At 39.1% G+C, this 120,884-nt stretch overlaps 7 protein-coding genes and 1 long non-coding RNA gene across 14 annotated transcripts; 5 read left to right on the top strand and 3 right to left on the bottom strand.

Annotated features, from left to right (window-relative positions):
- Positions 1–1,637: 1,637 nt before the first annotated feature.
- Positions 1,638–8,801, bottom strand: LOC104595167 (protein ABIL2-like). Of its 2 annotated transcripts, none has more exons than XM_088897376.1 (8): positions 8,326–8,801; positions 8,128–8,210; positions 3,820–3,967; positions 3,588–3,687; positions 3,432–3,471; positions 2,600–2,724; positions 2,375–2,457; positions 1,638–1,972 (listed from the first exon to the last, which is right to left on the bottom strand). In XM_088897376.1, the coding sequence occupies exons 1-8, from the start codon at positions 8,407–8,409 to the stop codon at positions 1,886–1,888; spliced, it is 750 nt and encodes a 249-aa protein (XP_088753502.1). In that variant the 5' UTR covers positions 8,410–8,801; the 3' UTR covers positions 1,638–1,885. The 2 variants fall into 2 exon arrangements, with proteins under 2 accessions (XP_088753502.1, XP_010254080.1); XM_010255778.3 differs by having other exon boundaries at positions 2,600–2,706; positions 8,326–8,770.
- A 1,702-nt stretch (positions 8,802–10,503) lies between these two features.
- LOC104595166 (uncharacterized) lies at positions 10,504–21,159 on the bottom strand. Of its 4 annotated transcripts, XM_088897374.1 has the most exons (4): positions 20,840–21,152; positions 20,404–20,637; positions 14,823–14,903; positions 10,504–11,403 (listed from the first exon to the last, which is right to left on the bottom strand). In XM_088897374.1, the coding sequence occupies exons 1-4, from the start codon at positions 20,856–20,858 to the stop codon at positions 10,958–10,960; spliced, it is 780 nt and encodes a 259-aa protein (XP_088753500.1). In that variant the 5' UTR covers positions 20,859–21,152; the 3' UTR covers positions 10,504–10,957. The 4 variants fall into 4 exon arrangements, with proteins under 4 accessions (XP_088753500.1, XP_010254078.1, XP_010254079.1 ...); XM_010255776.3 differs by having other exon boundaries at positions 20,404–21,150; XM_010255777.3 differs by lacking the exon at positions 14,823–14,903 and having other exon boundaries at positions 20,404–21,150.
- A 3,323-nt stretch (positions 21,160–24,482) lies between these two features.
- Positions 24,483–27,141, top strand: LOC148801984 (uncharacterized). The gene is made up of 3 exons (XR_016082837.1): positions 24,483–25,706; positions 25,831–26,110; positions 26,178–27,141. It is a non-coding gene; the product is annotated as an uncharacterized LOC148801984 (long non-coding RNA).
- A 1,938-nt stretch (positions 27,142–29,079) lies between these two features.
- On the top strand, positions 29,080–83,417 carry LOC104595165 (TOM1-like protein 9). Its single transcript, XM_010255770.3, has 10 exons — positions 29,080–29,477; positions 34,639–34,717; positions 34,956–35,054; positions 36,137–36,250; positions 46,418–46,587; positions 70,140–70,221; positions 71,148–71,233; positions 81,092–81,271; positions 81,893–82,533; positions 82,631–83,417. The coding sequence occupies exons 1-10, from the start codon at positions 29,377–29,379 to the stop codon at positions 83,224–83,226; spliced, it is 2,148 nt and encodes a 715-aa protein (XP_010254072.1). The 5' UTR covers positions 29,080–29,376; the 3' UTR covers positions 83,227–83,417.
- A 3,871-nt stretch (positions 83,418–87,288) lies between these two features.
- LOC104595164 (CURVATURE THYLAKOID protein) lies at positions 87,289–91,461 on the top strand. The gene is made up of 7 exons (XM_010255769.3): positions 87,289–87,427; positions 87,616–87,723; positions 88,378–88,472; positions 88,889–88,975; positions 90,156–90,218; positions 90,318–90,355; positions 90,662–91,461. Exons 2-7 carry the CDS (start codon positions 87,624–87,626, stop codon positions 90,714–90,716), a joined length of 438 nt encoding a protein of 145 aa, XP_010254071.1. The 5' UTR covers positions 87,289–87,427; positions 87,616–87,623; the 3' UTR covers positions 90,717–91,461.
- A 347-nt stretch (positions 91,462–91,808) lies between these two features.
- On the bottom strand, positions 91,809–97,634 carry LOC104595162 (uncharacterized). Of its 2 annotated transcripts, XM_010255768.2 has the most exons (4): positions 97,340–97,634; positions 97,137–97,255; positions 92,301–92,366; positions 91,809–92,221 (listed from the first exon to the last, which is right to left on the bottom strand). In XM_010255768.2, the coding sequence occupies exons 1-3, from the start codon at positions 97,495–97,497 to the stop codon at positions 92,347–92,349; spliced, it is 297 nt and encodes a 98-aa protein (XP_010254070.1). In that variant the 5' UTR covers positions 97,498–97,634; the 3' UTR covers positions 91,809–92,221; positions 92,301–92,346. The 2 variants fall into 2 exon arrangements, with proteins under 2 accessions (XP_010254070.1, XP_010254069.1); XM_010255767.2 differs by having other exon boundaries at positions 91,809–92,366.
- Positions 97,635–104,000: 6,366 nt separating this feature from the next.
- Positions 104,001–110,061, top strand: LOC104595161 (ubiquitin-conjugating enzyme E2 PEX4). Of its 2 annotated transcripts, none has more exons than XM_010255765.3 (6): positions 104,001–104,132; positions 104,518–104,581; positions 105,108–105,227; positions 105,307–105,435; positions 106,318–106,447; positions 109,844–110,061. In XM_010255765.3, exons 2-6 carry the CDS (start codon positions 104,576–104,578, stop codon positions 109,930–109,932), a joined length of 474 nt encoding a protein of 157 aa, XP_010254067.1. In that variant the 5' UTR covers positions 104,001–104,132; positions 104,518–104,575; the 3' UTR covers positions 109,933–110,061. The 2 variants fall into 2 exon arrangements, with proteins under 2 accessions (XP_010254067.1, XP_010254068.1); XM_010255766.3 differs by lacking the exon at positions 104,001–104,132 and adding an exon at positions 104,199–104,253.
- A 3,082-nt stretch (positions 110,062–113,143) lies between these two features.
- On the top strand, positions 113,144–114,032 carry LOC148801983 (uncharacterized). Its single transcript, XM_088898526.1, has 2 exons — positions 113,144–113,395; positions 113,472–114,032. The coding sequence occupies exons 1-2, from the start codon at positions 113,144–113,146 to the stop codon at positions 114,030–114,032; spliced, it is 813 nt and encodes a 270-aa protein (XP_088754652.1).
- The last annotated feature ends 6,852 nt before the right edge of the window (positions 114,033–120,884 follow it).

The raw sequence follows: 120,884 nt of genomic DNA, 5'->3' as shown, positions 1-120,884 counted from the left end.
ACAGATCATCATGCCCTCATTCTTGACCAGCTAAGTGTTAGACTGCAATCCAGAAGACTACTCAGAGAAATCCTAATTTTATAAGTTTGTAATCAAACACATAAATGGATAGAACTTAGGTTTGTTTAAATTGTGGGAACAGCTCTGCTTGCAAATACAACCGGCCATGTTTGAATTGATAGCCGCATGCCAACAAAAAGGCAGCATAATCTATAATGTGGAAAAGATTTGGTATGGGAAGAGTTTTGACCAATCAAAACCCACCCATGAATTTTGATAAATAACACCTAATTGACTACCACATTTATGATTCTATTTGATTGGTCTGAAAATTTTCAGATATCATATCTTTTCCATATCATAGTCGAACCCAATAACTATATAATCCATACTTCCTTTTTTTCCCATCTACCATTCCACGTTTAACTGTAACCATCTTGCTTTAGACCCAAACTTATCATTTAGTTCATGCATTTCCATTCCTGAAGTAACATCATCCATTGCTTCTTAATGGAATTCTGCTGTTATTAAGGGGGTGATCCACAACATGCATGGTTGGTTTTATTTTTAAAAACAAAAGCAACCGCGCCGTCAGCAAAATTATGTTGTCTTTGCGGACATACATGGCAGTTGTTCTTGTTTTCAAAAACAAAACCAACCATGTTGTCAAACACCCCTAAAATGTGCAGCACAAGAAAATACATGTCTTCTGAAATTAGGAGTAGGAAATTTCCCTAAGTTGATGATCCACACAAACTCCCTTTCCAATCAGATAATTTCCGTAAACAAATGGTTCTCAGAGACATTACTAATTAAATGTTTGTCCTGCTGATGTTCTCAGGGCAGGGAACAATAGAACTCATATTTTGGATTCTGTAGTAGATAAAACTTCAGTTCAGCAATGTTTGGTCTGTTGATGATTTCCCCAATTGTTTGGCTTGAATCATGCAACAGGTCATGTCTCTTGCTCATCTGTCCACCATATAAGCTTCCATTTGGCCTCTTATTTCTTGAATGGACTACTCTGGAAAGGAAAATCAAGGAACAAAAAGAAAATGTGTATATCTCCATTTGAGATTAATCCTATCCCACATATATATTGATGTAGACTTCGTACTAATATGGATCACAAGAAAGACGTGTGCCTGAACTGCTTCCTTCTCACATGGTTATTGCAACAATCAACATTTATGAACCTGATTCATTGACATATTCATTCAGATCATACCTGAATCTGTCTTCTGAGAGAAACTCCGCTTCGCTGCGGTGCCTATACTAGATTTTGCTTTGGTTTTTCCTTATTCTTTTTATCTCAATTTCAGCCATGTAGCAGTGGCAGTCACCCATAATTAACTCACAGTACAATAACATGCTTGTCCAAGAACTAGTAATTTTTCTATCTAAAAGATTTCTACTTCTCTCGGATATTTGTCAAATCTCTTTTAGAGAAATGAATTACTTAGAATCCAGGTGATAAGTTGTTGGACACAGAAAATACATCAGAGGTCATAAGTTAGCTTCGGTAATTCCATGCCAATGACAAAAGAGTACTGAAGATAAGAGCACTGCTTGGCAATTGTGTTAAGAACATATATACTTGAACATGTTTAACTCAATCAATTTAGGAATTATACTCATTAGAAGAAAAGGATGTGAATTATCATTCAGAGAGATTTCTTGAAATACAATGAAAACAAAGCATATAGTATCATTATCACTATCATCATCATCATCAACCAAGCCTTATCCCAACTATATGGGGTCAGCTACATGAATCCTGTTTCATCATTCCATTCTGTTTAATGTCATATCCATTGTTAAATATTGACACTTAGATCATTTCTTACTACTTTCAAAACATATAGTTTAATGTACTTTACACAGTTCATTTGCTCCGCCTAATAAGTGACAAGATGTCATTGCTTTGCACTGGTTTCCTGGTTTGTTTGTCGCGTCTAAGCTTATGGTCGTCCTGCAACAAATTCAACCATCTTAATCACTGCAATTTTCAGTTTTATAAACAAACCATTAAGTTGTGATGAAACAAATCCATTTCACAGCCATTTTCTTAATCAAGCCTATTTACACAAATCAAACAGTGCATTTAGACCTAGATTGCCTTTGAGTTCAGTCATCTGGTGGGGCTAATAATGCACTGTCCCAACTCAGATCCAACTACTTGTGCTTCTGGTTTTCATAAGTGTAGACCCAATAAATACAGTCTATACGTAAGCATTACAATAACCTCCATCATATATGACTTATTAGTGATGTATACTGTGAATTGATATAATGTTTACATAATTCAAGTAAACACTATGCTTATGAACTACTTAAAGCGTGTAACAAGACTTGAGAAGGATATACAAATTACCTGGAAATGAAAAGAGGGATTTGGAAGCTTCACTACCCTGGTCTGACCATCGCCAACAGGCAATAATGAGGAGAATTCATATCCTGAAACAAATACAGATACAGACTGGGACTAGACTCATGGCTCTGGTGAAATAACTAGGAAATTAAAGCTACACAAGAGTGCAACAATTTGTAGTCTTAAAATGAAAATGAGAATTTCTTTGACATGAAATAAGATGCATACCAAGCTTCTCATTGATGTTGCTAAATGTTGAATCCTTATCTACAGCCAACTTGTGAGCATAAGTGTATAAGAGAAGTGGCATTTCCTCCTCTGTGCCACACTTGTACCTAAACATAGTTTCAGAACTATTTGTCTATTTGAGTAACAATAAGCTCTGTATCAAGTAGAGAGGTTTGGTAGGCATTTTTAAGAGAAGAAGAAGAAGAAGAAGAAGAAGAAGAAGAAGAAGAAGAAGAAGAAGAAGAAGAAATTGGAAACCAGGAAGAAAAGCAACAATTGATTTGTTATATAATTTTCTTGATAAATTTTCTAAAAACAGTTTGGGAGCTTTGTTTGCAAATATGCAGGCATAGCACTGTCCCAGGTTAACTAAACCCAGGAAGAGAGCTATCAATTATATGTTCTGTTGACATAACTGTAGCAAATAACAATACATTGAGTCTCCAAAAGGCATTTGCAACCAAACTCAATCTTAATAGAATATTCACCACAAATTTGCTTGGTTTCTATCAGAAACGTGCATTGAGGGGCGGTTTAATAATGGCTGAAGTGGCTAAACTGTATGACTTATTGCTTGTTTTTAAGTGGATAAAATAATTAAATAATAAATTATTCAATAGTATCATAATCAACCTATAACTTAATTCAGCTTTAGCCTTTTAAGAACTCACAACCTCCTCAGTAACTTATTCACTAAAAGACAAAGCGATGAGTCATTCAGTTCAGCCATTTTAGCTGTTATCAAACAGCCCCCCACAAGATTGCAAGCTTGATACAAAGGTAATATATAGCTAGACTGCTAGAGAGAGAGAGAGAGAGAAAGAGAGAGTACCTCATCAGCTCACTGTTTGTTTTATCAAGAGCCGGAGCAGCTATTCAAGGAGAAAATCAAACGAAATAACAAAGTAAGACAGGTTTATACGTAGCTCCTCTACAATGGCAAGAATAATACATTAGAACTCCAAACAAGGCAAGAAGAAATAGTTACGTGGTGCAACGTAACGTGGGTGATGCATTGGAAAATTTGCACTCCAGTGTACTTTAGCAAGAGCTAGCCTGTGAGCATATTGTTCGCAAGCTAAGAGCCTCTAACAAATCGTCCATCCACAGAAATTGTCCAAGTTCAGTGATAGATTAAAAGAGAAGTAAGCTATCATATTGCATTGTAGTAAGTAGTTAATGGAAGGAATCTCAGTGATCTCAATCAAAAGACTGACGACCTGTTTCAAGCAGTCGATCCGAAGCTCCGCCTCTGAAATCTCATTGTTCTGGGAAATACGAGACTCAAGATTTGCAGAGACACTTCCAAGATGATCAACGACGGTAACCACAGCTCTGCATATGTACTCCTTTGTGTTCTCCATCACCCTGCACAGCAATAAACCAAATATTTAGCTCTGGTTCAACCAGTACAACCATTAAGGTAATGAATTTCACAGATTAGGCTGCAATTGTTTCCATGCAGAATCAGGGGTGTCAATTGGACCGGATTTGGTCCAATCAGATCCGGCCCAATATAAATCCATTGCAGATGGACTGGGTCCAATCCAATCCAATGGACCATTTTAGACCAGTTCAATTTAATTTGAATTGCCCAATTTAATTTAGGTTGGTTCTAATCCAAACCTGGTCCATTGACACCTGTTCTATAGGTGGACCAGATATTACTTCAATTCAACCATACATTCCGGATGGACCAAGTCTAATCCAATCTAATAAATACTTTGGGCCATTAACTTTGGATTGGTTCAATTTAATGTATCTTATTGGTCCATCCAAATTGATTTTAATTTGGACCGGGGCCAACCCAAAACAGGTTCATTGACACCTATATCCAAAATTGCGATTGATAAAAAAAAAAAAAAAAAAAAAAAGATAGAAATGAGGTTTTTTCAATTTTCAAAAGGTTAGGGTTGACTAGTTCGGGTTGGGTCAAAGTTAGGGGTGGGAGTTTGGAACTTCAGATTGGACTAGTGTCCGGTCCGACCTGCATCCCCCCCCACCCCCCTTCTCTCTGCACGTGCCATTCAACTACCCAATAGTGTCTAATAAAAACCTTTATTCTAGTTATCTTCTAAAGTAAAAAAATGAAGTTCCTTCTCTCTGCACGTACCACTCACTGTATAGAAAGGTTGTCTTTATGGGGCCCATTTTATAAGCGATTATGTGAAAGTACTCCAAACAGGCATTAAAGCCTGTCCCAGGCTTTAGGTTTGTAGGAAATTAAGAATTGTATCAAATAGGGGAGAAAACATTTCCTGTAGTGGTATTGGGCCTGTCAATGATACCTAAAAATTTGAAGCCCAATTCTAACATCTATTCTTATTATCTTGGATTTAGATGATGTGTTTATGTAATCGGATTGAATTTAGATTTTATAATCTATATCCGATTAATAATTGGATTAGATTCGGATCTGACTCCATCCGATCCAATTAAAATCCAAATATTTATTAATTTTTATATAATTATATTTAAATTATAAAAAATATATTTTATATTTATATGAATCTGTATATAATAAATTTAGTGTATATATTTATATTAATTTATTATATATAAAAGTTGAAAAATAATTAAATTTTTTATATTTTATTTAAAAAATTAAAAAATTATAACTGAATCTGTTCCAAATCTGGTAAAATTCGAATTCGAATTCAAATATGAATTCTTTAAATCCAATCGGATTTGGATGAAAACTTTCCATAATCCGATTGAAATCGGATTTTGCTGCATGCAATCCGATTACAGCCCTAAATGGTATAGCATGCAAGCATCATTCAAGACATCAGTTGATGTGATGTCTTGAATTTAATGCAAATGCAATAGCATGCGAGCCCAATAAAATGCAAACAAACCAACAATTGAAATGAAAATTTCAGTTGATGTGATATGTTGAATTTATTGCAGAGGTTGGTGTATACTCATTTAAGGGTCTCCAGATTGTCTGATCCCATGAAATGTGAGCTCTAAATAGGGGGAGGCTTAGGTAGGTTTATTGGAATTGTATTAAGTAAATATTTGATTGCTCATTAATGCTCTTTCAGAGGACTCTAACAATTTTGAAAATTATGAGACCAAAGATGTTCATGTTCTAATTAGATTTAGAAGCTTGGATCTCTTTTTCATCTTAACCAAAAGACATGAAAGAAATTATACATTGAAAAGGGTCGCCTAAACATAAGAAATACAAGGTGGTAGGACTTTAGTCCTGACATAGTTTCAGAGAAAAGGTGAATTCTGCTTCTGCATAGTAGTGAGTATTAGGGTATAATGGAGTAGTACTGTGGATTTTTTTAAGGGGCATCTTGGTTAGCTTTCAAATTTGTAACTGGATTGTTAAGAATCCTCTCAAATAGGACTAATGTGCTATAACTTTTTAGGGGAGGAAAGTCTGCTCAGCCCAAATTGTTTATCTTCTCTTCTTCATTTGATACGATTCCTCTCAATCAAGGGGTCATGGAAATTTTCCCTAATTAATATTATATCTGAATAATTTAATAAAAGGGTGATTAAAGGTTTTCCTACCTTTTCTTACCTTTTTCTTCAAACCAAACATAATCTAAATGTTAACTCAAAGCAAATAATAGATCATCATCTCCCATTAAGTTTTGGCATTTCCCCTATGCTTCATGTTTTCTATTAGTAGACAATTCTGATTTAAAAGATAATTTCTAATAAAAAATACAAAATTGTTAAAAGAGAACCATGGTAGAAAAGATGAATAAACCAGAATAGGTTATGACTTATAAGGCCCTTCACATTCACTAGTTTAGATTTAGATATTAAAACACACACATCCAATAGGCAATTGACTATGTGGGTATATGCTCAGCTGGGCTCCTCTGTGCTCTATGTATTTCCCTCTCTTAAATCTTAATAGACCCCAGTGCTTTTATTGCACTAAAAACAAAAGAAAATAAATTATTTCCTAAGAAAATTATGTTAAAAATGAGAAAGGATCATTTTTCCTAAATTTCCTCGTGTTTAGTCGGAATGAAAACCATAAATGAAAAAAAAAACGGCTGTCTATATTCGACAGCCTGAGCTGTCAACAGAGTTCTCCATGTCTTGGTGAACAAATGTGTCACACACAGAGACAAGAACCAAAATATTGATACAAGCCAATACCCAAAACCAATCGTCTCCCTGATCTTATATACAAATTTTCTTATATCTATACAAGGCCATGTCACCCCCTATGTTTTTGAATTGCCGTTGATCTGGACGGTCAGGCCATTCAGCCCAGGAATCATTCAAGTAACTGGTTGCATTTTACCCTAAACCCAGTTTTTAGCCAAAAACTATTGAATTGGTCAATAACTTATTGATTCAGGCGGTTGAACCGCCAACCTATTTTTTGTTTTAATTGATTTATTTTATTTTTTATCAAAATAGACTCTCCATTTGAACTAAACCATCAAACCAATGGCCAGAATGGTTCCAATTCCATGACGGTTTTTAAAACATTGGTCACCCCTAAACTATCAAATTCCAGCACTTTGCCTCCTCTCTCTTTAACTGCACTGACAAAAAAAAAAAAAAAAGAGAAAGGACAAATTGGTCCCATAAATAAAGGAAATGGTAGTTTGGAAATTTAGAAATGTTTAACAAGCATCACACAACAGTCAATAATCTTTTTTTAAGTTAATTGTCAGACTAGAGGCAAAAGTGTTGGAATCCAAAAGTTCAAGAGATTTTTATTGTAAATAACCAATCAAGTGATGACTAGTTGGTATGTTAATTGTCCCGCTTCAGCATTAACGTAGAATTGATTCTAGCAAACATAAATTTAGGGAAAAAGGAGGTTATGACTTTTTTTTTTTTGAGGGGACCAAGGGCTTGTTCGTTTCCTCATAATTCTTATCTCTTAAGAAGAATCTTTTAACTTTAAGAGAAAAATGGTTGTTCGTTTCCTCTTAAAGTGCAATCATACAACTTTTTGTTTTCCAATAATACTCTCAAAAAGACAAACAAAAACACTCATATAAAATAGATATTTGATAATTTTCAAAATTCAAAATTCAGAACATTCAGAATTCAGAGAAAAGAAAAGTTTATCAATACCAATATATCTCTTAACGTAATTATTGCACTTTCAAATATCAAACTTAAGAGCAAACGAACAGGCCCGAAGTGTCACTGCTCCAAAGTACAAGATGATAACCTTTGGGGTTTTGGACATGGCTAAGGCAATGCTAACAAGTGGAAGCCCAGCCCAGCCTTGTGAAAGATCATGGGCTTGAGCCCTGGCCAGTGAGGCCCAATTGAATGGCAAGTTAGCCTACGCCTTAGGTAGTTAGGTGCACGGGTGCTTAGGCAGTTAGGTTCAACTCAAGGTTGAGTCCAGATTGGCAGTTGTACAAGAGAGACACAGCCCGACACACAGCGTTCCATTGGCCAGTTGGCCCTTGCTCACTGGTTGGTTTCACTATAAACCCCGGTCCTTAGACCGTCGGGCGAACCATGAACCGGGCGTCCACGGTTCACCGGCTGAAATCAGACAGGAAGGAGTAAGGAGGGCTTACATTTTCTTCTGTCTGGCCTTCAAGAATGCCTTCTCACAGTAATCGGCAGCGTAGCGAAGCTGAGAGCGCAAGTCCTTCAGCTCCTGTAATGGCAATAGAAGGAAAATATCAGAAAGAGCCAGAAGAATGGTAGAAGCAGGAGCTCTAAAGAAAATGGACATGGAGAGAGAAAGAGATGGGGTTGCAGGCATGATGCACCTGCAGAGACTTGTCAAAGCGAGCCAAACCATTGGAATCGCCATCAACGTTTTCGAGTAGAGACACCGCTCCTGGGTCCTGCATTTCTTCTTCTCTTTCTACTTGTCTCTAGAGAAGACAACAAAATCTCTCTCTCTCTCACACAGAGAAAAGAAGAACGCGATACAGTACTAAAGTCTGGTGATGGTGATGATCTATCTCTCTGTGTTTGTTTCGCTCTTCATAATTTTTCATTGTTGAAAATTGGGAAGAGATTCTCTATCAACCCAATGTGTTGCGTGTACGAACGAACCGGAAAGAAAAGAGACGACAAATGTATCCCAGTCCCGTGATATAATGTCTCTTTTTATTGCATCTCTCTGTCTACTTGGTTGAGCTTTTCTTTTTCTTTTCCTTTTTTCTTTTGAACAGATTCGTTGGTAGAAAGTTGCGTTAAACAAGCAAATGTCATCTCTTAACAAATACAGAAATACTCCCCAACTTTTCACCCATCCAAAATTTTCTTGCACGCAGAAAACTGAACTAAAAGCGGACGTTACAACTTAAAACTGGGAAGCTATATACTTCTTTCCAAAGTTTTATCCCAATTCCCATTTTGATGTATTAGTGGTAAGTTGTAAGTCACCTCACTTATAAAGAAAAGAAAAGGAATCAAGAATAGTAACAAGGAAAAAGAAAGAATCAAAGTCATTTAACGAGGAAGGAGGAAAAATATTACAAACAAGGGAAAAAGAGAAAGTTTAAGCTGGTCCCTCACCACCACTAAAGAGTTGACCCCACCCGGGCCTCAGCCAGGTTGTTTACAATTGGATCGATCCCAAATTTGAAATGGCACGATGATCTAAGATCTAGTGTGTGTTTTGTTGCATAGACATTTCTAGACAGACGTTTATCAAAATATCTGTCATATCATCACTAAATTATCATTTTTTTCATCATATTTATCCGTATGTAATGATATTTACAAAAGTAGATTTTTATTTATATGCACATCAACCATTGGGGGAAGCATTAAGCGTTTATTCACTATTCCGCTGATGTGGTGCCTGATGACGCCTAATTATTCATAAATAATTTATCAAGTATTTTTCAGTTTTAAAAACAAATCAAGTATAAACATTTATTTAGGCCCCATTTGGCACGTCTTTCCGTGCGGTCTTTTGGCTGCTTACAAGCTGAGAAGACCGAAAATCAGTCTATTCCCGTTTAGCACATGGAAGATCTCGCCGTCAAAAGGTGGGGCGTCGAAAAAACACAAAAAGCCCATTTTGGACTGATTTCGGAAAGCTCCAAATGAAGCTTCCCGCATCTTCCGTGTTTTAATCTCATGCGGAAAGACTCAAAACGATGCATGAAAAAATGCATGTCTGCCAGATGATCTTCGGGCTGCCCAGATCTTATGTCAAAAGCTCAATGCATCTATTAACTGTCGAGCTACGAGAAGATCTTCTCAAAAAGATTTGCCAAACAGACCCTTAATAACATGAAACTTATACCAAACAAATACCTAATCTGTCAATGTCATGGAAGAAATGAAAAATCCTTTACCTCAAATTCTTAATTGGACATTTGGACGAGTTCCAACGCTACCGCTCAGTCCTCCCAAACCAAAAAAAGAAATGAAATGCTCTCGAGATCAAAGCCTAGAAAAACTTATGCTTCATTGTCGATCAAGCATTTGCATATTCCTAAATTTTGATGCTTCTCCATTCCCGGGGTTTGTGCTGTAGGCTGTAGCAATTTCAAAGTAGTGAGACAGCCCACCCTTTAATATGATGGAATGACTCTCTCTCTCTCTCTCTCTGACAGGCCACTGCGTTACATGAACGAGGGACCAAATGCCCGATGATACTACTGCAGTCCTTTAAATCGCAACTCCATGTACTCAAATATTCCCTTAACCCTACTAAAAGTTAAGCCATTTTGGCCTTAAAAGCACTTAAATAGCTTATTGACAAATTATGGTACATACTTCCTACCTCCGGCTTATGCTTTACATTAGTCAGAAAGCCGACAAGAGAGATTTGAAGTTCCAATTGTGTAAGGCACTAGGCATAGGAGCTGATCGACTGCAATCTACTCAAGTCGTTTTCCACTCTTTCAATGCCATTAACGCTTGTCAAAGAGAAATTTCATCACTGCCACAAGAAGTATATTGGAGAAAAACAGACAAGAAAAGCAAGATAAAATGACTGGAGGATTCACAATTAACAGTTCTGAGGTTTAAAGTACAGAGATTTAGTAGCAGTCTAGCAGATGTGTACAAGACTACGACTACAGGTAGGTTTTCACATCAAGGCTTTCCAGAAACGCACATGAGCATCATCTTCCGTGGTAAACTTCAAACGAGCAAGGGATGGAATTCGTCTTGAGGCGGAAAGACTGATGCCACAACGTGCTCATTCAGCAGAGGTCAATTACGGGATTGTCAAAAGTATTCCTTGGTGTAACTGTAACTGTCTGTATATATCAGCTGATGCTATCACTGTTTCAATCCTTCCTCTGAAAAAACTTGGGCTTTAATATTCCATTGTTTTTGGCTTCATGGAGCTACACAACAGGGGGTAGCCCATCCCCCAACCCCTTAACCCCATCAACCCTGGCGGCAGCGGGATCTGATCACAGGTCTCTGCTACAATGAATCAGAGATCCCACCATCAGCTGGTCTCTGCCGGCTAGAGTTGGTCCGCATTGGATACTGTACCTCCTGATACTCATCAGAATTATCTTCTTCATCAGATGATAACAAGGAAGAACCCATCCATGCCTTGAAGCCTTCATTCACTCGCCTCTCCACCTCTGGTGTTACATCTAAGGAAGCTGCCTCCAACATCTCCAGTCCATGGCTTCGACCAGCAAATTCCCCTTCATCAAGAACTACTGCTGCTTTCCTTCTCAGGAAGAATGCAGTGCCCCCGTACAGAACAACTAGCCCCCATGATGCAATCTCATAGCACCAAAACAAGGGCAAGGAACAACTGCTCCCCAAGGTGAGAAGTGTTGAACCAAGAAACAATGCAAGAAGACCAAAGATGACTGCAAACACACTGTTGAGAATGGATAGACAACGAACACCACCTACAGAGTGTAACAAGGAAGTTAGAATGAAGACATATTTAGGAAAAACAATCCTTTGCTCTAGCACCATGAAACATGAAAACATACACAGGGCCTAGCTTCTGACAAGTAAGCTGCAGATACCCTGCCATCAGCCCATGATTCTGCAATATAGCTCAAGTCTATCTGCCAAGGATGTAGTGAGTGCTTATATTAAACCAACCGACATTTTATTTGATGGCAATTGAAAAATTAGGAGTTCTGGGCATGATTGAACTAAGCACATTGAGGTAGACAGACACTTTATATGAGAGAGAGTGGCTTCAACATTATGTAAGCAAGCTGGGCATGATTGACATCTATGCTCAGCTTGAAGGGGAGTGTAGTGAGAATGGGCCCGAATGGGCCCTAGTGTTCTTCATTTTTTTTAAGTAGTGTTTAAAAGTTATGTTTCTTAGTTATGGGCCTTATGAGCCTTCTTTTATTTTCTTTAATTATTTTTTTAGTGCTGACCGCCCCATTAAGGGCATCCAAGTAATTGTACTTGGACTTAGAATTATTAATAATAAGTGATGAAAGGGAGCTAGAGAGAGAGGTTAAGTAGTGTTTAAAAGTTATGTTTCTTAGTTATGGGCCTTATGAGCCTTCTTTTATTTTCTTTAATTATTTCTTTAGTGCTGGCCGCCCCATTAAGGGCATCCAAGTAATTGCACTCAGACTTAGAATTATTAATAATAAGTGATGAAAGGGAGCTAGAGAGAGAGGTTCGAGTTCTTCTTTTTCTTCTTCCACAACCTATTGCTGAAACTTCTTGTATTTTTCTTTCTCTTTCTCTCTTTTCTTCTTTTCTTGCATTATCTGAATTATTGTATGTGTAATTTTCAACTTAACCAAAAGAAGATTAATTTATTAATTCTGGCAAAGAATGTGGAAGTTATACATACAATTAATTTATTAATTCTGTCAAAATACTTTAATCCATATTTATCAAAAAAATCAATTTAATCCATATTCACACTGTACTATTAACACAATCAACTACAAATTGCGAGAAATATTGCAAAAATGGCTAAAATAATTTCTATCACACTCGAATCTATGATCCTTTAATAAAAATGCATTATAGACACAGATTTCAATATAATGCAGGTATGTATCATGAGACTCTGATTTCCGATTTGATATCTTATGGGTAGTGGATGCCTCCTATTGAAGGACCTCTTAAGGTGAGACATGCTTGGTATAATCTGTTCTCTATTTCCATCCTAGTTTCCGTGAACAAAAGGTCGTTCAGAAAGCAACATCAACTGCTTCGTAATTAGGCGGCTTATTAGAAACAGGCTGAAGACCCAAGACAGACTCATAAGGTGGTGCAGTTTGGAAACAAATCATGTCCAGAGAAGCTTCAAAGGAAAGAACCAAAGCCAAAATAAACAGGAAGAACAACTCTTCACAGCATACTTGAGAGAAAATCAACCAAAAACTCCCCTAGCTTTGCCCTAGCTACTCTTTATATAGATTTCATTGCACCCTTATTCCTCCTACAAGGAAGTTCCTTAATCTAATAAAACAGTCCTTATTATAATCCTACTAAATCTCTTCAAAAAAGAAAGTCCTAATTGAATATAAATTCGGAAGTCCCACTTTAATGCTAAATTGGAAAATGCAAACCAAGATAGACAAATACAAGAATCCTGCATTGATGTTATCTTGGTAAATATGAACTAAATTGGGTCATCAGAAGCCAATCTAGTAAATGCTTACTCAGTTGGGCCTAATCCTGTACTACATCATAAGGGGACCAAGATAGATTCATAAGGGGATATTATCAAACCAAGTCTGTTCAGCAGATGTGTAATATCAGCTTATCACTTGTTCTTTGCTTGTCCATTTACATTAAAAATCTGGAAGCAAACTTTTCCCAAGCTGCCTAGGATTTCCTGAATTGTTAAGAGGATGAAATCAAGACCAACAGTTGTTTTTCTCACATTTGATGGGTGCAGTAATAGCTAAAAGGAATGATAGGCTGGCTGTCTTCATAAGCTAGATTACCAAGGATACAAAAGGTTTTCAAGTAGAATGGAAGGTGCAGATAATAACTGCACTAACAAAGTTTCTAATATAAGCCAATGAGAACAAAACAAACCCAAATCAACCATCAAACTAAAAAGACCCAACTAACAAAAGCCCCTTACCCATAACAATACAATACAGTAAAAAGACAAAATAACCAGAAATCAAAATAGCCTGAAGCCCAATAAAAACCCAACCATTACACCTACTGAGCCTAGTGGGGGTGGGATTGGGGAAGCAGGCCCTGTGGCTAATTTGTAGATATGTGCTCGCTCTTCATTTTGAATGTATGGAGAGACTATAGCTGTTGGTTAAATCCTTCTCATATTTCTTGATGTTGGGAATTTTACTGTTTTGACACTAATGCCACAGCTGATAAAAAAAAAGTGGATATAATGAGCTATTTTGTACTCAAATATTGGTACTTACTGCTTTTATTGATGCATGCAAACCAGTTTCTTTTATTCACCATGAATTGCAACAAATTCATCTTGGGGTGACCACTGTTTTAAAAGCGCAAGACGCAGAAAAACAAAACACAAGGATATTCCCAAGGCACAAGGCGCAAGGTGAGATGCACGCCTTTTCGAAGCAATGCACAAATAAACAAAATAAAAACAACAATGTAAAAATTATTAAAAATAGTATTAATTAAAAAATTCAAACTTTACCTTTTTTGATAATTAAAATCAAACTTAAATTTTAAACTAAATGTTTTTAAAAAAGTCTACTAGCTCAAATTTAAATACATAAACATAACATATAAAACATATTCAAAGTGAAAATTGCAAAAATAAAATAAAAAATAGCATACAAAACATATTCAAGGGTTCTTCAGTTGTCACATCAGAAGAAAAAGTGGTGCACCTGGGACCTAGGCAAGGCGCATACCTTAAAATGTGCCTCACCTGTGTGCCTAGGTGTGCCTTTTAAATTACTGAGGGTGACATCAATGCTTGAAATGGGTGCTTAACAAATTAGGTTGCTATTGATTCTCAGGTAGCTATTCATTATATGACATATAGAGGCTAGGTATTATCAGCTATTTATAATGCCACACCTTTGGTCTCTTCTTGCCCTCTGGTTCATCATGCAAGGGGGGAACAATAAACAGATCTTATATTTAAATTTATCCAGCTTAATATGATAGGAAACTGGATTTGAACTCAGACAATTGGATACAACTGAAAGTTCTAAATTGGAAAAGACAATCACAATAAGATACTAAAATAAGCGGACACAAACAAATTCTTGGATGAAAAGAAAGACACAGGAGAAGATGCCTATAATACTGGTAACCACATGCTTTGCTGAGCAACTCTAACAAATTAGATTTACTTGTTATGATAGAATGAAGATAAGCATACCCCTTTTTGAAGCACAGTAGTTATTCTCCACTACCCTTAGACACCCATGTCTTGTTGGAGCAGAATATGCAACAAATATTCCTGTAGCATGGACTATCATGAGTATATGGATCATGCAGGGCAAAGGCAAAACAAAACTATAAGGAAAGTTGAGCAGAACAATTAGTGGGTGTTTGGCACCAATGCATTTCACAATTGTTCCATTTCATCAGCTTGCCTTATCAGAAGAAAAGGAAAGGAAACACTGTTAAGTCATGTTTGGCAAGCCATTTTTGAAAAGGAAAAAAAAATTGCTGCAATGATTACATCTTGGAATTCAGGAGAGGGGGTTTCTTGAATCATCAAAATGGTGTTTCTTCATTCTTGAATCACCTTGGTGATCTTGAACCACCAAAGTGATGTGGCACATTGAAATATGAAAAAGCTAACAGCTTTTATCAGATGTCATACACTTGTCATAATGAAAATATTAAAATGTTATAAAAATTTGTAAAGTCAAAGCACTTTAAACACCCTATCAGCTAGGGGTGTCCATAACAAACCAAATAACTGAACTGAACTGAGAAAACCAAACCGGAAAATGTGGTTTCCGAACCAATTGGTTCGGTTTCAGTTTGCCATTTTTGAAAACCGAAGAACCGGTTCGGTTTTCGGTTTACTAAACCCTGGTATATATTTATATGTATATTATACATTTTTAATATATGTCACGTATTATCTATATATTATACATAAATATATATGCATTATATATAAATATATACATATATTATATATTTTTATAACATTTATAAGGGCAAATTTCTTAAACTACCCCTATTATTTATCTAATTGACAAACTGTACCCTTATTGTTTAACTATTGCCTTAAACGACCCCTACTGTTTTTGACAATTGACTAGCTCTACCCCTGCCATTAGCATCTGTTAATGTTCCGTCAAAATCCGCACACATGTGACACCACGTGACGTATAATTTTTTTTAAAACCCAATATTACCTTTCGACCCTCTCCCCCTCCCTTCTCCTCCTTCACTGTACTGTGGCTCCGGGATTGGTCTTGAATGGCGAAGAAGATCATTAGCTGAAAACCAATGTTCTACTCAGTCAGCCCCATACATGTGTGCCTTCAAGACAACATCTCCTCTTTCATCTCTAGCATCACCTTTTCATGATAATACATAGGTAAATCCTAGAATTTTGGGCATTTTCTGCAGGGAAACTACAAAAAGGATGCGAAGGTGGTGGTGAATGTAAAGGTGAAAGGAAGAAATAGAATTGAGGCTAATGGAATCTCTGGATTCTACTCAAATGAGTGACGGATTTGGTTAAGTTGAAGAGTTTCTTTTGAATAACAGCTGGATCATACTAATCTTCATCATCTTTGTCTTCCATTAACACTTGTCAGTATTTAATAACTTTAAATACAAGAGCTTTAAACAACATCTCCCCCCTCCTGTCAAAGAGAGTGGTGGTTCCAGCAGCAGTTCCGACTGGACAATGGAAATAGAATAGCAGAGTTACATGCTTAGAGGGCAGTCGATGAGGCTCAATTTCCCTGAGTTGGCAGGCAGGCTTCCTCGCTCTCCACCTTCAACCTTTATGCATTAGAACAACGTATAGAAATTGGTGCTGAAGATTCGTTGTTCTCGTGCCAATTTGTCCAAATTAATAATGCCAGTTCGTGCTTTCCTGGTGGTTTCAGGAGGGATTCAATGCTTCAAGAAGGGATTCTATGTCGAATTCCTCCCTCCAATGGACAGCGTTCTTGATCATGGCGAAGGCATCCTTAACCTTGAAATCACTGGCTCAGAGGAATTTCAGGAGGATCACATCGCTCAGCTCATCCTTGAGTAGGAATCCCCCAGAAAGAGACCTCCTCTGGAGGTGGGAGTCACACAACAGCTACTTCTTCTTCTTCTTTCTTCTTTGGTTCAGCCGGAACTGCGAGAGCCGCCGCCACAACAGCAGTAGAAGAGGGGGCCTCCTTTGGAGGTGGTGGGGGTGGCAAAGCAACTACTTCTTCTTCTTTCTTCTCTGGTTCAGCCAGAGCAGCAGGAGCCTCCGCCACAGCAGCAATAGAAGAGGAAACAACCATAATGATCTCCTCAATGGCCTCAACAGTCTTAGCACCATTGTCATCGACAGTAGTGGTAACTGTCTCAACCACCTCAGCGACCACCACAGTTTCAGTATTTTCTTTCACTTTCACTTCCTTAGCTCCGGTTCCAGTTCCACTTTCACCTGAAGGATTATTAGCTAAACCGCTGGTCAGATTAAATGAGCTCCGTACCTTGAAGGTCAAGTCATCACTGTGGAGAAGGCAAGGAGGAGAAGAGGTCGAACATCAACCCCTGGCAAGTCTCTGGAGTGAAAATTTTTACTCTGCCTCATTTTGAAAATTTGGAGGAGAATAATGTGTAAAAATAGTCTTTTTTTGTCTTTCCGTTAACGGCGTTGATGGAAAGGAGGCTTTAGACAATTGTTAGAAAACATAGGGGTACTCTAAGACAATATGTAAACAGTAGGGGTAGAGTTAGTCAACTAGCTAAACCACAAGGGTAGTTTAAGAAATTTGCCCTATTTATAATATATTATATTATTATTTATATAATATATATTATAAACATAAGAAAACGAAAAACCAAAACCAATCAACCGGTGGTATCAGTTCGGAGAAATCAAAAAACCATTAGGACCAGTTCGGTTTGAAAAAAAAATGCTTATGGTTCGGTTAAATGAACCATGGACATCCCTACTATCAGCATGCATCTCCGCCAAATAGGTTTTTGTGTACTTCCCACCCCACCCCCCCAAAAAAAGCAGGGGGTGTCTTTATTGATTCTTAGCGAAACAGAATGCTCGTGAAACACATTGGTGGAAAACACCCAGTTACCCACTTAGTTAGACTGCTGGAGTTAGTTGATTCCTAAGACTCCTCAAAAAAAAAGGTTTCAAGCAAGACTACAAGCAACGCTGATGAAGCAAGAAAGTTTACTGAACAATTTCTTTTTCTTGTTTAATAACAAAAATATTATCATTAAATAATGAAAAAAATCATTCAAAGGTATGAGAAGTTTATTCAACATGCCAAGGAAATAACCTCCACAAAGCAGACATTAATTTCCATGTGACTCCCTATGGAGTGGAACCAAGCACTGATCTTTTTTTTGATAATTGAACCAAGCACTGATCTTACCAATCTTACCTTCTTTCTACAATCACCATTCCTAGAAAGGGCTTGAAATAAAAGCCCCTCAAAAAGTTAGGGGAAAAAAAATGACAAATTACAGAACTAGGGGCCTATCATTTCTTTTATCAAATGTCCAATCAAATTTATTCAAAACAACCGTAAAACTCATGGATAAGTTGCAAGAATCTGACGATAATTTAAGGGGTTTTTTTCTCAGAAACGGATTCAATTGTAGCATTTTTGTCATTAACAATGATTGATGAGATTCTATTAAATGGAGAAAAGAAAATCCCTATAGGTCTGACTGTATGAACAAGAACAACAGCCCATGGCTGACAAAACAGATTTGATCTTTCGCAACAGCCTAATAGATTAAACCCTGGACCAGGAGATCCCTAGTCTAGCTCTAATCTTACCATGTGTCCTAGCCAAAGAATCAATTATGCTATTAGCTGACCTGTTAAACTATCTGAATTAGCCACTCAGGCTAGATAAAGCCTTAGCTTCTCTGGTCAGGTGTCCAAGGGTCCAATGGCCATCTTCTGTAGAAGATGTCCAGCCAATTAAAACTTGACAGTTTCCCTCCACTATTAGTCCATGCCACCCAAAGGAGAAAGCTATTTTTAGGGCTTGCAAAAAATCAATGAGTTCAATTCTAACAGATTTGAATCATAAACTGCACAATAAACCATAAGTTTTAACAACTAAAATTTAAATGGGTCCAATGTCCAAAAAGAATATAATATTGAGAATTTCAATCCAAGAAAGATCATATATAAAGAGATCTAAAAGGAATATAAAATAAATAGAAAAGTTCAAGAAATGAAAGGGAAAGTCGGGAAGTGCAAATGAGGAAAAGATTTGAAGTCTTAGTTTTTTTATCCATCTTTTCTTTGGTTTTGATTGAAATATCAAAACATTTGTCAAAAGTTCAGAATGAGCAGTGCAACAGTAAGAAAAAAGAAAAAAGAACCAGTAAAATGAAGGCTGTATTCGACCCAAATAATAATTGATAGAACATTGAGAGAAATACAATCTTAACACTTTTCAATTGGTTGTAGAGAAATTAGAAGCAAAAGAATCTTACTTCTTAAGAAAAATATCAAGCATTTGCTTAAATTGAGTGAAGAAACCTCCTCTAAATCCCAACCACTAATATCTTCCTATCTAAGAACATCATAAAGAACTCAGCTGGACAAAGATGTCCATTGACTTCACTTAAACTAAGTGTTGTTCATTAATTGCACTGAACAAATGACCACCCCAACTTTCCTCTTGGACGAACAAACATGAGACCATGCTACAAGGTGCCTGGAACAGCTTGTATTCTTGTACCATAGCTCTTTTTTTTAATTATATAAAGATCACCATTACCATAAAAAAAAATATGGATCCACCCCTATCTGATCCAACAATACAAGTATTTATTAGTAAAGTTGGTTTGAATGTTAGACATTTACTAAAGAATCATAAGTATAGGACTCATACAAGTTGTTTATCGATCAATAAAAAAGACTCATACAAGTTGTTCTCAATTTATTTTATTCATGATAATATCAAAGTCATTTTTAGTTCATTTTATTAATAACATATACTATTTTGATTATTTTTACTTTAATTTATTAATGGTAATTAATATCCAAATTTATTGCAAATCCAATGGATAGGTATATCCAATCTATTTGCAAACGTATTAGAGAAAGAATGATTCTTTCTTCATCCAACCAGACATGCAAGGATTCTTATTCAGATAAAAGATATGAATTCTATTCCTTTAGATTCAGACGTTGTTTGCTGGACAACTATCAAAAAAAAATGTGTTCTCCTCTTTTTATCATTAACACTCTTACATTTTATTATAATTAATAAAAGGAATAAGTGATATTTACAAGTGTATTGTGCCAATCACACCATCATTTTGTTTAGGCTAGACCAGCTGCCTAACCCGTCAATATTCCTTTTTTTCGATCACATATTACAATCATCTCCCCCTTCAATTACAATGTGGATTGTTCTCTGCTTGACATAGTCACGGAGTTACTTACGGTTCTAGGCACTAGGCAGTGATGCCATATAGAGGCTGAAAACAGAAAAACACTAATAACTTGAAATCATGGGATCTCAAAAGACTACGCAAAAAAATAAAAAATAAAATAACGGGAAAAAAAAAAAACTTTCGCCTAGAAGTTGTCGATGCATCCAGTAGCTTGCAAGTACATCTGTAAAATCCTGAGACTATACCCTAAGACAAGCAAAAACTGCACAACAGCACAATAATGTCATATCGTTCCAGTTAAATTTCGCTTGGCATTTGAATTTTGTAACTAGTAGCTAATAGACGCACCTAGTGAATAGAACCAAGCAAACAACGAGCCTAGTAATTCCACTGACCTGCCAAAAGGTACACAACGGATACGAAGAAAATGATTGCTGACGGCATGAAAACAACCATCCAGTAATAGTCGGCCGCTTCCTGCTCCGTGAGGTAAAACGCTCGAGGAAAGAGATCAGAATCTGCACTAAAATTAACCGATAGAGGCTGTAGTCGTCGGTCCCGGCAAAACGGCCTCTTCCCCTCATCGGCCGGAAAAACGATATTCAAGCTAATGAAGACGGAAACAAGAACTGCCAAGCAAAGAACCGTCAGAGAGACCGTGATTATAGGCCGCTGGAGGCGGCTCCAAGCTTTCTCTTCCTCTCGGAGGCTATCATACTCATACTTCGGCATGAAAGCCTGGCGAAGAGCGTCACCAATGATGGCCATTGAAATAATCGAAAGATGCGTTTTAGGACTTCTGGATCTAGACTCTCCTATCCCTAAACCTACCTTCTGAAATACAAGCCATGAGCCGAAGAAATAATTGAAGGATGGAATGGCTCCTCTTCCATCACGAAGCGAGAACACAGGTAGACTTTCTGGACCCGATCTTTCACTAACCCTAGCTCTAGTTCCTGGTTTTCAGAGTCTGTGATTTCAACTATTATTTGGTTTCTGAGATAATTAAACCCCTAATCGCTGCTTACATCGAGAAGAGAACAATTGCCTTCCTTCTTTTCTTTTTTGGTGAACGAAGAAACTGAATCTTTCACGCTTTCACTTTCTTTCGGCACTTACACGCTTTTTTTTTATGAATTCCTTTCCTTGTAATAAAATAAATAAAGTATTTGTATACCAGCCGTAAGCCCGTTACTGATTAGTTTTGGCGGGTATTGCAGGTTTCCGTTTTCTCCCTCTTCGAAAATGATAACAAGCTCTGTTTGGCTCTTACAAAATAATAATAATAATTAGTTGTGTTTGGCATGCTTAACCAATTGATGACTTATGATCGCCCAATTAGTATGATCTTTGGCTCATTGTAGCAAATACCTAGGATCAAATCCCTATATTACCGAAAAAAAAAGATCAAATCCCTCTTGCCACAAGGGTTAGGACTTAGGGGTTAAGGTAGAGCAGTCAATGGGTCAGTTTTTTATGATTTACCGAATTGAATTGAATCGATTATGTTGGCTCTAGTTCTATGATTTTGTCCTATTAATAATTGGGTTAATCCCGGTTATTGTTTATCCCAAACCAATTATTTTATAAATATATAAGATTTTTCTAAATCTCTTATGAATTTTATTATATTTTATGTTTGAAATGATATTTTGATAAATCATATATGAGATAACATTAGTTAAAAATGTTTAATCTATTAATATATAAATAATTTAGGGAGAATGATGATTCAGTCTAGGGTTAAAACTTGTAGGCCCAAAGTACTATTGGGGTAGGTGCTCGGAATTGATGCCAATTCACGGGCGGGCATTGATGCATAAAGTGTGGATTGTTGACATTTTGAATGTTTATAATTTTGCAGTGGAAATGAGAAATCTGCACCTGTTCGTACTTTTTTGAATAATTTAGTAATTTCTTATTATTTTTATTGAGGTTGTATGGCAAAAGTTTACGTTTTAAGTTATTATTTAAATAAATAGACATAATTTTCTGTTCACCCCGACCCTAGTCCCTAGGTTAAGGGGATCCTCATTGGGACCCTTGCTTGTAATAATTCTTGTATTCACTCGAGACTCATTATAAGAATTGATACTTTAAACCTATAAATTTTATGGATACATTTGATTAATTCTCATGAATTTTGTGATTTCAAGAATCACTTCTAAGTTTGGATTTATGTAAGTGGTTGGAATTAGACTTGTTCATCGGCCGGGCCAGGCCGGGCTCAATTCGGGCTTTTATTCTTTATAAATAGGATTTTGTTAGGCTCGAGCCCGAGTTCGGCCTAATCAACGGGCCTACAACTTGGGCCCAAGCCTGACCCTAATAAAAAGCCCAAAGCCTGACTTAACAAAAAGATGGCAAAGAGAAAGAACTCACCACCGGTGACTGTGTTTCGCCAGTGTTGAGTTCGTGTCTGAGAGAGAGAGAGAGAGAGAGAGAGAGATGACTCACTGTCGCCGTCGATGCCTATGTTTGTCGCCTCGTTGATGCTTGAGTTCGCGTCTGAGATTCTGAGAGAGAAGAAGTGAGAAGAGGAACGAGAGAGAGAGAGAGAGAGAGAACTCACCGCCGGTCCGCCGGAGTTCACTTGTTGCGCCGGTGAGTGTTCGACTATTGAGAAGATAGAGGTTTGGCTAGAAAGATATGAATGAGAAGAGATAACTATTTTAGGGTTTTTGGTTTAACTTAAAAGTCAGGCCTGGCTTTTTTAACAAATCCCAAGCTCGGCCCGTAAAATAGTTGAGCTCGGACTTTTAAGCCCGAGGTCAAGCTTGCGGGTTTAAATCTACATTCAAGCCCGTCTGGGGGTTGGGCTACCTGGCCCATGAACATGTCTAGTTGGAACTAATTCTTTTTTTTTTCTAGAGTGAAAAAGTCATTCTAAGAAACCCAAAAAAAAATCTTTGAGATTGAAACTTTAATGCCATGTTTGGTTCATTGCTCTGAGCCTCATTTTTTTAATTCTTGCTCATTATAGGTAAGAATGAATAACATTAGAATATTTGGTTACAAAATTATTGCCATGAGCAACATTATTTTTAGAATGAAAAATCAGCCCCATAGCACAAAAAATGAGTAGCCTGTAGCACGAAAAATAATCATGCCCCATCTTGCTCGTTTTCATTGTTTGAGGAAACTCTGCCTACAAAACCGTTGCTATAGATGTTTACTTTTGCAAAAGCACTTTTACGAAAGCACTTTGATGAAAGCACATTTACAAAAGTACTTTTATACGAAAGCTCTTTTATAAAAGTAAATTTATAAAAAGTACTTTTGCGAAAGCACTTTTGCAAAAGTAAAGTACTTTTACGAAGCACTTTTGCAAAAGTACCTTTATGAAATCACTTTTGCAAAAAGCACCTTTGTGAAAGGACTTTTATAAAAGTACTTTACTAGCACACTTTTACAAATGTACTTTATGAAAACACTTTTATAAAAGCACTTTTGTGAAAGTATTTTTATAAAAACACTTTTTACTGAAGTACTTTTACGAGATTACTTTTATAAAACATATATGCCAACTATTAAGCATTGACTGTTGGAAACCTAGGCTGACGATTTATGAATACCGACACAATTTTTTTTAATAATGAAAATGAGCAACATAGGACACTTGTCATTCTGAAAAAAATCCATTTTTAGGAAAAAATTTATTTGGTTCATAACAATATTTTTCTCATTCTACCTATTTTTTACCCATTCTTGTCAATTTTAAAAATTCATCTTGGATAAGAATGAAAACAAGTGAGAATTGAACCAAACTAATTATTCAAATTCTTTATAACATAATTTTTACCATAACCCGTTCAACTATCCAATCAGTGTAAGTCTGAAAATTATAGCCTACCTACCCTTAATGGGCACATTAATTATCATGTATCTTAGCTTGTAAGTTTGTAACATGTACTTATCCTTTTAATCAATTAATAAAGATTAGCTGCACGTTATGGCCCTACAAAATTAGTACTAAGGGTCAGTTTGGTTTGCAGTTGGAATTGGAATTGGAATGGTCTATCCCATAGTTTGTTTGATTATGACAGGAATGGAAATAAGAATATATATAGGCCCCTGACCTGTTTACGGACCAAGTTTCGGGCCCAATTTTACACTGTCTCGGGCTCGGGTAGACCCATTAGAATTTTAACAAAAGCCAAACCTGAGCGGGGCCCATGAACAAGTTAGATAGGCCCCCCACCAAGATACTTGGCTCCGCCCCTGAATGCATCCATGGTGATTCTAGTCTTCTTTGAACCCTTATCCTCTCTCTTCTAACATCAGAGAAAGAGAAACTCAGTAGCTCTTCATAGGGGTAAAGTGTTAACGACCCAATACAAAAAAGGGGTAAGTTGATCATTTTATACATTGGATCAATGATTATAATATCTCTTTTAGAGATTGGTAATGTTTTGGTTTTTTAAACATCAAGGAATCCAAGTATGGTGGTGAAGAGGCGTGATAATAAAAAAAGGTAAATTACAAAAAGACCCCCTGTACTATGGGATCTGTGATAAAACCCCCCTATATTTTGTTTTGCAACAAAAACCCCTGTACTTTGTTTTGCGATAAAAGCCCTCCTATAACCCCTGTACTTTGTTTTCTCTCCCTCACTGTCTTCTCTTTGGCCACGTGGAGAATTAAAGGATGGATACGACCCTTTAGTTCAAAACCTCATTACCATTGTCACACTTGATGATATCGTCTTCATTGTATACTCTGAAGCTAATGGTGACGGAGCTAATCCTTGCGAAGCTGGAGCCAGCGTCACGTTCCTTGACCAGTCGCCGCTGCTAATCCTTGCGGAGCCGGAGCCAGCGTCATTGGAGGTGATTAGAGCTGGCGTCATTGGAGCCGGAGCCAGCGTCACGTTCCTTGACCAGTCGTCGCTGCTAATCCTTGCAGAGCCAGAGCCGGCGTCATGTCTTCATTGTATCCCTGCATGATGTGAATGTCGGCAACAACAGTAGCAGTAATTTAGTGTTTTCAGTAGCAGCAATTTAGTGTTCTCATCCCATCTTATCTATTCAGTATTCTTACCTTATCTGCTTTCAGTAGTAGGGATTAGTAGGAGTCTCATCTATTCAATGTTCTTATCTTATCAGTTCAGTAGTATGGATCAGTAAGGAGTCTTATCTTATCTTATCAGTATGATAGATTAAGGGAGTCTTATCTTATCTTATCAGTTCAGTAGGATAGATTAGTAGGGAGTCTTTCTAATTAGCAAGGAGTATTCCTAAAAGTAGGACTCTTATCTCTTGTAATCTCTTATTTAAGAAGCTGAGAATATTGAATAAAATCATCGAAAATTTCAGTCAAGAAAAAGAACAAGGAGAATTAGGTGATCTCTTGGACAAATCACCATTAGGGCACCAAGATAGGTTCATCAAGAAAAAAGAGGAACAAGGAAAAACAGGAGCCCGTGGACCGACCCATGACGAGATCCTATTCCCAGGCCCATAACACTGCAACACTTGCGGAGCCGGAACCGGCATCACGTTTCCACCCCCATTGCTACTGCTAATCCTTCGTTCTGTTCTGTTATTCCTTTACTTTCTCTAATGGGTTCGTTGCCCTGATTAATGGGTTGTTTGCAGAAGTGGGCAGGATCGAAGTAACGCACTTGGAGGTGATTATTCGTTGCATCCGCAGCCGGGAGGATTCCTTGACCAGTCCCATATGCTTTACAGCAATGGAGGTGAGAAGGGTCCTATTGTTTTTCTGCTATTTCTTTTGCCCCATGGGATTTAGGCCCAATTTTGGGGGGCTTAAACGAGGTCTGTCTGGTTCTAAGATGTGCCTCTTTTGGTGATCTTTTGCAGTGGGCACCAATCCACGCAAGATAGGCAGAGAAGCTATCGCTGCTGCTGCGGCAGCCGGGGCACCAATCGGCCTCTTCTCTCTGCAATCTCAGACACCACCAACGCTGGTGAACCTTGGCACCTTGCACAACTCCATAACTAACAAGGCAACAACCCAATGTCACAGCAACAGCAGAGTCTGGTTCTTCCCTCTTCGATTATCTCATCCTTCCTAACAAAAGATCTCACTGCTCAATTAAAGCAACAGAGAGACGAAATTGATCAATTCCTTCAAGCCCAGGTACTATATTCTATTATTCTCCTGTTCTCAACATAAAAATAATATGGGTGTCCGTTTCATTCATCAGTTGCTCTGTGAAACTCAAGAAGCTGAGTGGGTATCAACGTATTATCGTTCAAGGAGACCAATTGAGGCGCACATAGAGGCATTACCGGACGCTATTGGGTGCAGCGGAAGAATCTGCAGCGCGAAGACTGAGGGAAAAAGATGCAGAAGTTGTTTTCACCCGGAGCGAATCGTGTTATCGTCAGGCCCAGTGTGTAAAGCGTGTCGAAGGCGAGTGGCGTCAGTGGTACTGTTGCCGTGTCTAGCTCAGATCAAAACAACTTCAGCTCAAAACCTACAACAAGGAGTTCCTTATCTGGCTCAGATCATTCATCTGCAACGAACGGAAAACAGAAAAAACAGGGAAAAGAAAGGGGTGGAGAGAAAGGGGAAGGGGAAGAAGAGAGATCGAGGGAGAGAGAGGAGAGAGGGAGGACTTCGGAAGTCCGTGCTGCTGTTATTCGTCGTGAGGTCGGGAAAGATAAAGAGTGTTTTTCTCCAATAGTAATTACAAGAGTAGTATGGAGATTAAAAAATATTTGAACCGCGGATTTCAACTGAATGCTAACGAAAGGGGGGATTTTGTCTCATGGTCATAGTACGGGGTCTTTGTCACAGACCCCATAGTACAAGGGATTTTTGTAATTTACCCTAAAAAAAACGTCATGAAAATAGCAATTATTCAATTATTTTCACAGATGACTCAATAGTTCATATGGTCATTTGTCACATTTCCAAATAAGATGGGCGGGATCAAGCCCGTAGAACCTGAATCTCTTACTAGTATGACCAATGAGTCTCAATAGGAATGGAAATGTGAATTGAAATCAGCATGAATGAAATTTCATCATTTCCAAAGGAGGGGCATGTCATTCTAAAAAATTGGGAATGAGATTCTAATTCCACTCAATCAAATAGTTGAAATCAAAATAACTCATTCGGATTCTAGACCCCTATTCCCACAAACTAGATGGGACTTTAATGTCTTTGCCCACTTAAAAGTAAAAGAAGGGATCTATATGTCACTTTATCCCCAAAAGTTAGGGAATGTTTAAGTACAAGTCAAAGTTCTTTGGAGGTGTAAGGCCTTTTCAAAAATTTGAAGCCAAAGTGAGGTTGAGGGTAAGGTCTTTGGTGCCAAAAAGACGTATTTTGAATTTCATCCCCAAAACAAGGGTAAATCGTTGATACCTCTCTTAGAGTTTCTCAAAATTGTTATTCAGGATCCTGCTTTATGCTAATAGCACTGTCTTACTGAAGTTTCTCACACTCAGAAGTTACGCTCCCTCCGTTACCTCAACGTTAAAATCTTATTCCAAAACGCTGATGTCACACTCCAAAATTTAAAATACCAGATTTGCCCTTCTTAATAGAAGGCATTTACTAACTAAAATACCCTTGAATGCTAAACCCCACCAAACTTCACCTTTATTAATGATTTGGGGTCTAAAGCAAAATCCATAGATTGGAGTTGGGTTGAAGAACACAGCTTGCCACATAGCATAAAAATATATACAAAGGGATGGGACCCACATTAAGCTCATGACTACCCATCATAGATCCTTCTTGAGCTCTATCCCTTTATTGACATTGACCCTTCGCAGGACTATTTTTTTTTTCAGACCGGATCAGGTAGGTAGCGGTAGGCACAATCTTATAACCACGTTCAATGATCACTTGTAAATATTTTTTTTTTACACTTGTCCTTTGAAATACCCTCACCCTAACTTTGAAAAAGATTAAAAACCACTTCAGACAATTATCAGAATATTTATCAAGTGTTCATTCAATATGCTTACAAGATTGTGTGCTTACTAGATCCTATCTCTATTTTTATTTTTTTTCTAATTCTTCTCGTTGCTACTAGATGTTCTTATATTATAATGTGGGTTGCAGCTTTACCATGAATATGGTCTTTATGTTAGAAAAAAAACGAATTATTGTTTTCTTGTATGTTGTAGCTCTTGATTACTTTAGTTGTATGTGAGAATAATGGTTATAACATAATGACCAACTGATGGTAACTAATTTTTGGTAGGATTTTTGATTCGTTGTAACATAGACGTAATATCAAATCCTATTACCACCAAGGTTGGGGGTTAAGGAGGAATTCGGTTTAGCCGCTCATCAAGCTGTGGAACCAATAATAATGTCTCAGGCCAGTGATAAAATACACATGGGACCCACACTAAGAGGTTAAATGGTTGTGAATCCTATGTTTTTTTATGACTGATATAGAGTGTTATTATTGATTTCAGCTAATCCCATTCCGGGATAGGGGATAACCATAAAGAAAAAAAAGGATAAATTACAAAAACCTCCTGTACTTTGTTTTGCGATAACCATTATGTTGTAAACCGGTTCAGTCAAACCTTGTTCAACTCCCGTAAGGTTGTGGGGCACTCGTGGGGCGTGATATATAGGCAATCAATCCTACAAAAAAGTTTCTGATGAATATACATAACTAAGCTGAATTGGGATCTACTCCTCACACAACGTACCTTAAACCAATCCAGTTGTGAACCGCCGGTATGGGCGTATCGAGCGAATTAATACTCCTTTTGGTGTTTTTTTTATTTTTTTCGCCAAATGGTTCAGGGGAGCCGGTTAAGTCCTTGCCACACCATAAACCGGTCAGACCACCGATATTGATGGAATGCCAGAATGATACGGGCCGATATGTGTTGATACTTTGAACCTTGCCTCAAACTGGCCTCACAAGCACATCCCGAAGATGTTCCTGATACATGGTGTGAGGTGCGTTTTGTGAGAGCAGATCCGGTCTCAGCTAAGCTGAGCTTACGTCCACGTAGGATAGTGAAGTGCACGTTAGATAAACACGTGTTAGATATATTTGGAAAGCACGTGTCTTTTGGTATTGGCCAACAGCTTGCTTTTTTGTTAGCAAGAGTCTAAACCGAAAGAAAGATGGAATGGCGATGGAAAACGAAAATTTCGGTTGGAGCAGGGGGAGGAAAACCATGACCCCGAAAAAGAGTGAGACAGAGAGCCAAAGTGCTTCTCAAACTCTATCTCTGTTGGGGCTTTTTACCTGGTTTGCTTCTGGGTTTTTTATCACATTCTGATCCTCGAGAATTGCAATTCATTAAAACATTATTGAGATTTTCCGGAATTCTTTTCAGTCTCGTTGGTATATTCTTACAAGCCGTTGGTTTCAGATATCTCGCCGTCGGTTTCAGGATCCTTTTTCATTTGCAAATATGGTGAATCCATTGGTGGAGCGAGCCACAAGCGATATGCTAATTGGTCCCGATTGGGCCATGAACATTGAGATCTGTGATATTCTGAATCACAATCCTGGGTATGCAATTTGTTTGCCTCCTGTTTCGTTGATTTTGTTGATTTACGTAGTTTCTTTTTATTATTTTTAATTCATCGTTGGCGGTGTCCTCCGTTGTGAGATTACATCAGAGTTGGTGTCCTTGGTTGGATGAAGGTCAATGCATGATCGGGATAAAGAACATTGTCACGTAATTGCGTTCTTCAATCGTTTTTTGAGATTTCCCGAAGATAATATGCGAATTTTGTCAAACGGTCTGGATTTCTATGTTGGAAAGTTAACATCTTTGGTTAAAAGTCTGTCTTTTGTCTAACCAATCAAAACAACCGTCTCTTATCTAGAACGTAGGAGAATCTGTGGTTGGGTTTTCATCATTTGCATTTATTTTACTGTGCTTACTGCAAATGCAATAATTGGTATGAGTAGATATTCTGAACTTGGGCTTGACCCTTGATATTAGTTTTCTTTTAGCCACCGAATTTTATGTTTTGGACCTGCTAAAGTTAGTTTAATTCATTGTCAATAAAAGAAAAAGATCTAGAAAGGGGAGAAATCGAAAATGGAATCAGCTATCTTTTAACAGAGTAGAATTCCAGAGCTTGGCTACTATAACTTTGCTGGACTTTGCATTTAGTCAGATAATTCTTCTAGATACAATTTGAATTTGATATGATTAAAAAAGGGCTATAATCTGGGGCTTGTTCTTAAGCGTTTGCTTTTCTTTTTTCTTTTTATTCTTCTCTATGACTATTACAATTAAATTTGAAACCTTATAACTTGTCAGCTCATCTCACTATCTGATCGTCTGCATTCTAATAATTGGGGAGCACTCAAATGTTGCCTGAGACAACTAGTCAAGTTAATTGTCTTAGATCTTCATTGATTTTACCCATGTCCTTTTTCTTTTCATCCATTTCTTTAGTGTGGAAGAGACCAGAGTTGTTCTTTTTTCTTTTCTATTTATTACTGCCTATGTTTATTATAAGTTTTTGATAAGGGCCATTACCCAATGTTGGTCCTAGCTATCGGTGATAAAAGATGCCAGTCCTAGCCATCTGGGGTTTTGAGAGGGGAGGAGTGGATATGGACCTAACCTTAAACACCTTTTGCACAAAGTGGTCACTCTCAGATTTGGACACACTTTCTCATGCTTGTCAGTCTGAGATTTTACACACCAAGCAATGGCTCCTTCTGAACACTGAACTCATCACATTACAGGGCAGTGTTTATTCCCTCCAGACATGGTCCTGCAGTTTCAGTTTTCAGTTTTTCCCCTCTATCAGTAGTCTTGCCTTAATGCCAAGCCCATATGCCAATTATTCAGGTGTTTCCAGGTTTTAGACATGTCCATTCCTGGAATCCATGGCCTAGATACATAAATAATTAAAATGTAACAGAAAAATTAAGATTATCCTATCTCTTGAAGTACATAGTTTTTTCATGAACAATAGTGAATTGAAATCCAGTTTGTTTCAAAGGGGATCTTCAAAGCTATTTAAGATGGTTTGCTATCTTTCCTAGAATGTACAAACAACAAGAAAAACCATTCCCAAATAAAAGTAGCAATTGGGATGGAGATTAACAAGTGAAATCAAGTTTCTCCATTAGCCTTACAAATAACACGCTAATGAGGGGATAAGCACCAATTAGGTCTTTTCCTTTTAAGGAGATCACAAGTATTTATTCTTTCCAGAAAGATCTCCCAACAGAAGCCTCCAATTCTTGAGGGATGGGATTGCACCAAACCTCCTTAATAGGAAAAGGAGAGCCCAAACTATCAACAAGTTGAATCAAGGCCTTGAAGAAGGAAGCACAAGAAAAAACACCAGAGGAGGAAGCGTTCCAAATTTGGCTATCAGAGTTGGAAGGGTCCAAAAAAACCCCATCGAGGGCAAGAATCAAATCCAAAACATCATTTAATTCCAAATCCCTTACACCCCTTCTAAGACCCAAGTCCCAGTCAAACCCAGTTCTTGAGCTAGAGGGAACGAGAAAGGTAGAAACTGGCTCATATTTATATCTTGAGAGAGCAAATGAAGAGGGAAATTTGTCTAGATCCAATCCCACTTTCATCCTTGCTTCCACCTCTAAGTTTGTCTAGAGTTAAAAAAAATGACTTTGTACATGAGCATAAAACTAGGGAAATGCAGTATAAATCAACACACTACCATGACATAAGTCTTATGTTGCCATGGTTTGATAATTCATAATGAGAGAGAGATTGAGGAGGATGTTGCCCATAGATTTAAAGTGGATGGGCAAAATGGAAAGGTGCATCTAGAGTTCTATGTAATAGGAGAATATCATTTAGGCCAAGAGGAAAATTTTATGAAGGACAATACCATATGTTTCATTATTTACACATAGCTAACAAAAGTTAAATGCTATTCATCAATATAAAAAAACAAATGGCCATAAGGCCAATAATGATGTATGGAGAAAAGTGTTGGATGCTCAAGAAACAATACATCCAAACAAACGAGTGTAGCAAAGATGAAAATGTTGAGATGAATGAGTAGGAAAAATAGAAAAGATAACATCAGAAGTGGACATATTTTTAGGAATCTAAGAGTAGGCACAACATAGCTGGAGATTGCCAATGATACCTGAAAATCCGCGGCCCAATCCGACAACCGGTCCAATCATCTCAGACTCGGATGATGTGTTTATGTAATCAGATCGAATTCAGATTTTCCAATCTGCATCCAATTAATAATTGGATTGGATTCATATTTGACTCTATTTGCTTCGATTAAAATATGAATCCAATTACATTATAATGTTTATTGATTTTAATATATAAATTTTATATAATTATATTTAAAATTATAAAAAATATGTTTTATATATTATATTTTATATGAATATATATAATAAATTCAGTATGTATATTTACATAATTACATTAATTAATTATATATAAAAGTTGAAAAGTAATAAATTTTTTTAAGTTTTTTTTTGTATTTTAAAATTAAAGCGAAGTCAGGTTAAATCCAAATCCAATTTGAGTCCGTTAGGATTCAAATTCGAATCGAGGTCTTCAAATCCGATCAGATTTTGGATCAAATTTGGATGTGGTTTTCAATAACCGTATCGAATTCGGATTTTGCTGAATCCAATCTGAAACTGATCTGTTTACAATCCTAGTTGGAGATAAGATGAAGGAAAGTGGACTGAGATGGTTTGGGGTAATCCAAGTCCGGTAGGAATTGGTGGTGTGCTTCGGATACAGAGGGCAAGGTTGTGGCATTGTTCTCAGGTCCAATTGGTGTTGGAGTTTCTTTGAAGGATGAATTATTAGCATTGCTACAAAGACTAAGGATATCAAAGCAACTTGGGTTTTAGCAGGCAATGGTGGAAGAGGATTCAAAATGAGTTCGGGTCTAGTCACAACACAAGGTCCCAACAACCAGTCCCAAAAGCCATTGCAGCTATGCATTTGGTAGGGCTGCTGGGTTTGACCCGGCAGACCCGAACTGATTGGGTTGGTTCTAGTCCCAAGAAATGGAACCGACGGGTTGGTTTCGGGTCCTGATATAGTGTCTCGATTATTATCGGTTCAGAACCGATTCCACCTAGTCCCAAACCGATTCAGACTCATTCAAAACTAATTATTTCTTGGACCAGTTACAGAAACCTAGGTGCATGGATTAACAAGCATTCTCTATGAGAAATTGAATGTTTAGCCAAGAGGTGGGGGCTACATTCAGATGGACTAGAAGGACGACAAATGGGATGGCAGATTCTTAGGCAAAGCAAGGGGTTTACGGGGAGCAATTGTTTTAGGATAAGTTGTAATTGGTTTGAATTTGTAAGATTTAAGGGTAGTTGGGTATTCTTTCCAACTTTGTAATGTTCTCTTCATGTTTCTAATTTAATGAAATTTACAGTTATTTATAAAAAAAAGATTTGAAGGCCCATAATTTAACAATGGGTGTGGAATTGAATGGCAAGGAGGATTCATGTAGTCAACCACATATAATTGGGACAAGTATTTGTTGAGTTCAATTTAGTTGAATTGTGCTGCCAAATTTAATGTTAGCAGTTCTATAGAAAATTTTATTTTCATAATCCCTAACTGAGGCCATGTTCACAAGAGTTTGGCAAAAGTTTCAATGTTGGCTGCCAACCTAATACCGATGTTTTAAAAACTGACCCGAGGATGAATTGTTTTTGCCTCTGGGTCGCAAATCACCAATTTGACCGTTTGGGTTGAATGGGCCAGACAATGACAATGAACATATGTGTACACACACATATGTATATATGTATAAACATGTATTTTATGGATAAAAAATTAATTATTTGTCAGATGTAATAAATGTGTATAAATATTATTTTATGTTCAATTTATATTTTTAGTTCAATTTTTAATTTTTTATTTGTAAAAAACTGTTAAAAATTGTGATTTGAGGCCAAAAAAGGGATTTTTTTGGGGGAAATAGCAGGGCAATGCACTTTTGACTCCTTGCAACGCATAGATCTCAAAATGTTACCCAAAATAAAAGAATTCTCCTCAATCAAACATTTGGGTGCAAAGTTATGACCTCTAGAAGTTTGCACATACATTTGAGTGTGCAACTCGTGACCTGGTGATTAGGTCGGATGGTTTTTGACCAGGTCAATGGTTTTGACTAAATACCAGGTTTTTGGGAGAACCGAAACTGGAATCATGGCCGGGTAATGGTTCGAACAATTCAACCGACCAAAACGACAGGTTGAAGACATTGCCTAAAGCAACCTTCTACCTTTATCTAGGCTTGAGACCAGAAGTATAAGACAAGCTTGCATTGGTGGAAATGAGTGTGGCAGAAATGTGAACATTGAGATGGATGAGTGGAAAAACTAGAAAAGACAGGTTTAGAAATGAACTCATTCAAAACTAGAAAAGACAGGTTCAGAAATGAACTCATTCTGGAGAGGTCGCATCTCGTGCCTCTCCTTGGGATGCTTGTACTTTTTATCTTTAGTATGTAATAAAATTTATTCAATTATAAAAAAAATATAGTGATAACATGCCAATAATCTTATGTTCAGCTATTTATCAAAAAAAAAAAACTTAAGTTCTGGTAATTATCTTGTGTTGTTCCACTACAACTGAATCCTTTTTTCTCATGATAGATGTTTAAATTTTCTCTGTTTCCCAAAATTGATAATATCATATTTTGTTTTGGCTCCCTAGGCAAGTAAGGGATGTTGTTAAAGGCATTAAAAAGCGTCTGGGAAGTAAGAATCCAAAGGTCCAACTTCTTGCACTAACAGTAAGCAACATAAAGACTGAAAGCTCTATTTTGAAATTGTAATGTTTCTCCTTTTATGGGTATTGTTAGCACATATATTTCTTTCTACTTTTTTTTGGGTACTTCAAAGTTCAAGTGTTCTCTCTTGAGTCATTTTATGTTTCTTCTTCATGTTCTCACTTCTTAGTTCATTGTCAGAAAATATTTCCTTTAACAGATGACTAATTTGGCTGTACTTGCTCTATGCTCCACATTCTAGCTTTTAGAGACACTGGTAAAAAATTGTGGAGATATCGTCCATATGCATGTTGCGGATAGAGATATTCTTCATGAGATGGTGAAGATAGTTAAAAAGAAGGTTGGAGTTTTTTTTTGTTGAAATATGTCAGTTTATAGTATTTAGTAGTGTTTGACTGTGAATAGGAGTCTATTTTTATGTCTTTTATAAGGATGTTTGGGGACTGGTATTTTCTGTTTGAAACCACTCCAGATTAATCCAATGATCTCCCAATATCAATTCTTAATCCTCAAAGAGCCTAGAATAAAGATAAATCCTACCTTGGGGTCTGAATTTTGGAGAAAGGTTAAGCTCCAAGGCTTGAAATATGGGAGATTAACTCTATAGGCACTGTGAGAAAAGAGAAAAATAGGGGTCACTCACTCAAGAGGCCCTAAAACTCTGAAGAAACTACCAGTAACAAAAACTGCAGAAAATAAATTGTCCACTCTAGAATTGATTAAATATTCCAGAAATACCTGAGTGCCACTGTAGGAACAGCCCAAGAATACTGACAAATTTTTCTTGATTTTTGGGAAAAACTTCAATGACCTTCTTGTTCATCAGCAGCAATTAACTTTTAGTTAGCTCTCCAAAAGCCATCTAAAACCAGGTAACATACGACAATTTCTTAGCTTTTTCACAACTCCATGCAGTTTGCTGATCCTAAGACTGCATGAGTTTCAACAGGAACACCTAACAAGATCCAGACCTTGTTTCTCCTATCCTTCTTGTGAATATAGAGTATAAAATTATTAAATTAGAAAAAGGGAAGGAGGAGGATAGAAGTTGAAGTGTGGAACAAAAAAGAAAGAAGAGAAACAGGTTTTGGAGAGAAGAAAAGGGTGGAGCATACTGCTTCCTACTATTTATATTATATCATAACCATAAATGAAAAGACCAATATACCCCTGGTTGAGTACAGCACGAAAAGATTCAGATAACCTTATAACCTCCACTAAAACATGGAAGGAAAGAAAATAAATCAGTACCCAAACCTCCTTATAAACACATAAAAACTAGACTCCTGTTCACACTCAAACACTACTAGATACTGAAAAACAAGATATATTTCAAAATCATTTTAAGCACATTCTTGATGATGTCCTGTTGTCTTATTTTCCATGAAGACTCATATAATTTCTTCTACTTGCTGCTTTCAGCCTGATTTTCATGTCAAGGAGAAGATACTGACTCTAATAGACACTTGGCAAGAAGCTTTTGGGGGACCAAGAGCAAGATATCCACAATATTTTGCTGCATACCATGAGTTGTTGGTAAGCTTTGAGATTTGCTGCTCAAAAGAGTTTTGTCTTTTCATTTTTTTACTAGACTAGATACTGTTATTGTTTGCTGATGACATAATAATAATCGATGAAACTAGAGAAGGATCAAATGCAAAATTAGATTTATGGATGAATGTCTTAGGAAGAAGAGGTTTTAAAATAAGTAGGACTAAGATAGCACATTTGCAATATAAATTTAAAAAATAGTAGGAAAGGAAATCAGGGCACACATAAGAGCAGAGACCAAGATATCTCAATATAACCTTTATTGTTACCTTGAGGAGGATGTCATCCATAGAATTAGAACAGGATGGACGGAATGAAATGGTGTATCTGGAGTCCTAGTGATAGGACAATATCAGTTAGGCTAAAGGGAAAATTACAAGGCCAGCAATGTTGTATGGAGCAATTGTTGGGCATTCAAGAAATGACGTATCTAAAAATGAACATTGTAAAATACAAATGTTAAGATGGATGAGTGGGAAAATTACAAAGGATAGAATCATAAATGAACTTATTTGAAGGAACCTAGGAGTAGCTCCAATAGGTGATAAAATGAAGTAGAGTAAGATGGTATTGTCACTTTCAAATAAGACCGTCTATGGCACTAGTAGGAAGTGATCTACTACAAGTTGAAGAGACTAGAAGAGCTAGGGGCAAACAAAAAAGGGCATATATGGGTAAGGTAGTAATGCATATAGCATTGAACAAAATGGAATGGTGGAAGAGGTTTCATGTAGCCAATTCCATATATTTTGGACAAGGCTTAGATGATGATGATGAGATATCACTCTATTTGTGTCTTCCTAGAACAGTTCCCATATATTACATTCGAAGTATAGAGTAACTGAATAAGTTCTAATTATTTTACGAAGCCGTTTAGTTAGTGAAAGCATTGAGGGCCAGGGGTGGGGGAATAGATGGAGAGCATTTTTTTTTTGGTATTTGGTTCATACATAATGACATTGAAAGATAGAGTACTAAAAGACAAAGTTTAACCTCATCAAATCAATTTGGAAAGAAACTACACTTCCTTCCCTCATCAAATAAACTTTCTCTAACTTTCCAGTTTACATTTTTCTCAGTTTTTAGGGTGCCTTGTGGGATGGCCAAAGCTCGGGGGAATTCCTTTAGGAACCAATTGACTCTACGAAGATTGACTCAACCAGTGGAGGACATAATAGACTTGACAAAAGTCAGAATCATTATTAGGTGAATACCATGAAGGAGTTTTCAATTTTCTCCATGGATGACATCTTTAGAGATTGGTTCATAGTAACATCAATGTCCACTAGAAAGGGGATAAAATCACACCAGATTGGTCACCTTCACTGCATAGTATGTTAAAGCTGAATTTTGATGGAAACAGCATGGGAAATCTTTGGACAGTCAGGAATAGGTGGGTGCTATCAGAAATTATGAAGGTGATATTCTGGTGGCATAGGGGGTGACAAAGAATATAATATATTGGGGAATTGTATAACATGGGGGGGGGGTATTGTACTTGATACAGAATACCAAAAGGATGGTTAGTCGAGGCTGACCGTCTTGACACTGCTATATAAATTAATTTATTTGCAATTAATAGAATTTTTATTATCACTGATAAAAACATTCTGGTGGCATATTCAGGCCCAACAGGATAAGAAAACAGGTAAAGCAAAACTTTTAGCTGCTGGTCAAGAAGGATTTACAACTATTAGTCTGCTACTGTTTTGGGGCAGCTTGTTCTTTCATTAATAAAATTCTGTTATTTATCAGGAAAAAAAGTTTTAGCTGAATTCCAAGGACAAGATTGACAAGTCGGTTGGGATTGTTAGACCTCGAAAAGGGTGTATAAGCATGGCTTGGTTTTTGGTGTTGATAAATAGAGAATCCAAAGGTTACTTGAGAGCTAACTGAGGTTTAAGACAGGGTTTTCCTCTATCCCCTTTTCTCTTTACCTTGGTGGCGGATATCCTTAGTCATTTTCTTGAGAAGGCAATGACCTTGAACTTGATAAGAGGGTTTGAAGTAGGAAGAGAAAGCAACACAGATCTCACATATACAATCTGCTTATGATATAATTTTTTTTTTTCTGGAAGCTGATTTAGAGAATCTTGCTCATCTGAAGAGGGTGTTCTAGTGCTTTGATGTGGTGTTTGGGCTCCATGTTAACTTCTCCAAAAGCAGCTTGGTGGAAATAAACATTGCTGATAGAGATCAGCTAAATAGCTTTCAGGAAATCTTGGGGCGTCAAGTGGATAATTTTCCTATAAGATATTTGGGGATGCCTCTAGGAGGGAATCCGAGGAACAATCATTTCTAGGATCCAGTGATTGAGAAGAGGGTTTCAGTGCTTTGAGCTCGTGTTTGGGCTCCATGTTAACTTCTCCAAAAGCAGCTTGGTGGAAATAAGCATTGCTGATAGAGACCAGCTAAATCGCTTTCACAGGAAATCTTGGGGTGTAAAGTGGAGAATTATCCTATAAGATATTTGGGGATGCCTCTAGGAGGGAATCTAAGGAACAATCATTTGTAGGATCTAGTGATTGAGAAATGCAAAAAGAGACTAGTTACTTGGAAGAAAAACTCTCTCTCGAAAGGGGGAGACTTGTCCTAATTAAGGCATCTATAGTTAACCTTCCTATTTACTACCTTTCAGTGTTTCTTATCCCTTTGAAGGAAAATGTCAGATTGAGAAGCTATAACGAGATTGGTGTCATCTTGTAAGCTGGGAGCAGGTTTGTAAACCAAAGGAGGAAGGTGGGTTGGATCTTGGGCATATTAAGGAAAGAAACCTAGCTCTTCTTGGCAAATGGTTGTGGTGGTTCCCTCTTGAGACAAACACACTTCGGACAGCTGTCATTAGAAGCAAATATAGGTTAAATGCCAATGGTTGGGATAGTAAAGTTCACTTGATCTGGGAGAACGCAACAAACCCCTGGAAAGGTATTTCCTCTTGCTACTCTAAATTTATTTCTTTTACTAGATATCGGGTGGGGGGTGGAAACAAAATTAAGTTTTGGATTTATTTATGGTGGGGGAATCAAACCTTTGATGAATCTTATCCCTGCTTCTTTAGACTTCCCAAACTAAGGGAGCTATCATTGCCTCTTGCCTTTGTCCTTCTTCCTCTGAGATTAGTTGGAAGTTGGAACCTTAGCCTCTGACGACCCCTAAGGGATGTGGAGATGGCCGAAGTTACAAATCTTTTCCACTCCCTCCATCAGGAGGCTTACTTCTCCCCCTCTTTCTTAGACAATCGCATTTGGACCCTTCATCCAGCTGGAAAGTTCTCAACCAGGACTTTCTTCAAGGTTCTCATTTCAGGTGAACAAAATATCTTGTTTCCCTGTAAGAAGATTTGGAGCACCCTTGCTCCTTTGAGAGTTTCCTTCTTTGTGTGGGAGGCTTGCCTTGGGAGAATAAACACTTGTGAGTTGTGACATAATCCAGAGAAAGAACAGAGGTAGTTGTGACAGAATAAATTCAGTGATGGTAAATCTATTGAGCACCTCCTTATTCATTGTTCTGAGATGAGGAAAATATGGAATCACTTTCTGCATATGGTTGGATATAGTTGGGAAGCCTCCAAAAGTGTTTTGGATTTTCTAAGGCAACTAGCGGGGACCCATGCGATGCACAGGATTTGGTAATAAAGGTGAAATAATGCATTTATAAATGCTTCTAATTAAATACTGTAATTAACAATATTAATTAATTAATACTGTTAAATATTAAAAATTATGAAAAGTAATGCAATTATAAATTCTTATAATTAAACACTGTAATTAATAATGTTAATTAATTAATACTGTATTTTTATAATACTCTATTACAATCACATATTAATATTATACTGTAATTAACTAAATACAAAAATACTGCAATTAATTAAATATATACTATATTAATTAATACTGTATTTATTAATTAAATGAAATACTGTATTTAGTTAACAGTAATTTAACATTAATTAACAGTAATTAAATTACATTTTACATTAATTAACAGTTATTAATTAAATGAAATATTGTATTATTATAATACTGTTAATTATTATTATTATTATTATTATTTTGTTTTTATGGATAAAAAATTGCAACAACAAATTGAAAACACATCAATCACATAAATAAAGCAAACATTTTCAAATAGATGGCAACAACAAAAACAAAAATAATCTACACCATTTTCAAATAAATAAACCAAGCATTTTAAACCCAAAATGTTAATAAATAAATGCTGTAATTAATAATGTTAAATAAATAATACAGTTAATTGTTAAAAATACTGTAATTATGAAAAAAATACTATTAATTAATAATATTGTTTTTCAATAAATACTGTAATTATGAAATTACTGTATTTATTTAAACTACATTAATTTCTGGAAATTATTATATTTTCAGAAATATATTGGTAATTTCTTGGCTAAAACTAATTAAATGTAATTTTTTGGTAATTAAAGTTTAAAAATAATTTAGTTACAACTTAAAAATAAATACTGTGAATTATATTACTGTTAATTAATGTTAAATGTAATTTTCTGGTAATTAAATGTAATTTTATGATATTTATAGCTTAACTTATAACCACTGTTAATTACAGTTTAAAAATCATTTATAGCTTGTAATTTTATGCTATTTATAACATAATAGACATCACTAATGTATTTTACATTCTTTATAGCATAATAGCATAAAATTACATTTAATTACAGTTTCAATATTTTGAAATATTAATAATATTTGTATAATTGATGGATATTTTTATTATGTTTTGGTTACTTATGCTAAATTATATCACTAAATTACATTTAATACCTCATTCCAGTAAATACTGTAATTATTAAATTATCAAATTATTAATAATACTGTAAATATTAAATTACTGTATTTATTTAAAAAATATATTTACCACTAAATATAGTTGAAAAATAATTATTTAGTTACATTTTAAAAATAATTACTGTTAATTAATACTATTTTTTATAAATATTTTTAATTAACAATACTGTATTTATTGAGAATACTGTTAATTATTAACAATACTGTAATTATGAAAAATACTATTAATTAATAATACTGTTTTTCAATAAATAGTGTAATTATTATATTACTGTATTTATTTAAAATACATCAATTTTTGGAAATTATCCTATTTTCAGAAATATATTGGTATTTTCTTGGCTAAAACTAAATAAATGTAGTTTTTTGGTAATTACAATTTAAAAATAATTTACTTACAGGTTAAAAATAAATACTGTGAATTATATTACTGTTAATTAATGTTAAATGTAATTAAATGAAATTTTCTGGTAATTAAATGTAATTTTATGCTATTTGTAGCTTAACTTATAATTACTGTTAATTACAGTTTAAAAATCATTTATAGCTTATAATTTTATGCTATTTATGCTATTTATAGCTTAACTTATAATTACTGTTAATTAATGTTAAATGTAATTTTATGCTATTTTAAATATAATTAAAAATAATTAGTGTTAATTACTGTTAATTAAAAATATATTATTTTAAAAAAATAATGTATTTATTAATTACTGTTAAATGTAATTACTGTGAGTTACAGTTTAAAAATAATTACATTTAATTATATTACTGTTAATTAATAAATACATTATTTATAAAATATTTATTAATATTGCTTTTCAGTAAATATTGTAATTATTAAAATACTAAACTATTAATAATATTGTAATTATTAAATTACTGTATTTTTTTAAAAAAATGTAATTACTATTAAATACAGTTGAAAAATAATTATTTAGTTACAGTTACAAATATAAAAATAGATTTATAAATAATTATTGAAAGCATATTTATAAAAAAACAATAAATAATTACTGAAAATAAAATAAATATTAATTATAATATATATAAATATATAAAGAATATATACCATTATTGTAAAATTATTAATAATAAATATAATTTTGTTGATAGTTATTTTCTATAATTATTAATTGACATTAGTGAGATTAGTTATTTACAATATTATTTAGTTATTGAAATAATATTGTTATTTAAATTCTTAAAATATTAATTATTTATTGAATTTAATAATCCATAAACTTATAATTGTACTATTATTAGGAGATAAATAGGAGTTAGAGATAATTTAGGAGATAAATAGGAGTTAGAGATAATTTAGGAGATAAATAGGAATTAGAGACAATTTAGGGGGAAGTGGGGGAAAGTGGTTCCACTTGGCTAAACATTAGAAAAGCAAATCCCTCTTTCTTTATGGTTGTTAGAAATAGTTAAGCATATGTGATTTCCTTATTGGTTTAATGGGTAATTATGTGGAATTAAAAAAATAAGAAAAATAAAAAAATAGAAAATTAGAATGGGGGTTTCCTGCAAGGAGAACTATGCTGACATGGCAGGACCGATTTTAAAATATATATATATCAATGTTTTAAACGCGGAGGCGTGACGTGAGGCGTTCCACTACCTAGAGGCGTGAGGCGTAGTTCAGAACGCAAGAGGTGTAAGCCTCCCGAACACAAGGAGGCGTAAGCCTCCTTAAGAGCAAGGGGGTTAGGAGGAGGATGAAGAGGAAGGAGGGATCTCATTTTTTCTTTATTTTTAATAAAAATCTTTTATATTAAGAAGAATAAAGATGCATAACATTAGTTCAAAGGGGGCAAGGGGCAAACCACTTTCTTTCTCCTTATTTTTTCTTCCCTTTTCTTCCCTTTCCTTTTCTCTTTTTTTTTTTCTTATCTTTCTTTTTCTTTTCCTTCCCTTCCCTTTCTTTTCCTTTCCATTCCTTTTTTTTTCTGTCTTTTTATATCAGATGTGCATGAGGCGTACGCTTCTAGCACGCCTCATGAAAAAAGCGCAAGAGGCGTATGCCTCAGAGGTGTCAGTGCCTCTGGTATACGCCTCAAGGCGTTTTGGGAGCGCCGCCTCAAGGCGTTTTGGGAGCGCCGCCTCCAGGCGTACGCATCCCACGCCTTTTAAAACACTGATATATATATAGATAGATAGATGGCATGGTAGGGGTTTGGACCAGAGAGGGAAAGCCTACTGGTGCACTCTGACCCATGCAGTGCTATGGGGAGCTTGGGAAGAAAGAAACAATAGAATTTTTGAAAACAAGAAAAGAACCACTGAAGTTCTCATTTCCTACATAGCCTTTTTATGTAACCTTTGGATGACAGGTTCTGAGATCTTTAACTAGGTTACCCTTTCAGACTTACAAAGGAATTTGGTGGACATTTTGATGGGAGTGCAGTAGGTAACCCAGGGGAAGCTGGGATTGGAGGTGTTATTAGGGAGGAAGAAGGAAATATTTGGCGGGCTTTCAATGGCCCATTAGGGGTTGCAGACTCTACAAAAGCTGAGATGGTGGCTGCCTTAACAAGTCTCAGAATTGCTAAGAATTTGGGACTTTCCTTCTCAACCATTGAAGGAGATTCTGTAAACACCATTAAAATGGCTAGGGGAGGACAGTGGCCCTTGGCATCTAATACACTACCTGGATGAAGCTAGAGATATAATGGCTTGGACGACTGTAAGGATTAGATGGATCCCTAGGGAACTAAACTCTGTGGCCGATGGTCTAACAAAATTAGGGATCCATAGGGATTCTCTGTTTAGTGGCTGCATGTTACCCTTGTAATTTCATTGGCGAGTCTTTGTTGCAGTTGTACATCTCATCATGTACCCTGTGCTTTGTTTTTAATGAAATTGTTACTTTTATCAAAAAAAAAAAAGGTTCGGTGGCATGTAATAATCTGGTTGAGGAAGGAGGTTAGACTCTGGCTGAAGGATGTGGTAGCTGGACCATGATACCTAGGTCATTAGATTAGGGAAGCTAGTGTTTTTAGCCAATGATGCAAGTTTTGCATGGGTGCTATAGTCAGAAAATAACCGTGCTGGCTAATTTGATCCTCTGTATTTAGTTGTATATTGTTTACATTTTTTTAACAATACAAGTTAACAGTTACTGTCGCAAAAGCAAAGTTTTAAAATTTGGTGATACCCTAATTTGGATTAAGCTGGTTGCAGAGGTGAATCAGCTAGATCCCAGTCAAAGTTTGCAAATTTCAGACCACCGATTAGATTGACTAATTGTCCAAGAAATTTTTTGGTACTAAATAGAAAATTTTATTAAAAAAAGGGATTGCATTTTTTTATAGAGTTTTCACCACAATGAGATACATCATTCCAGTCAATGCTTTAAAACACAGAAGCATGATGGGAGGCGTTCCACTACCTGGAGGTATGAAGTGTAATTCAGAATGTAAGAGGCGTAAGCCTCCTTAAGAGGATGGGGGCGAGGAAGAAGAGGGAGGGTTCCATCTTTTTTTTATGAAAGATGTCTTGTACTAAGAAAAATGAATATGCATGGCACTAGTTGAAGGGGGTCTTGTCGAAGCAGATAAGGCGTACGCCTCTTGCACCTGAGGTCTATGCTTTAGAGGCATCAACACTCTAGCATACGCCTTAGGGCATTTTGGGGGCGCCTCACCTGGAGGTGTGCCTCCAAGTGTACATCCCCCACGCCTTTTAAAACACTGATTCCAGCTTTCAAAAAATGCCAGTGCCATAAAACTATTAAATACTCTATTAAAAATATCCTATGTCTCCAAAAGACCACAAATCCTCACTCTTCAACTCTTTCAACTCTGGATGTGCTAATGCCCTGTCCATGACCAACAGCCCAATGTCATCAACTAAAATTGTGTTTGTATAAGCTTCATGATTTGTGCTTTTAAAGCTCCAATTTTAGGCTTTGTGCTTTGGGGCTTAAATGTGTTTTTGGCTTTAGATTATTGTGTTTTATAAAAAGCAACTCTTACCAAACATTCTAAACACTTTTTGGCTCATTTTTTGCTTCCCACAGCCCAAAGCCCAAAAGAAAAAGCTTTTCCAAATGGAGCCTAAGTTGGTGCTTGGATAAGTTTTTTGGAAGTACTTTCATGCTTTGTGTAGCAAAGAACTTCTTTGGAGTTTGGTAATGTGTGTTTATTGAAGCAAAAACATCGAAAGCAAATAGAACGCTTTGTGCCTCAACTACACTGCTCAGGTCATTTTTTCTTTTTTTACAAAATGTAGAATCCGTGAGCTTGTGAAGCCTTCCAACATGCCATATATATGAAGACACGACACTTTTATGCCAGGCCTTTAGAGTTGCCACGTGGCACTTTTATGCCACAAGGCAAAAAATGTGCGATGTGGCATTAATTTGTGCAACATATCAATGACATGGTCATCTTTAACAACTATTTTGTGAACCACGTGGCAGCTTAAAGGGGTAGGCCCTTCAAAGATGTGTGGGTTTGCCATGTGGCATGATAAACAAGGCACAGATTATAGGTTGACATGTGAAAGTTTTCATGTCACACGTGGTAAAGCAATACATTGCAACTAAATGCTTATTGATGCTTTTACTTCCAAAAGCTTGTATTGAAATCAATATTTACCAAATTGCAAATTCATGCTTTTATTCTCTGTAAAGCACAAAAGCAAAAACTTAAACACAACCTAATTTATTCCTTGATTCTACTTTGTCTCTAAAGGTCCACCTGTTTTCTCCCCAAATATCCCAGCATACATCGAAGGGAATGATACTCGAGAAAATTTTTATCTTTATTACTGCCTTCAGTTCTGGGACACAATGCAAATATATCCCCTGGTTGAGATGTGTCTGGCTTTGTAAGCTGAAACATCAAGAAATGAAAGGCTACACAAACTCCAAATTGTCCAAGAAAATTGGAATATTGGCAATCCAACTTGGTCAAATAATCTGAAAAAAAGAATTTACCTTAGGGTTTTATTGCATGACAGTCCTCTCCACTTCCTCCTTTTTCATGATTGGTAACCAGGTACTTGCACTTCTCTCAAACAGTGAAAACACACACACACACACAAGGGTGTATTTGCTTGTGTGAATGTGTTTGTATAAAACAAAAATAAGGCCAGTGAATGCCTCTTGCCTTAAAATTCTATGCAAACCCTAAAAGCTAAAACATCCTTCACATTAGACTTCCAAATTAACTCACCTGTAACTCAGTTGATTCATGACTTTAACCTTGGATTGGTAGCTTACTGAATGAGTTCTGAGTTTAAATTATTGCCAAAGAGAAACAGGGTTACTGCTATTTCTTTTGAAGTTAAAATATTCCATATCTTTACATTGCAGCGTGCTGGAGCAGTATTTCCTCAGAAATATGAGAAGGCTACACCTGCATTAACACATCCAGGTCCTCCGCAAACACGGCCACTGTCATCTTATCCTCAAAATATGCGTAAATCTGACAATCGGCATGAGGCGCCTGAGTCTTCTGCAGATTCTGAGTTTCCAACATTGAGGTACACCCATTTATTCTTATTGCGAGCAACTTAGTAATAACTATGTTCTATAAAGACAGTGGTATGCCTCACCTGCATAAATATTTCTCTTAGTCTTATACTAGACTGTCAATGATGTTCCCTTTCTTTGCTGTGTATAAGTATTTGATGTAGGAAATTTATCACTACATATGATACTCAAACTGGTTTACTGGAGTAGAACCTTTTTTGTTTTCAGTAACCATGATATTAGAGCTAGCCGAATAAGGGTAGATTAGTCATTTTATTTCTGTTAAGTTATGTGCTTATGTGGCAGTTTTAATAGAGACTTCCTGTCCCATACTTAAGTGGGGGGCAGTTTAGTCTTTGTACAACTAATTAGAGGTTAATTCATATTAGGGTCGACTAATAGGGTTTATGCTATCAGATTCGACTGTTCCTTTTCTTCTTCTTCTTCTTCTTCCTCTGGTTCGAACTGCTGAAGCCACTGAGATAACATGGTATCAGAGTAGGACGTTGCTCTTTAAATCTCTGCTCGTAACTGCTATTCCTTTCTATTCGTGACTTCATTTCTTCTCTCTGGACTGCAAATGGAGAACACAGACTCGACCTAGGTCTGAGAACACTTTGGCCTCTCTTTCTCTACTCAGAGCTTGATTGCCTTTCAAGAGAATAACTCCAGAAATAAGTGGATGGTCGACTGAAGCTCTCCATCAAGGTTGGTTATCCTTTTATTTTTGTGTTGTTGGTGTTTATGGGTTGGAAAACCCTCAAAAATCTGCTCGGACTGATCAGAACTTAAAGAACTAGGTTATTTGTAGCCTTGGTTCTTGGCAAAAGGCCTAGGAATAGGCTGTGTTTACAGTGACCAAATGGTGTAAGGGTTACTATAGTGGTGATTTATGGCTCTGTGTAATCAGTAGTGGTGTGAGCAAGAACAAAAGTTGTTTTTTTTTTTGGGCTGGAAGGAATGGCCGAATTGCCTACATCAATTTTCTACCTTGTTGGTTTTGTCTGAATGTTGGTTTACCTTTTGTTCTTAATCTGAATGGTAGTTTGTACACAGTGGTGACTGATTGTGACTTGTTGTGAACCTATCACCTGAGTTTAGAGACTGCTGTAGTATTCGGTTGGTGACTGAGAGTTCAGGATTAGAGATAGTAGTGGGGGAGACATAATGGCAGCAACGGGAGATGGTTCTAGTGATCAGAAACCGAGTGTGATGATCCCCTCCGATTATTTGGGTGTGCAGATGACCTCCATTAAACTTAATGGTGAGAATTATGTGCCATGGGCCAAGTCAGTGGAAGTTTTCCTCAAGGCAAAGAGGAAAGTGAAACACGTGAAGGAAGATAAACCATCAGCTAACTCTCCAGGGTTTGATGACTGGGAACAGGAAGATGCCCAAATCATGACATGGTTATGGAATAGTATGGAACCCAAAATAAGTACGAACTTTATGTTCTTAGATACAAGTAAGGACATATGGGAACATGCCAAGAAGCTTTATTTTGGGCAGGATAATACTACAAGGGTATATTAGCTCTATTAGGAGTATTTCAATCTGCAGCAAGGGAATAAAACCCTAGAAGAGTATTATGCCAGTATGAAGAACCTCAGAAATGAACTCAATGTCTATCATCCCCTCACTCCAGATGTTAAGGTTCAACAACAACAGAGGGAACAACTAGATGTCACTAGGTTCTTAGTGGGGTTGAAATCAGAATATGAACTAGTTAGGGCCCAAAAATTGGGAGGCTCTACTCTTCCTACACTTGAGGAAGTTTTTGCACGGCTTCATAGGATTTCTTTGGGATCTACAGAGAATCCCACACAGTCTGACAGATCAGCATTTGTGATAGCCAAAGGAGGTGGACGTGGTACTAGAGGGGGAGGACATGCCTCCCGAGGAGGTCGTGGTGGTGGTCGTGACTCAGGGGGAGGCCATGGTAAAGGAAAAAGTAACTCTACAAGGAAGTGTACCCATTGTGGCAGGGACAAACATTTGGTGAATTTTTGTTATGATCTCCATGGCCCTCCTTCTACATGGGCTAATCATGCAGTAGTTGGTGGGGTTGATGTTAGTGATAACTAACAGGCAGATCTAACACCTTCCACATCTACATCTGTTTCCGAGAAGGAGATGGTGAGTGTATCGCGCGATGAGTATGAGAGGTTCCTCCAGGCTACTTCACAGCATACTACAGCCACCCTTGCCCACTCAGGTATAGCTTGTCTGGCATCCAAACCCTCTCCCTGGATTATTGACTCTGGAGCCTCTGATCACATGACCAGGACTCCAGGTGTGTTCTCTTCCCTCTCTGAAACTTCCACATCTCAAACTGTTACCCTTGCCAACGGTTCCTCTTCTCCCATCTGTGGTGTTGGTAATGTTGACACGACTTCTCTTTCTTTATCATCTGTTCTATATGTCCCTAAGTTTCCATTCAATCTTATGTTTGTTAGTAAATTAACCAAGACTCTTAATTTCTCTATTACATTTTCCCCTTCCTTTTGTGTTTTTTAGGATCTCAAGACAGGGAAGAAGATTGGTGGGGGGCATGAGGCTGGTGGATTGTATTACCTTGACGGTGGTGGATCGTCAGTTGCACTTCAGACTTCACTCACTCCTCTATAGTGGCATTGTCGACTGGGACATCCATCTCTCAAGGTACTCAAGATACCGGTTCCGTCTTTAAGTCATTTGTTGTCTTTACAGTGTGAGTCGTGTCAGTATGGGAAACATCGTCGGGTTCCCTTCAGTCCTAGAGTTGATAGTCGTATGTTGAGTCCTTTTGCTTTGGTTCATTCAGATGTTTGGGGTCCGATTAAAATAGTCTTATAATGGTTACAAGTATTTTGTCACTTTTATTGATGATTGTTCAAGGATGACATGGATTTATTTAATGAAAGAAATGAGTGAGTTATTTTCCATTTTTCAAAAATTCCATGCTGAAATACGTACACAATTTGGTGTTCCAATCAAAGTTCTTCGTTCAGATAACGGTCGTGAATACTTCATTTCAATAGTATTTAGAACAACATGGCATCATTCATCAAACTTCATGTGCATCCACTCCTTAACAAAATGGGGTGGCTGAACGAAAGAACCGTCGTCTCCTTGAAACTGCTCGGTCTATTCTTCATCATATGAGTGTTCCTAAACGATTTTGGAGTGATGTTGTACTTACTGCTTGTTTCCTTATTAATCGGGTGCCCTCCTTCATTCTTCATGGTTGGTCTCCCTTTTCTATTTTGTTCCCCACCTTGTCTCCCTTTCCATTAACATCCCACATCTTTTTGGTTGTGTGTGCTTTGTTCACAATCTGAGTCCTGGGATAGACAAGCTGGATGCACGCTCTATTAAGTGTATCTTTCTTGGCTACTCTCGGACTCAAAAAGGGTATAAGTGTTACAATCCCATTACTCGGAAGTGCGATGCCTGTCTTGATGTCACCTTTTTTGAGTTTGTCCCCTTCTTCTCGGGACCTGAAGCATCGGTGTCTCCACCTTTGCTTCCTCTTCCTCTTCCAGTTCGTGATCCTATTCCGGTTCTTCCAGTTGGGGTTGACCCTTCACCTCCTCCAGTGCAGATCCCTACTGAACGACCACTGATCTGGCACATGTATACTCATCGACAGACACCGGCTCCTCCAACTTCTACCTTGTCTGCGAATCTTGTTGTTGCTCCTGTCCCAGAACCTTCAGGACTTGATCTTCCCATTGCTTTACGGAAAGGTAAACGTAGTTGTACCCTCCATCCCATTTCCAATTTTGTTTTAGTCTCTCGCCTTTCCGCTTCATACCGCCAGTTTGTTTCACTGTTGTCATCTATTTCTATACCTAAGAATGCCCAATAGGCTCTTAGCTCACCTGGGTGGCGGTAGACAATGGAGGAGGAACTCTTTGCCCTTCAGCATACTCAAACGTGGGAGCTCACTACTCTTCCTCTTGGTAAGCATGTTGTGGGTTGTAAATGGGTGTATACTGTTAAATACTTTCCGAATGGTAGTGTGGAGCATCTGAAGGCCAGACTTGTTGCTAAAGGTTATTCACAATTGTATGGGGTGGACTATATGGAGACGTTCTCTCCAGTGGCTAAGATTGGCTCTGTTTGTGTCTTAATTTCCCTAGCAGTTATGTATGAATGGCCCTTGTTTCAACTTGACATTAAAAATGCCTTCCTTCATGGTGACCTTATGGAGGAGGTATATATGGAGCAACCACTTGGGTTTGTTGCTTAGGGGGAGGATGGTAAGGTGTGCAGATTGAAAAAGGCAATTTATGGGTTGAAACAATTGCTTCGTGCTTGGTTTGGGAAATTTAGTGAAATGGTGAAGAATTTTGGAATGAAACAATGCCAGGTTGACCACTCGGTGTTCAGCTATGATTCAGAAGTCGGAAAGATTTTATTAGTGGTCTATGTGGATGATATTGTCATAATTGGTAATGACAAATTGGGGATCGATAAATTAAAGGTCTTTCTGCAAAACCATTTTCAAACAAAAGACCTTGAGACATTGAAGTATTTCTTGGGTATAGAAGTTGCTAGATCAAAACAAGGTGTAAACCTGTGCCAAAGAAAATATGTTCTTGATCTACTGGATGAAACAGGACTGTTAGGTGCAAAACTGACTGAAACTCCCATGAAGCCAAATGCTAAGTTGAGCAGTGATACAGGGGAAATATTTGATGATCCTGGAAGGTATAGATAGTTAGTGGGGAAGCTGAACTATTTGACTATCACGAGACCAGATATCTCCTTTGCAGTTAGTGTGGTGAGCCAATTTATGCAGAACACTCGGATACCTAACTGGGATGCAGTTCTTAGAATTGTAAGGTACCTGAAGGGAGTTCCAAGCCATGGGTTGTTGTACAAACCAGGAGGAAGACTTAAGGTAATTGGGTATACAGATGCAGATTGGGTAGGCTCTGTGTCTGATAGAAGATCTACTACAAGTTACTGCACATTTCTTGGAGGAAATCTTGTGACATGGAAGAATAAGAAGCAGATGGTTGTGGCAAGGAGCAGTGCTGAAGCCGAATACAGAGCCATGGCACACACTACATGTGAATTAGTATGGCTGAGGAATCTCCTACAAGAAATCGGGTTCTCCATGGATAGACCTATGAAATTGTACTGTGACAATCAAACTACACTCCACATCTCATCTAACCCTGTTTTTCATGAAAGAACAAAGCACATAGAGATTGATTGCCACTTTGTGAGGGAGAAGGTCCTTACTGGAGAGATAAGCACAGAACATGTGGGCTCAGGTGATCAATGGGCAGATTTGTTTACAAAAGGCTTAAGCTCAGGGAGAGTGAACTATATATGTAATAAGCTAGGATTATATGACATATATTCTCCAGCTTGAGGGGGTGTTAGAACTAGTCGAATAAGGGTAGATTAGTCATTTTATTTCTATTAAGTTATGTGCTTATGTGGCAGTTTTAATAGAGACTTCCTGTCCCATACTTAAGTGGGGGGGGGGGCAGTTTAGTCTTTGTACAACTAATTAGAGGCTAATTCATATTAGGGTCGACTGATAGGGTTTATGCTATCAGATTCGACTGTTCCTTTTCTTCTTCTTCTTCTTCCCCTGGTTCGAATTGCTGAAGCCACTGAGGTAACACATGAATTATATTAATTATGAAGTAAAAGATAAGCTTTTCTATAACCAATAAAAAAACAGAAAAGAAGATAAAACTTCTTTGTATCTGAAAAGAATAGAGAGAAGACAATGCAAACAACTCTAATGCTGATACACATCATTGATTTTCTAGTACAATTGATTTAGATTTACATCAATACACAGACCTAATAGAGAGATCTTCATATGATTTTCATTGATTTATAGAAAGCATATGTTATAGTCCCTAAAGAGGTAATATCGTGGGTTCTGGAAAAGAAAGGAGTCCCAAATAGGCATTTGGAGCTAATTAAGAACATCTATAAAGGTGCAAAAAACAACATCAGAACTGCATTTCTTACAAGAAGAAGGGGGATTTCAACATTGTCCGTTTAGAGTTGGATGGAGTGAGATTGAGGTGGGAGTGGCCAGGTTAGTAGGTGGAGATTTCAACACTCTGGTGTGCTTACAAGGAGGGGGGCTAGAAGTTATAGATGTATGAGTGGTTTTGCAGATTTTGTGAGGGAATAGGAACTGGTGGATTTACCTCGATATGGAGAAAAATACATGTTGGTTCGAGCAGTTAAGTGTTGGTGGGCTTATTTGTCTTTTATCTTTAAGTTCTTTAGTCTGTTATGGGCCTTTAGTTATTGGGCCTAAACCTGTTTTATTTTATTATGCCTAGGTGTCTCATCACTAATCAGGGGCATTCTAGTCTATTCCTATAACATCTTATTGCGAATATATATAATAGCTTCTAGGGCCGGCTGAGAACACATTGCTGCCCATTCACAAACTTCTTCTCTTCTCTTCTTCTACTGCTGTATTTCAGTAAACAATACACTTGGGAAAACAACCAAGAAGAAGCCAAGTTAGTGGAACTTGATTGTTTTGTTGTGTCTTAACAATAGGAAGAAATATATTTGCAAATCTTCCTCAAGGCCTTGCCTAGACCATTATCGGATCATACACCTATCTGTATGGATGTTAGTGGGATCCCCTATAAATCTTCTCTCTTCAAATTTGAGCATTGTTGGCTAGAAGAGGTGGGTTTTGTAGAACTCATGAAAAGATGGTGGGAAGAAATGCAGTTTGAAGGTTCAGCAAGTCACATGATGGCTAAAAAGTTAAAATGCTTAAAAGAAAAAAAAATCAAGGAGTGAAGGAGAAAGACTTCTGAGAGTATTGATCATAAAAAGAAAAAAATGTTTGGGCATTATTATGGAAATTGATAGAGCTGAAGAGGAGGGAGAGATTTTGGAAGATGATAAGAAAGAGAAGAGCCAATGCTAAATTGGAATTTGATACGACTGTTTATCAAGAGGAAATGAAATGGAGGGAAAGGACTAAATGACTTTGCTGATAAGAAAGGTCTAGAGGGGCAATAATTTAAGTAATTACAACAAGGGTAATACAATGGGTGAAGTCTTTGAAGATGTGTGAAGATATATCCACATCAACTCTGTTGAACAATTGGAAGGAAGTGGCCTGTTCGGCTCCTAACAAGATTGTTCCTCACCCAATGTGGACTTTACCAGCTCCCAGTTTTATAAAGCTGAATTTTGATGGTAGTCGTGAAGGAAACCCTGGCCCTTCAAGCATTGGAGGGTAGGGATGACAAATGGGTGGGTTGGGTGTGGGTTGAATATCAACCCACCCATATTGACCCATTGACCCATTGCCACCCATATTTATTGGGTATTAGTGGGTCACAACTCACAACCCACCTTTACCCTGACCTACCCATATGACTCATTAACCTAATGCAAATATTAAGAAAATATAAATATTATACCAAATAAATTATAAATATTAAAAAATTACAAAAAATACAAAGAAATAATAAAAACACAAAATTTAACATAAATTTGCAAAAAAAAATAAAAATTGCAAAAAACAAGGAAATTTTAAAATATATATTTCAAAAAAATAGAAATTGCATAAAATACATAAGTTGATAAAAATTAAAAATAAATATATATTTCAACTAAGAAATTATAAAAAACAAAAAAAAAGATAAAAAAACAAGAATTGCGTAAAATACCTAAAATCATAAAATTTTCAAAATTTATATATTTCAACAAAAAAAATAAATTACAGAAAAATAATTAAAATATAAAAAATCAAACTGATCATATACTTCAACTAATACCAAAAAATATAGAAAATGGTGCAATTTTAATATATATAACAAAAAATGTAAAAATTGCAAAAACAAAAATCACCTCTACTCAGGTTCCTGTAATCGGCGGTCATGCCATCTTAGATCTGGCCCAATGCCAGAATAAGAAGAGGGGAAAAGGAAGAGTTAGAAGACCTAATCGGTGGTACCAGCGGCAGAGATAAAAAGAGTAAGAAGAAGAGGGGAGGAGGAGGAAGTAGATCTGAAATCTAGATCGGTGGTATTGGCTGGTGGCGGCGATAAGAATAATAAGAAGAAGAGGGGAAGAGGAGGAATTAGATCTGAAATCCAGATCGGTAGTATTGGCCGGCGGCGGTGATAAGAATAATAAGAAGAAGAGGGGAGGAGGAGGAAGGGTAGAATAATAGATTTGAAACTGATATCTGATACTGATGGCAGCGATGAGAAGAGGAAGAAGAACAAAATCAGGATGGACATACCAGCAACGGCAAGATTAGTGATATCGACGGCAGCAAGAGTGGTGGTACCCGTCGCTGCAGCCACCGAAAGTTCCTCAGATTTTTCCAGCTTCTTTTTTTAACACTTGCATCAAACCCTAAAAGCTAATTAGGTAGATGACTAGTGTTAACTTCGATCCATGGGTACCCTCAACCCAACCCCACCCTGACCCTTTTTCCTTGACCCAAATGGGTCATTCGACCCATAATGACCCTTTACCAAAGTGGGTGGGTCAGATGGTTTGGGGTCAAAATTGCCACCCCTATTGGAGGGGTCTTTAGGAATGAGGTGGGTGCAACTATTGCTATGTTGATTCTCTCTGAGCTGAAGTTTTGGCAGTCTTGGAAGGTGCCAAAAAGGCTAAGGAGCTTAATTTAAGGAGGTTTATTATTGAGGATGACTCAAAGTTAATAATAGAAAGGCTACAAAAAGGGGGAGAGTAGCATGTGGAGCTACCTGAATGAAAAGAGAGTGTTTAAATGGTTGATTTGGGATATGACAATGAGGCTATAGTGGGTAAAGAGGTGTGCCGATTCTGTTGTAGATGCATTAACCAGCAAGGGTGGGAAGAAATCATATGTTCTAGGCTTATTTGTAATCTTTTAATATTTGGGGGAGTTAAGAGACTTTATCTCCCCCAGGAATGTTTGTTCCAAGTTGGAGTGATGTCAGTTGGGTCCACGATAGAACTCAAGTTGGCCCATTGAGATTTAAAAACCCAAGGATTGAGGGGCAAAAAAGGAAAGAAGGTGGACCGGGAAAAGATAAAGAGGTTTTAACCAAAGAAGATGTCTTCTTCATCCTTATCATCATAGTCGAACCAAGGAGAAATTGACGTTCTAAAAGGGGAATGCCCCAGAAGCATATCTAAAGTTAGTGAGGTGGAAATGAGCCCGAGGACTGCTTGTTGCCACTGATAGTATCTGATCCAAAGATAATGTCAGAGGTTGACCTGAGTTCAAAAAGGGGGGAACTTAGCAATCCGACGTGTGCTTCAAGAAAGCTTTAGCTCCAGTAGAATCCAACCAGGTTGATGTGCAAGTTCCAGTGGTAGTTGATCTTCAACAGGAGGTGGTACCAAGTAAATCTGATGCAGAACAAATATCTTTGGGAATGGTTTTACCAAAACAAGATTTTGGAAGTGCTACCCTAAATCCAGCAGCAAACCTGCGATATGTTAATGATGATGAGGTCTCATCGTGGGTTATGTCAAAACTGTTTAAGTACCGGGGGGGGGGGGGGGGGGGGGTTCTTAGGGGGTTTCTATTAAAGGTTCAGAGGAGGAAATGGAGGCTTTGTTGGTGGCAAAAGAAAAAAGGTGTCTGGTGGAAAAAGACAAGCTGAGGAGATACTATGGTTGGCTTGGGGTTTGAACGATGGGGCTAGAAGTACAAACTGAGGCAATAGAAACCAATGCAGATGACTGCCATGGATCGCATCCATTTAGTTACTTGGAACATTAGGGGTTTGGGATCAGGAAGAAAGAGATTAGTGGCAGGGAATTTTTTGAAGATTTAAAGGGTGGATATTTTGATGCTTCATGGAACAAAAATACAGAATTTAAACTTCAGAATAGTGAGGAGCATTTGGGGTTTTAAGCCCTATGATTGGCTCTCGCTTCCAACAATCAATACTGTTTGGAGGGGGGTAGCAATCATTTGGGATAGCAACAGATTTAAGGTGGTGGACAAGGAACTGGATGAGTTTTCTATCTCAATTTTGTTGAAGTGTTTGTCTTCAAACAATTTTGTGTTGGTCACTACGGTATATGGACCAATAGAGAATTCACTGAAACAGAACTTCTGGGAGGAACTGAGCGAAGTTAGAAGTAGATGGAATGAAGCCTTGGGTTATTGGGGGTGACTTTGACTCTATAGTTGGTTTGCTTGAAGGCAAGTGGTGTTAAGAGGTTGAGAGATATGCGCTTATTTTTCTGAGTTCATCCAAAAGTGGGAGTTGATTGATCTTCTGTTGCCTGGTGCTGAGTATACTTGGACTAGACCTGTTCACGGGCCAGCTGGATAGATTGCTCTAGACCTGTTCACGGTGCTAAGTATACTTGGACTAGAGCCTTCAAATTGCTCTAGTGCAGCTGGATAGATTCTTAATATCAAATGAATGGGAGGAACTTTTCCCTAAGACGTCTCAGGAAGCACTTTCCAAGGTGTTATCAGACCACATGCCCCTCTTGCTGGACACGAGAGATATCCAGAAAACCCAGCCCCTTCTATCTGGAACATTGCTGGCTAGAAGAAGAGGAGATGGATTGGAAAATTAGGAACTGGTAAAATGAGGTGCAATTTGAAGGCTCGACAAGCTTTGTATTATTCAAGAAATTGCAGGGATAGTCTTTCATCCTTGATGAAATGGAAGTCCAGCTACTCGCACAAACTGGGATGGTGTCCACCGCTGCAAGGATAGTCTGTTCTGGCATTGGTTCCAAATGGTGTTAAAAGGTCAAAGGAGGTGTATTGCCATTGGCTCCAAAACATTCGAACTTGATACAAGCCGATCTCTTGGGGATGGGGTGTTGGTGATTATAGAGAGGGGAAGAGGGGCATGGTCCAGAATCGTTCTTAAAGAAGATGAGGTAAGCTGGATTGTAGGTGCTTTGGAAGAATTACTAGAAAACCACAATAGACTTTTTGAACCATTAAGATGAGCGGACAGGGGAAGGATAATCTCATGTTCAGTTGCTGAAAATAGATGGGGAAGATACATAAGGTTAAGCCTTTGGGAAGGAGCGAGAAGAACAAGAAACATTTGTATTCCAGAAGAAGCTAACACTTTAGGGTGGGGAACAATGTCAAAAACTTTGAGTTTGTTTCTTGCCAGAAAAGAAAGACCAGAAGTTGTTCCCCCCTCGACAGAGGAATTTCCAGGCTTAGAAAAAGGAAAAAACAGAGTGACGGTGGTTGGAGGAAGAGCTTTCCTGGTCCATAGACTTGGTCCATTTGGAAATTGGAAGACAGCCTTTGTATGCACCAAGCCATAGGACGTAAGTTGGAGAGACGTGGAACTTGGCATCTCAGCGAACCTGCATTCCCCGACATTGTTAACTCTGAAACCCTTTGAAACAAACAAGGCGGTGGGCTTGCCCCGTCGGAGGAGACAGTCAGCAAGTGGGCGGGGTTGGGATCAGTGTTTGTGTATAGGAAGACGGTGTTAATTGACCGGTGGTGGCCGAAAGTGAATGAAAACCTCACAAATCTGAGTTTTGACGGTTGGATAGTGATGCACGGCCTCCCCTTTCATCTTTGGACAATGGAGACGTTTAACCTAATAGGAAGTCTCTGTGGGGGACTGGAGGTTATTGACAATCTAGAGAGATTTCCAGGAGCTTTGATTTGTCAGGATTAGGGTGAAAGGGAGAGGAGTGTTCGTGATACCTCGAGTAGTTCCCATTCTCGACAGCGAAGTTTGGTTCCACTATTCAATCGAGGTTGAAAAGAAGACCGAGCCTAGGGAGGAAGAAACTGAGTCAACTCACCAACCCGAGCCCAGCACATGTGGCAAGTCAAGGAGGGTCACACAACTACTAACCAGGTGAACTTGCGTGGAGTGCACAACCAACCTGCAACAGAAGAGATTACGTTGGGAAGAAGCAAAGCCAAGCGCAGTAACTGTTTTAGGAAGTTTGGCAGTAACGTGGAGGAAGCTTGGGGAAGAAAAGGAAAGTCCACTCAAAATTTAAATTTTAAGCAAAAAGTTGTTAAATGAGAAAGAGAAAGCTGGAAGAAAACGGGCAATCCCAACAAAACCCGACCCGACCTCTTTCCTAGTTCCTGACAGCCCTGAGAGTTTGGGCCGAATAATGACAAAAGCCCATTTTGTTCAAGTTGACGAGATTGACAGCCCCCTACTACCCCTCTACTCTTTGGAGAAGGCTTTCCTAAAACACCTCTCTCTAGTAGAGGAAAAGTTAGGGGGGTTAATCGCCCTCCCACGCCATTAACTTTAGGGAGCTCGAGTTCGGAGAGGGGAGAGTTGGAGGTGGAGACTGATTCAGAGTTGAGTTCGTACGAAACCAAAGCAGATGTCAATGGTTAGGAGGTAGCTCTAGAAAGAGTTCAAGTATTGTTCAAGAACAGAGGAAATTGGGGAAGTATGGACATTTTGAAGCTAATGCAGCTGGTCAATCCATATTACGGTCAATCTGAAGACAGACACCAAGAGAAAGGAGGAAAGCTGGAACTTTCAGCAAACACCCTTCCAAGCTTTCTGATTGACCCCATAGTTTGTCACACTTTAACTATTTCTTCTCCTGGTTTCTCTACCTCTGAGCCTTACTCCAATCCCCTTGTTTCCTGTGTTTCAGGTGAAGGTGTCATTCTATCCCAACTGTCGGCAAGTCTCTGCGATCAAGGAGCCACTCAATTTGCAGAGAGCTGCAAGATAATCAACGACAAAGAGAACAGTGGGCCAGGCTCGAAGCAGCAGAGAGAAATGAAGGGAAGTAGTAAAGGAAAGAAATCGGAAGTAGGAGGGAAGAAAGGGACAAACAGAGTGCTCAAAAGACTTCAATGGGGTTTTGTCCACCAGGGAGTAGGACCTGAAATCAGTATTGATAAAAGGTTAAGGGAAAGGCAGTCGTACATAAACCATGAAGATCTTGAGTTGGAACGTAGGGGGGCCGGGGGGATTATATAGAGAAGCTTGGTTAAGGATACCCTAAGGAAGGAAAACCCAAACATAGTACAAGAAACAAAGGAAGAAGTCATTTAACAGAAAGTTAATTAAAGCAATTTGGGGAATCAGAGGAAGAAAATGGGCAAATCTCCCAGCAACGGAAACAGCAGGTGGAATTCTTATTGTTTGGAAAGAAGAGGCGGTTATTGGATTAGAAGTAGACAAAGGGGAGTTTTCTATTTCTATCCTGTTCACAAACATTTCCGATGGTAGCAATTGGATTCTGACAGGGGTGTATGGGCCTAATTCTCCACCACAGAGAGGAAGATTATGGGAGGAACTGGATTCTATGCATGAATCGGAGGACCTGCCTTGGTGTGTTGGTGGTGACTTTAATGTCACGAGGTATTGCAGTGAGAGCCCAAACTGTAGGAGAGTAACAAGAAGCATGAAGGAGTTCTCGAACTCTATTGCTAGACACAATCTTAAAGACCTCCCTCTTAGCAACGGCTCCTTTACCTAGTCTAATATGCGGGAGTGTGCAGTAAGGAGTAGACTGGATAGATTTCTCATATCCAGTGACTGGGAGGAACTATACCCTAACTGTGTGCAGTTTATTAAGCCCCGTTGGACATCTGATCATTGGCCAGTAATTCTACAGAATGAAGTATTCAGGAAAGGAAAGGCATCGTTCAATCTGAAAAGGTGTGGACTACTCACAATGACTTCCAACAAAAGTTTCTGAATGGTGGAAGGAATGCAAAGTGGATGGGCAGGATTTAGGTTTCAGCAGAAGTTAAAACACTTAAAAGGGAAGCTAAAAGTGTGGGGTAAAGAGGAGTTTAAAAAGTTTGTGGAAGACAAAAATAAACTAACTCAAGAGCTAGATGATCTGGACCAAAGAGAGCAACCGGGGACTTTGGATGAGGAGGGTGGAAGCAGAAGAGAAACTCTTAAAAAGGATTGGGAAAAGCTTATAAGAAGGGAAGAAATCTTTTAGAGGCAAAGATCTCGAGTGAGTGAAGGAAGGGTTAGGATCCATCATATGGATGGCCGAACCATGCTACATGGCTGGGCGAAATTTCAAAAATTTCCTAATCCTTCTGGGAATCGAATTCCCTATGTTTCGAAAAACTACATTTTTAAAGGATCAGTCTTGCACTGAACCAGACCAGATTTGAAACCAACCAAAGAGGGAGATGTATACCTGATACAGATACCACAAACTCAGATCCCAAGGTGGAAGTTCACGCCCAAACCGGATCTAAAACCAGCCTCCACTGAAAATGGCGCAACGTGATCTTGAAGTCGGTTCAACAACGCATTTTTCAGCAAAACTGCAATCCAACTGCTTGAATCGAACTGGGGAGGTGAGCACGAATTTTCTCTGAATTTTTCTTGCAAAAATCAGAGGAAGACTGATCTCTATCAATCCCAAATAGCTGTGGTCGAACTAGGGTTTCTTGGGAGACAAAAAGAAGAAGAGAGAGAGCAGAATTGAGAAGTCTCTTAGTCTAGTTCGCCCTCTTCTTCTTTTATCTCTTTATGGAGCACTTCTCCTAATCAAATTAGGAGCTTATCCAAATCTAATTTGGATCTGGACTCTATCAAGAGATAAGCCTTATCCTCTTAAGAGGATGGGTGCTACATACGCATCTCCAAACCCATATTCACCCCATGTCACATGACAACTTAAGCTATCAATGACAGCTTAACTAATCATATTAATTATGGGCTTTAGGCCCATCAGCTATAAGGCTCACGACCCAAGGGTGTTTCATGGTCAACTTAGGCTTGATTTGTATGGTGTGGGACCCCACAATGACGTCACATAAGTCCACATGGGTTCGGCCCAGCCTCTGTGAAAAAGCTTGGCCAAATTCACTACTAAACACAGTGAACCCCTGAGCACATCACTATGGGCTCAAAATGGGCCCAACATTTACACTTAAATGATCCTTGAATTCAGCCATCCTATGAAGACCCAAGGATAATGGACTTAAGTAAGATAAAGCCCATCAGGCAATCAGCCCTGTAATGGTCTCTTACACTTAACCTCTCGGCTCATAATGATTAAACACTGCCCGACAAGGAAGGACCTCTCCCCTAGCTACAAGGTGTAGTGTCACACTCTCTACTCAGATGGATCCCGAGAATAAAACCTTTTGCAAAACATTTTTCATAAATATATTTTGCAAAAACAAATCTAAAACACAGTTGAAATCCACTGTCGACAGTTTATGTTTCCATTAGAGAGAGTGTAAACCTTATCATTCACTTTGTTCGACAAAGAGGCCGATCCTATCACTATGATCACCCACTTAAGTAAATTCTCAGACTATCTCAACATACCCAGGCTTTGACCCTCAATGGATTTCACTGATTGGCATATCAAAGACAACCCAATTTGACACCTAGTGCAGTACTATAATCAAGTCTAGGGGTTATGTGTAACTTTTCAGTTTTGCCCATCAATCTCCAAGGTCCAGGGCATAACTGGACAATGGTCCGGGTTCAGTGTCTCAACCAAACACACATTGTATGTGCTTTGGGTCTAACCCTAGCAACTGAGACAAGCTACCCCAACTTCTTTGGTAGCACATCAATGTCAGCCTTGGTAGGATAAACTCCCCAAGTCTATCCAATGACTGAGAACATTCTAAACTAACACGAGTCTCATAAGTGTCCAATTTAAAGGGGTAATTTCACAGAAACATACCAATATCAACATGAAACAATAATGTACTTTAATTCATTTACAATAAATGTATCTGTACATCAATCTAATTGGAGCTAAGGGCATACATTGTCTAACAGTGAGATGGTTGAAGGAATGAGATAATAATTCAAAGTTCTTTCATAGTTATGCATCAGGGAGAAGAAGGAAAAACTATGTCTCAAAGCTGAGAGTGGGGCAGAGAGAGACAGAGGACAAACAAGAAATTTCAGAAGCCACAGAGCAGTTTTTCAAAGGTTTGTACTCAAAAGATGGGTCCTGTAGGATACCTTTGAATAACTGGGAGGGAACTAAGTTGTCGGAGGACAAAAAGTTGTGGCTAGAGAGAAGCTTTGAAGAGCAAGAAATTAAGGAAACAATGTTTAAGATGGATGGTGATAGAGCTCCTGGTCCGGATGGACTCCCTATCCTTTTCTTTCAGTTGTGTTAGAATACAATTAAGTCTAATCTGTTGGAAGTGTTTTCAGATTTCTACATTTCGTCCGTCATGAATAAAGGCAACAACTCGACCTTTATCACTCTAGTTCCAAGGAAAGAGGGGACCTTCAGTTTGGTGGGGAGCTTATACAAAATTGTGGCTAAAGTTCTGGCAACTAGACTAAAGGAGGTGCTGAAAGATTTAATTTCAAGCAACCAATTTGCCTTTGTGAAAGGGAGACAAATTATTGACAGTATACTTGTGGCAAATGAATGTGTAGACGAAAGAAGACAAAGTGGCAAGGAAGGGGTAGTAATCAAGTTGGATCTAGAAAAGGCCTACGATAAAGTGGATTGGGACTGCTTATTGGACTGAGAGGTTTTGGAAGGAGATGGGTGAGGTGGATTAGAAGGTGTATAAGTTATGCTTGGTTTCCAATCCTAATAAATGGAGAGCTGACTGGCTATTTTAATGCAGACAGGGGCCTGAGACAAGGGTGCCCTCTCTCCCCCCTACTCTTTACTTTGGTAGCTGATATCTTCAGTAATTTACTTCAAAAAGCAAGGGAGAGAAACCTGCTGAAAGGGTTTGAGGTAGGTAGGGAAGAAATTCAGATATCTCACTTGATGTACGCAGATGACATAATCCTGTTCTTGGAGGTGGATTGGGAAAACATCTCCAACCTAAAAAGGGTATTAAATATTTTTGAACTGGTGATGGGGCTCAGAATTAACTTCAACAAAAGCAGCATTTGTAGGCATAAGTGTAAATGGCTCTCTGCTGGAAAGGTTCAAGGAGCTGTCAGGTTGTAAATTGGAGAAACTTCCTATCACCTATTTGGGAATGCCTTTTGGTGGGAATCCAAAGAGTCAAAGTTTTTGGGATCCAGTGGTAGAAAAATGCAAAAGAAGACTGGCTACGTGGAAGAAAAGCTACCTGTCAAAAGGGGGTAGACTCACACTTATCAAGGCTTCCCTTGCCAATTTGCTAACCTATTACTTGTCAGTTTTCAGTATCCCGGGCAAAGTAAAAAGTAAGATTGAGATGCTTCAGTGGGATTTCCTATGGGAAGGAGGCAGCGAATAGAAGGGTCCTCTAGTTTCATGAAATGAGGTGTGTAAGCCCAAGAACCTTGGTGGTTTGGGGCTAGGACATATCAAAGAAAGGAACCTAGCTCTTCTTGGAGAGTGGTTGTGGAGGTTCCCTTGGAGATGGAAGCGTTGTCGACAAAATTCATCAATAGCAAGTACGGAAGACACGCCAATGGTTGGGATAACAAGGTCCACCCAAACCGAGTTAGCCAATGGTTGGGATAACAAGGTCCACCCAAACCGAGTTAAAGCCTCTAACCCTTGGAAAGGTATTTCTTCTGTTTATGACCTCTTTATTGATTTTGTAAGGTACTGGGTGGGAAATGGGAATAGAACCAAATTCTGGACTGATTTATGGTGGGGAGAGGACACCCTTGCAAACTCCTACCCTAGAATTTTTAACCTGTCCTGCTCCAAAGAAGCCACGGTGGCCTATAGCCTCAGTCACTCTCCCTCAGGAACCAGTTGGAAGCTGAACCTTAGAAGGTCTCTAAGAGAGATAGATCTTGCTGAAATAGCAAACTTTCTAAACTCTCTAAGTGAGGTTTACATCTCCCCGACCTCCCCTGACCAAAGGATCTGGAAACTTAATCCTGCCGGCAAGTTCTCAACTAACTCCTTTTTTAAGGCTCTAGTTTCAGAAGATCATATCACTCCCTTCCCAGTTAAGAACGTTTGGACACCACATGTTCTCCCCAGAGTTTCTTTCTTTGTCTGGGAAGCCTGCTTAAAGAAAATAAATACTTGTGATTTAATACAGAAAAAGCTTAGAGGAAGCTTATGTATCTCCCCTCATGTCTGTCCTCTCTGCCTTGGTGGTAATGAAACAGCTAACCACATTCTTCTCCACTGCCCTGTCACTAGGAAGGTTTGGTGTTTCTTCCTAAACTTAGTTGGTTACAGCTGGGTTTTCCCTGAGAAGGTAGTGGACCTCCTGTGGCAGTGGAAAGGCAAAGGTCTAGGAAAGAGAGGAAAGGTATATTAGAGTATAGTCACACATGCAGTCCTTTGGGGTATTTGGGAAGAAAGGAACAACAGAACCTTTGGAAACAAATTCAGAAATGTGGAAGACCTAATCTCGTACATAACTTTCCTCTGTAACCTTTGGGTGGTTAATTCTGAAGTTTTCAAAGGTCTGTCTCTAAATGACCTCCAAAGTAACCTTCCAGCCATCCTGCAGTCCTCTCCTAGATCTGAATCGATCATGAGAAGCCTTATTAGGGAAGAAGGTGGGATGATCCTACACTTTGATGGTAGTGCCCAAGGATCTACTGGCCAAGCAGGAATTGGTGGTGTCTTCTGTGGGGAGAGGGGGATCAGCTGGGCTAATAGTGGTCTGATTGGGAGAGCTGATGCTACAAAAGCAGAGGTCTTGTCAGCAATTACAGGAATTCGGCTTGCTAAACAGCTAGGATTTTTCTCCTTAACTATAAAAGGGGACTCTGCAAATACAATAGCTTGGCTAAGAGAGAAGGAAGGAGGGCCTTGGAGACTTGCTCATCTGCTAGCTGAAGCTCGAGATATCTTAGAGTCATTGAATGTAAATCTGGTCTGGATTCCTAGGGAGCAAAACACTGTTGCAGACAGCCTTGCAAAATCAGGAGTTTCTAGGGAAAGTCTGTATAGTGACTTCTGCTTACCTCTATAATTCTGCCTCAGCTGCTTTAGCTTGTAGTACATTTTCTCATTTACTTGTTCCTGTTTTAATTTAATAAAAGTTACCTTTGCTCAAAAAAAAAAAAAAAAGAAATTGCAATGGTTAAAAGGTAAGATTAAAATATGGCAAAAGGAGCACTCAGAATTGGTTGATAGCCACAAAGAATAATGCATAAAAATAACTGCTGAAATAGATAAGGAAGAGGAAGGTGGAAAGTTAGATGGAGCACAAAGGAAGAAGAGGATGGAAGCCAAGAAGGAATTTGATTCCTTAGCTTACCAAGAAGAAGTTAAGTGGCAGCAAATATCAAGAATAAGTTGGCTAAAAGTGGGTGACAACAATACTTCATTCTTTCATAAATTGGCCAACACAAGAAGAGCAAATTCAAATTAGAAGCAAGAAGTGAATGGAAGAATGGTAGAGGAGGAGGTTGATATGGAAAATATTACTGTCAACTACTATAAGCAACTTTACGGGGAACCATGCAAAAAGATACCTAATTTAAATGGTTTATCTTTTAGCACTCTGTCTAGGGAACAGGCAGCTGATTTGGAAAATGTTAGAGTCGAAAGTACAAGGGTATTTTGGTCATTTGTCTATCTAGTTGAGAGCGAATAGTCTGTTCTGTTTAAGTTTAAGTTATGTGTCCCATACTTAATGAGGGATAATTCATTCTTTTGTAATCCAGCTTATATACAACATAAATACAAGTGGGTCGGCTAGGAGAGTGTGACTTTTCTTCTCTAGACCGAGCCATTCTTCTTCTCTTTCTCTCTTTCTCCTTCTTCTTTCTTCTTCTTCTTCTTACCTAGAACTAATCTAGGGCTAACCGATCTATTCACAGAAAAAACATTTTTGGAGGCAAAAGGCAAGAAGGCATTGGATGAAATGGAAGGAGAGAAATTGCCTGGGCCAGATGGCTTTACCATCTTTTTCTAAAAAAGGTACTGAGAGCTGATTAAATGGGATGAGGTTTGTTGCTGTGTTCCATGAGAAAGTAGCTTTGGTTTGTAGTTTGAATGTGGCATTTATTTCGTTGATAGCAAAGAAGGAAGGAGCAGTAGAGGTCAAAGATTTTAGACCCATCAACTTGATTGGAAGTGTGTATAAATTAGTGTTATCCATAAGATTGAGGAAGGTGATGGATTCTCTGATTTCTAGATACCAGGGAGCTTTTGTGCATAATAACATATTCAAGACAATGTCCAAATTGCAAACAACCTTATTGACTCAAGGCAAAGGAGTGGGAAGCAGGGTGTAGTTATTAAGTTTGACTTGGAAAAGGTATACAATCTTGTCAACTGGGCTTTTATGGATTATATGTTGGTGAGGGTAAACTTCAGACAGAAGTGGAGGAATTGGATCAAAGTTTGCACGTTAACTCTAGATTTTCCATTATAATCAATAGATCTGCAAGAGGCAATTTCAAGAGCTCATGAGGATTGAGACAGGGGGATCCTTTATCTCCCTTATTGTTCCTTGTAGTATTGGAGGGCTTAAGCAAAATAACTGAAAGAACCACCGAGGGAGGCCTGTTTGAAGGGTTTGAGGTGAAAAGTAATGGATCCAAGATCGCTTTGTTACAGTTCGCAGACGACACCCTGTTTTTTATGCTAATTGGAACAAGTCTTCAACTTGAGACATCTTCTTTGCTGGTTTGAGGTGGTCTTAGGTCTGAAATATGGCAAAGAGTGAGATGGTGGATGTAGAAGAAGTAGGTAATATATCAGATCTTCTGGAGGTTCTTGGCAAGTGGGGAAATTCTCAACCAATTATTTGGGTTTACCTCTAGGTTCCAAATGTACTTAAAAAGGCATTTGGGATCCAGTCGTGGAGAAGGTCAACAAGAGCCTATTAACTTGGAAGGCTTGCTATCTAAGGGAGGTAAATAAACTCTAATAGTGTCTTAGCAAGCTTACCAGATTATTATTTATCTCTATTTCCAATTCCAATGGAGGTGGCAGAAAAGTTAGAGAAGGCTATGAGGTATTTCTTGTGGAAAGGTTGGAAAGATGAAGAGAAATTTCATTTGGTGAGGTGAGAACTTATTTTCAAACCCATTGCCTGGAGGATATGGGTTAAGAAAAGTTGAGATTTTCAATATTGCTCTCTTGGTAGGTGGTTATGGAGGTTTTGTACAAATCCCTGACTTGTTTAGGGCAGTGATTTAAAAGGCGCGCTTGAGGCGCCTTTTTAGGGTAAGCTCCTAAAATGCACACAGGTGAGGTGCATTTCAGGGTATGCACCTCGCCTAGGTCCTAGGCGCAGCCCTTTCCAAAGGCGCATACCTGGTGCGCCTAGGCGTACACCTTTCGAAAATTTGACGTTTTTTTGCTTCTTTTGAACCTAGCGTCTGGGTTCATTCATTCATCCTAGTGCCTCAGCCCCCAATTTGATCATGTTGTTCATTCATTCATCCTAATAAAATGTCTTCTTAAAAAGCAATTAAAGCTATAAAATCATTATTTTTTGTGTGAAAACTAAGAATTTAAGACCTAATGTGGACTTGTTTGGGCTTTGCCTCGAGGGGTGTGGCACAAAGGCGGCTCGTAGAATCAGAATGTAATATGTTTTACATTACATTAGATACTTGAAGTAATGCAAATGAATGAAAAAAGAGAATAGAGGTTTTACATGCTTGAAAATGTTTTATATGTTTGATTTTATTTTTAAATTATCATTTGAATATGCTTTACATCTTATGTTTATGTATTTTAATTTTAGAATAGGTTTTTTAAAACATTATTTTAAATTTTAAGTTTATATTTTTTATTAATATTATGGTTAATATTTTTTATTAATATTATGGTTAATATTTTTTATTTTTTTGAATTTTTTGGCATTTTTTTGAATTTTCTGACTTTTTTTTTATTTTTAGCATTTTTTTGTATTTTTGTGCCTTGCTTCAAAAAGGCACGCACCTCGCCTTGCGCCTCAGCAAATTGACCCCTGCGCCCTTTTTGCGCCTTGCGCTTTTAAAACACTGGTTGAGGGAGCTAATTGCTGAGAAGTATGGAGTAAGTGATAATGGTTTGGATGCTTTGGATTCTCGGTTATGGCTGTGGAATTTGGAGTGGAATATGCAAAGTCTTCCCTAACTTATTGAAAGGCATAAGATATTGTCTTGGCAATTGGACTAGAATAAAATTCCGGCTGGATCCCTGGTGTGACGAATTGACTCTGAATGACAAATTTCCAGATCTGTTTGTTTTGGCTTACAACAAAGAAGCTACAGTAGCGGAGTGCTTTCAGGTAGGAGGAACATCTCTTACTTGGAATCCAGCTTTTAGAAGGATATTTTTTTGACTGGGAGGTGCAGACTTCTTGTCCTTATTGTACAGTCAGCAAGTCAATGAGGGTGAACAAGATGTTAGACTGTGGAAATGGTCCAAGTCAGCTACCTTCTCAGTCAGGTCCTTTTATGTTAGTATGTTGGGAGAGCAAGACAGATCTTTTCCTTTCAAAGCCATTTGGGGAACTGCAGCACCCTCAAAATTTAAGAGAAATTGCAGAATAGGAACAGATGGTTCACAGGTTCCCTATGCTCATTACAAAAAACACAATCCGTGTTTATGGTTGCTTTCCTGCTTCAGTGAAGTCCTTGCTATCTGGGTGGAGGGTGCAAGGGATGTCCAAGAAAGGGAGAGCTTGCTAAGATATGGTGCCTCTAGCAGTCTTGTGGGCACTCTGGTCTGAAAAGAATGGGAGAATTTTTTAGCAAAAGTGTAATCCAGAGGAGGTGGTAACAAATGGTGCAGTTGACATGTTAAGAGCTTGGTTGTCTACTCTTAATTGTTTCAGTGATGATGGATTTTCTTCCTCCTTTTTGAATATATATATATATATATATATATATATATATATATATTGGGGATCCTTAAAGGAATGTTTTTGTACAGAAACTTTTTGTACAGAGGACCATACTTGTATATTTTTTTTAAGTTACAATGTTCTTACCTTTCTCAAAAAATAAAAGGAATCTAACACTATGGAAATATTGCTATATCAAACTGAGATATTTTGTCTTGTCACTCAATTGTCCTGTTTGGTTGATATGAATGAGGTGGTTGAAATATATATCATCAAATATTACTTTTAATTACTTTCTTAGGAAGGTTCTTGTAAAATTTTTTTAGTCATATTTCAGATGACTGTTTACTTGTGGAGCATGTCAACATAGAGTCAGACATTTTTCACCCAAACGTGGTACCTAATGCAGAAGTTTCAAGCCATGTTGGGCACAGAAAACTGAGGTGTTGCAGCTTAAACATAAACTTGCTGTCACACTAATAGACCCAGGCTTTTTTGGGCTTTTTATTTGCTTGACAGTTAATATAGAAAATTCCAATCTGACAATAATTGCGTGGTGTGTACAATTATGACAGCTATTCTCCTTGGCATCATATACGAGATGGAAAGAGAATACCCTTACCTAATATGAATAATAGAGCAGTTGGTAATTGTTGGATGGGACCCACTGTTTCTTTGCAAAATTGGGAGCAACCGGATCCTTGCAAGGAAATTGAATAGATAGTTGAACATAAGCATTAGCTTACTTGCTTACTGTCATAAAGATTAAAAAGATAAAATCATTGGAATTGCAAGCCCATTCTTTGGTTGACTTATTAACCATTTAATATCATTCAGTTGGATTTTATCTGATTATATTTTGATATTTGCTTTTAATATAAATCTTTCTTTCTAATTATGTATTTATGACAATGCTAATACTTATAATGCAAATTTAATGTGTATATTCATTTTCAGCCTGATAGAGATTCAAAATGTACGGAGTATCATGGATGTCCTTGCAGAAATGCTAAATGCTTTAGATCCAGGGAGCAAAGAGGTATAATTCCTTGTACATCTAGATTGACATCTTGGATTTAGAGAGGAAAAAGAGAACAATCTCTCACATAACCTAGAAAAAAATGTGTAAAAGTGGCAATTTTCAATTTTTCATATACAAGTGCAATAAATATCAGTATTATCAAATTGTTGACTAGTCAGTCGAGGGCCATACCTATCGCTTCACTGACCAGTTGGTGGTTACTCACGATCCAGTCTCTTGAAATGACTAAGCATGAATCAGGTTGATTAATCAACTTACAACTAGTCAATCTAGTGATTGGAAAAACAAAGTTATTTTAACGCTTTGTTTGTTTGTGTTTATGCATACTTATTTAAAATAATATAGTATAGGCTTTTATTTTTATATGCATGTGAGTTGCTTTAAGCATTTCTGATGGTGCATGATTGGTTGATGGTATATAAATAGAAATAAGGCATATAATAAAGGAATACAGTGGACCAGATGTTCTTTTAAGTTTTCCTTTAACTAGTGGTGCTTTGGTATGGAGTTCTCACAAATAGTCTAAGTTGCATTCTTTCTCTGAAAGTTAAATACTCCCTATTCTAACCTATTCAGCCTTGTTTTTCTATATTTGCTAAGCAAAGATTGTAACTAAATGTTCTATATCATTCTGTTCTTTCATATTTCCAGTCCATACCAATTAGTAAATGAGATTGCATCGTTGTCTCATTTACAACATATTATTTGTGGTTGACTGGTCAGAACCAAGGCACTGACGGGTAATCAGGTTGACTAGGGAGGCCTATCTTGATGAAAACTTGGTTGCTTTGGCTCTGGCTAACCAGTTCTCATTACCATCTGAGTCAATTTACGTTCCTTTCAATTCCTTTTTGTATTCATGCATTCACTATGAACCTCAATTTCCAACTCTATTGCTGAGTCATCATAGTGTTGATATGCAGGCAATTAGACAGGAGGTAATTGTCGACCTAGTTGGACAGTGCCGCACATACAAGCAGAGAGTAGTGCACCTTGTTAACTCAACTTCGTAAGGACCTCTATTACTCATTTGATTCAATTTGTAGTATCTGAAACAGGGCACAGGGTGACTCTTGGGAATTTACATGGATGAGTATGGTCATTTTCCTGTAGTCTTACAATTTTATCACGCCTCTGGTGTCTTGAAGTTGGAAATATTGGGATTGGGTTGTTTACTTTTTGAAACATATAACTGTTGCAAATAGGGCATATAAGAAAAGACATGTGAATGTCCATGTAAATGATTTTTATGTTTAATACTTTTGAATGGGCATGTTTACCCAGGTAATGCTCAATCTTTTGGTAGTGTACATTGTTAAACTTAGTTTACTTATTGTCTACAATATTTTAAATGTTTTGACCATCAGTTTGAAAATGTTTATATTTTCCCTTTATTAGAGTTTGAAGGACTGTGGTGGGATTGATTAGCTTTTAGAAATGGTCTTTTTTAGATTGGTTTTTACTTGTGTACTACTAGGTACTCAATTATCTCAATCTGAGTTCAAAATTTTATTTGATTAAACTGGATTTGGATATCAAAAAATCAGATCCATTTATAATCAGATTGTTCAATTAAGATTAATAGTAATGGTATGTATATGCATTTGTCTATTTTCATTAAGGCCCCATAATTCAAGTTTCATTGAAGTTATGTTAATTAATTTTATATTTTTGATTGGTAAGATTGAAATTTTATGATAATAATTGAACGAATGAGAATGTATAATGTGTCAAAACACCTGAAGATATGGACTAGCATTTACTACCTATCCAGTTCCTTTTCTTTATATACTAAAGATTCTTTTGCAGATATTTCCAAAACATTTGATCCCTATGAATTCCTTGGTTACCCTTGCATCTGCCAATGAGTCTGCTGATCGTTTTTTTCCCATCAATAGATGATCATCAAGTCCTTTTCCAGCTACCTTAATTCCTTTATAGCATTACTATACTGCCATGTGCTGTCACAAATGTTTCTCAGCCATCTCATTACCACTTTAAATCTTCCTTCACAACAAGATTTCTGAAATTAAGTGATTGTACAACCTTCATCATTGTCATTGTCATCATCATGGTCATTGTTGACAGTTGTTTTGTGTACTCAGGTTTAGTACCACAAGTACTGTTGTAATTCCTCTCTTGTTTATATTGTACGACTGGGCTAGTATAAATAATAACTCTTACACTCGCCCCCAGTATTCCTGAGGGTTTTCAGTCCACTCGACTCTCCTCTCTTCTCTCCTCTCCTCTCCTCTCTTCTCTTGCTCTTGCTCGACATGGTATCAGAGCAAGTCGTCCAGGCCTGAAGGGTGGTGTCAAGCAAACCTGCTGTTCAATGTCGTGCAGATGGTCTCTCCATCTTCCAGAGCTGCATCCCTCGAAATGCTAAGCTGTTGTATTCAGTTCGACTCAGAAGTTATAGAGACCTTTCATCTCCCAGAGCTGTCTCCATCGAACTCCTAATCTGGTGTACTCAGTTCGACCCAGAAGTTACAGAGTCTTTTCATCTTCCAGCCCAGAAGTTGTACCTCTTGTCTGCTCGACTGTAGAGAGGCTATCATTTGAGGTTCGTAGAGGGAGTTCTGCTTTACAGAGAGACTATCATTTGAAGTTAAAAGAGGTACTGGTCATCTTCTGTTCGGCTGCCCTACTGATTGACTGTTCAGCCGATTGATGGACTGTTGATTGACTGTATTCCTTAACAAAGTAATTGTATTCAGCTGTTTTTTTTTTTGTATTATGGACTGTTGATGCCCTGAAGCTGATATTGTATTAATCTTATTGATTGACTGTTCGGCTACCCTGTTGATCTCATTGACTGGTTGGCTATCAGGCCTACTGATTAGGTGTGTGGTAAACTTCACCCTTTTTTTTTGTCACTCTGTTGGGAGGTCATATGACTTCTGTTCAATTGTAGGTCATTCAGACCTAGTGATGTACTGCAACTGCAGTGTTTCTTTTTGATTCCTACAAAATCGTAGGTCATATAGACCTGTTCTTGTACTGTAACAGCAGTGTTTAGACTTTGTTCTCAGTGAAACCGTAGGTCAGAAGGACCTGTTCCAGTACTGCAACAACAGTGTTCAGATTTTGCTCCCTATGAAACCGGAGGTCAGAAGGACCTGTTTCTGCAATAGCCTTGTACGGCAGTACTCATTTGGTTGTTGTGTCGTTTTTATTCTGATATCATGGGCAGTGAAGATTCAGCCACATCTGCAGTTTCCTCAATGCTGAATGGAATGGGTGGGGGTGACCTATCTTTTCTTATGATTGTTGTCCCTCTTAATGGTTTAAATTACCTAGAGTGGTCAAGAGGGATCAAATTATACATCACTGCAAGGGGAAGATAGGCTATATTAATGGGAGGATAAAAGAACCATCCTCTGGGAGTGCTGAATATGATAGATGGAATCAGGATAACAGTATTGTTATGTCTTGGCTCTTGGTTTCCATGCAACCTCAAATAAGGAAGAATTTCATGTGGGCTGAAACTGCAAATGAAATCTGGGAACAAGCAAAATCTACATATTCAGAACTGCGACACTATGCCAAAATTTATCAACTGTAGGCAGCATCATCTACTTGTAGACAGGGGGAGAGGTGTTTATCAGTTTATTACTCTGACTTGACCTCTGTCTGGAAGGAGTTGGATCATTACCAGAGTGTGGATTGGAAGTGTGATGAGGATGCCAAAAGGTACAAGCAACTTGTCTCCCAGCAAAGGGTGTTTGCATTCTTACATGGTCTGAATCCTATATATGAATCTATCAGGGTTCAGGTTCTCAGCTCTAAGGATCTCCCATTTGTTCAGGAAGTCTATGCTCTTGTACAATCTGAAGAAAGTAGAAGAAATTTGATGAACAGCCCTGGTAGGGATGCTGTTGTGTTGGTAGCAAGAGGGGGTGTCTCTACTGGTGTGGGATCTTCTTCCAGGAAAGGAGATCTCCAGAAAAAAACAGAAGATAAGGACAAATTGTGGTGCACTCATTGCCAGAAACACCGACACACCAAAGATACCTGTTGGGATCTTCATGGGAAACCAAAATGGGCTCAAGATCTAACTAAGAAGCAAGGTTCAGAGGTGAATAAGAGGTCTGGACAGCAAGGTACAAAGAAACATCACATGGCCAACATGGTTACTCGGGAGAATCAGCCCCCCATTTCTACTGTGACTCAGACACATCTCACTGGATCTGACCCGAGGGAGGATATTATGAATTCCTTCCGTGACCATTTAGAGCTCTATGGTAGAGCAATTCGTCAGATGGATGCTCCTCCCTCAACCTCATTTGCATCTACGTCAGGTAACCCTGCCACAGCTTTCCATGTTGCTTCTCACACCCCTGACTCTCCATGGATCATTGATTCTAGAGCGTCAAAACACATGATTGGTACGTCCTCTTACTTTCAAACCTATCACCCTCTTTCTGGAAGAGACAAGATGAGACTAGCCGATGGATCATACACTTCCATAGCTGGTCAAGGAACTCTCTTTCTCTTCCTCTTGGTCTTACCCTTTCTGATGTCCTTCATGTTCCAAAATTTCCCATTAATTTGCTCTCTGTTAGTAGTGTTATTAATTCCTTGAATTACTCAGTGACTTTTTTCCCTTTTCATTGTGTGATTCAGGATCTGGCCTCGGGGAGGACGATTGGTAGGGGACGTATGGTTGATGGACTTTACATGCTGGAGAATAAGGTTGGTCTTCATGTTACAGAGTTTATGAGTCAGTCCTGTAAGAAGAAAGTCTATTTATGGCATTGTCGTCTTGGTCATTTGTCTTTTGAGTCTTTGAAAGTTGTATTCCCAGAACTGTTTAAGTCAATGTCTGTTTCTGATTTTTCTTGTCAAACGTGTCAGTTAGGTAAACATTGTACAACTCATTTTCTTCAAAGAAATAGTAAATCTGAATCTCCTTTTCACATTGTTCATTCTGATGTATGGGGCCCTGTTACTTTACCATCTGAGAGTGGCTACAAGTATTTCATTACCCTCATTGATGATTATTCTAGATATACTTGGGTATACCCGATGCGAACCAGGGAAGAAGTACCAAAAATCATTCAAGATTTCCTGCGGATGGTCTTCACTCAATTTCAAACTGAAATTCAAATTTTTCAATCAAACAATGCAAAAGAATTTTTTCATAGTGACCTCACGGAGTTTTTTGCTTCGCGTGGTTCCCTTCATCGTAGCTCTTGTGCCCGCACTCCACAACAAAATGGTGTGGCCAAACGGAAGAACCGACATCTCCTTGAAGTGGCTCGAGGTTTACTACATATGAATGTTCCCAAACGTTTTTGGCTTGAAGTTGTTCTTTGTTCCACTTACCTTATAAACCGTATGCCCTCTCGTTGGTTAGAGTACTAAGCCCCACATCAACTTCTCTTTCCTAAGGCTCATCTTCTTTCTATTCCTCCTCGTGTCTTTGGTTTCCGGTGTTTTGTCCAAAATTTGTCTCCCACCCGTGGGAAATTGGATTCTCGTGCTATCTCTTGCATATTTCTTGGTTACTCCTTCACTCAAAAGGGATACCGTTGTTTTGATCCTGTTTCTCGGAAATTCTATGTCTCCATGGATGTTTCTTTCTTTGGAGATGAGCCTTTCTTTCCTGTTTCTCCTCAGGGGGAGTGTAGGCATGAGGAGAAACCGGTTCAGCTTCCCTCTCTCCCTGACCCTCCACTTTTTTGTGTTTTTTCTCGTCGTCGCAAAAGCCAACCAAATTCAAGAGTTGTGGAGAATCTGGAAGTTGTACCTCCAGTGCCACCAGACTCCTCGGGGGAGGATCATACTCACTCAGGTATTTTGGCTCCCAATGATGTCCTTGAATCTATTGAAAATGATTCCTCTACTACTAATGATCTTGACCGTTCTATTGCTCACAGGAAGGGTGTTAGATTGTGCACCACTAAACATCCCATTTCCAACTTTGTCTCCTATGAGAACATTTCATCCTCATTCCGTGCTTTCCTTACCTCTATTGACAGTGTCCCTATCCCTAAGAATGTGACAGAAGCTCTTTCAGTTCCTGAATGGACAAATGCCATGAAGGAAGAAATTAATGCCCTTCACAAAAATGGCACATGGGAACTTGTTGATCTTCCTAAGGGAAAGGTTCCAGTTGGATGTAAATGGGTGTTCACAGTCAAGCATAAGGTTGATGGAACAGTGGAAAGGTATAAAGCTCGCTTAGTGGCAAAGGGATTTACTCAAGTGTATGGAGTTGATTATGCAGAAACTTTTGCCCCTGTTGCCAAGATGAACTCCATTAGAGTCATTTTCTCTCTTGCGGTTAATCTGGATTGGGATCTACACCAGCTTGACATCAAGAATGCATTCTTGAATGGTGACCTTGAAGAGGAAGTTTACATGATTCAACCTCCTGGTTTTCTGGCTCAAGGCAATGAACAGAAAGTATGCAAGTTGAAGAAGTCCTTATACGAGCTGAAACAATCACCAAGAGCTTGGTTCAGCAGATTCCATGTGGCAGTTCAGCAGAAAGGATACAGGCAATGTCAATCAGATCACACACTGTTTGTGAAAAGAGGAGAAGGTAAAATTGTTGCTTTAATTGTATATGTGGATGACATAATTGTTACTGGTGACTGGGAGGATGAAATTCAGAGGTTGAAGTTTTTTCTTGCCACTCGGTTTGAAGTGAAGGATCTAGGACCTGCCAGGTACTTCCTTGGAATTGAAGTTGCCCGATCAAAGAAGGGTATCTTCATTTCTCAAAGGAAATATGTCCTAGATTTACTTCAGGACACTGGGAAGATGGGGGTGAAGCCAGTTGACTCTCCCATTGACCCCAACCATAAATTAGGTGACAGCCGTGGTGAACCTCTCAAGGATGTGAAACAGTTTCAGAGGCTTGTAGGGAGATTGTTATACCTTTCTATGACTCGCCCAAACATTGCATATGATGTTGGTGTCCTCAGCCAGTTCATGCATGCTTCTAGGTCCTCTCATCTTGAAGCAGTAGAGAGAATCCTCCGATATCTAAAGAAGTATCCGGGTACTGGCTTGTTATTTCAAAAGCACGGACATTTAAAAGTTGAAGTTTATACAGATGCAGATTGAGCTGGATCCCAAAGTGACAGAAAGTCTACCAGTGGCTACTGCACCTTTATAGGAGGGAACCTTGTTACATGGAGGAGTAAAAAGCAAAATGTGGTGGCTAGATCCAGTGCTGAAGTTGAATATCATGCTATGGCCCACGGGGTTGTTGAAGGCATGTGGATAAAGAATTTGTTGGGTGAGTTGGGTTTCCTAGTGGCCAAACCTATAACTCTATTCTGTGATAACAAAGCAGCCATAAGCATTGCTGCCAATCTGGTGCTACATGATAGAACAAAACACATCGAAGTTGACAAGCACTTTATCAGAGAGAAAGTTATCACAGGCGAAGTGTGTACTCCCTATGCCACTTCTGAGAACCAGCTTGCAGACATCTTTACAAAGGGTTTAAACCTTTCCAGACATCATGATCTTTGTGACAAATTGGGCATGATTGATATCTATGCTCCAACTTGAGGGGGAGTGTTGACAGTTGTTTTGTGTACTCAGGTTTAGTACCACAAGGGTACTGTTGTAATTTCTCTCTTGTTTATATTGTACGACTGGGCCAGTGTAAATAATAACTCTTACACTCGCCCCCAGTATTCTGGAGGGTTTTCAGTCCACTCGACTCTCCTCTCTTCTCTCCTCTCCTCTCCTCTCTTCTCTTGCTCTTGCTCAACAGTCATCATTATAAGCCTTGCCCCAACTATATGGGGTTGGCTACATGAATCCTATTTTGCCATTCTGTTCTGTTTAGTGCCATATCCATTGTTAAATTATGTGCAAAAGTGATTGTACAGCCTTGATCCCCATAAAATTTTATGCATTTCAACTCTGTATGAGTTTCCTGTGCCTATGGAACCTGAATAGATAGCTATAACCACATAATTGGTTGTTTCTTAATGCTACCAATATTGGGTAAACCTGAATTCGCAAGCTGCATGCCTGCACCATCAAAATTCAACTTATTTTGGTCATGATTTGGAGGACTCCATTGCACAAGAGGATATGATCTTTCTATAGATGAGTTTGCCACATAATGCCATTCTCTAAGTTTTTTTTTTTTTTTCTAATCTATTGCTTTGATTCAATGAACCAACTTAACTGAAATGCTTTCCATGAGAGCTTTTGAATATATTATGTTGTTGAGTATTCTAGTATTTCTCTTTTCCCAAACTGCCCAAAGTACCACTTGCCTTCTATATCTCCACATTAATTTTCCTCTCTTCCTTGCCAATGTTGAAACGGAGGGCCTGAAGAGGCAACCAGTGTCAAATGGTGTATCTCACCAACAAAAGAGAAGAATCTTAACCAAATACTTGTAACATAAGGCAGGAGGTTAGTTGGTACTAGGTAGTTTCTCTACTTGCATCATAAAGGAAACGTATGGGGAGACAACTGACAAGCACTCTTCTCTTTTTTATGGTTTAGCGTGAGTTAATTTTAAAACGGAATAACTTCCAGAAGAAAGCCTTGATTTTGGTTAGGCCTATTCACAGCCCGGGCTTGCCTTTACATTAACAAAATATGCTTAGGCCCGAGCCTGAGCCTGGCCCTCATATAAAGCCCGAAGCTCGGGCCCGAGTCCGAGCCCGGCCAGAAATTTGAAAAAAAATATTTTTTCTTTTTATATTCAATTAAAAACTATTTTATTTATATTAAAAGACCTCAAAACCTAAAAATATAATGAAAGATTGCTCTATTACTTGAAAAAAGAGAAGAATAATAAAGAAAAAATATATTATATATATATTATTATATAAAATATATTTTTATTATATAATACATTATCAAGTTGAGCTCGGGCTTGGGCTGGGCCTTTTTGAGAAAGCCCAAGCCCGGCCCGAAAAAGGTCGGGCCCGATGTTTTAGGCCTGAGCTCGTGCCCGTGGGCCTGAAATCCTGTCCAAGCCCAACTTAGATCTGGCCGGCCCATCGGGCTACCCAGCCCATGAACAGGTATAATTTTGGTTGGAACTAGCCCACTCCAAATTTCTTTGGATGGAAAGCTTTCCTAAGAGCTAAAGAGGAAAATAAAGCCTTAGGCTATGTTTGGTTTGATAGATAATAAGAGAGGAACAAAGGTAAGGAAAAATCTTAAGGAATTTTATGAATTTCCTTGAGAGATTTCCCTCAACTCTTTCTCTTATCAAATGAAAGACTTCATTAAAGCATGATGCAGAAGAGAAAATATTAGAAGTAGGAGTCCAAATTCTGCCATTCGATTTGGAATAGTCAATGTTACTGCTTGAAAAACTTGTAACAAATTCAAAATCTCTGGGGTCTTGAAATCCCAATGACCTTCCCAAACCCACTTTCCAAAGGAAGCTTGTTAGTAGAAGAGGAGATAAAACAAAGAATGGTTTTACATTTGTAAATAGATATTGAGAAAAAGGGTTGGAAATTGGTCTTTCAAAGCAACATCACCCAACAAATTTCTTCCTAAAATTTAATCTCATCTCTCGCGAAAACATCATACCTGACAAATTACAAGAACAATGGAAGTAGGTTAGAAATAGCTTTCCAAGGTGATAACAAGGAAGAGCGTCATGGTAGGCGTGCGTACCATCCATTAGTAAATATACCACAAATGCCACTTACCACATATGCCATAGCTTATCCAGGCCTATTGGAAGCCTAATGTAGGGGCTGGTAGCTAGAAGGTAGGGTTGATGCGTAGCTTGCTTCAAAATCATGCAAATTATGCTCTTAATCTTGAGCAAAGTCCAGAGAATAGTTGCCAGATTTTCTTCTAGTGATAGAGAACTACAAGGAAATAACATGTCTCTCTAACATTGATTTGAAGAGGCAAAAAAAAGAGCACTCTAGAGAAGAACAAAATTAACTCGTTCAACTCTGCTATTCTGTGCATATTTACACATATATATAGAATTCTTCAATGCTTTGGATAAAATAGAAATTTGACAATTCGAAAATTGCAACTCCTAACTATAATCTCCTAGAATCTCCAAAGAATAGAAACTCAACAAAATAGTAGTTGACTTAAATTTATAAGAAATAGGAACTCCTTAATGAAAATAATAGCTGGTTTGAAAACATAAAAGTAGAAACCATAAATTTAGAAACTGCTGTCAGCTTTAAAATCTGGATGTAGCCATTAATTCATCCTTCTCTCGTATGTTTTAGTAACTTTGAGATGCTTAAATCTCTCCAGAAATTGATTTCCTGTATTCTATGTTGGTGTAGAAGGCTGAACTACATCAAAACCTCCACAAACATCGTCAGAAAGAGAAGAGTTTCTTTTTGTCAAATTGCTTAACTCTAGGCCCCCTTCCTCCTTCGTCTTACAAACTATTTCCTGTTTGATGTAGTGCTCCCTTTGATTTCAATGGTTCCCTTAAGAAGTCCCTCATACATTTTAATTGATTTTATTAATAAAATATAATATTTTGGTCAAATTTTAGTTTAGTTTATTAATGATGTGTAATTATCTAAATTATCCAAGTCCAATCAAAATTCAATGGATAAGATTCAAATTGAATTTGGATATTAATAGGACTCAATCTAGGTAGATCCAATCCAAATTTGACCTGTTTAAAGCCCCATGTAGTTTCCGTTGGATGTGTCTACATGCTAACTTCTTGATGTGGATAACATAGCTGTCCTACATGAAAGGATGTCATTGTCTACTACTCATTGTGAAATGGCTAGTAGTACCAGTAGTGTAACTACTTAAAACTTTAAGATGAACTAGATTCTTCTTTCATCTTGAATAAATTGAAGAGTCCTTTAATCTAATTGGCTTGCATAATATTTTATTTATGATAGTTTTCTTTCACCACTTTCAGGGATGAATCTTTACTTTGTCAAGGACTGGCTTTGAATGATGATTTGCAGTGTTTACTGGCAAAACACGAATCAATTGCTTCAGGAACTTATGTTAAAGCGGAAAAACCTAAACCTCTTCAAGCATCATTAGTGGATATTGATGGTCCTGCAGTTACATCTAGCACACAGCCTGATGGAAGGTAGTGAAATTTTCTTTTGTTGGTTATTTTTTATCTCTACATTTTCTACAATACTTATTGTGATTTAAGAACCATGAAATCATCCATGTATCACTTGTATGGTTTTCTTTTCTTAGTTATTATCAATTTCTCATTATTTCCTACAAGGGACAGGTAGCAATTCAATCACTATTCAGTGTCATTTTTTGGTTGTATTTGATCATATTTGAAATTTGTAGGAAGTTTGTGTTGAATGACTTGAATCCTTGTACTTGAAAATTTTAATCTGCAATGAAGATCAAGTACTCAACATTACCTTGTCTGGGTATTCAGTTCAGCTTTTCCAAGTACTTGATATGGTTGGAGCTGAGCCTTAGAGGCTTGACCAGCTCCAACATAATTCACCAGTTGTGAGGATAAAACTAATTCTATAAATTTGGTTTGACCAGCTCCAACATATTTCACCAGTTGTGAGGATAAAACTAATTATAAATTTTCTCTATTGACTTTAAAAAGTTGTAACTACTTGATCCACCAAAATCAGGTTAAGGTCTTCCAGTTTGGGAGGTTTCCTGGTTATCCTGAACCATTATGACTTTCCTCATTGCCATAGTGAAAAACAAGGAGTTTCTCTCCATACAGGTCTGCTTCAAGTCCTAATGCAGGGAATCAACCTCCTCTGGTCCAAGTTCCTGCATCCAATGGTCCAGTAACACCTTCAGCAAAGGTTGCTCCAGAAATGGACCTTCTTAGTGGCGATCTTTATAATTCACCAATGGCAGAGAATTCACTAGCACTTGTTCCTGTGGGAGAGCCCCAGCCAGCCAGTCCTGTATTGCAGCAGACAGCCAGTCCATCCCAGCAGAATATTCTTGCTCTTTCTGACATGTTTCCTAATTCCGTGGATTCTACCAATTCTAACCCAGCATATCCAGCTGGACAAGCATACTCTTCAGCAGAACAAGTTCCTCAGCAGCAGCCATTGCAGTGTCCACAACCAACATTTTATTCAAATGGAAGCACCCCAAACATGGGCTTGCCTCAATCACCTCGTGCTCCATGGAATAACCAGGTTGCTCAAGGCTTTAACCACCACCAAGAGCAGCCTATGGGCTTACCTCAACCACCACATGCTAATGCTCCATGGAACAACCAGGTTGCTCAGGGCTTTAACCACCAGCTTGAGCAGCCTATGGGCTTGCCTCAATCACCTCGTGTTAATGCTCCATGGAACAACCAGGTTGCTCAAGGCTTTAACCATCTGCAAGAGCAGCCTATTTATGGTACCACTCTACCTTCATTATTCACTGTTTCCTTGGAATTTGTAGTTGCATAAACTTTCTACTTAAATCCACACTTATCTTTTGGAATCTTCTGCAGGTTTGGGTGCTCAAAGCAATGGGGCCCTGCCACCACCACCATGGGAAACTCAGCCAACAGAAAGCAGGCAACTGTCAGGCACTTTTTATCCCCAACAGATGCAGGTTACCCAGGTTGTGGTCACACACTCCCAACCAATTCAAAGTGGCACGCCTTCTCACTTTATGGGGAATGGCCTGTTGGGTATGTATATTCAGCCAATTACCACCGGTCAACTAGGAGCCATTAATCATCAGCCATTCCAGGACAACCAGATGCTGGGCATTCATCCTCAACCAATTCAGGGAGGGCAGGTGATGGGCATGCTTCCTCTACCAATGCAAACTGACCAACCGGAGTCCACGACTCTTCAGCCAATGCATAACAACTTGGATTACGGATATGGTACACAGCCTCAGTTCCTTGAACAGAAGATGCATGAGCTTTCGGTTCAAGATGAAGGTGCTTTGACCAACTCTTCTTACCTGGTGGGCTCCACTGCCTCCACAACTACATCATACCTGCCACCAATGAAGCCATCCAGGCCAGAGGATAAGCTGTTTGGAGACCTTGTGGATTTGGCAAAGACAAAGCCCACAAAACCCACTTCTGGGTGATCAGGAAGCATTGTAAATGACTGCGTTCCCTATTTTTTGCCCCTTTTCTTTTTCAAATTTTCTAATCTCACTTATTTTTCTATTCCTTCAAGTTCGGGCTATTATTATATTGCTTGCCTAGCGATTGAATCCATGTATATTCCCTGTAGAGAGAAAACGAAAGGCGGACATATCTTTTGCTTGGCTTGAAATTTGTTGCTCCATCTAATTTCAACCCCACCAAATACACGCTTGCGCGCGTGCACACACACACAGGCACAGTGGCACACATCTTATGAGAGAAAAGATTGATCTTGCTCCCTTGAAGGCTTATTTATTGTTATTAGTATTATTGATTTTTGGAACTGAGGCAATTCACCCCTCCCCCCGGCTCCAAACTTGCTAGAAAAAAAAAAAAAAAAAAAACGCCCCTAAATATAGCCGTTGCTAAGAATTATGGTACTCTTCCCGATTAATCATGTTGGGTGTGGAATCTTTGGATTGGGCCAAGGTCGTACTCAACCTGACTGTTGACGTCTTTAAATCATCATGGGCCTTAATCATCCTTTTGATAGGCATTATCATGTGCATTAATCGGGGCCTTTAAATAAATCAAAATAAGGATGAAACATAAACAGGATTTTGAGCAAGAATATGTTAGGTCATGTGGTATTAGTGTGTTACATCATCATCATTTTGGCTACATTTGTTTGTAGTACAAATGTCACTTTGATACATATATGTACTCTAGTTCAATTTTGCACTTGTTTGATATAAATACATTTGTATATTGAAAATGACAGTTATCACGACTTTCAATACATGTTTGTACTCAATGAGATCAAAGTTTGATGCATTTAAAAAATGAGAACAAAGTTTGTTTTTGGATACAAACTTTGCACTCAAAGTTGGTCAATATAAGAAGGTTGATTTCAGTCTTAAAATCTATGTTTGTACTTGTTACAACCAGAAACCATTTGCTAGGGATACAAAATTTATCAATATAAAATTAAACTGTTTTGCATTCATAAACCGATTAGAGGGTTTTTTGAACTGTATATACCTATATATTTGTTTTTACATTGAAAACAAACGCAACCTAATTAAGAGATTTGTGATGGCCACGCCCATAATACAGGCATCTAGTAATTTTTGCATCGTTTCCCTGAAAAATTATATGATTTATGAATGTTCAACAAATCTGACAAAGCCTCTCTAGTTTCCAGCGAGTGTGGTGTTTGGATGTAATAGGCTAGTTGGGATCTCCTGCCAACAAAACATGTTCCAATGCCCTACCAATATGATCTGACACAACAAAGCTCAATATAAGATTGGGATCCACCACAAAAGTGAGACCCACTATGTATGAGATGTGCTATTGGTAGGGGTAGTCACAAGCCAAGCTTCGAGCCAAACTTTAGCTTGATATATAGTCTCATTTGCTAATTGAACTGAGTTAGAGCCTAGTGAAGCTTGGCTTGTGAGGCTCGTGAGCTTAATCGAGCCTAGTATAATAAATAAATAAATTTTATTATATACATACATACATACATATATATATAATTCTTATTATATAATATAATAATACATTTTATATATAATATTTTTATTTTTATGTATAATAGTAAATAATCTTTATGATTCTTAATTTTTTGTATGTAAAACAAAAAAAAACATTTTTATATGTATAATTTTTATTTTTTAGAAAAAGCTTGGCTTGCAGCCGAGCTTGAGCCGACCCAAGCTCGAATAGCCGAGTATTCAGCTCGGCTTAGCTCGAATCCACCCCTAGCTATTGGTAGGGTGTTAGAATGCATTTTGTTGGCAAGAGATTCAGATTCCTAGTAGGTACACTTAGTGAGCACTCAATAAATAGTCTAACAGATAGGGATGGCAATTTTTCAATTTCTACCCTGTCCAATGACTCACTGGGTAGGGTGAGTGCCTGCCCCTACCCTCCCTAACGGAGTGGGGTTTTTTACTTGAATAACAGGTTTTGGGGAGGGGATGAGTTTTGGGATTCTACAACTCATACGGATATGGGTAGGATACGGTATTAGGCTAAACCCAACCCTCCCCGACCCATATATTATTGGAAAGCATATAAACTTTATGTATTAGGTCTTGGATTTAATAATATTTTGAATTTTACATGAAGGATAATTGATAGTTTATGTGTTTTTTACATGCCTTAATCAAATAGTTAGAATTTTTGTTGTTTATTTATATTATTTTACTTATTTATTGCTTATATATGAAAAAATAATAGAAAATTATATGTGGGTTCTAAACCCAACCCTACCCTTGAATGTGGGGAAGGTAAGGTCAAGGATTATTTTGCATTTTCATGTGTGGGGAGGATTTGGATTTTCAAAATCTAACCTGCTACAGATTTTGGAGCGAGTATAGGTTGGGAGGTTTGGGGAGGTAGGTAGGGTCTAAAATTTACAAAACCCTCCCCAAACCCACACCATTGCCATCCCTACTAACACATGTTTTAAAATGTGCTTTTAATATTTTCAATGGTAGTTAGAGTATTTTAAGGGATGGGTGTCAAAAAAAAAATTCATTGAATGCTTACTCGGTGTGGTCACCAAGCATGCCTACTTGATCCGAAATGGGGAAAACTCCCAATTAATGAATATGACTCTTTGCCGGCTACCAATCACCTGGAATGTGTGGCAAAGGAATTGGGATCTGCTCCTCACACCAACCTCACATTCACATCCCATCATGGATTGGGAACATTTATCATGAATAATAATATACAAATACAAGGGATATTCCCGATGTGCAGTTGATATATGCTTTGAAATCGGAGTGAGGAGCGTTCTATGAGAAATAGATCCAAACTTGTGGCAAAGAATCCAAAATATGCATTTTTCCATTAGGCTGCATCTGTTTCCGGTGTAAATGCACTTTTACACCGATGGAGTTGAGACACGATGGTTCGATGAAAGTGTAAAATACAGACCAACCATTGTGCCCATTTACACTCATCCTATTTAGTTACATCAACATAAATGGAGGTTACCCTGTTTTCTGGTTTGTTGCAGCGGGAGGTTTATTAGAGAGGGGGGGAGAGAGAGAGAGAGATGGTGTCTATTTTCTAGTCCTGAACCAACTTTCAACTGGTTGTAGTGGTTCAGATCTAGGTCCTCTCCAGCTCTCCCTTTGGAGGACGAGGTTGGGGTACTGCTCAAGGACAATCTCTATTTTGGGTCTTCGGAGGTGGGTTCAGATCTACTGCTGCGGCGATGACGAAAAGAGTAAAAAAAAAGGGGAAGAAGAAGAAGAGAGGAGAGAGAGAGAGAGATGGTGTATGTTTTCTAGTCCTCAACCAACTTTCAACTGGTTGCAGCGGTTCAGATCTAGATCCTCTCTGGCTCTCCCTTCAGAGGACGAGGTTGGGGTACTGCTTGAGGACAATCTCTGTTATGGGTCCTATCCGGCTCTCCCTTTGGAGGTGGGTTCAGATCTGCCGCTGCAACTGAGCGGCGGTGACGGAAAGAGAAAAAAAGGGGGAAGAAGAAGAAGAAGAGAGAGAAAGAGAGAGAAAGAGAGAGAGAGAAGGAGAAGAGAGAGGAAGAAAGTTTACCCGATTCGAATTGAGCGAGAGAGAAGGAGAAGAGCGATTATCGATGTAAATAAAATTCAAAATATAATTTTACACCAATTTTCAATGTAAAATTACATGTTTACCAAACGCTAGTAAAATCGAACCCGAATGTAAAGTTTACCCGGTTCGAATTTCCACCCCAAACAAGCGTAGCCTTACTGTCGTGTTGGAGATGAGAAAGCAAGGGGTTTAAGAGGTTTAGGTCTGCTATATATATATATATTCTCTTAGGTTTCTTGCCAAACACCCTATGTTTATGCAATTTTCACGATGGAATGGCGGGTATGACATCCAATAATATAATGATAAGAGGGCAAGCTAAACTACAAAATTACCCTCTAATTTCATATGGAATTACCATCTGAATCCTGACAAGGATGAACTCACATTGATGGATTGGAATAAAGTGGTGGGGTTTCTATGAATGTACCTAACATTTGAAATAAAATGAAGCCCCGGAATAATTTGTGGACCGAAGAATCCCCTCTCACTCTCTTCCAGGCCTTAGCTCCCTCCCTCTCTCGTCATCTACCACTAAAACCCATTTCCCTCCTCTCTCTCTCTCTCTCTCTCTCCGAGTATTGACTCACCAGAAACAAAAAGGTGAAACCTAAATCCAGCCAACATTTCTAATCTAAAATGTTGTTCCCTTAGATCATCTATATATACATTTTTTCATTCTCACTGACAAAACCCAGATAAAAAAAGATCGATTTTGACCGATTATTCCACGACTTTTGGTTGTTTTTGCTGTTCATTGCCTTATACTAATTTTGTTTTCTCTTTTTCAGATAGGTACATGGCTTCCACCATTACAATCCTGCCTCCCTCATTGCTCTTCCATGGAAGAAAAGCCCTCTCCAGAGATGCTCGGAAGCTTCCCGTTTCTGCCGTCGGAGGTGAGCTTTGTTTATCGATTTCGATCAAGTGTTTTTGGTTCGATCCCATTTTTCTTTAGACAATATTTTATAATCATCGAGATCCAGTTTAACTGTAGAGTGGTGTCTACTTAATCGCTGCCTCCGAAAAATAACTTAGTGAGCTTCGTCGCATCTGGAAATGATGTGGTTTTTTTTTTCTGTTTTTTGGTAGAATAAATATGTACCGCTTATAATACTCTCACATGCTGTAATGCCCGGGATTCTTCTGTTCTCTCTTTCTTCATTGTATTTACTGCAAGAATAATTCTGAACAGCTAAGAATAGCTACTGGTAGCTCGTTAAGAGAGTAATATATTTTGTTTCACGGAAGTAGGAGAGTGAATACTATATGGAAGGATTCCATATTCATGTTCCTTGAGCTTTCTAGTCCCACAAGCTCAAAATATTGAAATTCATAATCTAATCTGGATAGGTTGGAGTACTAGCTATAAGTAAAAAGTTGGAGTACTGGCAGGAGGCTTGCAATTGATTTGCATCTTGTTTCAGCCAATATTGGAAATTTTCAGATAGATCAATAGCTCAATAACATTGTACTATATGGCCCCTGACTAAGTCGAATACTTTACAGTTAATTGTGGTTTCTCTGAGATTGGTTCTCTTTTTCATTTACAGAGAAAAAGAGACGGTTAGAAGTTGTTGTGAAGGCCAGTGGGGAAAGCTCTGAATCTTCATCCTCCTTGAGTGTTGTGAAATCTGTTCAAAATGTTGTAAGTTCTCTGGCACTATGTGTAAAGGATATTTAATTTGTCCTACTTCAGAGTCTTAAGTGTTTCCTGAGCATTTTGAGAAATCCAAACTTTCTTGTGCCTGGTTAGATTAATTATTGTCCACCTTCTCTTATTTCTTCCCCTTGTGGAAACTCCAATAGTTTCTTTTTGACAAACTGCAAAAGAGGTACCTGGATGCTTCACAATGGCAGTCATGCCTAAATCTGGCAACTCCCTTTTGCAATTCCAGAATTTATACTTGGGTATCATAATTCATATCAAAGAAACTGTAACATTTCATCAATTATTTCTGCATTTATTTTCAGTTTCTTGAGAACCAATAGGCTTCTTGTATTTGACACCCCAGATAATAATATACATTGTTTTCTCTTATACTGTATACTTCTCTGAAACAGTGGGATAAGTCAGAAGATCGAGTTGCACTTATTGGTTTGGGGTTTGCGGGTGTGGTAGCTCTTTGGGCATCCACCAATCTTATTGCGGTATTTACTCTTACCCCTTTGTTTCTCAATGAATTAATTTTAATATGACTGGAAAGCGAAAATGACAAGATAATGCATTGTAGGTTGTGTAAGGTAGTTGGTTGGTTGGTTTCTAAGGTGGGAAGACAGGGAAAATCTAGGTATATGCACATCAATGAAATAACATTTTCACAAAATTTGCACTAACATTTTATCATCGGACCATGCCACCCTCAAAAATAAAATAAAAAACACTAAAAAAAAAACCTTATCATCTGAACAATGATGGTGTAATCTATCTTGCTGAACCACCTATGTGAATTTTGGAAAAAAGTAGACCTGGCAATTGGGTTGGGCCAGGTTGGCTCAAGACACTTTGGGTTGATTTCGAGTCGGGTTGAATTTTGGGTTGGGTCGGTAAATGCTAGACCCTAACCCTAAATGTTCGGATTTGGGTTGATCCACTGGTCAATTTGGGTCTTCCATAAAAATAACTGGAATTTAAAAAAAATAAAGAAAAATTACATGAAAAATGCCAAAATTAAAAGAATTAACCTTAAAATTCCAAACATAAAATAAAAAACTTGAACATTCAACAATTCAGAGAAACAATAAAGAGTAAAGACCAAATAGTAAAGATTAAAAAGTGGAAACTTCTAACAATACATAAACAGTCCCAATTAGACCTGACAATCGAGTCAGTGGGTTGACCCGTGACCCAACCCAACCCAGTTTTTTCTGGGTCAGGTTGGGTCATTCACTATTATCAATTGCAAACAGATTAGGAGACCTTTAGAAACATAATTTGATGATATGAAAGCTAGTTTTTTCGCCAGGAAATGGTTGCTTGAGAATAGTGAATTTCAGAGGGATTTTCCGTGGACGTGTGTATAAAAAAATGCTGAACCACATTAAATTTTGTTTGTTCTTATCTATTTACACTCTGTTCTTTCATTTCTTCCGCTTACTCTCATAAAAATAAAATAAAATAAAAACTTTATAGCATCTTCTTTGTCAAAATAAATATCCTATATTTTGTCTACTGTATTAAACAAACTTGGACTACTTTTATGATATTGACCTTATCGAGGTATTCTTACTATGAACTTTTACCTTGCCTCTTTTATCTAGCACCATAGTGATTTGATGCTTAAGTTTCTATCAGCTCAATGTTAATATTGATTTTTCCCCATATCCATAGGCCATCGACAAACTTCCTCTTATTCCAAGTACACTAGAATTCATTGGCATCTTGTTTTCTTGGGTAAGTAGCCTAGCAAATTTATTTTGTTTATAATACTGTTATATGGTTAATTCATCTTTCTTCACATTGTAACTATTCATTCATCTCTATTTGTTGCAGTGGTTCATATATCGTTATCTCTTGTTTAAACCAGATAGGTAAGATGCCTTTGAACCTTATTTATTCATTTCTTTGTGTGATCCTGATTCACATTTGTCTACCAGTCTTAGAAGCTACTTTAGTACAAACTTCATTTTTCTGATGTGACAGTGTCTTTGTTTTGATTTTGAAAAATAAAATCATAAATATTGGTGAACACCCGCAAAATTGGTGTTGTAATCATGTAGTCAAAATTTCAATCAAGATGCAGTGGACTTCTGGATTCTCTGTTATTGTTGTGGACATCATGTATATCTTTTTACTGTAGACATTGCATTGATTTTTTTTTTCATCTTTGTTTACAGGGAAGAGCTGCTTCAGATCATCAAGAAAACAATATCAGATGTTTTGGGCCAGTGAGTGTGCAGCTCTACAGAATAGTAGGAAGAAAAGGATCAGAAGGGTTTGTAGGAGGTTAATGTAATTGTTTTCTGCAAGCTACGGCTACTTGATTTTTTTTTTTTTTTGTGAACCTACATGCCCAACAATAGTGACAATTAGATGTAAGGAGCGTTTTCATCATTGAAGGAAACATTGCAAAAGCCCTCTCAGATCACAATTTATGAAATTAGGAATTGAAGGCCCATAGATCGTGTTTCCAGCCCCACCTTGCCCCTTTGTACAAAACTCATTTTTTGGAGTGGGAATGGTAAATATGGAATGGACCTTAGTGAGCGACCCATTGGTAAATCATGGTCCTGTTGGCTCGATAACGTGCAAATAATGGATATCTTATTGTCAGCTGCTCATTCATTTCTCATTAGAACAGAGGAGATTTCCGTTAATGGCTCAAATCAACGAGTGTGCATTACCTTGACCTTCCATGATCAGATTATCTTATCTTTGTTCAATGGGCCAATGCGCGAGTATGCTCACTTCTTTTCAATTGGCTTTCTAGACAGAGTGATGATTATGCTGGAGGTGATCGCGCTGAGTAAGATGTGAGGCCTATCATTTCCATCACTCGTTGTTTCAATGAGCTAGGTTGTTTTCTTAAGAAAATGGATCCCTCAAATGATGCATTTTCACTACTTGTAATCTCAAAACAGTGGAAATTCCTTCTTTGTTGTATATTTTCATTTTCAGGAGTGGATTTCACATATTACGTCAGATAGTCGTTGATATGAAACTCGTTTTCTGATATTGGAAGTTTCTTTTAGCTTCAAAAGACCAAAATCAATCTCCCTTGCATCAGATAATTTCCAAATTTCGAAATCACAAAAATTAGAATGACAAAATGAATTTCTACATTTTGTGGCAGCAATTTGTTGTCTATAATTCAGGCCACATTGAAATCAGGAAACAACCATGATAGAGAATATGCCATAAAGCTCGCATTCATCCAAGGTTTTAATTTTTCTTTGGAAACGTGGAATTTCACCGTTCAAAGGGGGAAGGAAAAGGAATTATAGCCATGTTTCCCGTAACAGGGCTTTTCAAAAGGAACCTAAATAACCAAATGAAACCGTAGCCTTATCATCAGACAACCATAATAGGCACTTTGTCCACCATACATTCGACGGTAACAGAGATTACAGTGATTCACGGGGGCAGATTACACTACAGTTCATTTTGCGAAGCCTCCTTTCATAATTGGACTTTGGACATCTTAGTCCAGAAAACATAGAATACGGAGAAAAAACAACACAAATAAGCCAAAGGTGTAAGAGCTAAAACCATTCCACTTTGCCCATGCTCAGAAGTTTTACATTAAAATTTGAGTCTCAAGCCCAACTAAAAATTTCACATTGTCATCATGAAATCAAGTTTGTGCAAATAACCGTTGTATATCTAACTGTAAGCAACTGGCTCCTTCCGGTTAATTTCTTTTTGTTTTCTTAAGAGGATGCATGAAGGATGTTCACCTAAGATGCCAAAAAACTCTTCAGCAATTTAGTTCTTACATTTTGAAGAGAGAAGTCAAAATGGGATTCAGATTCCTACCCAACAAATCTGCTAGAAGAAACAGCCAAGGCCAAAGAAAATGCTGTCATAAAGGCATAGAGATACCTGCAATATGGACAAAAACAAAGATTAGGATGGATTATAAAAATACAAATAACATGAGTGACACAAAGTGTTAGTATATAGATGTTGTAGCCTCCACCCCCACCCCCACCCCCTATCTATCAACTGGTAAATGCCAAAGAACAACATGAAAGATATAATATTCACTGTTTCGTATGATAATATGTTTCAGGTCAAGTGATATCCAGTTAATTCGCCCATGTATTCACGTCTGGGCTGTTCTGTGTCCAACATTACACAGCCTCCTGACTCCAACATAGACAGTCACAAAGACCAATCTCAAAGCAAAAGGTGCATCAACTTGCAGTATAAGGGCTTAATTGCGGTAGACAGTCCAAAGGATTCATCTTTCTAAGAGAGTTTATTGTGAACTGAAGTGACTAAAAGAAAGTCATCATGGCATGGTTTACACAATTACATCCCTCTTTTCTTGTACAAGGGACTCAAGATAAGAAAAAGCTTCATTGCTATTAGGCTATTAGCTATTTAATTTTCTGAGTGTTATTTGATATGCTCATCAAATGAAAAGAAAATTGCTCAAGTGGAACTATGAATAAACCAAACAAGTAAGATTGGTACAATCAAATATAGACAAGTGTATATTTGAATGTTTTCCAAGAAGGCAGAGAAGAACACTATTTATGTAGGAAAACCTTCAAAACCACGGTGTTTGTAAAAAATATAAGTTCTAGTGCCTGTAGTTCACTTTTTTTTGATAGATAAGTGTGATAGAATATTAATTTGGAGGGACACTTTCCCATGAAAAAAACACATTTACAAAATCTTAACACCATGTGGGGGAACCTCATTGAATTTGTCTATCCTTTGTCTAAGGGGCTGTTTGATAAATGGCTGAACTAAATGACTTATTGATTTCTCCTTTAGTGAATAAAGTTGTTAAGTAGGTTTTAAGATCCCTGATGGCTGAAGATGAAATTGGGTTGCTTACCAGTTACCATATCCTCAAATATTTTATTATTTAATTATTTACCACTAAAAGACAAAACAATGCCATACAGTTCAGCCACTTCGGCCATTACCAAACAACCTCTAACAGGCTGTTTGATAACAGCTGAAGATGCTGAAATGAAAAGTTTATCATTTTGTTTTTTAGTGAATACGTTTTTTTAAGGATGTTCTGGGCTACTTAATAGCTGAAACTGAAGTTCGGTAGATCACTATACCCTTGACAATTTTCTTATTTAATTATTTTATGGGCCAAAGGGCAAAGCAATAAGTCTTTCAGTTCAGCAACTTCAGTCGTTATCAAGTGCCAGAATTGTTTCTGACTGCTGACTTCAGCTTGAAACATCCTTAGCACATAATAAGAATTGTCAAGCTAAAATTCCAAGACTCGGTTGGTATTCAGGCATCAACATTGCTAGACCTATTAATTTTGAGGTGCCCTGATAACACAGGTCAGTATTTCATACTCTTAGTCACTACAGTATTTTTTTGGTAATAAAATAAAGAAGGTTTCATTAAAAGGAGAAGATACAAGAAGAGTGACCAGATGGAGATAGAGAGAGAGAGAGAAGGCAAGAAAAAGCTCCCAGGAAAAAAACTACACTATAAACCCAAGAAATCCAATACCCAAATCTTCAATATAAGGAAATCTCGCTAAATCAATCAAGCCCGCACCACTAAACAAACAACCAAGCCCAAACACATACTTAAAAAAATATTTAAAATTTCAACCCAATTCCATCATTGACTGCCATCCTTACTACTTTGACCCACAGCATCAACAAGGAAAAAAACACCCCAACAAGACACAACTAAGCCCTCCTTACTCCTTTGATGTTCTCTTGAATTTTAACATCCTGTTTGGTCCAATCCCAAGAAGACCCCATTTCAGCCTAGCAAAAACTTTTGAAACTATGACATCTTTATGTTTATGTTTCTTCTGTCTTCTAAACCTTTTAACGCTAGAGTGTCCTTTCTGATCTTCTTCAAAACATCAGGGTCCTCATTGATTCTTTCCAGTTCCATGACAGAATTTTTCTCAAAAAAAACTAAAAATCATCCTCCCCTGTACTTTTTCCAGTGTCAACTTCTTCGGATCTATCTGCACATGAAAAATTATGAGTGTCATCAAACAGTAAGGGACTCTCAAAAGTATCCCCAATATCCTCCTGCACAGGCATTGGATAAATGTTTTCTAACTCCCTGAACATCCTTCTAGGATAATCTTCTCCCCCCAAGACAGGAATACCCAACACCTTGCCCACTTCTTATCCTGTATGACAATCTTCTCCACATCTATTGATTTTTCAATAACATGAGTCTCATCTATTGGAATTTCTTCTTTCTCTGAATCTGAATCCTTTTCTTCCTCCTCTTCACTTCCTTCTCCCTTCTCCTTTTCCAGACCATCTTCATCATCCTCTTGTAGTGGCCTTGTTCTGTACTGTCACTTTCTCTTGAATACCTTCGAATAAGGATTAACTAAAGCTTTTTCATTCCCCTACCATCCTCCCTTCCTAAGGATACCGAAGTTGAATTTTTTAAAGTCTCCATCTCCAAGCAAACTCTCTCCTCTCCTCTTCCCTCTCCTTCTAGCTTATCCGCCCCTTCTTTTCTTCCACCTGTTGCTTCCACATCAGTTTCTTTCTGGAGTCCACCTTCTTGCTGCTGCGATACATAACCACTATGAATAGCTGAAGGCCTGAAGCAACATTCTTAGTCACTACAGTATTCGCTAATAAAGAAAGAAATTTTTCTAGTTAACAGCTAATTTTGTCATTGTCCTTTTACTCGTCAGATTTGGTGCCACTTTTTTCAGCTGCTTTGGATGCATTGGGCCCTTCCACCCACTTTCTCTGAGTTACTTTCTTCCTGGATGTGTGGTTCCCTTTCTGAGAGGGAGAGTTTCGCGTGGAATTGCTTGCCTTTTGCAATCTGTTGGGCAGTTTGGAAGGAGTGGAACTGCAGAACCTTTGAATCTATGTCTGCTCCAATTGAAGCTGTTATTAGTAAAATGGAATGAACCTGGAAGAGATGGGCTGGTGACTCTAGGCTTTTTGAGGGAACTCCAGCCAGTTATTTCACTGACAATTGGTTCTTGTATAGCGAGTTGAATGTAAATGCTGCTGCGCATAATGCATATATAGGCACTTTTTATACATGTAGAGGGCTGCCCACTCTCTTATAGTGATTTTAATACAATCATCTTTACCACTTCTCAAAAAAAAAGTGTTTTACAAGTCAGAATTTAAAGGGATATTTTACATCCCCATCTAAATTACCAATTGGTCAACGAGACAACCAAGAAAATAACTGCTACTATGTCTCACTAGTCAACGAGACAACCAATAAATTGCTTCAGCATTTTGCCCTCTGTTTCTTCATTTTTGCTTTTATGTGTTCGATGTACATACAAATTAGAAAAGAAAAACATCACATAAACTCTCTAAAATGCAATATCCAATTAGCTAGTAACCTCTTATGCAATAGTTGTGAAAGAAGAAGGAATATATAATTATGTATTAGCATTAGGAAGCTCCATTTACCATATTATTTATAAGGATTAATCAGGAACAAGTTCAAGATTGATCTAGGCTGAGGCTGGAAAAAGGTGTGTGGTAAAGCAGCAAGGAAAGATCTAAGGGCTCACAATTGGGTAAAGCATGTGGCACTTTATAAAGTGGAGCGGTGCAGCAAGATTCAAGCAGCCAGCCCCGAATAGTTTGGATAAAGCTTAGTTTCAATTTCATCTTTAGTGTTGTAAGACCAATACTAAGATAAAAATGACCTAGCAGACAGACAATTGGAAATCCCTTTGGCGTGAAGGGACTTTTAGATCTCCAGTTTGAAAAAGGTGATGTAGTTGATGTGGTTGAGGATGGTTACATGCTCCGATGGAGCACATGGATTTGGTGATCCGATTTTAGAAAATAGATATTCAGAGAGTCCAATCCTCTTATGTAACCACCATGAAGGCAATCGATCCACTGATGCTCTCAAATGTTTTTCTTGAGACAAATTCTCTTCATGTTTCTTCATTGAAAGTTCACTCTAACACTTGTATGGGAAAAAAACAGGGCTGGGAACAGATCTGTAAAATGTCAATAATTAATTGTCCATGTGTCTTTTTTCTACCATCCAGTTTCTTGGGTAGTAAGGTTTTGAATGGATGGAATCTCCACTGTTACTTCTCAAAAAAAAAAAAAAAAGTTTGCTCTAAATCTTCAGTTTCAACTTTGGAGCTTAGATCTGTGCTTTATATTTGGATGTGATATTTCATTGTACGGTTCACAGTTAATCTTGAGGATTATGTTACATGACTTTATCAGATTTAAGCAAATGGTATGTTCCAATAATTCATCTAAGTTTGTTTATAGTGTTTGCATATAAGTAGAAACCGTTACTAAGATAAAATATTTGTCCAATGCAAGCAACTGACTCTAAGAGTAAAGACCCAACTATAGCTGAAAGAGTTGCAATCACAATATAAATTGTTTTCCATTAAATACAAGTAAATTCCATAAATTGAACTACGCTAGATTGTATTTCAAGTACATTGCCTTGTAGGAAAAAGAATAAAAAAAAAAAAAAAAGAGTGGAGAACTGCACAATCTGGCACATTACATAAGTCTTTGTTTTTTAGTTCATATTCGCATTTCGTTTGCAAAACCAGGAAACGAGAAATGAATCAAATGAAGAATAGTATCTTAAAACAATGAATAAAAAACGAAGGAGAGCACATCATAAAATTGACGAAAATGGCAAAAAAAAAGTTATAGAGCGCACCTTGAGGAATCAATCCCCAGCTCTGAGATTCTATCGACAGGCTCGATCTCAGACGAGCGGAAGCGATCGCGCTGTGTAACGGCATCATCGATAGCAAACTGCTTAACTCCAACGGTAATCTACCAACCCAAACACAGCATCAAAGTCAGGGATTAGATTGAAATCTAAGGCAAAACATCACAATGATTCTCCCAAGATCTTACCTTGAGATCCCACAAATGCGCCTTCCAGAAGTAGAAATCTGAGGCTGAGAGGTCGATTTGAACGGAGAAGTTACAGATGAGATCGCATTTTTGTGAAGTTTGCGAAACAAAGATGGAGAACGAGAAGATAATCTCGCGACAATGATGGAAGCAGACATCTTGGTTCCGAGGGTTTAAGGCACCTTGCTTGTTCTCAAAAGGGTTTAATGAAGTATGAGAAATGAAATTGAAGAGTAGGAACGTTGGAAAGGCTTCTCCCCCCCTTCTGAACGAGTTCACATCTTCGCCCGACGAGCGCCCCAGTCCCCACACACACCTCAGCGTGTATAGGAACATCTCCCGAAGTTGTCATTGCGAGATGCTCTCAATACACGGTTGGGATGTGTTGTGAGGCGGCCGTGGGGCGCAGATGTGAATTCCTTCTGAACGGCTAATTTGTCTGGGCAAGTTAAATGCCTCAACAACGAGTACAGCACTACAGCTAGTTTGGGGCGATTTCGGATCTCCTGCCCATGTGTACCCACGACAACACTACCCCGTGAATTGGTAACATATCCTCTGTATAATACGGGATCTGCTCCTCACAAACGGGCGCCTCACATGAATAATAACTATTAAGTACAGAGATGTTCCCAATGCATAATAGGATGTGCGTGTGAAGCACCTGTAAGGAGTAGATCCGGTTTCATATAATACCATGTACGAGGATGAGATGTTCTTCATGTGTGGCTGTGATGTTGTGTGTATAGACATTGACAGAGTTTGTGTTGGCAGGAGATCCGAACTCGTTTGGGGCAGGGTAGGGAGGAGATCGGCTTCCATCACGGCAAGCTCATGCTCACACTGTCCCAACCGCCTTTTACGGAATCTCTCCTCGTGAAATAAAGCATATAAGCTGCGAGATATTCTCAATGCAATGCTGCTCAAGCAGGCTTTGCCTTGATTGAAGCCAAATTCGGTAGGGAGGGGTAGGGTCCATAGGGATGCAAACGTATTGATATATCGAATCCTATCTAATAATGTAAATTTTGAGTTCAGATATGCTCCTTACAGAGTGCGCCTCACAATGACTTCACAGCATGTTTTAGTCGTGCATTGGGAACATCTCCCCATGAAAAAAAATTACAATTACGGAGATCCTCCACATGCACGGTTGAACACATGATGTGAGGTGCACTCTGTGAGGAGCATATCCAAACTTGTAAATTTTATGTACAACCCAATCCGATAATTCAAGAGCCCATATCTCATGTCCATGTCTACTCATATAACATCGTTGTCACACATGGAGAACATCTCATCCTCTTACATAGATTATGCACGAGGAGATGTTCCGAATGCACGGAGATAGTGTGTTGTGGGTAGACATGGGCATAGTTTTTGTGGGCAGGAGATCTCGAGTCATAATTAGATGAACCTCCTAAATATCAATTTGAATCTGAATCCATAAAAGATGTCGGATATTCAAAACAGCTGATTGGATCTTGTTTGATTATCCATGAGTATGTATGTACAAAGTACCAACCGTTTAGTAAGGTCTCATGTTGGTCGTAGCGAAAACTCAAGATTGAATTCCGCCTCCACTTGAGTTGGGGATGGGCTACCCCCCGTTGTGTAGTCATTAAAAAAGAAATAAAAAAAAAGTATGTAAAATTTGACAAATTATTAATAAAAAAAAGGAAATAAAACAATCTATACAAAAAATCATAATCATCTTCTCTGACTATTTTTATTATACATAATATACATGATTAATTTAGAAAACCGAATCCAATTCAAATCACCCCTATATGTAGGGGTGAGCACTATTCGGTTAAAACCATAAAACCAAACCATAAATTTTGGTTTCGGTTTTTCGATTTTTGGTTAAATTGGTTTGGTTAATTCAGTTTTTGGCTAGTTTGGTTTTTTATTTCGGTTTTTAGAATTAGAATTTCGTTAATTATATGTAATATATAATATACTGAATTTTGATTTTATAATATATATTTTTTATATTATATGTTATAATATATAATAGAGTATATATTATTAAAATTTGGTTTTAACCAAAAATCGAACAAAAAAATATAGTTTCGGTTCAGTTTATATTTTTTAGTTCTGTTTTTTAAATTTCAGTTTGTTCGTTTTGATTTTTAACCAAATAAATTGAATGCTCACCCCTACCTATATGTGTGTGTATATATATATATATATATATATATATATATATATATATATATATATCAAAAATAATATAAAAAAACTAAAATACATAAATGCAATATAGACATATATACATATAGAGATGATTCAAATTAGATCCGTTTTTATTTTTTAAATACATCCTAATTATTTATCCAATTTGATTCGAAAATCTGGCAAGAGATATCTAAATATGACAAAAATGGGATTGGATACAAGTTCAAACCGGAACATGATGTGGTCCATTTGCACCCCTATGGGGATTTTTGCATTTAACCATTTGGAGCTCTAAATAGGGATCGCAATGGGGAAGGGTTAGGTTGTAAATTGTACAGCCTCCCCACATCCCAAAAACACCCCCTCCGTGCATACCATACCCTTTCCAAAATCATTAACGGGTTGGATTTTCAAATTTCAAATATCCCACATGAAAATTATAATCCTTAACCCTACCTTATTCACATTTGGGGATGGGGTGGGTCATGTTGGTTGGGTCTAGAACCCACATCTAACTTCCTATTATACTAGCGGAAGGGGGTTCTGCGTTGCAGGGGCTCGCTTATAAACTATCAGGTTTGAGCTCGATTCGAATTAGAGACTTAAGCTCGAGCTCAGGTTTGGCTCGAGTCAAAAACTCGGAAGTTCAAGCTCGTTTATCTTTGATTGCAGATCTCTCAAGCAGCCGAGGTCTCCCTCAATTGTCGAGGTGCCAAACCAAGGTCTCCCTCATTTGCTGAAGTGTTGAGCTGAGGTTTCCCTAACAAGCGAGGTGTCAAGTTAAGGAGAGAGTGAGAGTTGGTAGGAGAGAGTGGCATTCTTTTAACTTGAAAGAAAAAAAAAAAAAAGCAAAAGAGAGAGAGAGAGAGATGGTAGAGAGTGACATTCTTATAATTTTTATGGAAAAAAGGCAAAAAATACTATTAGATTCCATTCCCCTCATCCTTAGGCCTTCGTACGTATACATTTCAGCTTAATATATTTATATAGATATAAATATAAGCAATAAACAAACAAAATAACATCAACAAACATCAAAATTTCCATCTTTTTTGATTGATATACATAAGATATTAATTATCACCATATTAGGGGCATTTTAACACTGGTACCTATTATCCTATTTTTCAACAAACAAAATAACTCCTCCGTAAGATAATGCTTAATCCTCTTTTTCAACACTGGTACCTATTATCCAATGCTTCTACTATGTATTATCTTACGGAGGATTCTTCACCTCCGCAGCCCCAGCTTGACCTTGTCCAGACCCCGCCATAGGCTCCAAAGACTCAAAATTTGGCTAAGTCTCTTCCGGATTATTCATCACAACAATTTCATAAGCCAACTCTGGAATTGCAGCAACCGCTTGCTCCTTCAACACCACTACATCTTCATACATATCCATGGTAACGGAATCAGATTGTACATCCACTTTGACGGGCGAAACCATTGTCTCTGACTGTTGCTCATCAACCTTTTGGTGAAACCTGGAAGACGCAACTGTGGTAATTATTATCCCGTTAATTACCACGTAGAGATAAAGAAGTGTAAGCCATGAGAGCAATGACCCTCATATCAGAGGAATTTCAGTAAGCATGAACTCCAACACTACTGGAATGGAAAGCTTCAATATCACAACCATGGATACGACTCCAGTTGAAATCAGTAAAACCTTCATAGAGGAAATCCAATTGCTTAAGCTCTGAGAGATAACCACCATCCTTTCCGGTGAGAGATCTTTGCAAGAATCTTACCTTATGTCTGTTTTTTGTTTTCCTGTTGGAGAAAAGCTTACTTTCTAACTGGCTGCACAGATAAACCTCCGTTTACTGGTTGCGTAAGTGACCTCTGGTTACTAGTTGCACTTGACCCCCAACGACTGAAAAAATGAAAAATAGAGTTAGGATTCGTTAAAAGCACAAAAAAAACATTTACGATATGGTGCATCGCAATGCACCATATCAATTCAAATAATGAACACATCAGATGCCACATCACTGCCACTTCACATCCCTGTTGGCAGCAACAAGCTGCTGCTCCAAGAAACACCAAATTTGGTGTTGCTCCAAGCCATGCCTTCCCACTTTGCAAGACGTGGCTTGGAGCACCATTTTCTTTGGAAAAACAGTTCCAAACAAATGCCTATTTCCTAGAGCACCGTTTTTCCGATGTGGTGCTGATATAGCGCATTGCTCCAGGGAACGGCAATGATGCCAAACAGCCGCTTAATTACGATACCCGCATGGGTGTAAAATACTAAAACTTGTCGCCACCCTGTTGTTGAAAAACAAAAATTACCATCATTAGCTCTAAATCCCCCGAATGCCCATCCCAAAAATTATAAGCAACCAGGAGGCATTTTGGTCAAGTATTAAAGAAACATTTATAAAATCATCAAAAAGACCAAAATGCCCCATCAACAATTATAAATAGTTAGTTTATAAGGGTATTTTGATCATTTCATTTTTTTTAACTCTTATAAATAACTTTACCCTTACTCACTTTCATAATAACAACAATAAATCTCTTTCATGTTCTCTTACTAAAATTAATCTTATTTTCTACTTTTTACAATAAATCTTAATTTTTTACAAAAGTTTTGTCTCAAATTAGTAACTTAGAAAATTAAAGATTTTTTTTTTATATATTGAAATCAAGTTGAGATGTTGGACTTAACTACCAGGTAAGGGGTAATTAGTTTTTTTTTTGTTATATTTAGTAAAATGGTGGAATCTTCCCAAACACCCATATCAGTGTTAATAAACACAAGACCAGATCTGTTCCTCATATAGCGCACCTCACAAGCACATCCCATCATGTATTAGGAATATCTTACTTATATGTTATTATTCATGAAAGATGTTCCAAATACACGGGGAATGTGCTTGTGAAGTCGGTGTAAGGTGGGCTGTGATTTCCTTAAAAATAGGGAAATAAAAGAAAAAGTATTGACTTATTTCCCATTTAACCCAATCCAAGACAAGGGTGATAATCTCGTTCAAGCATCAAAAGGATTATCCGTGGTTATGCCACTGGCTTTTTTTTGAAATAAAAAATGTTACTAAGGAACCTTAATTCAGTTAACTTTTTGTATGTAAATAGACATTTTAACAAATCAGCCCACACTAGGGCTGTTCACGGGTCGGGTTGGGTCAGTTTAATGAATTTTTTCCAACCGACCCGACTTGGTCAAGTTACCTGAGATGGAAACCGAAACCGACCCAGTGTTAAGCAAAACCGACCTAGTCGATTTGAGTCGGATTGGGTCGGTTTCGGCTCTAAGTCCATCCATGCCCCCCATGGCCACCTAGTTTTTTGAAAATATATTTAAAACTTAAATATGTATTTTAGAAATATATATATATATATATATATATATATATATATATATATATATATATATATATATATATATATAAACAGAAATATACATACAAATATATTGGAATATATATTTTCTGGAAATATATATCTGACATATTTCATAATATATATTTTTTAGATATAGATATTGGAATATATATTTTCAAATATTTCAGTTTTTAGTTAAATAGGAACTAAGTCGGTTCGGTTCGGGTCGGTGAAAACCGAAACTGACCCAAACTATTGGTTTATGAATTTGTACAACCCAAAACCGACCGATGCTGATGAAAACCCAGCCGACTTAGATTGGGTCGGTCCGGATTGGTCAGTTTAGTCGGGTTGGGCCTTCTTATGAACTGCCCTAGCCCACACTGTATCCCAATTAACTAAATCACATTCCTCTTCTTTTTTTTTTTTGTTAGCTTAGACAATCTATAAGGGATATCCAGGGTAGAGGACTGTATTTCTCTTTCTTTATGTTAATATTAGTATTTACTTTAAAAAAAAAGACAAGGGTGAAGTATGGAATTTTATGGTAACATGCTAACAAGGTGAACTTCATAAAGAAACTATTGCGCAAGAAGAAAAGAGGCGAATAGGGGAGAATCTGGATCTGCTCTCACAGAACGCACCTCACGGTCCTCACCTCACAGCCCCACCCCACCCCACCGTGTATTGGTTATTGGAAATTCATATAAATGTTTTCAATACATGGATCACACGGTGAAATGAGGCCGGATCTGCTCCTCACATGTGGCTCCTTACAGGCGCCTCACACGCACATTATAATTCACGGAAGATGTTCTCAATGGATGTACCTGTAATGTAAGGCGCCCATTTGTGAGGAGCAGATTCCATCACCGGTGAGATGGGGCTGTGAGCGAGACAGAAACTGTTCCTCACACCGACTTTTCACACATCCTATCATGTATTGAGAACATCTCCCGTATTATAAGAGATGCTTCCAATGCACGGTGGATGTGTAAGCGCCCATAGATCCCGTTTCGCTGTGAGCTTGTAAGGTCTGAGGAGCAGAATCCGATTCGATAAACACCTTCCACGTGTTGATTAGTTAAGAAGAGACTCCTGATTATCCAAATTGCAAAGGGGAGAAACCCGAGAGGTCTTAGAGTGGTAGCGCGCGAAATACCAGATCAGACCAATACATTAAGAATCTCTTGTCTCTTATCGCGTCAGAGCTCGAGCTTTTCGGGGTCTCTTGGTCTGATTCATCTTCAAGGGTTTTCAGGTCAGATTTCAATCTCAATTTTGCTTCTATAGGTTTTCCTTTTACGTGTTTATTTGTTTCCACAATTTTGTTCGCTTAGAACAATGTTTCTTGTTTGTCAAATTGCACGAATCAGGGCAAGGTTTTTCTTCTCCTCTAAGGAAAGCCTCTTTTTTTGTAGCGATTGCGGGAAACTTGTGTTTTCATGATTTTGATGTACTATTATGTAATTCTTCCCTTTTTCGTATGGTTGAATCGATGTTATTCTGCAATTTTCTTTTCTTTTCTTTTTTCATGTTTTGGTGAATTGGGTTAATGGTTGGTAGAATCTCTCCCTTAGACACCTCTTTCAATAGATAATTCATTGTTTAAGATTCAGTTAAGCTAAAATTTAACATTTATGCAGCTCTGAGGCCAATTTCTGAATTTTGATTTTGAGATTCAACTATCAAGGAGTGATCAGAATGCAGGTCAGTGACTATATCGATCAGAACTATAGTTTATGTACACGCGTATTTGCAGCTTTATGATATGAAAAGATGCTGTTAGTACTTGGTTAAAAGGTCGGTGCTTACTATTTTCCAGGATGAAATATTTGAGCTATATTTTCATCTATTTTTATAATGAAAACATTGTTTTCCTTTCCATTTACATCAAAACAAATTAGAAGAGGCGGAAATAATAGTTGAAATATTTCAGCCTGTAAACTTTTACATCCGTTTTAGGAGAAATAAGCAGAGCCTAAAGAGGTAGAACTGTAAAAGAATCTCACTTTTTCTCCCTTTTCTTTTTTTTTTTTGGCGATTATACTATGTTAACTCAATTTTCAACTTGAAATTGGAATGGTTGGTTAATTCATTTTTCTTGTTGGTTGTTCCATTTGTTATTTTAGTCTTAATATTGTGACATGATGAGAAAATCTTACTTCAAGGGCAAATTTGCTTATTTATAACCTTAATTTATATTTCAGTTGAGTAATTCTTTTTCCATGTACAGGCTTCAAGGGCAAGGCTTTTTAAGGAATACAAAGAGGTGCAACGAGAGAAAGTAGTTGATTCAGATATTCAACTAGTTTGTGACGATTCCAACATATTTAAATGGACTGCTCTAATTAAGGTAAGCTCTACGGTAATGGATGAATATAATGTAACATATTGCTTCTGTTGCTCTTAAATTATGAGCTTTTTGGCTATAGGGACCAACAGAAACCCCTTATGAAGGTGGCGTATTTCAGCTTGCATTTGCTGTTCCCGAGCAGTATCCTTTGCAGCCTCCTCAAGTGCGATTCTTGACAAAAATATTCCATCCAAATGTACACTTTAAGGTACGTATATCAGTTAGTCATCTACAAAACATTTGACACCTACAAAAGTGAAACCACATTTATTGCAAAGATGATGTGCTTTTCAACCAGTAATATGTTACTATTAAACTGAACAAATTTGGGAATGTGATTCTGAACTTATGTTACTGTTCAGTGATTTAAAAGGCGTGCCTCAAGCGCGCCTAGGCGCACAGGCGAGGCACATTTTAGGGTGTGCGCCTTGCCTAGGTCCTAGGCGCAGCCCTTTCAAAGGCGCATGCCTAGTGCGCCTTGCGCCTCAGCCCAGGTATGCGCCTTTTGCTAATGTTATTCATTCATTCATCCTAATAAAATATCTTCTTAAAATCAATTAAAATTATAAAATCATTATATTTTGTGTGAGAACTAAGAATTTAAGACCCTAACATGGACTTGTTTGGGCTTGCCTCGAAGGGCATGGCACAAAGGCGGCTCGTAGAATCAGGAATATAATATGCTTTATACATCACATTAGCTACTTGAAGTAATGCAATTGAGGAAAAAAAGAGATTGTGGGTTTCACATGCTTGGAAATATGTTTGATTTATTTTTAAATTTTCATTTGAATACACTTTACATGTTATGTTTATGTATTTTAATTTTAGATAATAGGTTTTTTAAAAAAAATTATTTTAAAATTTAAGTTTATATTTTTTTATTAATATTATGTTTAATGTTTTTTTTGGCATTTTTTGGCTTTTTTTGAACTTTCTGACATTTTTTTTTGTTTTATTTTTATTTTTTGTATTTTGTGCCTTGCTTCAAAAAGGTGCGTACCTCACCTTGTGCTTTGCGCCTCGAGCGCAAATTGGTCCCTGCGCTTTTAAAACACTATAATTCCAAATTCCTTCTCTTTTGTTGCAGACAGGAGAGATTTGCTTGGATATCTTGAAGAATGCTTGGAGCCCTGCTTGGACACTCCAGTCTGTTTGTAGGGCTATAATTGCCTTGATGGCCCATCCAGAACCTGATAGTCCACTCAATTGTGATTCAGGTAAAACAATGCATACTTCTCTATATTACTAATTAATCTGCTAAGTTTTTGAAGTAATATTGACAGTCCTGGCATCGTACAATGCTGGCTTATTTGCTCGTGGGCTATGTTGTTAATCTGCTAATTGTTGCAACATCATTCTCTCACCTCCTCCCCTCCTCCCCTCCTCCAACCAAATAAAAATAAATAATTTCTTTAGAAATATAATTTATTGTTAAGTTTGTTATGACAGCAAGTGTTCCATTTTGTGGTATCAAGTGAACAGGGGGCTTTTGTTAAAAATAGGCAAAGTTTGGATCAAATCTTGATAGCAAATAAGGCAATGGAGGATTTTAGAAGATCAGGAAAAAATGTTTTATGTTTAAGCTAGATTTAGAGAAGATTTATGATCATGTTGATTGGGGATGCTTACAGTGGGTGATGGTGAAAATGGGATTTGGAGATAGGGGGATAAATGGATTGTGGGATGTTTGAGGACTACATATTTTCCAATTCTTATTAATGGGTCCCCAAAGGATATTTTCGAGGCAACTTGGGGAATTCAGTAGGGGGATCCTTTGTCCCCAATGTTTTTTTTTTTTAATGGTAAAAGAAAAACTTCTACTGAAAAAAGAAAGCAACATACAACCACCAATAGGGTGCAGAGAATGCACCAACAAAACACCAGCCCCAAAAAACGGACACCTACATACCCGACTCTCACTTCCTTTCGACAACAGAAAAAACTCACAAAATTCACTACTAAGGACAAACAGGATGTTAACACAATTTTCCCCAAAAACAAGTCTCGGCCCAGCCCCTACTCAACTTCAATTTCACTCCTCCCCCTCAAGAAACTCCTCCTGTCCACCGTCCTTGTTCCAATTTCCCCTCCTTCAGCAATGGGTTTCTTCAAATTTTCTTCCCTTTTGTTCCTCTAGAACTCTCATCCTAAGAAAAATAAGTCTGGTGATTTGCCCACCTTAACATCCCTATCTACCAATTTCTTGATCTCCGTACTCCCCTGCTTTTTTTATCAATAAGGCGGGAATACTCACCACTATACTACAACGACTTGATTCCGTACTCCCCTGCTTCATCTCCTATCTCTCTGAAGGCACCTTTCAAGTTCTTTCTTCAACTTCACTACCACCCTCCCTAATCTTCTCTGAAACTCCACTTGACACCACCTCCCCTACAAGTGGACCCACTGCCTGCTTATTCTTGCTGTTGCAATCTAGCTGCTCAACCTCCTCTTCAGCCCGAGCCCCATATCCAGAAACTTTGTTTTGCTCTCCTTTCACTTCAACAACAAACCTCATGGCCATTTCCAGACATTCCTTCTGTCCCTTCTTTCTCCCCCCTTATTCTTCCACCGACCTTAGATGCGAGACATCACCACCAGAGGCGACAGGATCTGGTCATTGTTAGAACTAGAAAGAGAACTCGATCCATCCAAAATTTGCTGTTGAGACACTGCCGCTGTCTCCACAATATTATCTGTGGATTTCTTGCCAATTTTATCCTGAATATCCATCTTACCAAAGCACTGTGCCACCTTGTTGCCATCTGAAGCTCCCATTTTCTTCAACCCATCCTTTCTTCTCCCTGCAACACAAAGCCTAGAAATCACCCAAATCTACTCTTCCTTTTTCCCACTGATAGCCTTTATTTTTCTTCTCCTGTACAAAAAACCTACCTTGAAAGCTCTATTTGATTGTTTTAAGCTGCAACCCCTTTCTTTATAAACTCAAAGTGTTTTCATTTGAGAGCCACAGTAAAATCCTTTTGGATTTTTCTTAATGAAGTGGTCCCCACTTAAAATGCCATGATCTCTTCTAATTGATACACCTTTATTAGAGCCCTCTCTTGAGTTCTCCCCTGCCAACTTATCCTCTTCAACTCTTTTCACAATTTCTCCACCTACGTGTCCCTCTTTTAAAAGCTCCTTTTCACCCACTTTTCTTAAAAATACTTTTTTTGCCCCTCAACCTGTTAGATTCAGCTTGGATTTTCGAAGAACCCCAATCACCATTAACCAGCCCCAAGCTTTCCTTAATTTGTCCTTGCAAAAGACCTTTGGAAGCCTTTGTTTTTGCCCCATGCTCTTCTCAACTCTTCAGATTCAGCACATCTTGAGTTTCGACCAGAACCATCAGGCAGCCCCCATCAGCATTAATTTTTTTTCTTATTACCCTTAATGCCCTTGCCTTCAACCTGCAATATTTCCTCTGTAGACTGTCTGTTCAACTTCCTACAAAATTTCCCAAAATGCAATACTTCCTTTCTATTTTCATCTTTCTATAAGGACATGTTTTCTATCCACCTTAATGGATAGGATCCTTTGACAACAAGTCTTGGGGCAAACTGTTTCTCCAGGAAAACAAAGCACCAGTGATGAAGGCACCGGATGGACCTCATTCACCTTGACCAATACTGGGTTGATGGTTTAAGTAGACAAAAGATAGAAGTTAAAGGGAAGGGAGAGTTTGTCTGGTCTGTGACGAGATATTTCTATGGCGATAAGAAGAAGACTATTGATGCAAGTTCTAGTGGAAAAGGAGTAACACAGGGAAGATGTGCAGCTAGAGTAGAGCCAAGTAAATGATTAAGAATAGCAAGGTGAGTTAAATGATTAAAATCCAAGATGAAGGAGATTGAAACTGTTCAAAAGTAGTATTCATGGCATAAATAATTGTATTCGTCCAAGCTGAAGGATGAAGGAGGTAATTTTGAGCTCATCTCGAGATATTTGTAATCGTCTTAGGATGTTGGAAAAGTGTCTGGTTGGTTGTTCCATCAATTCAGACCCTGATGTTGAAGAAGTTAGAGATTGGGCAATGGCTGAATGGCATCCAAGCTCGGATTTTCAGGTGAGAAAATTAAACAAGCTTTTTTCTGTTCTCGTTCAGGAACAGTGAGGAAGTGAGCAATATTCTTGTTCGGGAACAAGGTCAGATTCGATTCTCCAGAACTAAGGTTGGGGAGATGGAATCCTTTAGTTGGGGCGTTAAGAAACTTGGGATCCCCAAGCTGGGTGTGGATTGTTATATATGGTATTCCTCTACATGCCTGGTGTTTTCAGACGTTTAGAGCTGTGGGAGACACGTGTGGAATTTGTAGATTTGTGGGTGCAAGAACCAACTCTTGGCGGGACCTTGTTGCTTATCTCAGTATCGGTTTTTACTCCAACTGGGTTACCTCTGTGGAAGACAATGTATAAATTACAATACTAATTTTAGACTAATGAAATTGTAGTTGATACATTTATAGACTTTGCATTGAATCAACCTGGTAATTAATGAAATGGAGGGGATAATTAAAATAGGGATGATTGCCATCTAATTAGTGCAACTTTTCTACAAACTAATGAAGCTAATATTTTCTGATTCATTGGTCTATTTCAATTCTTTGCAGGCAATCTTCTGCGTTCTGGTGATATTAGGGGATACGAGTCCATGGCAAGGATGTATACGAGGCTTGCAGCTATGCCAAAGAAAGGGTAAAATGATGAAAGGAAATTTGTGATTTCATAGGTGTTCATCTATGTAAGTTTGCCCAGATGTGTTGTGACTATTCAATGAACTCAATTATTGTCTGTTAAAATTCTTGAAATCAAAAGCTGCATTTTGTCATCTCATTTCTATCACAGAGTTGCACTTAAGAAGAAAACTAAAAGCTTAGCTGAATTGGTGGTGATTAAAATTGAATCCTCCTTACTGCTACTTTCTGGAACCCCCATCAGTGATTCTGATCATTCAACAAGATTTGCTTTTGAGAAGAGGTCCCTTGGATGATGGCTTATAGAATCTTAACCTAAATGAAATTCGAAAATATTAACCTAACAATTAGTACATTGGTTGTAGTAAATCAAAATGAAATGTGGCAACTAAATGGGATTGTTTGCTGTGAGCATTTTAATAGAGCAAAGAAGAAAATGAACATGTTCGCCATTTTTTTTTGTGTGTTGGGGGGGGGGGGGGTTGTAAAAAGGAAGAAACACAGACGGCTAACAAAGCTCTACTCGGCTACCTCTCGAGTGGTTGCGAACATTGGCTGCCTCACGCGTTAGAGAGAGAAAGAGCATGATATATTGATATTTTAGTAAATGTGCATTTTAAGAAAATTAATGCATTACTTTAGTGTTTCCTGTCAAGATAAGAAACCAAAGGGAGGTATCTACACCTATTTTAAAAAACATTAGGGGAGGTTTTTATTAAGGTCAAAACATAGGGGGGTTTATATGATTGTTAAAAAACCTAAGGGATGTTTTTATATTTTACCCAAGAAAAAAAATGAAGATTCAAATCTATATATTTATGTCCTAGAGACCATGTGATTGCAGGTTTTTAGCTATGTCCCTCTGTCCATCTAGAAATTAACTAATTTCTTATTCCCACTTGTGCCTAAGGCTTAGTTTGGAAGGAGTAGTGATGTAGTGCAATTCGGTCACTCCTAACTGGCACTCGTGTGGCTCCTGGAAGATACCTGAGATGGGGAAGAATAAGAAGAATCCCTTGGGGGTCTGTTCGGCGGGGACACTCCGATGCTTAAGTCAGTACTCAGTAGAAGCAAGGAAAAGGCGAAAGGCTAAGAGTGCAGATAGCGCGTTACCACTATATTCAAGAGATCAGAAGTTCAAGAAGAAGTTTCTCTTCTGCCCCAAGGGTTTTTATAGGGACACTCACATTAGGTCGGGCATAACTACCATTGGGCTCCTGCCATAGCCGTTACCTGCCAAGGCTGCGCAGGTGGCCGTTGTGGCGTACGCCTTGCCCGGGTGAGTGACACGTTTCCAAAGTGGCAGGCACGCCTTTGCCTCCTGAGAGACGTGGACGCAGACTGTCGAAAGGACTGGGACTGCGCCGCCAGTAGAGGATACGACGCAATCTGACCGGTACGGTCTGTCAGTCGAAATCTTCTTGAAGAGTTCTAGTGCGGCTCGTTCGCGAGCTATTTTGTGGCGAGTTTGAAACATTCCAGGATTACCCTTAGTGGAATTGTTCCTCGGAATGACTTGTCTGCTAGGGAGCTCGGGCGAGCTAATAACTTTAGCTCGCGAACTACAGTTACCTCGGAGTATCTCTTCAAAGATAGCACGGGGAACCCGAATTCGCGTCGCGGCGGACTCCTCCCCTTGTGAGCTGTAACGTAGCGGACTGTTTCGTGGGCCCGTCACTTGGTCGCACCGGGCTTCAACGCTGAGCTGTCGCTCATGCTAAGTCAGCGTCTACGTGTCACCGTTTCATAGGTTGGGTCAAATCATCCTTCATCAATTGCCCCCCACTCCTCGAGCTAAGAGTACCGCCTTAGCGCGGGGAGTTTATGAAGCGCGATGGACTGATTTGACCGAAATCCAAACTTGATTGACTGCCCTCATTAAATGCATTTGCAGGAATCAAGAGATTTTTTGACTTTTCTGACTTTTCGGATTCCGAAAACGTGCTGAGGTGGCTTTTAACTCCGAACGTCGTGCGACTGCGACTACCTTAATTATGGAAGACGTGTCGCCAATCGCCTTCGGTTTTCAGAAGGCATGCGGTCAGGGCGCCCGCGGGCCGTTGGATCTGCTTCGACCCGGGCCGTCAATTTGAAAGGGTGGAGACTATAAATAGGGGCCCCCTCGGGCCTCATTCTCTCCCATGCCATCTTGCTGTCTTTGGATTCTGAGGTCGCGCACTTCACCTAGTCTACCCGAATTCCTCAGTTTGCTTTGTTCCGTCTACTCTGGTGAGTCTCAATCGCAGTCAGCCATGTCTGGGTACCTATACCACACCTATCACAGGGGCGACAACCAGGATGATGACACTCCCTCGAGCTCGGGGGGAGCTGGGAGCAAATACTGGAGGCTCGGGAGGCCTCCGACGACATAGCATCTACTTCTAGGGGGAGGGAGCCCGATACCTTTGGCCCTTCCTTGATGACAGCGGAGAGACTCAGGTCTCTGATCCGCTACTTTCGCCTCCATGGGGACCTGGTTTACAGCCTCCCTACTGACAACTTCCCTTGGGAGCATGGTCCCAATGACATAGTAATCTTTCAGGAACAGCTCGAGGCTGGCTTGCATCTCCCCCTGCACCCCTTGATAGTGGAGGTGTTAAATCACTTTATCCCTGTGTTACGAGTACTGCCTTCCTTTGGACCTTGATATTTTTACCTCTATCATTTGTATAAAGAACGCTGCTCCTGGGGTTCCTCCAGAGAGGCGCTTTTATTACCTCTCTCCCCGTTGCGGCTATAAGCTCCTATACGAGCTGCCGAATAAGATTCCCGCCTGGAAGCGAGATTACTTTGTGGTTTGTAACCTTGAGGGGTGGCCCTTCCCCACTACTTGGAGGGGCGCCATCTAGGACCCCGGGGCCGAGCTGGACCCTGAAATTCGGAAAACGATGCTGTCCTGGGCGTCGGTAGGCTCCTTTGCTCGCACTACTTGGCCGAGGAGAAGCTCGCGCAGGCAGGCTTGAGTCCAGGTAGGTTGCCTTTTTAGGTCACGTGGTGCCTTGTTACTATTGTGCACACATGTATTTTGTTTCTTGTCGGACTAATATCTTGTGGTCTTTTGGCAGCCATCATGTCTAGTGCTGATTTGCGCCGCCTTCTCTCGAGTAGCCAGAGGCGCCACGCGAAGAGGACGCGCCCCAACCAGACCCCCCTTCGGGAAGTACTGAGTTCGGGTCTGCCGAGCCGGTTCTACCCTCTCCTCCACCCGAGACTCCGATGCCCCCACCTGAGGGGACTAGTGGGATTAACCTTGGGGGGACTGAGCTCCCTCAGCCGGGGGAGGCTCCCTGTAATCCCCTTCAGCCCCGTCCTTACCCTCGGTTCCCAGTGGGAAAATGGGAAGGGGTAAATGATTATCTTGTGGCTCACCGAAGAAGCTGGAAGGCGATTACTAATGACGAGGTTGCTCAGTGGGGGAATATGGAGCCCGGGGACCTCTCCGCGTTCGCCTCTGCCCATTGCATGGTGGTAAATGCTCATTTTCCCTTTTCCTCTCTTGTTTTGCTCCTCTTCGCTGTCCTCTGATCTTTTCTTCCGTCAGCAGGTGAATTCCGCCATTCATGCCATGGCTCTCCAGACGCGCATCCATCGTGTCGACGCCCTCGACCAGCGGGCTGCTAACAAGAAGCTCCAGGGCGAGCTCGACCGAATTCGAGGCGAGCTCCATCACACCCGCAAGGGGAGCGAGTCTCAGGAGCTGCTCGTCCACGACCAGGAGGCTCAAATCGCCCGACTTTCTGAAGAGAGCGCATGTTACAGGGAGGAATCGTCGAGGATGGCGGCGGAGAGGGAGCTCCTCAAGCAGCAGGTGCAGGACTTGGAGTCCACTCTTCTAAATCGGACTCGAAACTTTGACCAGATGGTGGAGGCTGAGCGAGAGAAAGCGGTCTGGGATTTTAAAGACTCCCAGGAATTCCATGACCTCCAGGCGGAGTTTGGTTCGGGTTCGTACCGCTCTGGGTTTAAGCTTTGCCGGTGGCTGGTTCGGAAGTTCTTCGGACTCAACCTTGACGGCATTACTATGAAGGGTCTGTCTCCTGAGACGGCAGACCAAGCGGAGGAAGAGGAGCCTGACTCCCTAGAGGATGAGGAGGCCGATCTTTGAGGCAGTGTTTCTCTGGACTTCTGGTGGCTTCCGGGTGCCGTAAACCCGGTCTTTCACAAGTCGTTTGGTTGGGCGGTTGTGCCCCGTGATAGTCAGACTTTCCCGAGATGTTTAGCTCGGTTATTGCACTGTTATTTTTCTTCTTCTTTCCTTTTCTTTTTTTTTTTTTGAAGTGATAATGAAAGTTCTTTCCTTCTTCTTCCAAGTATGATGGGCTCTTTGTATCTTTGCTAAGGCGATCTCGATACCTAAGCTATTAGAGCTATTTACCCGAAGTAAGGCATCTCCATGGTGCACGACAAGTCGATTGCCACGTGTACCCGAACTATTTGTCCGTCAGTTATTCTTTACTTCGATCATTGTAGTAGGACAAGTTACGTTTAGTGGGGTTTAAGCCCGAGCTGCTTACACTCCTTACCTTGACAAGCTATCATGGAGACGACTGGGTTTGACCACGTCGAGATCGTGTTAGCCCGACATTCTTTGCCCTTAGGCTCTGGGGGTGACTTATAGTCTACTTCTAAGGTTTGCCCGTGCCTCAAAGGCGACCGGGTCTTATTGCATCGAGATCGTGTTAGCTCGGCATTTTTGCCCTTAGGCTTTGAGAGTGGCTCGTGGCCTACTCGATTGTTACAGATAGTATTGTCTTAAGTTGACAATATTCCATGCCCGAGGTACTTGTTTCCCTTTGAGGGTCTCGAGCTCGTACATTCCTTCCCCGAGCACTCGCTTCACTCGGTAGGGACCTTCCCAGTTGGACCAATTCACCAACGCGGAGGTTCCGCCTCTTGACCCTGGCGTTATAGTACCGAGTTACTCTCTGCTGGTAAGCTGCAGTCCTGATGTACGCGAGGTCCCTTACTTCGTCGAGTAGATCGAGGTTGGTACGTAGCTCATATTCGTTCGTTTGATCATTGTATGCTTCTAGCCGCAACGTAGGTACTTCGATCTCTGCAGGGATTACTGCTTCGGTGCCGTAGGTGAGATTGAAGGGTGTTTCTCCCGTGGCGGTCTTCTCCGTGGCTTGGTATGCCCATAGAACACTGGGTAGTTCGTCTGCCCACAATTCTTTAGCTCGGTCCAACCGTGCCTTTAATCCGCGGAGGATGGCTCTGTTCGTGACTTCTGCCTGACCGTTTGCTTGAGGGTGTGCGACTGAAGTAAAGTTATGTCGGATTCCCATGTCTTGGCACCAGTCTTGAAATTTGATGTCTTCGAACTGTCTGCCGCTGTCGGAAATCAATACCCGAGGTAATCCGAAGCAGCACACGATGTTTTTCCAAAAGAAGTTTTGAACATTTCGGGTTGTGATTGTTACGAGGGGTTCGACTTCTACTCACTTGGTGAAGTAGTCCACTACTACTACTAAAAACTTCCTCCCACCCGTTGCTGGCGGGAATGGCCCGAGTAAATCGATGCCCCACTGTGCAAAGGGCCACGGGCTGGTGAGATACTTGAGGTCGGCAGCGGGTTGGTGGTGAATATTGGCATGTCTCTAGCATTTTTCACATTTTCTAACGAGCTTAATAGCATCTGCCTTCATTGTTGGCCAATAATACCCCTGTCGAAGTGCTTTCTTGGCAAGGGCCCTGCCCCCCAAGTGTCCGCCGCACAATCCCTCATGAGTGTCGCGGAGTACGAGCTCGGCTTCGGTGGGTCGCAAGCAACGTAGGTAGGGGAGCGTGTAAGATCTCCGGTATAGCCGTTCGTCTATCATGACGTATTTGGCTGCCTGGCGCTGCACCCTTCTGGCTGCATTGCGATCTGCAGGGAGGGTCCCGTGTAGCAAGAAGCTCGCGAGCGGGTCAATCCAGCTCGGCTCTGCTTGAACGACGGGAGCGACCTCCTCTGCGCCCCCGAGAATGCTAGGCCGAGGTAAGTCCTCTATGTACACGGTTCTCATGGTGATGTCGCTGGCGCTGGATAATCTGGACAGGGCGTCGGCCTCAGCGTTCTCCGACCTTGGAATTTGCCTGATAAAGTGTGACTGAAAGTTGAGCAGGGCCTCTCTGACTTTGGCTAAGTAGGCGGTCATGGTTGGCTCACGAGCTTCGTACTCGCCAGTGACCTGGTTGACCACAAGCTGGGAGTCGCTGCAGATAACGATGTGCTTGGCTTTTACTTCTCTGGATAGAGCTAGTCCAGCTATCAACGCCTCGTACTCTGCTTCGTTGTTAGATGCCGCGAACTCGAAGCGTAGCGCGTACTCCAGTTTTGTGCCACTTGGGCCGTGCAGAACTATTCCGGCTCCGCTGCCCTGCTGGTTCGATGAGCCATCTACGTGAAGGATCCAGGTCTCCTCATCCCAGCTCGGGCTTGGCCAAACTTGGAGAGATGCCACACTGGCTGCTACCTCACGGGGCTCGGACTCGACCGGCCTGGGAGCTTCGGGCTCACCCGAGTTGGGAGCCTCGTGCTCAACCAGCCTGGGGGCTTCGGAGCTGAATGTTCACTCGGCGATGAAATCTGCTAAGGCTTGGGCCTTAATGGCAGTTCGCGGCTTGTACTGGAGATCGTACTCACTGAGCTCAACGGCCCACTTCATCAGCCGACCAGAGACCTCGGGCTTAAGTAAGACTTGCCTCAGAGGTTTGTCGGTGAGAACGATAACAGTGTGAGCCTGGAAGTACGGGCGGAGCTTCCGAGCTGCAATCACCAGTGCGTATGCTAGCTTTTCTATCTCTGGGTATCTCGTCTCTGCTTCCTGCAATACCTTATTGACATAATAGATGGGTCGTTGAACTCGATCTACCTCTTTTATTAGTACCGAACTGACCACTTCGTCGCTTGCCGAGAGGTATAGTCCTAAAACATCGCCCTCCTCGGGCCGGGTTAAGATCGACACACTAGCGAGGTATTTCTTGAGCTCGTCAAACGCGAGCTGACAGTCTTGGGTCCACTCGAACCCTTTGCTCTTGATTGCCTTAAAGAACGGCAGACAACGGTCCGCCGATTTGGACATGAAGCGGCTTAGGGCGGCTATGCGGCCATTCAACCTTTGAACCTCCTTCAACTTACGGGGTGGTCTCATGTCTAAGATGGCCTTAACTTTATCCGGGTTGGCTTCAATGCCGCGCCGGTTGACGATGTATCCTAGGAACTTACCCGAGGTCACACCGAACACATGCTTGTTTGGGTTCAATCTCATATTAAACTTACGCAAAATTTCAAAAACAGAATGCAAGTCTTGTATTAATTCATGCGAGATTTGGGTTTTGACGACCATGTCGTCAACATAACATTCTACTTTTCTGCCAATTAATGGCGCAAACAACTTATTTACAAGCCTCTGGAAGGTCGCCCCTGCGTTTTTCAACCCGAAGGGCATAACCTTGTAACAGTATAGACCGAACTCCATGATGAAGGCAATCTTTTCTTCGTCCACCGGATCCATCTTGATTTGGTTATAACCCAAATAGGTGTCCAAGAAACTTAGCAATTCATGCCCTGAGGTCGCGTCCACCAAGCGATCAATTCTAGGAAGCGGGAAGCAGTCTTTTGGGTAGGCCTGGTTCAGGTCGGTGTAGTCGACGCACATGCGCCACTTGCCGTTGGCCTTCTTTACCAGGACTGGGTTGGCTACCCAGCTCGGGTAATGGACTTCTCTTATGAAGTTGGCTGCGAGGAGCTTCTTGACCTCTTTGTCGACTGCTCTTCAGCGCTCCGGGGCTAGGTTACGTTTCTTCTGTCTAACGGGCCTAACTACAGGATCAGTATTTAGCTTGCGAGTTATGAGTTGGGGGTCTATACAGGGCATCTCTGCCGCGAACCATGCAAAAATATCTAAATTTTGAAGTAAGAAGCTTACTAGTTCGGATCGTAGGGGCTCCTGGACAGAAGCGCCAATCTGAAGCGTTCGAGCTGGGTCTGCCGCTGAGGTCGGGACTGCAACTATTTCTTCCGTGGGCACGGCTCGCTCTTCGCCTTGCTCCATGGGCCGCTCCAGTTAGAGGTCGTCGGCTACCTTGGTCTTTCCCTTCAGGGCGGCGATATAGCACTTGCGGGACTCGAGCTGGTCGCCCCGCGCTACTCCCACATCGAAGTCTGTAGGGAACTTCATAGCTAGATGGTAGGTGGAGACTACCGCCCACAGGACATGGGTGATTGGTCGACCTATTATGGCATTGTAGGGGAAGGGGGTCGCGACCACCAGGAAGTCATGTTTGAAACTGACCACACAAGGCCGCGTGTCGACCTCCACAGGTACTATTATTTTCCCAAGGGGACGAACCTCTTCTCCGCTAAAGCCCACCAAAGGAGTGTCTGTAGGCTTCAGGTCGCTTCTCTGCAACTGAAACTGGTCGAGCGCAGCTTTGAAGAGGATGTCGGCTGAGCTGCCCGAGTCAACGAGTACGCGCCTGACCTCGAAGTCGTTGATTCTTAGCTTTATTACGAGCGCATCATCGTGGGGATAGTGGACCCCTCGCGCATCATCTTCTGTGAAGAAAATTGGGTCTCCCGTCTTCGGCCTCTTTGGGGGGTTTTGCTCTTCCCGGGTGGCCTCACGAACTGACATCCGAGCTCCTGCTGAAGTGCAACCCGCAACGATCGAACCTCCCACTATCATGTGGATGGTCCCCTGAACTGGCCTCTCCTCCGGAGGCTGCCTCTGCGGTTGTTCGGCCGGCCTATTGCTGGACTCGGGAGCATCCTTACCGTGCTCCCCTTGCCGACCTGCTCTATTACTATTATTATTATTTTGTACAAAGTTTCTCAAATATCCGCGACGGATGAGCTCCTCTATCTCGTCACAGAGGTTTTTATAACTCTCGGTATTGTGACCGTGATCTTTGTGAAAACTGCAATACAAACTCTTATTTCTTTCATTGGGATTCCCCCTCTGACGGAGTGGCCACTTCACGTACGGGGCGTCCTTGATCGCCATCAGGATTTCGACCCGTTTCGCGTTCAGTGGGGTGTAATCAGCTCGATCCGCTACAGGAGCTCAGAACAATTGACCCGGCTTTGCCCCCCGAACTATATCCTTTTTCTTTCGGCTGTCCCCTTGACTGGAGGGCTCTGCTTCTCTCTTTCTTTTTTCAGGCGCGCCCTCGCCCTTCTGGTTGATCTCCTCTTCGGTGGCTATGAACCAGTCCGCGAGCTTCAAAAACTCGGTTATGGTTGTTGGCTGGTTGACGGCCATGTGCCATTTGAACTCTTTGTGTGTCACGCCTTTCTTGGCTGCTGCAAGGCGTACGACGGGATCCAGGCGCGGTATCTGCATACAAGCATCGTTGAACCGCTTGATATAGCCCCGGATGGACTCTCCCTCTCTTTGCACTATACTGAGGAGGCTTTCTTCAATTCGCGGGCACCATTTGCTGGTGACGAAGTGGGACGTGAAGGCTTGTGCGAACTGCGCCCAACTTCTTATTGACCCAGGTGCCAAGTTCCGGTACCATGTGCGGGCTGCTCCCCTAAAAGTAGTGGAGAAGGCCACGCACATGCACGACTCACTGGCTCTCGTCAGGTGCATCTGTGACTGAAAGGCATCTACGTGATCATTTGGGTCAAACGACCCGTCATACTTGTCAAGAGGGGGGAGCTTGAAGTCTTTGGGCATTGGGACTGCTAGGAGTTCGGAAGACTGGGGGGATGGAACTAAGAGGAGGGGAGCTTTGACTTTGGCTGAGCTCACCTCTTCTTTGCCCCCGAGCCCGGGCAAATCGCAGGTAACAGATCGGCGAGCTCGGCGGCGGCGCCTCTGCTTCTTGGTGGGCTCGGCGTTCGTGATGCTCACCTCTGCGCTGTCCGAAATGGTTTGTGCATGAAGTAGCCCAGTCTGCTGGTGATGGCTGCGGACAGAGGGGTCCTGTTTGGAGTTTGTTGCCAGGATCTCAAACCGGTTCTCAAAGAACGGAGTTTTAAGCTTCGACTGCCGAGGTGATGTAGACCTGGCGAGTTGGGGTCCTCCTGACCTGTCCACTCGCAGCGAGACCGGGGTAGCCGGTCTCTCTCGTCTGCCGCGGGGGGAGGCCTGATTTTTTGAGAGGTTTTGAGGGGCATCTCCTTGGCCAAAGGGGCACTCGTCCTGGCGGCGAGACTTAGCTTGCTGCGAGGCTGGGTGCCGGGGCGGGAACTGCGGCTGCTGAAGCTGAGGTTGAGGCAGTTGGGGGAACTGCTGTTGATACTGATACTGGGAGACCTGGTGCAGTACGTGTTGTTGATAGAGCTGAAGTTGTTGGAACTGTTGCATTTGGGCCTGCATGGCCCGCATGCACTGCACCAAGTCCTCCAGTTGGTTCAGGCTAGCCGCTGGGGGCACGACCGAAGGTTCGGTGAATGTCGTTCCGACAGTAGCAGGGAGTGGGGCGATGACAGGTGCCACTGTGAGAGGCACATTCAAGCTGGGGATTCCGTCCGCCGAGAGGGGGACGGTGAACTGTCCGATACAGATAGTAGGAAGCTGGGGTTGTTCCCTGGAGTTATTCATTTCCGCGCTTCGTCCAACGTTGCTAGAGGAAGCCATGAGTGCTGGATTTTTTCAAGGAAGAAGAGAACCGTGAAAGTTTAGAGAGAAAGGCCTTTTGAAGCGTTTCCCATAGATGGCGCCAAATGATGTAGCGCAATTCGGTCACTCCTAACTGGCACTCGTGTGGCTCCTGGAAGATACCTGAGATGGGGAAGAATAAGAAGAATCCCTTGGGGGTCTGCCCGGCGGGGACACTCCGATGCTTAAGTCAGTACTCGGTAGAAGCAAGGAAAAGGCGAAAGGCTAAGAGTGCAGATAGCGCATTACCACTATATTCAAGAGATCAGAAGTTCAAGAAGAAGTTTCTCTTCTGCCCCAAGGGCTTTTATAGGGACACTCACATTAGGTCGGGCATAACCGCCACTGGGCTCCTGCCATAG

This window comes from Nelumbo nucifera, chromosome 2 (assembly GCF_055504915.1).
Source record: "Nelumbo nucifera cultivar China Antique chromosome 2, China Antique-T2T, whole genome shotgun sequence".
NCBI classification, from domain to species: Eukaryota; Viridiplantae; Streptophyta; class Magnoliopsida; order Proteales; family Nelumbonaceae; genus Nelumbo; species Nelumbo nucifera.
The sequence above is the reverse complement of the archived record's forward strand: the minus strand, read 5'-3'. Positions and strand labels throughout refer to the sequence as shown.

Excerpts from the sequence above, each read along its gene's own strand:
- LOC104595161 (XM_010255765.3), top strand. Across the intron at positions 105,228-105,306 it reads AATGGACTGCTCTAATTAAG|GGACCAACAGAAACCCCTTA; the intron begins GTAAGCTCTACG and ends TTTTGGCTATAG. Across the intron at positions 106,448-109,843 it reads TCCACTCAATTGTGATTCAG|GCAATCTTCTGCGTTCTGGT; the intron begins GTAAAACAATGC and ends AATTCTTTGCAG.
- LOC104595165 (XM_010255770.3), top strand. The coding sequence starts at position 29,377 with ATGGTGAATCCATTGGTGGAGCGAGCCACAAGCGATATGCTAATTGGT. Across the intron at positions 29,478-34,638 it reads ATTCTGAATCACAATCCTGG|GCAAGTAAGGGATGTTGTTA; the intron begins GTATGCAATTTG and ends TTGGCTCCCTAG. Across the intron at positions 46,588-70,139 it reads TCTGAGTTTCCAACATTGAG|CCTGATAGAGATTCAAAATG; the intron begins GTACACCCATTT and ends ATTCATTTTCAG.
- LOC104595162 (XM_010255767.2), bottom strand. The coding sequence starts at position 97,497 with ATGTCTGCTTCCATCATTGTCGCGAGATTATCTTCTCGTTCTCCATCT. Across the intron at positions 97,256-97,339 it reads CGCATTTGTGGGATCTCAAG|ATTACCGTTGGAGTTAAGCA; the intron begins GTAAGATCTTGG and ends TTGGGTTGGTAG. Across the intron at positions 92,367-97,136 it reads CTGGGGATTGATTCCTCAAG|GTATCTCTATGCCTTTATGA; the intron begins GTGCGCTCTATA and ends TCCATATTGCAG.
- LOC104595166 (XM_010255776.3), bottom strand. The coding sequence starts at position 20,776 with ATGGCCATCATTGGTGACGCTCTTCGCCAGGCTTTCATGCCGAAGTAT. Across the intron at positions 14,904-20,403 it reads CGTTGTGTACCTTTTGGCAG|GAATATTTGTTGCATATTCT; the intron begins GTCAGTGGAATT and ends TCCATGCTACAG. Across the intron at positions 11,404-14,822 it reads CTACTGTGCTTCAAAAAGGG|GTGGTGTTCGTTGTCTATCC; the intron begins GTATGCTTATCT and ends TACACTCTGTAG.
- LOC104595164 (XM_010255769.3), top strand. The coding sequence starts at position 87,624 with ATGGCTTCCACCATTACAATCCTGCCTCCCTCATTGCTCTTCCATGGA. Across the intron at positions 87,724-88,377 it reads TCCCGTTTCTGCCGTCGGAG|AGAAAAAGAGACGGTTAGAA; the intron begins GTGAGCTTTGTT and ends TTTCATTTACAG. Across the intron at positions 88,473-88,888 it reads TGAAATCTGTTCAAAATGTT|TGGGATAAGTCAGAAGATCG; the intron begins GTAAGTTCTCTG and ends TCTCTGAAACAG.
- LOC104595167 (XM_088897376.1), bottom strand. The coding sequence starts at position 8,409 with ATGCAGGACCCAGGAGCGGTGTCTCTACTCGAAAACGTTGATGGCGAT. Across the intron at positions 2,458-2,599 it reads CAACATCAATGAGAAGCTTG|GATATGAATTCTCCTCATTA; the intron begins GTATGCATCTTA and ends TATTTGTTTCAG. Across the intron at positions 1,973-2,374 it reads ATCCCTCTTTTCATTTCCAG|GACGACCATAAGCTTAGACG; the intron begins GTAATTTGTATA and ends AATTTGTTGCAG.
- LOC148801983 (XM_088898526.1), top strand. The coding sequence starts at position 113,144 with ATGCCCCCACCTGAGGGGACTAGTGGGATTAACCTTGGGGGGACTGAG. Across the intron at positions 113,396-113,471 it reads CCTCTGCCCATTGCATGGTG|GTGAATTCCGCCATTCATGC; the intron begins GTAAATGCTCAT and ends TTCCGTCAGCAG.